Source organism: Tenrec ecaudatus, unplaced genomic scaffold (genome assembly GCF_050624435.1).
Source record: "Tenrec ecaudatus isolate mTenEca1 unplaced genomic scaffold, mTenEca1.hap1 Scaffold_316, whole genome shotgun sequence".
Classification (NCBI taxonomy): domain Eukaryota; kingdom Metazoa; phylum Chordata; class Mammalia; order Afrosoricida; family Tenrecidae; genus Tenrec; species Tenrec ecaudatus.
Window position 1 is genome coordinate 326,462 of NW_027459040.1, and position 144,179 is coordinate 470,640.

General features: G+C 43.0%; 1 pseudogene; it reads right to left on the reverse strand.

Annotated features, from left to right (window-relative positions):
- Positions 1 to 35,475: 35,475 nt before the first annotated feature.
- Positions 35,476 to 36,025, reverse strand: LOC142436470 (stathmin pseudogene; annotated as a pseudogene).
- Positions 36,026 to 144,179: the final 108,154 nt, after the last annotated feature.

Here is a 144,179-nt window from a genome sequence, read left to right on the forward strand (position 1 = left end):
AGAGGAGGATGAGACAGGCCAAGACAGAGAGCGCAGGGATCCACAGTGGAAATGGAGTTGCAAGGGTTCACAGAGGACACAAAATGGGTACATAGGCACAGAGTTGTGGTAATCTTCATGTAAATAGATGTTATAGGGGGATGTGTACAAAGGATGCCTCATGGCCCAACATCAAGAAAACTGATCTATATTTTATCACCCCTTCTGCTCTGTAACCAGATTCTTCTTGCTGAAACCGGAAAAACCAATGTCCTGGCCTTTTAAATGAAGAACATTCAAAGGTTAGTGTGTTCTCATGAGCCCTAAGCTCTTGGATAGTTATAGGACCATTCATAAACAGAAGTATTTTTATGAACATGTGTGCTCTACTCTTGATATTTTCCCAAATTTGCAGTGATATATCCTGATCTTATGGTTTCTCTCTCTCTCTCTCTCTCTCCTTCCCTCCCTCCCTCCCTCTCTCTCTCTCCCTCTCTCTCTCTCTTTCTCTCCCTCTCTCTTTTACAGCACTGATATTATTTTTAATTTAAGTCTACAACTTTGGTTAATCCTGTTAATGTCACTTTAATATATATTGTAAACTAATTGAATTTATGTATGGAATACTATTAGACTTATGGTGATAAAGATAATATTTTCCTATATTTTAAATATTGTATTCCTTTGATTTGGATGTTTTTTAAGCATTTACAGACTTTTATATTATAAAATTGGTTGCTTTTTCAATTTTTTCCATTGTGCTTTGTGGACTGGTTTTTATGTGAGTAGTAGAAATTAGCAAATTTTATGCCTTTAAAGTGATGTTTTTGTTTCAATTCTTTTAAACGAGTAAGAGAATATGCCTTGGAAGTTATAGGTGGCTATTTATGAAAACACACTCATTAGTGTAAGAGGGAGAATGATACAGTAACATGAGTAAGACAACCCCCCACCCCTCAGTAAATCACTAAACCTCATCACAACCAAGAGGAATGGTCCTGGTGCAGTTACATAATTTCATGTTAACTTGATAAATAAACATAGGGGTGGAGTCTAGCCTGTCAGCCAGGTCATGGTCTGAAGATGCTTGCTTATGGTTGTGACCTTCTCATGAGGCTTCAGGAATTTCCTCTCTTTCTCCTGGGTGGCAGGCCACACACTCTCTCTGCTTCACCTTCCTGTTGAGGAGACACACTTAGAGAGCTGGCAGAACCACAGGGAGACTTGCACCAGGCCTGAGATACTTCAGTACTACTGGATCCACAAGACTTTTCACCAACATGCCTGTGAGCGTCCTACATTTGGCATCTTTGCTGCGTAAGTCTGAAAAGAAATTTATGGACTAGGATCAAACCTATGGGCTAATATGGATTTGATCTGGACTGCACTGGGATGTTTTCTCAAAATATAATTGCTCTTTGATATGAAGCTCTTTCTTACACACATATGAGTGTCAGGATTTGTTTCTCCCAGACGAACACAGCCCCCTTGAATGGTCAAAATTACTTCTTGAAAAGTTTATTTTGTCACACCTCACCTATGAAGTCAGTGAAATTATAAGAGTCATGTGTAAGTGGGTAAATCTGTACCAGCCATGACTAGCTGTCAGCTCACTTGGTGAGATGCGCCTACCATTAGGCATCAGGAGTCCAGGATACACTCGAGATCTGTAGCTGCACTATTCTCCGTGTGATTAGAGCATGCTTCTCCACCTTTCATTCCGTTCCTCATGTCGTGGTGACCCCCCACCCAACCATAAAATGATTTTCGTTGCTACTGCATAGCTGTAATTTTGCTAGTTATGAATCAGGTGACCCCTGTGAAAGGGTCGTTTGGCCCCCAAAGGGGGCGCAACCCACAGATTGAGAACCCCTGCTCTAGAGTTATCTAGGTTTCCTATTATTTATTCCTAATGTAGAGCAGAACTACGTTCATGAATGTGATACTCATGCACACATAAATGTCTTAGAGAGTTGAAAGCTGAAGCCATCACCCCTCATTCAGCAATAAGCAAGGACATTGCCATATAGGTTGCACCTGACCCACTGACAACAAAGTGCACTCATCAAGGGGTGACTATGCGGCTTCATTTTCCTATTGGCAGCCGCCCTGGGTAAGATCAGACATGGGGCTGGAGAGAAGACTGTGGCAGCTCCAGAGCCCTCACCTTCTGGTTTACTTCCTCACAGGTGTGCATGCCCAGATGCAGTTAGTGCAGTCTGAGGCCAAGGTGCAGAAGCCAGGAGAGTAGGTGAAGGTGTCCTGCAGGACTTCCGGATACACCTTCTCCAGCTATGGTATGAATCAGGTGTGACAAGCACCAGGATAAAGCCTTTAGTGGATGGGCTGGATCAACACCCACGCTGGGAAGTCAACATATGTCCAGGGCTTCACACAGGGCTATGTCTTCTTGGATGGCTCAGTCAGCACAGCTTAGCTACAGATTGGCAGCCTGAAGTCCGAGGACACCGCATTGATTCCTGTGTGCGACACACGCTGTGAAAACTCACATCCTGATACTGTCAGAAAACCTGGGGGGTGGGTGAAAGCTGTGCTCAGAATATTGACCTGAATCCTTATTTACCGGTTTTGCACTTAGTGATGAGAAACCAAGACAATAACTTCCTGTGAAATGAATAAAACTTTCCTGTGAAATAAAATCATCCCCTCAAGAGGGGAGGTTAAATTACCTTGGTATGTAGTCTTTGTGTGTAAGTACTTCCATCATCATCTGCAGAGACAGTGACAAGAACACAGTTATCCGCAAACGGACAGTTACAAAACAGAATACATGGCTGTCTATTACTCTGTGAGAAAGAGAGTGAGAGGAAGTCAATGTGATCCCCAACACAAAACTCCCTGCTGGGAAAGAGTTAAGCTGCAGGGGCGCTCAGGTTCCACAGATCACAGGATACGCCCTGAAGCAGGTGCAGATGGACAGTTTCAGGACTGGTTCCGGTTGGGGTCTGGGGACACTTCTCCATGTCACTGTTTTCCCCAAGGAATTTCTCTAATTGTATGGCTCCTGGTCTACCATTGATATCTATGAAGCAAAAAGTTGTAACAGGAGAAACTATTGCCCCATGCAAAGAACCAGTGTTTGATGAACCTTAGGAAATCAGGGATACATTTCCAAACTCATCGAGGGCACCTGGAGGCACTTGATGGTGAAAACAGTGAAGCACTGGAATACTAGTTGAAAGCTAGAAAACTGTTCTGTTGACCTGCTTCGGAAATAGCAGACTCGCTGTAGAGATCTCATTGTTTTACTCCAACTAGCACACTCTTGGAGTTACTGGCGGGAGTCAATAATGTCTAGTTAAGGGTCTGTAAGAGGTCAGAAAAGACTGACATTCACATCTGACCCTCTTCCCTTGAACACAGATGGGTCGTTGCTGGAGTCAACTATGACCTGGCATCCCTTTTTATCCTAGTCGGTTTTCTTTCTAGTTCAGCTGTGTTATCTCGTTTACGTTTGTTACACACTTTATGGTTCATGCTCTCAATGTAGACACATTCAAATTATCAAGACATCTGTACACATACACACACACACACAAATACTGTATGCTACTCTGAGTTGTTCCAGTTCAAACAGCACGGTATATTGTTTGTTTCAGTTTGTACTATTGTTGTTAGATGCCATCAAGTGGCGTCTGTGCATCAGAACAATGTACTGCCTGGACCTGGGCCATCTTCACCATCTGTGTTTGAGTCTGTTGTGGCAGCTACTGTGTCAATCCATCCCACTGGGGGCCTTATATTTCTTCACCACCGTATAGTTCACCAGTCATATGACATTCTCCAGGGACTGTTCGCTCTTGATCACATGTCCAAAGTACCGTATATACTTGAGTACCAGCCAAGCTTTACAGCACATTTTCAATGCAGTTTTTGTGGTAAAATTAGGTGCATCCATGAATATTCGGGTCGGATTATACTCGAGTATATACATGGTACATTGGATGATGTCCTGCCATGCTCACCTCTACAGAGAATTCTGGCTGCACTAGTTCCAACACCAGTATGATTGTTTTTTCTTGGAATCTACTAGGTATTAAGTATTCATCACCATAATCATAATTCAAAGGTATCAAATATTTTCAGTTTTAATAATTTAAGGACAAGCAAAGATTTTTGCAGGTGTATATCATTTAAAATACTATGGCTGTGTCAGGTGCACATTATTCCTAAAGGTGACATCTTTATAATTTACACTGTAAAGATATCTTTTACAGTAGATTTACCAAATGCAATGTGCTTTCTAATTAAATTCCTTGTGGGCCACAGTAAAATCAAATATTGAAGGACTTCATGGTTTGCTTTCTAGTGGCTGCATGAGTACACATATAAGTCACTGGAAATTCTAGTGTGGGAGGTGTTCTTTACCTCATTTGTTTTATTCATTCAATCATTTACTTATATGAAAGGCCTCGGAAATACTGATTTTTACACTTCACATTATAAATCAAAACTATGTTGTGTTTTGTTATTCGTTAAAGTTGTCCAACATTTTGTTGTGTTGAGAACATTTGATTCCATTTCTCATTGGGCGTTTTCATTTATATAATTTTCAATTATATTGTACATGTGCAATGATTTCATATTTTGAGCCTTATAGCCATAGAAAAGGAATTTGTAAGGCAGAGAGCATGGTGCTGTGTGCACTTATGTTGCCTTTAGGTTTACAGTCTTTGGTCGCCTTAGAGTTATGTATGTTAGCATGGTGTCCCTGCCAACTTCAGAGAGTTGTCTCATACATTTTTAATAATATCATTTTTAATTTGATTTCTATTGTAAGATCCCTAAGCTTTTATTTTTATATTTCCAAAGCTAAGGCTGACTCATTATGTTGTGAAATTTTCAGTGATTTTATGAATCAAAATGTCATATTTATGCTATGGTGGTAACAAGTAGAAAGATTTTGGTACTGCAAAAAAGTGCCTATGCCTCCCCGATTGAACACCATATTTCCTAATTACTGACAGTCACTGATCGGTTTGTCATACCTGTATAGGATTCTCTTTTTAACAATTTTATTTCAAAGCCATATGATAAATTCTGTTTTTTAAGGTCTACTTCAAGTTAAGATTTATCTAAACATTTCCATGGGTTGAAAGCTCTTTAAAATAACATTATTTGTATTTATTGTATCACAGACTGTTTATTTATTTATATGCTGAAGGCCACGCTGGTCATTTCAAGCTGGGTTCACTGTGTATAGAGCTGCTATAATTCATTAGTGCACGGTTTCAGGGGGACATGTATTTTCAACTCATCGAGGCAACCACCTGGGAGCATGTTTCAGGATAAAATGGTAAAGCAATGAGAGGCTTTGTAAGAAACTGTCTGATTGTCTCTCAAAGTAGCTGAACCACTTTACATTCCAGCAATTGAGTCACGAGAATCCCTTGTCCTGTGCTCACTTGCGAGAAAATGACTTTGTAAGGTTTGGAGATGGAAAACATTTTATTTATTAGGTCAGTAAAATCATCTTCTTGTTTCATTTTGAATTTTCCAAAATGAAATTATTTGAATTTGAGTAATATGCCCATGTATTTATTTTTAGTTAAATTCTTCTTGGTTTGCATATTTGATCAGATATTCTGGATATTTTATTTTTATTTTTAAAACGTATTTACATAAAAATAATTTGCCATATTAAATTAAAGTTAATTGACATAGATTCTGCAAACCTTTACCAAGTATGTTGCATGCTTTTCATTCTCTTTTAAGGGACTTTTTTCGCCACAGTTAGAATTTTTTAAATCTTGATCTACCCTCGTGATCAATCTTTTATTATGTGTCCATGTTCTCATTGTGATGTATCTAAAAAAAACCCTCTCATTACCAAGTGTAAACTCATTCATATTTTCTAATTTTATAGTCTTATTTACATTTTGGTCAGTAGTCCATATTATTTTATTAGTATTATTGCTATTGTTATTATAGATGCTGTGAGGTATGTGCAGGACCTCATATTGTTGTTGGACTGGAAAGGGTGTAGGGCAGGCTGTCATAAGCAGAGACCAGGTTGATTTGAGACATTCTAGGTTTATTCCTGCTAGGGCTTACAGAAGGAAACGCCCAGTGGACTGCTTCACAAATCCAGTGAGAATCAAACAAGTTATAGACCCCAAACTTCCTTTCAGGTTGCAGTGGGGGTTGGTTTACAAGTTTACAGTCATCAGAGGATAAAACGGAGCAAAGTTCACAGAAAGAATTTACATTTCCCCAAGGGATTACGACAGCATCAATTTCTGTCTTCATTACTCCAGGGACTGTCACACCATTACCCTCTAAGGTTTCAGTCTCCTTGCTCCTCTAAATGGTCATGCTTCCCCTTCCTGAATTAGGAGTATCTGGAATAATGAACAGGCTTTTAACTAAGTTTAAAAGGAATTTAATGGAGGGGAAGGAGCTGTTATGTTCTTGATCCCTTTTAACAAACTAAATCTCAACCAATTATGATACATTTTCACTGTTGATTAACAACATGCTACCACTTCCCCTTTCCTATATCAAGAGGGATTTAATTGCTCCAACTGTTCCATTCAGGAGAAGATGTGGAAGAGTGCGTATGCTCATTGTGCCTCATTTTGTACCCAAACCATTATACCACAATTGCATTGAGTTCAGTGTGTATTTAGTGATAATAATGTCAACCCAGGTATTCTGTCATGACCTTACTAAGAAATTAATCCTGCTTTTAAAACACAGAACCTGTAATTCATTTTCTGATAAAGTGATATTATGCCTTTTATTATTCACCTCTATGTCATTTTAATGCTCTCCCTGGTAATTAACATATCTAAAGTGCACAAGTGAATTTGTATAGCTCAATGCATTTTAGCTCTGTATACACATAAGCTTTCTACTCCTATGAAGTGTTACAGTCTTGGAAACTCACAGGGGCAGTTCCACCTTGTCCCATTGGGTCACTATGAGACAAAATTGACTCAATGACAGAGAGTTATTTTTTTGTAAGCATGTATACAGTTCAGTACACACGGTCCCCATGCGTGTTTGACCACTCTCCACAACCTTACCCCATCCTGATTATCTTCATCTGATAATGATATTAACCAAGCTCAGGGTGGAGTTACCTCACCTTACCACCTGTGGCAATGACCAGGTCACAACCCATGGGTGGATGATCTACATGAGCACCCCTAGCTGGCCACACCGGGGGATCCTTCTTCTTACTTGTGAACTTTTGAGCAGAAGGAAGAACATTAACAAGGGTAGAAAATCGAATTAACCCAGAATTCTATTGAAGTTGAAGATGTTTGCTAATTTTCAAACACAACCTGTGAGTGGAACTCAGAGTGAGCCCAACACAAAGTTCCCATGCAGACAGGGCAAGTCTGGAGGGTGTTTAGGATGCTTGAAGTATAGGAACCCACCTAACCGAGGGTGCAGATGCAAGATCACTATTATTGTTCATTGAAACAGGGTTATTCTCACATAGCGGGGATTAACATAGAGCAGTGATTCCATTCCTATTTATTCCTTGAGTTTTCATAACTTGTAATCAATGATATTGCATTCCATTTTATTAATTAAGGTACCGTGCTTTCTCAAGCAAAACAATATTCTGGTTGTTAGTTTTCATTAAATCGGTTGTGAATAATAGTCTCTCTGTACAATACACTGAAACAGCGGTTTGTCCAGCACCATCCTCATAGTCTTTCCCATGTGTGAGAGCCTTGTTATAATCACAGTCAATCCATCTTGATGGCCCTGTCCTTTCCCAATATTAGTGCCTCCTGATAATATATCCAAAGTTTGTGTGACAAACTTGTCATCTTAACTTCCAATGAGAATTCCGGATGTGCTGCTTCTGAGACAGGCTTTTTTTAAATGATAGAAAATGAACTCTGATCATATGAAAAGGCTGCTTTGTAAAAAGAGGGACACACCTTGCTCCCTACCCTGCTCCCTTCAGAAATATACTATTTAACATGCTCATTGTTGTATGAATCTTACCATACAGATTGGCGACACTTTTGAAGACATTGGAGTCTATGGTATTCTGTTTAGCATGCTAATCCAGAGACCAGAAATATGGGTTTATTTACAAGTTCAGCCCCTTTGCATGCCTGGGAATACTTAACAGTCTGACTTTAGGCGAACACAAGGGGGTGATGATTCTGCTAGCATATACATATAACTTATATTAGGTTCGTTTAAATAATAAAATTAAAAACCATGAAAGGAAGGTCATCAGATGCCCCAATACTCTCAATATATCTTCAATTCTTTTTTTTTCATTCATCTACATTCCTTGTATGAATATACGGAATTATACTGTGCCAGAATTTTGTATGGATTTTTGTAAGTATAAGTTTTCCAAGATGTTGTCTCCTGGGTATTATGTGTGTTGTAGTTGTTGTTTTATTGTTAGGTGCTGTTCATTCAGGTCCAACTCATAACAATCATAGACACAAAAGAACAAAACACTGCCCAATTATGTGTCATCCTCAATATAATTCTTAAGTTTGACCCCATTATTACAGCCACTATGTCAGGCCATCTCAACGAGGGCCTTACTTTTTATCACTGTCCTCTACTTTGCCAAGTATGATATGTTATCTCACTCCCTTTTCCAAGGACTGGGTTCTCTTGATATCATGTGCAAAGGGAGTGAGGTAACATATCGCCATCCTTGTTTCTAAGGAGCATTCTTGATTCATTCTTCCAAGAAAGATTTATTGGTTTCTTTGGCCAAATCAAAAGCAAACTCACTGCCATCATGTTAATGCTGACTCATAGCAAGTCCCTGTGGGTCCCTGTGGATATCCAAGACTGTAACTCTTTATAGGAGTAGAAAGTCCAGTCTTTCTCTTAAGGAGCCATTGCTGGTGGTGCAGGCGCACTGGTTAAGCATTAGGCTAAGATCACATGGTCGGTTCCTTTGACAGACCATGGTAATGCCAATATTCCTTGACAGCACCACAATTCAAATGCAATGTTTATAAATCCTACTTAGTCAACGTTCAATTTTCATATGCACATGAAGCAATTGAAAATACCAAATACCATCATCTGAGTTATTCTTGGTATGATGATACCTAGCAGTAAATTTGTTTTTGGCAAAGACATGTTTACCAAATATAGTAATATTTTTGGTCATTTGGAGGTTGTGTGACAACAATGGTATATTCACATGTGTAAATATAGACTAATGTAGGTGTCATGAATCAGAAGAGTTATGGCCTGGTTTGTAGTGAATATTTTAATTTATTATCTATTTATATACCTATTTATCCTCCTGTGGGTCCTACATGGTTTGTCTATCTCTCCCTCTCTTTGGATATCTCTATCTATCTATCACTGGAAATAAGAGTCCTTGATCTGTGGCTGCATAACGCTCCCTGAACAGAATGTATCCGGGTGAAACAAAGAGCTCAGGGAGAGGAAGTTATCATAAGGGCACTGCCAGCATCATTGTTTGAGTGAGAGGAGCAGGCCTAGGGACCTCACTTTATCCTGTAGGCCTTTATGTACAAATGCACTTCCCACATGCAAATACCTCTTAGGCAGCCAGATGAAACCACAGCATGAACACACTTAAATTCTGACTCCTTCTCACCATGGTGCGTGTTCCCTGGGTATCATGGATCTTATGGACATGAAGGTCAATCATGTGTGGTTTCTCCTATTTATCGTGGCAACTCCGGAAGGTGAGTGCTTCAGGGACTCATACATGAAGTCTGGGGATGCAGCATCTGACACATGACTCACTGGGATTCTCTTTATCCCCAGGTGTCCTGGCCCAGGTGCAGCTACAAGAGTCAGGCCCTGGACTGGTGAAGCCCTCACAGACCCTGTCTCTCACCTCTGTTGTCTCTGGATTTTCCTTAACAAGCAATGCAGTGAACTGGATCCGCCAGGCTCCAGGAAAGGGACTGGAGTGGGTCGGTGATATATGGAGTGGTGGGAGCACACACTATAATCCAGCTCTCCAGTCCCGAGTCAGCATCACCAGGGAAACCTCCAAAGGCCATGTTTATTTAAAACTGAGCTCCGTGGATCCTGAGGAAACAGCCATGTATTACTGTGCTAGAGACACAGTGATGGGAAGTCAGTGTGAGCCCAGACACAAACCTCCTTGCAACAGGCCATGGTTTCTGCAGATGCAGGCAAATGAAGTGTTTTTCTCAGGATGCTTTCCTCTCAGAAGCTGTGGTTTCCCCACCTTGTCAGCACCTCTCTTGGAATCCCCATGCACAGTGATTCTAGGGAACCTTCATATATCTGGACATGCCTTCTCTTCATTGGAATGGGCTTTGTCTATCTTTGAACATCTATCCAAAATCAGAGTGCACAGTAATATGGCTTGATGATATCTATTTTCAATTGACTGTATTAACCAGTATCATTTATTATCAAAGCTAAAAATATTCCAAATATCAAAACTCATTATTCCTCTGTGGGTTTCTGAGACTGTAACTGTTACAGGAGTAAAAAGCCCCTTCTTTCTTCTGTGGTGCAGCTGGTGGTTTCTAACTGCTGTCATGCAGCCCTCATCCCAAAGCATAACCACTCCATCACCAGTGATCCTTGTGGAAATATTAATGCAGGAAAATATTCTCATGTGAATCCAGATTTTTCTCCAAGCCATCAGATAGCTGGCCAATGTATCATTCCAGGGAATGCTCACGAATACACATTTACGTAACAATCTTAACTTAGAACTAGATACTCTTGCCCATGTTGGTATTGTTTGGTACCCTTGAGTTGGTTTCAACTCCCAGAGAGCCTATGTACCACAGGATGAAATACTGCCCAGAAGTGCACTATCCTCACAGTCATTCCTCTGTTGCACCCATCATTGCAGCCTGAGTGACAATCCACTTCCTTGAAAGTCTCTCCCTTGTTCATTGTCATTCTGCTTTACCAAGCACAAGACCATTCTCTGGGTACCAGGTCCTCATGATGACATCCCGCAATAAGTGAGATAAAGTCTTACGTGAATGCAAGAAATATTCAAGATGTGCTTAATCCAAGACAGACCTGCTTGTGCTTTAGGCAGCCCGTGATATATTTAATATTATTCTCTAATACCATTACCCAAACGAACCAATTCTTGGATATTGCTAATAGGGTGTTTGGCCATTATTGGAGTCACTCTTAGTTTCCACAACCACGGAAGGTGTTTCTGGTATTACAGACAGTGCCCTGGGTTGCTATTAAAATTTCACATCCAGGATTACTTTGAGTCTCTAACAGCCATCCTGTGCCCTAACCTTGGATGCTTACAGCTCTATAAATAGGTGACAAGACTTTTACTACCAATAATTAGCCAAGACACAGAGAACTTCAACATAAGAACGCTGATAAAAACAGTGTATTATGATATACATTTCCTTTTGCTAGGTGTGTTTCCCTCATAAAACATATACCCTAACCCCTTGCACTGTCATTCCACCTGGGAAGAATGCCATGTGTTATTTATTCATTTTTGATGGTGTTAAGTGATTCAGTTCTCGGTGATTCAATGGAGAACAGAACTAAATAATACCTAGTTCAGCCACATAATCACCATTAATATTTTGAGCTCCTTATTACAGCCACTGAGTCAATACATCTCATGATGTGCCTCCTTCGTCACTGATTCCCCTGCTTTATCGTGGATGAAGTCTTTCTCAAGGGACTGGTGTCATGATAGCATGTCCAAAGTACAGGAAACAAGATCTCACTGTCCTTAATTCTGAGGGACTCTCTGCCTCTACTCCCTTCACAACAGATCTGTGTGTTTTATTGTCAGCCCACCCAGGCACTTTCAACATTCTTTGCAAGCACCATAAGTCAAAAGCCACCATTGTTTTCTATGGCCCTTATTATTCTTATTCCAGAGTTTATATTCATATAATAATATGGAAAACATCATGATGTGGGTTCTCAACGTTATATTAAAAAAACCTGTCATGTACGACTCTTGGTGTAGAAATAGAAAGAGACGTGATGCTGTGGCGGAAAAAGTATTATGTTGCTCAACACAAGATCCGGGATTCAATCCAGGCAATGGTTCCTCCTGAGTCAGATGAGGTTGTCTACTCCTGTAAATATTTCCAGTCAGAGAAAGCCTAAGGAGCAGTTCTAATGAGCCTTAGAGGGGTCCTGTGAGTCACAGTAGATGCACTTGCAGTGAGTTTCACTTTTGAGGATAAGACTGCCCATATTTCTATCTCAATTGCTTGATTTACTAATTTTCCCTCAGTGTTGAAGAGTATGTGGTCTGTTAATAGCTCTCAGACCTCACAATGAATAAATTAATGTGTGAATTAGTGGATGCATTTGTTCAAATTAAACAATGCAGGCACACTTTAACCTTGGTGATTTTATTATTGCAAATGTTGGATTCTGGGGAGGCTACAAATTCAATGTATAACCTGTGGGTCAGACACATCACTCCCATCTTTGACATCTGAGTGTCATCAAACTTGTTCAAGTACAGTCTTTGGGGTCTCTTCCTTGTGGACCCGTGGATCATGCCCATTAACATGCTATTCAGTCCCCACCTCTTATACACCCCCTTTTGCCCCCAAATCACGGGATCAGAGCCTACTGAATCAGGGAATCTTTGCCACAGAAATGTCTGCCTCTTTTCTCCTTTACCTTCTGATGATGCCGAGTGTCCCATCTGGCTGTGTCCTAAAGTTTCAATCCATTAATTTGCAAAGGGACAATATTTTTGAAATTGTCTTCTGAGATCTTCGACCTTGGATTAATTAAGTAGACTCTGTTGTCTGACCATTGACTGTGTATATAGATAAATCCATTCTGGTATCTTCTCTTGAAACTGGCTAATTCACACCCAGAAAACCTAAAACATAAGTGAGTCTTTGTTCTGGTGGACATATCTGGAGGAGTGTCTTAGGGATTCAGAGACAAAAGTCTAGAGATAATCCACTTGAAAATATGGCTTAGGATGATTGTCCTTTGTCCCATAGATTGATCTCAGGTGCAGTTATAGGGACTTCCCTCCCATGCCACCAGTTCTCAAACATTCAACTTCCTGCTGATGAGTCGATTAAGATTCATAGCAGCCACCCAGGACAAATCATAACTGTCCCTTTGGATTTCTGAGAATACAACTTTTCAGGATAAGAAAGCTGCATCTGTCTCCAGAGGAGTAGATGGTTGTCTTGAACTGTAGAACTTGCAATTAATAGTGTACTGTGCAATCCCCTACACAACAGTATCTCCAAGATATGGAGGGGTAGTTTTGACTGTGCTTATTCTGAGTCTATTTCATTTCTTTTAAAACTTGATGGGCAATTTATTTGAAAACTTAGAGAGTAATTACTATGTACTTAAAGAAAGGTGCTGGGATCTGAACCAGAATTTCATCACAATTATGGATCACTTTGGGTGTGTTTTTTTTCTCTCACAAAGTTAAGAATTCCTGTTCATGAACATGACCCCTTTTTCTAATTAGGTGTGTATCTTTTGGTATCTTATAGTACTGCTTTTTTAATAGTTCTATTTGTACAATATTCTTGCTTCTATGCTTAGGTTTATTCCTATTTATTTTACTTATAGTTGGCTATTGTAAATGGTAGCATTCTTGATATCCTTTTGAGAGCTTTCTCTATAGGTATGTGGGAATCAAACTTATTTTTCTTTTTTTTTCTTTTTTCTTTAAACAATTTATTGGGGCTGATACAATTCTTTTCACAGTTCATACATATACATACATCAATTGTATAAAGCACATCTGTACAGTCTTTGCCCTAATCATTTTTTCTCTTTTCTTCTTTTACATTTTATTAGGGACTCAAACAACTCTTACCACAATCCATACATATACATACATCAATTGTATAAAGCACATCCATACATTCCCTGCCTCAATCATTCTCAAGGCATTTGCTCTCCACTTAAGCCCCTTGCATCAGGTCCTCTTTTTTCCCCCCTCCCTCCCCTTTCCCCCCTCCCTCATATGCCCTTGGTAATTTATACCTCGTTATTTTGTCATATCTTGCCCTATCCGGAGTCTCCCTTCCCCCCTTCTCTGCTGTCCCTCTCCCAGGGAAGAGGTCACATGTGGATCCTTGTAATCAGTTCCCCCTTTCCAACCCACTCACCCTCCACTCTCCCAGCATCGTCCCTCACACCCTTGGTCCTGAAGGTATCATCCACCCTGGATTCCCTGTACCTCCAACCCTCATATATATCAGTGTACAGCCTCTGTCCTATCCAGCCCTGCAAGGTAGAATTCGGATCATGGTAGTTGGGGGGAGGAAGCATCCAGGATCTGGGGGAAGCCTGTGTTCTTCATCGATACTACCTCACACCCTAATTAACCCATCTCCTCTCCTAAACCCCTCTATGAGGGGATCTCCATTGGCCGACACTTGGGCCTTGGGTCTCCACTCTGCACTTCCCCCTTTATTTAATATGATATATATATACACATACATATATACATATACACATATATACACATACATACACACACTTATATCTTTTTTTTTTGCATGATGCCTTATATCTGGTCCCTTGGGCACCTCGTGATTGCACTGGCCGGTGTGCTTCTTCCATGTGGGCTTTTTTGCTTCTGAGCGAGATGGCCGCTTGTTCACCTTCAAGCCTTTAAGACCCCAGACACTATCTCTTTTGATAGCCGGAAACCGTCAGCTTTCTTCAACACATTTGCTTGTGCACCCATTTGTCTTCAGCGATCCTATCATGGAGGTGTGCAGTCAATGATATGATTTTTTGTTCTTTGATGCCTGGTAACTGATCCCTTTGGGACCACTCGATCACACAGGCTGGTGTGTTCTTCCATGTGGACTTTGTTGCTTCTGAGCTAGATGGCCGCTTGTTTATCTTCAAGCCTTTAAGACCCCAGTCACTATCTCTTTTGATAGCCGGGCACCATCAGCTTTCTTCACCACATTTACTTGTTCACCCACTTTGGTTCCAGCCGTTGTGTCGGGAGAGTGAGCACCATAGAGTTCCAATTTAATAAAAGAAGGTGTTCATGCATTGAGGTTGTGTTTGAGTAGAGGCCCAAGGTCCTTCCGCCACCTTAATGCTTGACCTATAAATATAGACACATAGATCTATTTCCCCATCCTCCTGTATATATTTGCATGTACATGTCTTTGTCTAGACCTCCATGAATGCCCTTTGACCCCTAGCTCTTTCCTCCATCTCCCTTGACCTTCCTCCTGCCCTACTACCATGCTTCATCGCCACCTGGGCTAGAGTATACCTCTTCTCTAAGCAACCTTACCCTTGATCATTTCCCACCAGGCCTGCCACTCCCCCTTCTCTACCATTTGGGGTCCCATGTTTTTCCCTTGTCCCTGGGTTTGTTAACACCACTTCCTTACCCCCCACTACCCCCCCACCCCAAGTCCCCCCGGAACTGTCGGTCCCATTGTTTTTCTTCCAGATATTTCATCCAGCCTGTCCTATTCAGACAGACCTGTGGAGTCACTAACATGCACGAAAACTAGACAGAAGAACACAAAGCAACAGTATACAACCAGACAACAAAACAACCAAAACAAACCACTGAAAAAGAACAGAACAAAACAGTTCACAAGAGAAAAGCTTGTAGTTAGTTCAGGGATCGTTTGCTGGCCCTTAGGAGCGTTTTCCAGTCCAGTCTGTTGGGGCACCACGCCCTGGCCCCAAAGTCCACTTTCAGCATTCCCTGGGGACCTTGCCACTCCATTCCCTTGCTGTTCCGCTGCACTCCCCCAGTGATTTGCCTCGGTGTGGTGGGATCAGTTCAGGTGCAATTCCCACACTGTGTCTCCGGTGCTGTCCCCTGTATCGCCCTTAGTCACTGAGGGGCATCATGTCTCATAGTAGGGCCAGCCATGTTGTTCTCTCTGTGGACTGGCTGCTCTACTCAGGAACATCATCATCACGGCCTGGTGGGCCAGGCTGTGCTCCACTCTCTCCTCCTGCCCCTTCATCTGCTCCCGTGTGCTCTGATCAAATATGTCCATCTCCTATAGCTGCAGAGTCAATGTCGCCCTTTGGAACAAATTCTTTTCGGGGGAGGGGCAGGAATCCACTTAATTTATGGTGCTGGGGCCAGCCTCCCAGACCTCTCCACCGGTTCCCTCCTCCACGCCGGGATATTGCATTCACACCTTGCGACACTGGGTTGAAGTCTGGTCCCACTTTCCCTGTGGAGATATAAACCATACCCTCCCCTTGGGTGGATTAATGCCCCATTTCTGTCATGCTGATTGTACTTACCTCAGGGGACTCATGTTGTACCTGTCCCTTTGGGTCTGGCTTACCTCGCTTAACATAATTCCTTCCAGCTCTTCCCATGAAATAACGTGTTTCATGTGCTCATCGGTGCTTTTCAGTGCTGCATAATACTCCATTGTGTGTATGTGCCAAAGTTTGCTAATCCACTCGTCTATCGATGGAAACTTAGGCTGTTTCCAAGTCTTTGCTATTGTGAATTGTGCCGCAATAAACATTGGAGCGCATATGACTGGTCGTGTTTTATTTGCTGCTTCAACCGGGTATATGCCCAGTAGAGGGATGGCTGGGTCGTAAGATAGATCAATTTCCATTTTCTTTAGGTATCGCCAGATTGCTTTCCACAGTGTCTGTACAAATCTGCACGACCACCAGCAGTGGAGGAGGGTTCCTACTTCACCACAGCCCCTCCAACACTTGTTGCTCTCTGATTTACTGATCTGGGCTAGCCTCAGGGGTGTTAGGTGGTATCTCATGGTTGTTTTGATTTGCATTTCTCTTATGGCAAGGGACTTCAAGCACTTTCTCATATATTTATTGGCCATATTGATCTCCTCTCTAGTGAAAGTTCTTCTCATTTCTTTTGCCCACTTCCTTAGGGGGTTAACTGTTTTCCTCTTTTTGCAGGTCATGATGGTGTTGTAGATTTTAGTAATGAGCCCTTTGTCTGACGTGTCATTACTAAAAATCTTCTCCCAGTCTGTGGGTTGCCTTGTCACCCTCTTGGCAAAGTCTTTCGAGGTGCACAGGTGTTTTATTCTTATTAGATCCCATTTGTCGATTTCCAGATCACCTGTGTGTGTCCCCTTCCCTGTTGCAGTGAGCCTATGTGCTCCCTGGGCCAGTGCTCTGAGATTAGTCCCGATTCCCTCCTTAATGGTCCTGATGGTTTGGGGTTTGACTTCTAGATCTGTGATCCACCTTGAGTGTATTCTTGTGCATGGGGTGAGGTAGACGTCTTGTTTCAACTTTCTACATGTGGATATCCATTGTTTCCAGCACCACTTATTAAAGAGGGCATCTGCTTCCCACTTGACGTTTTTGGGACCCTTGTCGAAGATCAGTTGTCTATATGCTGATGATTTTACTCCTGGGCTTTCTATTCTTTTCCACTGGTCTGAGTGTCTATCATTGTGCCAGTACCATGCTGTTTTGACCACTGTAGCTGTGTAGTAGGCATTAAAATCAGGTAGGGCGAGTCCTCCAATTGTGTCCTTCTTCTTGAGGAGTTCTCTGCTAATTCTGGGTTTCTTCCCTCTCCATATGAAGTTGGTGGTCAGTTTTTCCAATTCTTTGAAGAAGGTTGATGGTAATTGGATTGGTATAGCATTGAACTTGTAGAGTGCTTTAGGAAGAACTGTCATCTTTACTATGTTCAGCCTACCTAACCATGAGCAGGGGAGCTTCATCCATTTGTGAAGGTCACTTTTGGTTTCCTGTAATAGGGTTTTATAATTATGCTTATAAAGGTCTTTAGTATTTTTTGTTAACTATATTCCTAGGTATTTCAGTTTGTTCTTGGCTACTGTGAAGGGTACTTCCCTCTTAATCGCCTCTTCCATGGCCCTGTCCGATGTGTATAGAAACCCTACCGACTTCTGTTTATTGATCTTGTATCCTGCTACTCTTCCGTATTCCTCTATTGCTGTAAGTATTCCAACTGTGGAGTTTTAGGGGTCTTCAATGTATAGGATCATGTCATCTGCAAATAACGATAGTTTCACGTCCTCCTCTCCCAACTGGATCCCTTTGATGTCCTTCCCCTGTCTTATGTTGTTAGCCAGAACCTCCAAAACGATATTGAATAGAAGAGGGGACAGGGGGCATCCTTGTCTTGTACCCTTTTTCAGTGGTATTGTTCTTGTCTTTTCTCCATTGACTATGATGTTGGCTGTTGGTCTTTCATAGATAGCTTGTATGAGCTTGAGGAACTTACCTTCCAATCCTATCTTCATGAGTGTTTTGATTAGGAATGGATGCTGGATGTTGTCAAATGCTTTTTCTGCATCTATGGATATTATCATATGGTTTTTATCCTTTTTCTTCTCGATGTGGTGTATGATATTGATGGATTTTCGGATGTTAAACCATCCCTGCATCGCTGGGATGAATCCTACTTGGTCGTGGTGAATGATATGTTTGATGTTCCTTTGTATTCTATTGGTCAATATTTTGTTAAGGATTTTTGCATCTATGTTCATTAGAGATATTGGTCTATAATTCTCTACACCTGTGGGGTCTTTTCCCTGTTTGGGTATCAAAGTAATGCTGGCTTCGTAAAATGAGTTTGGGAGCTTGCCGTTCTTTTCTATGTTATGGAATACTTTGTGGAGGATCGGTGTCAGCTCTTCCCTGAATGTTTGGTAAAATTCTGCTGTGTAGCCATCTGGCCCTGGGGCCTTTTTCCTTGGTAGGTTTTTGATGACACTCTCTATTTCTTCCTTCGCTATGGGTTTGTTGAGGTCCTTGATCTCTGTCTCAGATAATCTAGGGATAGATTGTTTTTCTAAATATTTATCCATGTCTTCCAGGTTTCTGAATTCATTAGAATACAAACCTTCATAGTACTTTGTGATTATCCTTTTTATCTCATTGGGGTCTGTTGTTATTGCCCCCGATTCATCCCTCATCCTGGCTATTGATGATTGCTCCTTTCTACCTTTGGTAAGCTTTGCCAGGGTAGTGTCAATTTTATTAATTCGTTCATAAAACCAGCTTCTAGTTGCGTTAATCCTTTGCATTGTTCTTTTGTCTTCCCACTGGTTTAACTCCGCCCTGATTTTTATTATTTCTTTTCTCTTGCTATTGGAGGGGTAGTTCTGTTGACTCTGTTCTAGTTGTTGGAGGTTTTGTGTTAACATATCTGTCATACGCCTTTCTTCTTTTTTCATGTATGCATTCAGTGATATCAAGCTACCTCTGATAACTGCCTTTGCAGTGTCCCATAAGTTTTGATATGTTGTATGCTCGTTCTCATTAGTTTCTAGAAATTTCCTGATATCCTCTCTGATCTGGACCTTAACCCATTCATGTCGCAGGAGATCGTTGTTTATTCTCCAATTGGTGGCCCTTGCTTTTCTGGGTGCCCTCCTATTAATCTCCAGCTTTATGGCATGGTGGTCTGAGAAAGACGTCTGGATAATATCTATGTGTTTGAATTTACTCAGGCTGGCCTTGTGCCCCAGCATGTGATCTATTCTTGAGAAAGATCCGTGTGGATTGGAGAAGAATGTGAAACCTTTTGCTTTTGGATGAAAGGCTCTATAGATGTCTATCAGGCCCTGTTGCCTAATTACATTGTTTAGCTCTCTGGCCTCTTTGCTGAGCTTCTTTCCCTGTGACCTGTCTTTCTCTGATAGTGGAGTGTTGAAGTCCCCCACTATTATTGTTGTTTCCGTGATTTCTTCTGTCATTTTTTTAATAGTTTGTTTGACGAAATTTGCCGCACCATTATTAGGTGCGTAAATATTCAGTATGCTTATTGCTTCCTGGTTTACTGAGCCTTTGAGCATTATGTAATGTCCCTCTTTGTCTCTTTTTATGTTTTGGATCTTGAGATCCATTTTGTCGGAGATTAAGATAGCCACTCCTGCCTTCTTGGAGTTACCATTTGCTTGGTAAACTTTCTGCCAGCCCTTTATTCTCAGCATATGCTTGTCTGCTTGCTTAAGGTGTGTCTCTTGCAGGCAGCAGATTGATGGGTTATGTTTTCTAATCCAATCCTCCAGCCGCTTTCTTTTAACATATGAATTGAGCCCATTTGTATTCAGAGTGATTATTACAATCTCTGGCTTCATGGTTGCCATATTCTGTTTTGTGTTTTGGGTCTTTACCTATCTTCCTTCATATCAGTGTACTGCGTTTGAGTGGAGGGTTTCTATCCTGTCCTCTTTTCCATCTGAGACCGTGTTGTCCTGGTACGTGTTGCTGGCATGTTGGCTTCTAGATGGAGATGGGCTATATGGTGGTCTCCTGGTGGTTCTAGTTGGAGCTTGATCTTCTGGCCATAGTGAGTCAGCCAGTATGTTCTGCAGGGTCGGGTGACTTGCAGTATATTTTTTGAGTTCTTCCTTGTCCTGGAAGACCCTTATCTTACCCTCTATCTTAATGGATAACTTGGCAGGGTATAGGATTCTGGGGAGGCATTTTTATCTTTCAGTTTTTGGAAGATGTTGCTCCATTCTCTCCTCCTCTGCATGGTTTCTGCTGATAAGTCTGAGCATATTCTTACCTGCGCTCCTTTGTATGTGACTGTCTTCCTTTCTCTTGATGCTCGTAGAATTTTCTCTTTTTCCTCTAAGTTGGATAATTTTACAATTATATGTCTTGGCGTGTTCTTCTTGGTGTTTAGCTTAGCCGGCGTCCTCTCTGCTTCCTGTATGAGAGTCGGATTCTCCTTTGTTAGGTTGGGGAAATTTTCTTCAAGGAATTCCTTTGCTATCTTGGCGGTCGATTTGTGTGTTATGTTGTGTTCCGGTAGACCGATTATTCAAATATTATTCCTCTTCGTAGCATCTGTCATTGATCTCAGGCTGTCTTCTGTTTCTTTAATTTTCCTATCTGATTGTTTTTCTCGCTTGCTTCGTTTGGTTTGAGCGTCCTCGAGTTCACTGATACGGTTCTCAGCCTCCTCAAGCCTAGATATAGCTTCTGTGACCTTTTGTGTGGCCTCTGCTACCTCCTCTGTTAGTTTCTGCAGTTCCTTTTGGTGGATAGTATTCATCCCCTCTATTGTGGACTTCATCCCCTCTATTGTGCATTTCATCCCTTCTATCGTTGCATCCTTATTTTGGTTTGCTTCTCTTAGCTCCTGTATTACTGCAAGCAGAGTTCTGAAGATTTCCTTTTGTGGCTGATCTATATCTGTTTCTTCTATGAGTGACGTTAGGTCTGTTAAAGTGCCTCGTTTCTCTGATTTTTTTGTTGGGAGTGATGTGGTCTGTTGATTTTTCCTTGATCCTATAATAGGCCCCATGCTTCTGGGAAACAGGAGTAACCTTATTGTGTGGAGGCTCAGGCCACTGTGCCATTTCCTGGGGTGGCTGGGGCGGGCTGTGGCAGGCTTAGGGCTGGCACTGGGGACCCAACAGGGCCCCAGGTGGTGAGAGCTGGCTGGAGCTCACTGACGGCTCCTCAGGGACTGCAAAGCCGAGACCCAGGCTCCACTGCAGTTGGAATGTTTGATCTGCCCGGGCTGTGAGCGGGCGCGGGGAGGCCCCTCGGATAGCTGCGCAGGCAGCTGCGCAGGCAGCTGCGCGACACTTCAGGGAACAATGGTGTTCGCTCTCCGCCCTTTTGGCGCGAAACTGCAGGGGGCAATGGCGCCCTTCCTCCGCTCAGGCTCAGAGTCGCCTCTGCCGGGGTCCCCGCAGCACCCTGGGGAGGGCACCTACTCTTGTGCCTTGCGCAGGGAGGGGCCCTTGGTGGGCAGACTCAGCAGCGTGGGGTGCGGCGCTCTGCGGAAGCTCAGGGTCCGGGACAGGCGCGGGTTGGGCTATGGCTCCTGTTGGCGGAAAGTGCTCAGCGCAGGGTCCCCGCCAGGAGTGGAGCTGGCGCTAGGCTGCCAGGGGCTGGCGGGGGCGGGCGGGGGTGGGAGGCCGGCGCACGGAGGGCAGGTGGAGAGGTCCGCGGCAGCGGTGCGGGTGGATGGTCCCCTGTGGGGGTCGCCAGACAACCCGCGGGTCCGCTCCCCTGAGCTTGGATGAATGGAGGGAGGGACGTGGGCCCGAGGGCAGATCGCTGCCCTGCGGGGAGAGGGGAACTGCAGGAGAGGAAAGCTTCTCTCCCAGTGGGGATCCGCGAGTGGGGAGTGGGCCGCTGGAGTAGGGGAGCGTGACCTGCTGCGCCTGTCTAGGCAGGGCAGGCAAGCGGCTCTGGGCTGGCGTCCGGTTTGGGGATGGAGCCTAGGCCGGTCGCCAGTGAGCTCACGGCAGCTTAGTGGCCAGAGATGTCCCACTAGTCCGGTCCTCTTTCACCTAGACCCCTGCTCAGGACAAATACGTGGGGTGCTGTCCCAGGGGGATATTTCACTCACCAGACTCTTACTATTCAGCTACCTGGTCGCCAATCCCGCTTTGTTTGGAGGAGCTCTCAGAGTATGCCGGTGTCCCTGTCGGCCATCTTCCCCAGCTCCCAAACTTATTTTTCTATGCTGACCTTATAACCTGTGAAATTGCTTAACCTTTCAATTAGTTCCAATAATTTTCTACTAGGACTTTTGGGTTTTCTATGTTTAGAGTAATATAGTCAGCAATTATAGAGAGTTTTACTTCTTTGCTGTCATTTTGAATGCCTTTATTTTACATTATATGATTGATAGCTATAGTTAAGGGATATAGCACCATGTGAAACAAGATTGGTATTAAATGGTATCCTTATATGGTTCCAATTTGAAAGGTGAATGCTTTTGTTTCCTCTCCATTGAGTGAAATGTTTGTCATTGACATTTCACTTTGCTGTTTTGAGTCCGATTAAATCTGTCTGAAATCACAGCAACACTAGATAAAACAGAAAGGAGCATAGATCTTACTTCATCCTCACAGTTGTCATGTATGAGGCCTTTGTTACAGTTACTGTGCCATTCTATGATGTTAAAGGTCATCCTTATGCATTATCAAGCACAATATCTGGAAACATGTTAAAAGTCTTGAGATGAAGTAATCACACTCTTACTAGTTAGAATTAAGCATTATAATGTCAAACATTACGCTCACTGTCATGGGATTGGAATATCATGGCTTTCACACTCAGAGATGGAGGTGAGCTGGACTAGTGTGCAGCTGCATCATGATGTGAAACTTAAATTGGTCTGCTAACCTCCAGTAATGAGATAACTTTGTTCTGGAATGATCATGCTCAAGTAATGCCATACCCATCTGCATGCAAAACTGAAGTAATTCAAGGAATTCCCATGGCAAAATATTAGCTTGTCATGTGCTTGAATTCCTGGATCATATGGAAAATCAAGAATCATTTTTGAAAAAGCTTATTCTCCTCAGCAAATTCTGGCCCAGAGAGGTCAAGTGACCACCAACTTGTGCTTGAATTTCCCCCATTGACATATGCAGTTTAACCATACAGTAAATGACTGGTGTCAACTCTAAGAATGGAGAAAAATGTTTGTGATCTTTGATATCAATGAGAACAAAATCTGAATGGGCATAACATTTTTAACATGTATAACTAGAGATAGTGCTAGTGATTTTATGGGCAATAATATGAAAAATATTCCAAATTCAGAAAATATGTGAGTGTTGGTAATAAATTCAAGGTTGTGATCCCTGAGCAGTTTGTGGGGAATCATAAGTAAAGCATAAATAGAGAGGAAGACTTTGGTTGTATGTGCTCAAATTTCAGGTGACCCAGAGTCCTCTGGGTAAGGGACATTTAAAAATGTCTGTGCTTATTCCACAAATTTTGAGGACCTGTATGGACTTCATTTAATCCAGAGTGCCTTTAGGTCTCAACTCAACATATTTTGGTTCAAGATATGAAATACTGTCCTTGGCTCATATCCTTACTTTGCCCTATTAAACAATTATTTCCCACTCCCTTCTCTGATGTAACTTTTTACTTTAAGTCATGGCACTTGACAGGTTTTACACTCTTTGGAATGCTCTCTGCCAAACAAAGGGTTTCTCTTCAGAATCTTGCAGTTCTTATAGAGTACAGAGTTACAACCTTGTCTTTTCTGGGGCTCAACTTTTCTGGGTAGCAGCTTCTTCTTACACTGAGGTTTTCCTTAGCCATCAGGTAGTGGGATGTAGTGATAGTGGTGCTTGTAAGAGCGGTGGGGTTTGTGATGATCATGGCCCAAATCTGGAAAAGACCGTGCTGATTCACATCAGTAGGAGGCCAATGCCTACTGGAGACATCCTGCCAGAGCCTCAGGGCATCTGTGCCTTAATAAAATACAGAGTCCGACGTGGAGGACATCTTGTAGACCCCACATCTGGCTTATGACCACCTGACCTTAGGGATATGGACTGAAGTACACCCACCAACACTTGAGCATTTCCTCAAGCATTCAAGGGGTTTTGTTGGATGTTGTTGCAATTTACATTCAAGAAACACAAGGAAATATATGTAGGCAAGGAATAGGTGGGAAATGGTGCTGAATGACATCATGGAAGAGTTGGATATTTGAGGCATCATCAACCCCCAACTCCTTGGAATTGGTCTGGTATTAATATTACTAAAACATATTATTACCACATAGGAAAATTACCAAGGACTTTGAGGAGGTTGATTAAAAGTCATCCGTGCATAAAGAAAAATTGGGTTTTGGAGAGTGTGAGGTAATGGGAGATACTCTGGGGTGTACCTGCTGGTTCCAAGGAACCCTATACTGCCCAATCTCCAATGTACAGGATATATAAGAGCCTCAGTCAGGGCAGGAGCAATGAAGGGCTGAAGGGAGAGAATACTGGGCTCAGAAATGCTGGGCTTTCCTTTGTACATTCGCACATACCTTTTAGGTGAAGTGCTCTCTCATTGCAGACTAACACACAGATGAGTTCAAAAGAAGAATTACCCTACAATGGCTCAGAAGAAAAAAAGGAGCCTCTATTTATAAGCATAAGTCTCCCTGCTATGCAAATCATTCTTCAGGCACACGGTTAAAATCCCACAACTTGGGCACTGAAAGCTATCAGTTCTCTTCTGACAGGGCTGTCTATCTCTTGGGAAAGCACAGCTGAGGCCTAAAGATGCTGTTGCTGTGTGTTCTCCTGTGCCTGGTGACAGTTCCCCAAAGTGAGGGTCTCAGATGTCGGTGTTGAGTCTATGTGGATGGTTGTGACTGCAAGTGACTGACAGAGATCAATTATCTTTATTTACAGAAGTTCTATCAGAGATGCAGCTTCAGGATTCAGGTCCAGGACTGGTGAAGCCCTCCCAGAAGCTGTCCCTCATTTGCACTGTCTCTGGTGTCTCCATCACAAGTAGGAGTTATGACTCGAGCTGGATCCACCAGACTCCTGGGAAGGGGCTGCAGTGGATGGGAAGCTTATGGTATAATGGTGGTACAAAATATAACCCGTCCTTCCAAAGCTGACTCTCCATCACCAGAGACACATCGAAGAATCAGTTCTTCCTGCAGCTGAGTTCTGTGACTGCTGAGGACATGGCCCTTTATTACTGTACAAGGAACACAGTGAAGTGAAGTCAGTGTGAGCCCAAACACAAAACTCCCCTGCAGGGAAGACACTGGGCAGTAGGGGGCGTGCAGGACCCACTGAACATGGACACCCAGCCCTAGAGAAGCAGGCAGAGGTGAATGAAGGAGGATTTCCTGTTGGAATTAGGGTTTCCTCGCTCAGCTTTCAGCATCCCCAGAACAGGTTTCTCTTTTTTTCCCCCTAAGTGTTCTTCTCACTGCAGGCTTCGAAAGAGGAACTAGAATTCTCTCTTTGCAGTACAAATATTAAAAGTGACAATGATCCTCCATTGTCATCCTATGTGATTCATTTTCCTTCTTGACAAGCAGATTATCGTGGTCATTCTCACCCTGTTAGTCAAAGTATGTTGACGATGAAATACAGACATTTATAGATTCATGAGTAAAATGCATGATTTTAAAAGGCCTGAGCTCATTGCTCTATTAAAACCCAGGATAACACATCTCTGGATGTGTCTCTCTGCAATGTGCACTGTGGATACTGATTGATTAATATTCTTATGTCTGAGAAAATAATTGCAGTGACTTCTGATGCTAAACTTGTGACATGACTTTTGTGAAATTGCTCTTTGGGGGTCATAATGAAGCGAACTCAATGGAAGGACAACTTTGATTCCAAAATAAAATAGAAGATGTGTCACAAGAAGAGGAAATGGCAGACCAGTATCTCAGAATGCTCTTTAGAATTGAGAATAATGAGACTTCTCACATATTTTGAATATGTTTTCAGGGCAACCAGTTCCTAGAGAAGAACATCCTCTATTGTAGAGTGTCAGCAAAATAGAAGAATACCCTGAATTAGATGCACAGACGGGGGTGGCTGCAAAAATGGTCTCAGACTTAGGATCAAATGAGGACGGTTCAGGACTTCTCAGTTTATGTATTTGTGCTGTTGTACACGGAGGCACGGAGCATTAAACTTACTCAAATGTAATCAGCAACATCCCTGATAATGAGTTGCAGGAATTGAGATTAATTCTGTTAACCAAGTGTGAATACCTAAAATATTACTATAATACACCTTTTCATATTTACTATTTAACATTTGATACATATACCATTCCTTATTAAGTTTACCTATACGTAGTTTAATATTTCCATTTTGATACACTTTTGCTTATTCTGGGTTTTAATACTTTCTGGATTTTTTTTTCATGTAGGGGTTTATACCTGTTGTATTTTGTCATTGTTGGTAGCCTTTTTGATTCCCTCTTATGTCTTTTTCTGTTTTTTGATTTATGAAACCCAAGATGGGGAAATCTACAGAGATAATAACTAGAATAAGGGTTCCTGGGGCCACAGTAAGGGAAATGGTGGTAAAATGGAATGTGATTGGTAGATTTATGTGCCAACCTGGCCAATAGGAACATGTGGTATTAATAAGGTTGCAGTTTGATTGGAGAGCAAAGAGATAAATGGCTCAGAAAGGTCACTGGTATCTCTCTTGCTCTCTGATAATCAGACCAGTGTGTGGCTGCCTTAGCTTGTTCTCTTCCTCAACTCCTAAGCTACACTGCCTGTGGGGCTGACAACCTGTAGATCATGTCGCTAGAGCTTGAGTTTCCTTTGAGACTAGCTTCTCCACGTTGCTGTTGTAGACATCACTTGAGCTTGGGACTGTTGGAACTTGTCATCCTGATGATTGTTGTTCACCCACCCTGCTGTTTGCTGCCTGTGGCCAGACTGTCTGCATTGCTCTATGGAAGACTCAGCTCTCTGCTTCCTTGATCCTGGACCCAGTGGTCGTTGTGAGTTAAAGGCCTTCCAGTATATTATTTTTCCCATGGAAATGAATTGAACTGAGCCCTCTAGACTGCTGTGTGGCCTAATTAACTTTTATATTCATACACACACACACAATCATAAGTACCCTGGTTTTGTTTATCTAGAGAACCCTGTCTAACACAGGGAGCTAATGTAAAGGATTTCAAGAAGGAAGAAAATGTTTTCAAACAGGTTGTGGTAGGAATTGTGAACACAGCTTGATAAGACTGAACGACAGAATGGTATGATGTCTAGATTTGATTCTAATAAAATGGTTTGAATGAGGGGAAAAAAAGAAAAGGTTTAAGGATCTTATTTGCTGACAAAATGATTTAAAAGGTTTTTATTTTGTATACTTCTGAAAATAACTTCTTAAAATATTTCATATGAAAAATGTACTTAATATTGATAACATGCTGTTTCTAATACATATTTCATAATAAATTTTGCCAATTTCTCAGTTTGAAAAAGGCAGTGTCTGAAAATGAGGAGCAGCTCTATTCTGTCCTAGAGGGTCGCTATGAGTCAGAATTCACTTGCTGCTAGTGTGTTATGGTAATTGAGTTTCTCAATTTGTATCTTATTTTGGTTGCTGATCTCCATTAGTTTTTTTTCTGTGTATTCTGTATTTTGTCTAATCATAGTTAATATTATTGTCAGGAATTGCTCAATTCTTTCCATTATTCTGGTCTCCAAAGAAATTATTACATTCTGTTTTTATTTTAATTATGCCCTTTTTTTCTGTAACATCATTTATACTATTATGTATAATATTTTAATAACATGTTAATGGTTTTCCTTTTAAATATACATTTTATTGGTTGTTCTTCAATTTTCTATGTAACTTTATACAAATAAACTTATTTATCCTTCCAGTTGATTTATTCCTTTTTATATATCATTTTATTGGGGTCTTGAACAGCTCTTATAACAATCTATACATATATCCATTGTGTCAAGCACCTTTGTCCATATATTGCCATCATCATTTTCAAAACATATTCTTTCTACTTGAGCCTTTGGTATCAGCTCATTTCCCACCCTCCCTCATGAAAACTTGATAGTTTATAATATTTTTTCATGCCTTACACCAAACGCTGTCTCCCTTCACCCACTTTTCTGCTTTTCATCCCCCTGGGAGGGGATTATATGTAGATCATTGTGATCATTCCCTCTTTCTCCGCCCCACCTCCCTGCTATCCTCCTTTATCCCTACTCTTATTATTGGTCCTGAGGGTTTTATCTGTCTTGGATTCCCTGTGTTGTGAGCTCTTATCTGTAGCAGTGTACATGTTTTGGTCTACCAGGATTTGTAAGGTAGAATTGGGGTCATAATAGTGGGAGGGGAGAGCATTAAATAACTAGAGGAAAGTTCTATGTTTCATCGGAGCTATACTGCACCCTGACTGGGTCATCTCTTCCTTGTGAACCTGTGAGGGGATGTCCAATCTGTAGACAACTGGACATTCCCTTATTTTGTAGTGTAAGGTCATCATAACATTATATTTCTGTTGAACCAATTGAGAAGTCGCCAGCAAAACACAGTTTACACAGAAGCGTTGGATGCAACAGCAGTTTGCTCTCACAGAGAAGAGATAGAGCTAGCTCCTCATCAGGAGTGGGCACAAATCTCCACAGTCAGTGGTTTCACCCTGGGGCCAGTGCGGGGATGGGGGTTTGCAAGTATCCCTCTTTTGTGCTGCAGTTGAAGAACTGTGTTCCCTCCACAACAGCAAAGATAAAGAAATGGGTTTATGCTATGAGCTCAAATCTGCAGGAAATAGTGAGTTTGTTTTGTTGTTGCTGCTGTTTTGTGTGTTCCATGTAATGTGCATAACAATCAGTTTGGGGACTGTTAGCATGGGTTCAGCCGAAGGTAGAGGGGGTAGGCTGTAGGACACCAGACACTAAGGAGTGTTTTTGAATACAGAAGCCCTGGAAAGGCAGTCATTCAGCAAGGTCATCATACCCCAGTAGCCAGACTGACAATTTGATGCTAATCATGTCTGGTTCTGTCATGGACTCCAGAGAAGGAGGCAACAGATTGTCAGCTTCCCCAATTTCCAATTCCTATTGGAGTTTATCTCAGGTATATTTTGTTGTTGCAGGTAACACTCTTGAATTTTTGTTTTATGTTTTTCTGTTTTACAGTAGATAAAACTTGGGATTGATAAACATATAGAGAAAGCAAGTAGATTAAGGGTTTCGGTGGGTGGTGGCATGGGAGGACATTACGGGAACTGAAGTCAAGGAATTCAAGAAGGAAGATGATGTTTTGAAACTGATTGTGGTAGCAATTGTACAATACTGCTTGATGTGAGTGAACTGTGGAATGATATGATATCTCTATTAGTACCCAATAAAATGGTTAGGGGGAAAATTAAATAAAGATTATTTATTCCATTGCTAGAAGTTTTTTGTAAATTCAAGTTCCTGGCTTATATCAAAATCTCTTTTACTGTTCATTATTTAAATGTTTGTTTGTTTTTTGAATGTTGTTATACTGGGATGAATTTCCATCAGTTTATAATTATGTGTGACTATCTGTCACTTATTTTTTCATGATACATATATGTAACAAAAGGCCATTTGCAAAATTCTTCTCATGCATAATTCAGTAACATTAGATTATCATTGTGTTAAACAATTACCAATATTTGCAAAGTTCCCTATCATACGTATAACACAAACCCAGACAAAAGAATTCTGGCTTGATAATTTCCTCCTTAATATGGAATAAATAGCTATAAATCTAATACTTCAATTACTTTGAATAAAAGTCTGCTTCAAAAACTTTCGCTCCACCTTTGGAAAGAATAAAGCCTAAACTCTGTTCAATGTCTTTCAGTCAGATATATTTTTTAATGAATACTTTGTTGTGGCATATCAAATCTAATATAAATATCAATATCTATAGATCATACTTCCTTCCACTACAACCAACTCAACCAATTCAGAGTGCTTGCAACCTTCAGTCCTCCACAAAGCTTTCACTGTGTGGGAGAGTCAGTGTGAGACCGGGCCTAAAACTAACCTCAAGAAGAAAGCTGTCCTGCAGGGGTGTTAGAGACCCACCCCCTCCTGGAGCAAGTGAAGAAAGAAGTGAGGACAGGAGCCTGGGTAAGGACTGCAGTGGCTGGTCAGCGAAAACTGCTGTGCTGAGCACTTTGGTAGCTCTACTGCCCATGGCAGGAAACCAGCTGAGAGAACTCCAGGGAACACCTCTGACAATGAGCACGAATGCTTTGGATCAGAGAAAATGTTTCTCTGTGGTCCCCAAAAGGTGGAAGACAGTGTAAGCTCATCGAATACCTCTCCTGTATGTGTGATGGGATGCTGTCAGCAGGGGGCTCTCAGAACACATTGAGCCCAACATACACCTGGGTACTACCATATATACTCGTCTATAAGCTGAGATTTTCAGCACAAAAATGTGCTGAAAACCTGGAGTTCGGCATATACATGGGTCAGTGGTACCCCAGTGAGGTGTAACATTTCGCTGCACCCTTCACCCCCTGGTAACGGGATGAGCGCCCGTTATCTTGTGGGTGATTGCCGTTTGTCCACTGTTCATTCAAAGTCGCGTTGACACTGCAGGTCTTTGAATGTTTGTTTACTCACATTTAACCAATCACAGCCGTCCTAAGATATGGACAGCTCCAATTGGCAGAAGCACCCATACTGATTCACTTTCGCTGGCAGCTGAACTGGTAAGGATGTTTCTGTGGCTGTGCTTTGTCTCTCCCCTCTGGTGTCTATGCTAATTTACATCCTGCATGCCCCATCTACACAGACTCCCTCCTGCCCCTCCTACCATCTAACGCATCATGTAGGGGGTGGGGGGCAATACCATGAAAAATCTTTTTCAAAGTCTTATTTTTTTATCCTATTAGATATGGATACTCTTCAACCAAAACAAAAACGCCAGTCATATGAGCCTGGTTTCAAAATGAAGGTTGTGTGAGGAGCAGAAGAGAGCAATAACAGTATTGCAAGTAGTGAATTCTATGTTGATGAAAAGCAAGTAAGGGAATGGAGGAAAATGAAGGCTGACTTGAAACAGATTCCAAAGCTAAAAAAAGCTCATTGTGGTTTAATTTCTTTTTGTGGGGCTCTAGAGAGTGAATTGCATAAATGGATTATGGAGTATCATCAAAATAGTTACTGTGTAACACGCATGGGAATCCACATACGTGTTCTACAGATGGCTAAGGATGACAAATATAAAGCACCAGGCATTGAAAAATTTGTTGCATCAGAAGGATGGTGTACCCACTTCATGAATAGGTTTGGCCTACTATGTTTGAGACAAAGAACAAAGATTTCCCAGAAATTGTCACAAGACCTTGAAGAAAAAATTATGTCATTCCAGTCATTTATTATAAAACAAAGAAGGATTTATAACTTTGACCTGGCAGATATTGGGAATGTGGATGAAACTGCCATAACTTTTTATCTTCCAAGCAACAGAACTGTGGCAAGTTTAGGAGAAAAAAAGACATTTTTCTCAAAACCACAGGAAATGAAAAAAACAAACAAACACTTTACAGTTGTTCTATCATGTTTGGCTAATGGAACTAAGCTCCACCCTGTCATTATTTTTAAAAGGAAGACTTTGCCTAAGAAGATCAATTTCCCACCAAGAATTACTGTGCATGCACATGTTAAAGGCTGGATGGATGAAGACGGAACAAAAAAAAAATGGCTGTAAGAAATTTGGAACCGATGACCAGGAGCAGCCTTAAAGAAAAAGCCATCACTACTTGTTTGGGATATGTTCAGAGCCCAACTGTCGGATGACATTAAAAAAAATGGCAAAATCTATTAAAGTTACTTTAGCCGTTATTCCAGGTGGGCTTACATCTGTACTGCAGCCTCTGGATGTATCTTTGAATAAGCCTTTTAAAAACCATGTGTGAAGGATGTGGCATGAATGGATGTCATCTGGCCAAACCTGACTAACAAAAGGAGGAAATCTCATGAAGCCTGACAGAGTTAAAAGCAAAGTGGTTTCTAGATGCATGGGAAGACATTCCAGAAGATATGTTGTGATGTGCCTTCCAGAAATGTAGTATTAGTAATGCTAATGGCAGTGAAGACTGTGTTTTGTGTGAAAATGACAGCAGTGATGGTGATGACGGCGATCTCAGTGAGGACAGCATCTATGATGACCTCACACCAGCTGAAGCTCTGCATTAGGATACGGATGATGATGAGGAATCCAGTTTTGAAGGATTTTACTCTTTACATTTTAGCTAGGTTGCTGATTGAACTCAGGGAATAGTACCCTTAAGGTATCATTGTTCATACCTTATTGTTTTTGTTGAACCTATTTTCCACTTACTGTGTTGGTTTACTAATGTTAAATGACTTGTTGTCCTTTTATTTGTTTTTTATTTAAAATAAATATTTGAATACATTACCCCCACTGATGTCTCAATTTTTAGTAATTTTATTTTCACTTGTTTTGATTATTGAAACTCACCAATAGCTTCTGCATTTTCCAGCCTAGGCTTATACTCGAGTCAATCAGTTTTTCTGGTTTCCCAGGTAATAATTAGGTACCTCGGCTTATACTCGGGTCAGCTTATATTCGAGTATATACAGTAATTTTTCCTTTGGGGAGGAAAAATTAATGTATTTCTGTGGTTTCTTTTAACACCATAAACAACCTTGTTGTTAGGGTTTTTTGTTTGTTTTAATTCAATCTCTAATTCTGGATGAAAATGTCGAAGTACCCTTTACTCCTTTCCAAATATTCTGCAATATCCTAGGGGAAAGGAGCTTTAGGGATGACAGATAAGTGTTTCCCTTTGTGCTCAGATGTGTGACGAGATTCAGGAAAGCCCGGCCGTGATTCCATTATGTTGTGATTATGTTAGAAAGGGTTCTCTAGATGAAAAAACAAACAAACCAGAACATATGATTATACATCAATATCTATCAATTTCTCTCTATTTATATAACATAAGAAATAAACAGTTAATCTATAAAGCAGTGCAAATGGCTCAGTGCAACTCACTTCCCTACTGGCAGTCCTTCAGGTCTTGAGGGCCACAGGGTAGTCCTCTGTAGAGCAATTCAGATTATCTTGGCACAGGCAGCAAACAGCAAGGCAGTTGACAGGATCCAACAGTCCCAAGCTCAAGCGATATTACTCCAGTAGTGTGGTGAAGCAGTTTTGAAGGAAACTCAAACTACAGCAACACAGTCCATGGGTTAGGTGTCCCACAGGTAGTGTAGTTTGTAAATTGAAGCAGAGAGCAAGCTATGGCAACCACACACTGATCTGATCATCACAAAGCAAGAGACAAGAAAGGTGAGGCTCACCAAGCCATTTACCTCTCTGCCCTTCAATTAATCCCACGTGTGTTCATTGGCCATGTTGGCACAATAAACCTACCTATCACAATGAGGATATTCTCTATAATTTCACCATAGCATCTGGGTAATTATGATAGTAATGGATGTAAAGCAACATTAAACATAAAATATGAACAAATGTTCATATGATTGGTAAAGTGAAAACCTGAGAGAGAGGACTATGTTCTCCCAAAGACAACATCCCCATCACCATGTAATTCCCAGAGCCAGGGGCCTCCATTGATCCCTTTTCAACTTTACATAACTATGTGCCTCCCACATGCAAATACATAATATGCAGCCATGTGAAACCACAGCACATGTACTTAAATTCGTATTCTTTCTCACCCTGGAGAGCATTTTCTGGGCATCATGAATCTTATCCACATGAACATGAATTATGTGTGGACTTTCCTTTTTCTGGTGGAGACTCTGGGTGGTGAGTGCTTCAGGGATTCACACAGGAAGTCTGGGGATGCAGCATCTGAACACATGACCTACTGTTGCTCTTTTTATCTACAGGTGTCCTGGCTCAGGTCTAGTGACAAGAGTCAGACCCTGGACTGGTGAAGCCTTCACAGGCACTGGCTCTCCCTTGTGCTGTCTCCAGATTCTCTTTAACCAGCTCCGATGTCAGCTGGATCCGCCATGATTCAGGAAAGGGACTGGAATGGGTTGGTGATATACAGAGGGGTGCTAGCACACACTATAATCCAGCTCTCCAGTCTCAAGTCAGCATAACCAGGGACACCTCCAAAAGTAAAGTTTATTTAAAACTGAGCTCTGTGAATCCTGAGAACACAGCCGTGTATTACTGTACTAGAGGCACAGTGATGGGAATTCAGTGTGAGCCCAGACACAAACCTCCCAGAAACAGGCCATGGTTTCAGTAGATGCAAGGGCTGAGGTCAGTGATGCTTTCCTCTCAGAAGCTGTGGTTTCCCCACCTTGTCAGCACCTCTCTAGGGACACCATGCACAGACTCAAGAGAAGCTTCATGCCTCTGAACATGATTTATTTTCCTTGGAATGGGCTTTGTCTCTCTTTCACCATCTTCCAAAGACAGATTTCACAGTAATAGTAATTGATGAGATATCACTTTACAACTAGTTAGTTCAGGCAGGTGTCCTCAAACTACAGCCCGCAGGCCACATGTGGCCCACCGAGGACATTTATCTGGCCCGCCAGGTGTTTTTACCCCATTTGTTTTTGACTTCAAAATAAGATATGTGCAGTGTGCATGGGAATTTGTTCTTTTTTTTTTTTTTTTAAACTATGGTCCGGCCCTCCAACGGGTCTGAGGGACAGTGAACTGGCCCCCTGTTTAAAAAGTTTGAGGACTCCTGTTTCAGGGTACCAACTAGTGCCATTTGTTGTCAAAGCTATAAATATTTCATGTAGAAAAAAATTCTCATGTGGAGTCCCAAATTGTCTCTATACCCTCAGATTTATCTTGAACCTTCTTGTAATAAATAATCACAAATGTAGTTTTTTTTTTGCACTGCCACCAGCAGCACTTTGCAGTTTTATTAACCATTCAAGTACAGTAGCATCTGGTAAAATCGGGACAGAACTGGGATTTAAAAGCAAACAGATATTCAGCATCTAACAGTTTTGAGAAGCCACTACATACTCTTTCACAAACATGTTTCCACGGGGCCAATACAGTGCTAGCCATTCACCCAGCGCACTGAGTGCACCGAAGTAGAAAAGAGGCAACAAGAAAAATAGCTACGTTAGAAACACTCCAACACTTTAGAAAAAAAGAGTCAAACACTTTTTGTTTCTCCCCTTTAGCCCCTAAAACAACATCACATGGTCTGGATCTACCTATTTACGTCCTACGTTGGCTTCTAGTCTTTGTCAGGAGGGAAATAGTAATAGTAGTAAAATGACACTGGCCAGCACGGTCTTTGGATCTCGAGGAGGGAGGGGAGAAAGTCAGTCCTCAGGACAAACTAGTTGGCTGCAGTCTCATCAGCGGGGTCTTTGCATTCCTTGTTCTTCCGCACTTCTTCCACGTGCTTGTCCTTTTCTCGCAAGCGCTCCAGCTTGGCCACCATTTGTGCTTCTCGGTTCTCTTTGTTGGCTTCCATTTTGTGGGTCAGCTTCTCCTCGGCCATCTTGCTGAAGTTGTTGTTCTCCTCGATTGCTTTCTGCAGCACCTCCTTCTCGTGCTCCCGCTTCCCGGCCAGCTGCTTCAGGACCTCCGCCTCATGGGACTTGCGTCTTTCTTCTGCAGCTTCTAATTTCTTCTGAATTTCCTCCAGGGAAAGGTCCTTCTTCTTTGGAGGAGAAAGAGGGAATTCTGGGACGGCCTCTTTTGAACGGGGGCTGAGTATCAGCTCAAAGGCCTGGCCAGAGGCCCGCTTCTCCAGTTCTTTCACCTGGATATCAGAAGAAGCCATGGTGAACAGAAGACAAGAGACTGGCAGTGTACGCTCTGCAATCCACTGGGAAGGAAAGCCCTGCTCGGTCCGAGCCGCCTGGCCACACTCTCACAAATGTAGTTTTATGCAATCATTTTGGCTTAGAAGGCCCTAGAAAATATTGTCTATCCAAATATTGTTGTTTGAAAGCAAATAATTATTAAGAAGATCCTCAAAAAAAGAAAATAAACTCACCCAAAAGTGAAAGACCGCATACAAAGTATATATATATATTTATATATATATATAAATATATATATAAACATATATACACACATTCTAATATGACACAAGGATGGTGATACTTTATTCACATACTTTGGACATGTTGCCCAGAGAGGCCAGTCCCTGGAGAAGGCCATCACGAGGGCAGTGACAAGGAGGAAGGCCCTCCAGGAGATGGATTAACAATGGCTGCAACAATGAGATCAAATGTAAGAACAGTTGTGAGGACAGTGCAGGACTGGGCAGTGTTCTGTTCTTTTGTGCTTAGGGATGCTTTGAGTAGGAACCAACTTGATGGCACCTATCAACAACAAATTCATAAACTTTGCTAAGTACTCTAGAATGTCCACCTTTTTTAGATTTTAAATAGAGAGGCTCTCTACAGAGAAATCCATCTACTATAAAGATCGATAGACTGTCAAAATCCTATACAGGGTTGCTATGAGTTGGAGTATACATTAGGGCAGTGGGTTAGATGTAAAAATATTGATAGACTGCCTTTTCCACTGAAAAGTAAATGTTATTTATTGAAAATCTATTAGGAGCCAGGTAATATTCTAGGCACCCTAGTCATCCAGGATGAAACAATAAGTAAGGAGTAAAAAACTTCCTTTCCTCATGGATTGCCCATTGTAAATGCTCTTTATCACACTGAATATTATCAGTCCACTATACAGCACTCTAAGCTGCATAAAGTCTTAATTTTCAACCCAAATAAATTACTCAAGTTTGAAAAACAAAACAAGAACAAATTATAAACCTAATATTTCCTGACAGTGTCCATTTATGTCTATGTAAGTCTCAAGTCAGTGTTTTCCTTTTTCGAACACTTTCTGAGGTACTCAAATCACATTCTTTTAAATGTCCTTTGCATTTGGGAGACAAAAGTAAGACTGAAGGAGTATATCAGGGGTGCAGAGTGCGTGAAGTAAGCTTTCCTTACTTGCAGTCATTGGTACTTTCAATATCCTACCCCCAAGCCATCATTTTCAGGTCATCGATTTTCCTGCAAACTTCCTACTCATTGTCTAGCTTTCACAGGCATATGAGGCAGTTGATCCTCAAGTGACATCACACAATATGTAACATAGGTTCTCAGAGCAGATGTATATATAAAGAAGACTTGGTGGTGAGTGGACTAAGCATTAGTTGCTAAACAAAAGGTTAGCGGTTCAAACCCAGCAGCTACTCCTTGGGAGTAAGTTTAAGTATTGTGTGCCGATAAATATGGAAAGCTCTGGAAACCTAAAGAACAGTTATATTCAGTTCTACGGGTTTGCTATGAGTCTGAATTGACCCAATGGCGGTAGATTTACACTTTGAGGCAGAAGTTGTGTGTTTGCTTGATTGCTTGTGTGATTCATTCAGTGATTGCTTATTTTTTCTCTAGTACAGAAAGTAATGGCATCCACCCTGATTCTCCTACCAACGATATCCCAGGTAAACACAGGCTAGAAATTGTACATTTCTACTTGGTCTAGCATTTTAACTCAAGTAAATCAACCAACAAAAATGTGTAAGAATAAAAATTAATAAATCTCCAATGTGAAATGTGAAGGCCCAAAGGTACACTAGTAGTGAATTTGCAGAAGGTCCTAAGTTGCTCTGGGTTTGGATCTTTGGTTTTCTTCTAGAATCACGTCCATGTGAAACACTGATATATGAGGTGCTAAAATCTGGAGGTCCGTGGTCTTTAAAAAGCCTGGTCTGCAAAAGCAAAGTGGAGGAGAAATTAAAAAGTTGACGAAGAACGCTGAGGTCAGATGCCAACAAAGATGAAAAAAAAAAAACACACGATGAGTGAGACACATGCCAGTGGAGTGAAACAAAGAGGCAGCAGAAAGAAGGGTATGGAATGAACTGGTTTTTTTTGGAACAAAAGGCCAGGCAGGCGGGTCAGGAGGATCTGAAGCATGTACATGCAGTGAGTGTCTCATCCAGATCAGGGGTCCCACATCGCCGCTCTACAAAGTGCCTTCAGCAGGTCAGGCACTCGGTGAGCATATTTTCACCGAATGAAACAGGAAAACTATAGTCCACGTGCTTTTGTGATACTCAAGAGCTACCAAGGCATTTGGAAAGGGAGACAAAGTGCCATTCCATTGCAACGTTGTAAAATGAAAAAAGAACACAGATGGTCACAGTAATGGGTGAGGGCTTGCAGGACAATATGACTTCTCTCCCGTTGTGCATGCGCATATGGCTCTAACTCTACATTTTCCACTAGAAATATCAGACTACAATGGATCTGATGCCACCCATCAATGCTGCATTTTCTGGAATCCAATGAAGCTCCCACTGTCGTTATTCCATGTCAATGCAGAAAAACACATAGTGCCACTGATAAAATTTCCATCAGATTTATTATGTTGCACTTTTATTTTTCAACTTTTAGAAGGTAGAAAACAAAAATACACAGATGCTGCATTAGGCCAACTTGGGTTCAGGTGTTGTACTGTGGGTACACACCTTGTAAAGGGAGAGCAGCTATGACAGAAGGTACTTGCTGACCAGATGTGTTGCCTCAACACACAACTGTGTCTACCTCTCTGGCTCAGCTGGTTCATTCCCATGACCTCTTACCACCACGTTAGTGAGGTAGCATGACTTCTTCACTCTCACTGCTCCCTTCAAAAACCCAGAACCCCTGAAAGTGCTCTCTTTCTGAAAGACATCTGCCTCAAGGACGCATGGTCCAAAGAGTTACAAATTATTGCAACGAGGAGAACTTGGAGTAACTAAAGTCACCTTACAGTATTTATAAACACAAGGGGCACATCAGTTACTTATGTTATAATTGTAGTGATTGCCTACTACCCCCTGAATCCTCTTCATTGTCATCCGATGAGTCATCCGATGAGCCACCAGTTAGGCTGCTGTAACTGGTCCTACTGCGCCACAGCAGGTTGCACTGCTCCCATGCAGCAGCCTCTTGGTTCTTTCCATGTGTTTTTGATTCCAATGACTTTAACCTTGTTAACTTGGCCAATGTGTTTGTTACTGGACTGCCAATATCCGGGCCAGCCAGGTGAAGGAAGATCATGCAGTGGTTGGTGGAGTCACTCTCATACACTTGGCCTGTGGTTGGCTTTTTACTCTCCGTGGATACTCGCTGAAACTCAGAAGAACCCCTTCTCGGTTCCATCAATGAGTAAGGCATTGAAGAAAGAACTGTACAGTCTACAACACCATCTTTTGGAACTCAGGGGCTCAGTTTTACAGAGCCATCTCCCTCCTTTACTATCTCTTGTTTGGATGATCTGAGTAGCACTTCAGATTCCAGGAAGTCTTGGACTTTCCTGCACTGCCTCCTCCATCTTCACTTCAGAATTGAGTTACATCGTAGAGCTGAGTCCAGGGAACTACAAAAAAGATGCAACAGGAAAGCCACCTGCTCTTTGCTCTGGCATTGCCCTGTCTCTTCTGCACAGAACTGCCCCTTTGGGGTAAGAACTACCGCCCTGGTCTCAATTCTCTTGGCTACAGTGACCAGAGACTGGACTTGGAGGCCACCTTTATGTTCTCTTCCTTTGCAGATTCCCCTGTAGTGAGCGAGGAACACCATCGGAGCCTGCCAAAGAAAATCCTGCCACCTCCACTGACTTCACCACCACCAAGTCTCTTCACTCATCCACTCCGTCTGGAGAAATGTTCGTCATGGATTTTGTCTTCCTTGTATCCACAATCAAAGCTCATGGAAGCAGCAGTCAAGAGATCAAAAGATATATTAAATGTGGTGAATATTCAATATTCTTCAGAGTATTGAAGAGCCAGAACCTCACTTTAAAGACTAGGTCCACCTGAACTCCCCCAAAAGATTAGAAAAAATAACTAATTCAGCATTCTATTGAAGTTGAAGTACATGTGATAATTCTTCAAACACCACTAGTGAATATTATTCAGGGTGAACCTAATACTCACCTTCCATGAAGAAGGGCCAAGTCTGTAGGGAGTTTTTAGGCTATTAGAAGAAAAAGGAAACCATCTAGCCTCAGGTGCAGTGAACAATTGTTGATTGCTCATGGAAAGTCATGGTAACCACTCACATAACAAGGGTTGACTTAGAGCAGTGATTCAATTCAATTGCTCCTCCAGGACTTCATTTCTGAATCTTCTTCTTTTTTTTTTTTTCAAAATACCTACCAGTAACCTTTCATGACAGTCTTATTGATTAGGACTCACATTTCCTCAATACAAATGCTATTGTTACTATTGCCAGGTTTCATTGGTTTGGTCTTAAATCATCGTGTTGCCATGTACAATAGAACAACACACTGCCTATTCCTGTGTCATCCTCACAGTCCTTGCTATACTCGATCTCATTGCTGCAATCACGGTGACAAGCCATCTAACAGTTAGAATCTGTATGCTACACAGCAGGCTGGGTTTTTCTGTGTGCATTTGTCTATTGGTGTTAGAGCCTCCCGTGGGTTTCTCAAAATAGCCTGTTACGAATGGGTGTCTACTCTTTGTCCTCACTGCCTGTTTACTATTTCCCTGTCCCTAGTTGTTCTGCTCCATTCCAGCTGCAGGAAGCCCTCTGAGGAGTGGCGAAACCTCCCAGATCCTCTCCCTAACCTGTACCGACTTCTCCACACACACCACGATCACTTAGTATTACTGGAGCTGGACCAGCCAATACCTTTTGAAGGAGTCAGACTGACTGTTAACAATAGACGTTGGTTGTCGGAAGAAACTTCACTTCATTCCTGAAGAATTGACCTTCGATCACCAGAAGTGAGCCCACAAACTCCTTCTCTCTATAGTTAAAGTCTGTGACCACTGAAGACAAGACACTTTTACTGTATGGGATAGCGGATGTCAGTGGTATCCAGACACAGACTACTGTAAGGAATAGGTCAGGGCTGTACCAGAAAGGTGTGTGTACAACGCACAGGACAAGTGACTCCCCTATGGCAGAAATAAGAGAGGAGATGTCACTTTGTAGTGAATGGGTGACTGGGTGCTAAAAAGTTAAAGATGACATTCTTTTTTTTAACATTTTATTAGGGGCTCATACAACTCTTATCACAGTCCATACATATATATACATCAATTGTATAAAGCACATCTGTACAGTCTTTGCCCTAATCATTTTAAAGATGGCATTCTTAATGAACAACTCTGTAAAAAAATTCATCAATGTCAAATAAAGGAGGACATATCTTGGAAGACAATGATAAGGATAATAATGTTCACCAACAAGAAACAGACACCAGAGCTATCTATCATCATGTTCACATGAGGAGTAACCATCTGTGCGTCCACACTGAGGATGAAGGATACATTCTGAACTCTCATGCCACAGAGGTTCTCTTTTATGTATAATAGTGTTTAAAAATTTAAAACATTGATATCAAACATTGATAGCTTTTAACTATAGCAGCAGCAGTGCTTCTGTATCACGTGTATAAGCAGCCTTTATAAAAACCTCCATTTTCCTGTGAGGGTGTGTCTGTTTCTTGGGTCATAAGGAGAACCCCAACACAGGTAGTCCACTCCTCTGCTACTAAGTGGAGGGCCACATGCTAATACAGCTCTCTCTGTGTGCCAGTGAAACCTGTCCTGCTCCTTTCCTGGGAGCTCTGGGCATGAAGCCCCAGTACATTGGGCCTCAGCTATTTCCATTTTCAGCTAACTCAGAGGACACATCATGAATTTTGGACAAAGTTGTGTTTATGTTTTGGCCATTCTACATGGTAATAATTGAGGAAAATGCTGTGTGGTTGTGTGTAGAATATTGGATGGGGTAGGCAGGGCAGTGACCTTATCACACTGTCTTTGTGATTGCAGGTGTCCAGTGTAAAGTGCAGCTGGTGAAATCTGGAGGTGACCTGAGAAAGCCTGGGGAATCTCTGAGACGCTCCTGTGCAACTTCTAGATTCACCTTCAGTGACTATTATATTAGTTGGATCCAGCAGTGTCCAGGACAGAGACTGGAACAGGTTGGTTTTATTAAAACTGCAACCAATGGTCAAACAACGGAGGATGCTTCATCTGTGAAAGGCAGATGATTCACTGTTTCTCCCCCCGCTCCCCCCCCCCCCGATGATAGCATGTGCACCTCAGCCTCACTTGGTCTTCCACAGGGAGAGAGAGAGACCAGAGTTAAGGAGAGAAGGGAGGGGAAGGATGAAAAGGGGAAGGGGAACAGGGGAGTGAGGACCAGGGGAGGGGAAGGAGGAGCAGAGAGAGCTTTTTTATTGCTAATCAAGTCTTATATATCTTTGGGGACATGCAAGCCTCCTAATTGCAGGTAAAGACATATGTCACAGGAAGGGATTGCACTAATTGGACTACAGTAATGAATCGGGGGGACGATCTAGGGGTAGCCACAAAATACGACAGGGAGGTATTGGGAGTACAGATGTGACAAGATGGGTGGATCTTAGATTCAGAGAACCAGCTTAATTTTGGTTATCACTGAGCCAGTTTGACCTGTTCTCTTGCTCACTATTGAAACCATTATCAGTGGGGTGTGAACCCCACCAACAATGGAGCAGACTGCCTTCAGGGGGAATATCTCTGAGCATCTGACCTCCCACCATATGCTGGAAAATAGCCTCTAATGTTTGGCTTTCCAACTGAAGAGAATAAATGACAATTTATGAAAATGATACTTATGACACACTGCCTTGACCAAATCAAACTAGAACCCTTAACATTTTATAAATACATAGATGGTATTAATAAATGCACAGTTGTATTTGTCCACACATTCATACATATTTTAGTGTAGCCAAGAAGAGGTATAGTTTATACAAGTGTTAGTAAAATAAATTCCACATTCATGTGTTTATTCCAAATAAAACATGCTTAAACATGTTTCTGCTATCACTGGCTGTCTGTTGGCCATATTTTCTCAGTAACACACTTAACTTGGTTTCATTGGGTTGACTTAAAATACATCTGTTTCTGTGAGTCAGGAAACAAAGAAAGAAAGAGAAAGAAAGAATGTAGGCCAACAGAAATTCTCTCTTCTGCACACTAGACATTTTTTAATTGGATCAAGCATCATAAAGAATATACTGAAAACTTCACAGGTGAGTCAAAGAGGGGGAAAAGTCAACTGGTACAAATGAAGAATCTGGATGACATGAAGTACTGGTGGAAGAAGTCTGTCGAGTTGCCATTGAGGAGATAACTAAGGAAGTTGGAATTTCACATGGTTCAGCATTTTCAATTATTATGTCACAATTTTGGTTTCTTGATTGGTGCCAAAAAGCAATGCACAGGGATTGATGAGCTAAAAAATTGCTCCTGAAGAGCTGCTTTGTAGGAAATTGAAGTTAATGAAGCCAGTTTTGTGGAATGAAACTTAAGTATTGATAATTCTTGAATGTATCAAAATGATCCAGAGAGAGAGATCCAATGAAAACAGTTAGATCTGTAGGAATCATCTAGGTTGATATTCAAAGAATAACGGTCAATTCAGAATGTATGAAAGTGATTTTGTGGATTCTAAATGGCTAGTCTGGAATGAAATTCTCATAGGACAGAGAAAATCAAAAAGTATTATTATGAATAAGCTTCAAGAAAATGTAACATGGTATTAGTGAGAAAATGTCCTAGAATGTTGCACAAAGGATCTGTTTTTCTCTCTATCATGACAATACACCAGCTCATTCTTCAAGAGTAAGAATGGTTGTCCATTGAGGATTTTGTTTAGAAACCTTAACAGTGGTTCTCAACTTTCTTAATGCCATGACCCTTTAATATAGTTCCTCACATTGTAGTGATCCCCCAACCATAAAATTATTTTCGTTTTTACTTCATAACTATAACTTTGCTACTCTTATGAATCGGCTGACCCCTATGAAAGGTCGCCCAACCCCAAAGGGATCCCGACACAAAGCTTGAGAAATGCTGCCTTACACCATCCACATTAAAGAGCTGATCTTCCCCCTGCATATTTCTGTATTTTCCCATAAGTCAGAGAACATCCCTTGAGTATTGTGGAATTTTCAGTCTGACGTTCTGTAAATCAAGGAGCATAGAATATTTGGGGGAAGGTTCATAACAATAACTTTACATTTTGATTATTTTTTGTTTAGTGAAAACATCTAAGACAGTGGAGAAATGTATTTAACTACATTTGTATATATGCATATATATGTATGCAATACCTATATCTTGGAGGAAGAACAAGATGGTGACCAAGCAGTACACATGGGAAGGACTCCACAAAGACCAGCGGAAAAGAACCAGGAGAGGGATATGCTACACTTCCAGAATGCAGGATTTTCAGCAGAAAGTTACATAACACAAATTTAATAAAATATCAGCAACATTTGCTGATAGACTCCCCTTTGTCACCGGCCCTCAACAATAACCAACTGTTTGAAGATTCCCAAATTGCTAGACTTAATTTTCCTAGTCCAGGAGCTAGCTAGGATGGTGGAACTGCTGAGCTTCAGAAACATAGCTCTATGGAACTAGCTTGAGACCAACATAAGCACAAGTAGACTTGGCTTTCAACACAAGTCAATGGAGGTCTAGCCGGATGCCCTAGAAGCCCTAAATCCCCAATAACCAAGATAGCACAACCTAACAGTGTAGTTACATAATCTGGTGTCACCTGTAGTCTAATAAGAGGAAAGAGGTGGAATTTAGCTTGTCGAATATGTCTCAGTTTGATGTCCTCATTTGGAGGGGCTATGGAGATAAACAGCTCACTAGAGGCCAGACACACTCTCTGCTTTGTCTTCCTGCAAGCAAGACATATGGAACCATGCTGATGGAGCAAGAGCGCTGAAGCTGGAGAAGCCACGTGGAGACCCATGCCAGTGCTGAGATGCTTCCACCACCACTGGATCCACAAGAATTTCCACCCACTGGCCTGGGATCTTCCTGCATTCAGTAACATTGCATGGATTCATAAGTCTAAAGAGGAATTTATGGACTAGTACTAAAATATGGGTTAATATCAGACTTATGGACATGTTCTGAACTGGGCGGGAATGTTTTCTTAATGTACAATTGCTCTTTGATATAAAATTCTCTCTTACATGCATAGGAATGCCTCTGGATTTGTTCCTCTAGTCAACCCGGACTAACACAATACCCAAGAAGTGTGGCAATAACTCTACAGGGCAGCCTGCAATAGTCATAGATAGTGAATAGACTAACTCTCAGAAGCTGGGGAAGTTACAACTATTCCTCTTTCCAGGAGATACAGCTCTGCCCCTCCCTCCCCATCTTAAGATGCCGACCAAAAAAGCATGGATTAAAAAAAATATTTCTATAGCAGTTAATACACACCTGGTTGATTAACAAGGTATTGTCCTCACAATACAAACAGAAATTGCAACAGTGGGTTTTAAAAGTATGGGCAGGGAATTTGGGCATATGACAAAGACTAAAAGGTTTAGGGCCAAGAAACTTCTCCTTGTTCACATACCAAGCTATTCATCAGTTGTCCCATAACTCCATCCCTGGTCAGCACCCCAAGCCACTCAGATAAACAACCTGCCCTTTGATTCGGTGTGGTAGTTCTATAACCTGGTGTCAATTTTGTACTTGAGAGTATTAAGAGGGAAGGGTGGATTCTATTCTGCCTAACATTTCATAGCCAATGAGGCCTCTGTGTGGGCAAGGCCTTCTCCTGAGGATTCTGGGAACTCCTGGATTTCATCTTTGAAGATGGGAGACATTCTCTCTCTCTTCACTCCCTGGGAAACAGCAACTGACAAGATACATGGAACTATGCTAGTGCCCTATGCTGCAGAAGCTGTGTGGACACTCGTGCCAGTTCAGAGATTCTCACAATGTCATTGAACCCGCAAGATTTCACACCCACTGGCCTGTGATCTTCTTGCATTCGGCATCATTACATGTGTTTCCCGAGTCTGAAGAGGACGTTATAGACTGGTATCTGACATATGGGCTAATGTTGGACTTATGTACTTATTCTGAACTGGGTTAAACCTCTCTCTTATACACATATGAGTGTCTATAAATGTGTTTCTTTAGTCTACCTGGATGAAAACAGTAGGCTATTGCTTCATTCCTCCCTACTAGACCAGCTAAGCAGGTGGAGGGTATAAAAGGCCCCCAAATGGATTTTTTAAGCTATGTATTTAATTTAAAAAATTTTTACAAAACAACCTTATCACCTTCAAACTACTTGCCATTACACTTAATATATTTGTCAAATCTGTGATTCCGTTTTTGGAAATACTTTTCAAATTTGTCCGTTGGGATTTCTGATACACCTCCCTCATTTTTTTCTTCACCTCTTCTATGTCATCAAATCACTGCCCTCCTCAACTACCAACTAGGATTTTTTCCCCTTGGGATCACATGTTATGCAATCTTTTCAAAACCTCTAAATAGAAAAGGTAATTAAAGTCTGACCTGTTGGAATGAACTCCAAATGCACTATCCGCCTCACAGTAAACAACAACAACAAATTTGATTTCACTTGATGAGCATTCTTTGGTGTCTTCCACTGGTTCATATATCCTGATCAGGAAACATAATTTCAAAGCCACACACTGTACTCTTAAATTGGCCATCACAAATTCGAGGTTCAAGCAAAATTGCTTTCACGACAAAACTCACTGTGATCAGAAGGAATCTTCCCAGGAGACATCACTGGGTGAACTAACTCAATGCTTGCCTAATGGGAAAAAAAAGTGCATATTACAAAAACTTTTCCCAGTGGAGCTTTTCCCGTTTCTTTTGGTTGTGTTTTGGGTTTTTTTTGGGGGGGAGGTACCCCCACAGACCCGTTCTTCCAGTCCTATTTAGTCACGTCCATCATCCAGAAAAGAGAGAACCCCAACTCCTCTGACCTTGTTTACTAGAGGTCTGTCATCTTTAGATATTTAACCTAAATCATAAAAATTCAGGAGTCTCAGCCATACCAGGTACCAAAACCATTCCACTAGTCTTAATATCAACCCTACTCTTACATGTTATAAAATCATCACACTACCAGACACTGTCCCCAACTGCTCAAAAACTCCTGATCCACACACCCTTAGCTTCCCCAAGGACAAGGTTTAGACAGCAGATGTTCTTTTGCTGGCATTGTTGTTGCTCTGTGTTCTATCATTCCTATAATCCCTCCATATCTAAAACAAATTGTGCACTCTTCTTATAATTCATCCTTAATCAGGACTTCATTATGTGCTGGTATACGTAAGAACTGGGGGGTGGGGGGTAATGTTAATTTACTTTTTTTGCATTCACTTAAATTTGTTTTCCAGTTTTTGAACCCATCATCAATCCAGAAGTTAGCACCCACATCAGAGACAATGCTCCTGGACAAAACTTAGAGCCAAAACAAACATATATAAAGAGCTCTCACGATTCTTACTCTAGTATCATTTTTTCTATTATTTTTTAAAACTTTACATTTACCCTTTCCTTCTTTAATATTTAAAGGTTGATTTCTTATCCCTTTTAACCTATCTTTTATTTGTCCCCTTCTTTAATTCTCTTCCAACATTTTCTTTCTATCTCATTCTAATGAAAATAAAATCTAACACTATTCTTAAAATTTATTATCTTTTCCCCTGATCTATTAGCATTACCCATTTCCTGGTCATAGCAACAAGTACATTTGGGAGACCTAATTTCCTTTCATTTAACCTACAAAATAACACTACAGGATCTCTCACTTTTTTTGCTTACTTTTTCTTTGTTTCTCCCTCCTCCAACACTTCGTCTTCTACTTTTTAATCTACCCAAATAAAACCTAATCTAACACTCTCCCTCATACAGTTCATACTGTCCACTGCCCCCTCTACTGTACTATCTAACAGAGTTAAACACACACACACACACACACACACACACACACACAAGAAAGAGAAACAAACAACCAAATTCCAAACAGAACTAAATGCAATGTCTGAAACTGAACAGGCTATGGAATTACCAGAGAAATATATTAAAAGAATAATGATAGCACTCATACAACAGATGAAGGGAGAGACTGAGAGGAAAAGTAAAACAATAGAAAAAAGCTGGTAAGTTCACTATATGCCACAGAATAAAAAAAATTAAACAATACAATAGCAGCATTACAAAACACTCTAAAAAGGAAGCAGAAGAGAAGAGAGAGAAACCTGAGTTAGTGGGCTTGAAGATAAATCTGTCGACTCCAAGTAAAATAAAATGCAAAAGAGAAATAGAAAAACTTTAAGAACAATGTAGGATGCAATCAAGAGGAACAACATATCTAATGGGAATCCAGAACAGGAAGGAAAAAAATACATACAAACAAGGAATAGTATTAGAATTCTCTTAAGAAAAATTTCCTCAATGTCTAAGGATGAAATGATAATTATTCAGGAAGCCAAAAGAATTACAATCAGGAGAAACCCCAAATGGAAAACTACCCTGCACAACGTATTCACTATGTCTAATATCAATTGGTAAGGGAAGAAAATGTAAGTGAAGATAGCAACAACAACAAAAAAGAACAATTATATACAATGGGTCAAAATAGCATAACTTCAGATTTCTCAATGGAAACTATGCAGACAAGAAGAAAATAGAGTGAATTACACAGAACACTGGAAGAAAAAACTGTGAACTTACAATATTTTACCAGCAAAAATATCACTCAAAGATGATGGAGAAATAAAAGCATTGTAAGAGAAGAAGAAATTCAAAAATTCACATATAGATTGTGATAAGAGTTGTATGAATCCCAAATAAAATGATTTTTAAAAGAATTTAAAAGAATTCACAAGAACAAGACCACCACTCTGTTAAAAAAAAACAAACCCAAAATCCAGTGAAATACTATGGCCATCAATAACACCATCACATTTATTTGAAACCAACATAAAGACAATTCCTAACAAAAATAAACATACCCAGAGCGACACTGAAAGCAATAAATTAATATAGGAAAAACAATGAAACTATGAAAATACACATTAAAGACTCACACAAAACATTAACAAATGTAAAGAAAAATGTCGGTAACAAATATATACCTGTCAAGAATCTCACTGAATGTCAATGGACTAAATTCACCCATAAATGCATGTAAAACCCAAAGCTATCCACATCATCGATGAGAAAGCTGTAACAAATATAAGTATTCTATTGCAGCTCATGCAGAGACCACTAAGTACAATGAAAGAGGAACACACAGAGGAAGACAAGATAGATGACTAGAACATCTACATGACTAGAACATCACTTATGCAAAGTGAAATATTTTATCAGCAGATTAAAATGAGAGCCCACAAACTGGCATGGGGGTAGGGGGTTACCAACAACATATCACACAAAGATCTAATCTTCAAAATGTACAGAACTCTACAACAACTCAATAAGAAAATGACAAACTAACTAATTAAGAAGAGGGGAAAAGACATAAGCAAACATTTCTCCAAAATGAAGTACAGATGCTAACAAACATAAAAAATGGTTGTGATGACTAGTCATCAGGAAGATGCAAATTAAAACCTCAACAAGATAGCACTTTATACCCATAATACTAGCCCAATTAAACAACAACAAAACAAAACCCACAGGAAACAACAAATGCTGGAAAAGATGTGTAGACGTTGGAACTAGTATTCAGTATAGTGGACTAGTAAATAAAGCACCATGGAAAATGATATGGCAGTACATACACAACTGGGAACAGAAATTCCATATGCCCCATCAATACTACTATTAAGTTTATACCCCAACGAAATGAGACACAATATGTGTAATTGTATGCTTTCCCATATTCAAAGCAGCACAATTCACAATAGCAAAAACTGGAAGCAGACAAATGTCCCATAGTGGAAGCATGAATTAAGAAACTATGGTGTGTACACATAATGGAAAACAATGCATTCCTAAAAACAACAACAAAAACCATGAACCATGCATCATCTCCCTTGTGTGCACTTTGTAAGAATCACCTCAAACAAGGAGACCTCACATTGGCTGGGTCACTCTGTCAAGAAAGGGGAAAAGGGGAAAGACTTTCCATTTGATGCTGTACAACAGTGAGAGAAGGCTCTGACAAATGAGCAGCCCCCACCCCCACAGGAATGAAGGGAGAACCTTACTGGAACATCAAAGTAAGACCAGGGGATGGGGGCAACTACATTTGAAAGGAGGTGTTGATATTTTTGTTGCTGGGTTTGGTTGGTAAATGAGGAGGAGCAACCTCACTTCGTGAGGGATGCTAAACAATAATTGTTGGGAACCTAAGTGGTCAATAAACTGATTTTATGTTCCAGGGTTGACACTAATAATATGTTTCTACCCAACCCTGGATGAACTATGCTATGGAGTAAACACTATGATGACTGTAGATGTTGGCCTTACAGGCCAAGGGCCACATCAGGAGGACACAGAGTAGAAGCCCTACTGAATGCACTGAGCAATACACCAAATCTACCTATACCCTTGATTAAGGATTGAACTATTTTTAAGGCAGGGGAGGGAAAACCTGTGGAAATGTTGGTCATTGGACATCCCTGGCTTAGTGGGTGTCCAATGCAGTGACACTGAGAACCACCAAATATTTAATACCTCAATGTGTTCCTTGCAATAATATGAACAGTTTTAATCTGATAGGCAAGTACCTGCACTTGTAACAACTGATAAAAGTAAATTTTCCCTAACACCAAGAACCATGCTCAGTGTAAGCAGAGGTCATTCAATTAAGAAATCTTTCTGTACAAAGCAACAACTCGTGGATTGCACCTCAAAGTTATATACTTGCATAAACCCCTCATATCAACAGTATCTTAAATTCTATGTCATAAATTATTGATGCTATCAATGCAATCACATCTGAGGGGGCTTTGTTTTACGCCTTTTTGTTATTGCTGCTGCTGTTGTTGTTGTTGGTGGTGGTGGTGGTGGTGGTCTTTTTGTCATAATATGACCACCAAAGTAAACCAGAGCAGATGGATTATAGGCTCCCACTTAACTCTATTCCCAATCCAAGAACAGTTAGTTCTGATAACAGGGCCTGCTCAATACTGACCTTAATGAAACAATCACTGAAGGTAAGGGAGCTACAGCAGTGTGGTGAAGAAAGCACATGGCGCCCCGCTAACAATTGGAATAGTGTCTGGGGTCTTAACGGTTTGTATTCAAACAGTCACTAATCTAAGTGAGGTGTCAACTAACTCCACATGGATGAAGCACATGTGTGATGCAAAGATAACAAAATCCAAATATGGTGAGGGAAAAATAGCAAAGTTTAATTGTGAAAAACAAAACAAAAAAAATTATAGGAAAGTATGTAGGACAGTGGGGACCCCAAATCCATCTGGAAACCATCTAGTGAGAGTAAATCTCTGGCATATCCTCTTTAAACACAGGAAAGGGTCTAGAACAGCTTTACTATCAGCCAGAGATCATTGTAATCCTGATTATGTTCAATCACACCATAGTATAATATGATACTTTTTCAGTTAACCTCTCTCTTGACTCAACATGAATTTGCTGTAGCTTCAAGTATTCCTCACTTTATCCACTACAGTAATTTCTTCTCAGGCTTTTAAGATTTTTTTTGGGGGGGAGGGGCTTTTAAGATATTGTTGGTGGTATTTTCTTTATTAATCTTTATTTTTATTTTTATCTTTATATTCTTATTTTCTTCTTCTTGCCGGTTTGTTTTGGTTTCTGTTGGGTTTCCCAGACTGTGAAGCACAGGAGTAGATGCATAGAAACAATAGGTAAGGCAATGATTTAGGGGGAATGTGTGAAGGGGAGGCGGGGACAGTGAGGGAATTGGGGGAGCATACAGTAAGTACAGGAGGGGGAAGAAGCACTTGTAATGATTGTGATGATGTCTACGCAACTCATTTTAAAAGCAATTTATCTCTACATAGAAGCGTGTGATATTTGAATACTGTATGAAGAATATTGCTACTAAAACAAACAAATAGAAGCCAAAGTTGACCAATGATTACCGTGGTTGAAGGAGAAAGCACTGTTGCTTAGGGATCATTGAGTTTGATGGTTGTGGATGAATTTGGAAAAGGATACGAATAATCATTGTACAACATGAAACATTTTAATTAATGGCACTGAATTATACATGTAGAAGTTGTGTAATTGGAGAATGTTTTGTTGTGTATATTTTTGCTACAATTACAAAACTTAATTCATGAATAATAATGACTACAAGGAAGAAGAAAATGTTCTAAAATTGAAAACGGTGATAACTTCACAACTATTCTTGACATGATTGAATTATTGAATTGTATGACATGTGGATGACATACTAATAAAACTGTTAGAATATTTATCCCTATCAATATCTGTCATATCTATCTATCTATCATTTATCTATCACTATCAGTATGGTAGTTACACAATTTCAGGTCAAATTGAAAATATATAATGTGGTAAAATCTAGCCTGTCACTGAGGTCACAGATTGATGGTACCTCCTTGTGGGCATGGTTTTCTCATAAGGAGGAACATTGGAACCCACTCCCACCCCCAACTCTGTGTCTTCATCTTTATGCTGTAGAGACATTGGATCCACAAGAGTTTGTACCTACCATCATGTGATATTCCTGCATTCGGCATCATTGCATGTGGCTGCATGAGTCCAAAGAAGAACTATGGAATAGTATCGTACTCATGGACTTGAGTTGGACTGGGCTGGGATGTTTCTGTCAATATGTAATTACTTCTTCATATAAAGCTATTTCTTACACATATTTGAGTGACTGGTTTGAATTCTCTAGACAACCAGGCCTAACACAAGCAATCTCTCTGTCAATCTGTCAATCTATCGTCTATCTACCTAGCACTTATGCCTTAACAGAAAAAACAAGTGTGCACCATACTGTTAGAGATTATGGGAATCAAGAACATTACAAAGATTATAAATGATAGGTAATCATCACAGCAACCAAATAGCTTCAACATTAAAAATAGTACCTAAAAACAAGTAGTCTCCTGTCACTTTTATTTATTGAGTTTTAAGAACTTGGTTCATATTTTGTATATAAGGCCATTATCTCAGTTGGTTTCTACAAATATACCCTTTCCATGACTTTTGCTTTATATTTCTTAGAAGTGTCTTTCATAGAGCCCATAACAAAATGTCATTGAGTCTCTCCTGACTCATAGCCATGCTCTACAAATTTTTTGACTGTAAATATTTATGGGAAGAGAACAGAAAAACTTGATTAATTCACACGGACAGTTTTTCAGTTAGCAGTCCAATGACTATGACACACAGATGACACCAATATGTAGAGATATTGAGCACTCACTGATGGATACAAATGATTAGAGCCTTCAATGTGGTTTATATTTCATTATATAGAAATATTTAGTCCTCTCAAGTGGTTCCAAAAAATGTCATGAAAAAAACAAGAAAATACTGCAGTCACAGAATTCATTTCACCTAAATTCACAATCAATATCAATATAAGAAGCAGGCAATAAATACAAGGTAAAAGAAATTTCTTTAAAAAATCATTAAATATTTTAATGTCATTGTTGGGACTACGGTATGGCTTACCCCAGCCATGTCATTCTCTATCACCTAATATGGAAAAGAAATCTTGACAATGAATTTTAAAAGACCAATGAAAACTTAATGTATATTTGAATGATGGTATAGGCAAAGATTACTGAATACACCATAAGTTTCAAGAACTAACAAATCTGTTTTGTACTCCTGAGAATTTCCATAGAAGTAAAGATGAAGATAATTTGTTTGGTTTACTTTTGTTTTAGAGGAATAGGGTCCCCAATTTTTTTTACATAATTTATAGACCTGTGGAGATAAAACTATCTGCTTTTATGACTCCCATGTTCACAGCTCAAGATGGTGAATTTAGGTCACATAGTTCAACAACTAATCGTTTCCCTTATGTCAATAGTTCTATCATTTTAAGTAGATTATAAAGGTATAGAGAGTATATATACACAGGCACACACACTTAGTCTAATTCTTCGGAAATCTTCTGGTATGTGACATTTCTTAATAGTTCATCAGCTTCTATTGCAAGTTGGCACTTCAGAGAACACAAAGGTCAGTTTGAGAAACTATTTAAACACTGAAATTCGTGCGTGTAGTATAGTTTAAATGAAATATATATCATTTAAACAATGTATATAATTTAAACTAACTTTCATTTTGTTCCTTGGCTTTCTCAAGGCGCACAGAAGCTACATTGGGAGGACACTCAGGAGAAAAAGCAGTGGTCCAGGTGTGCTGGAACAAGATTTTTGGCTTTAGTTATCACTTAGCTCTCATGCTACAGCCTCGAGTAGCAAGAGAGGTGAATGTATGAGAGTACCATCTTCACTCACCCATTAGATTCCCATGGAGACATTGAATGTGGACACGGATGAGACTGTCTTCTTCACATAATGTCTTAATCACAGTCATGAAATAACTAAGCAGGTATAATTTTAAGCTGTAAAGAATTATTTATGATTTCTCTACAATAGTAGAAAAGTGGAATAAATATGATTGCCCTTTCATTGGGCCCATATTACTCTACAAATTCCAAATTGGAAAGTACTGAGAGCAACTGGATTAAATGACTGACCAAATATCACCCTGTGGCTTGGGACATGGGAAAGAAATCCATGCCATTGAGTGTAAAGCTCAAGGTGTTGATTTCCATAGTCCGGGGAGAACTTTTCAGCTTATTAAGAATATTTGTAGCCCCCAGAGTAATTTATTTCAGTGGACAGCACTGAAGCTGCAGTTCAAGAAGGACATGTCTGAGTAGAGAACATAGGAGCAAATTAAGGGGGAGGAAGAGAGATAGTGGAACACATCCTGGCCCACCAGGACTGGAGGACAATATTCCCGTTCAGAGCAGCCAATCCACAGAGAAGACCATATGTCTGGCCCCATTATGAGACACAACATCCCGCACAGACTCATAGCCCTACAGGGGACAACACTGGAGACACAGTGTGGGAATTTCACCCAATCTGGTCCCCCAACAAACGGAGGCAAAAAACAAGAAGGTTGTGCAACAGAACAGCAAGGGGAACAGAGCAACAAAGTGCCCAGGGAATACCAAAAACAGACTTTGGGGTCAGGGCTTGGCACCCCATCAGACTTGACCAGAAAATACTCCTAAAGGCCAACAAACAGTCCTTGAATTAACCATAGGCTTTCCTTTGTTGTTGTTTTGTCATTGGATATTTTATTGTTGTTGTTGTTGTTTGTTTTTTTGTTACTTTGTTTTGCTTTGCTTTGTCTTGTTTTTGTGCACATGTGTGTCTAAATAAGATAGGCAGGATGAACAATCTGGTGGAGAAAACAATGGGACTGACAGTTCTGGGGGGACATGGAAGACGTGGAGGTGGGGGGAAAGGTATTGGGGTTAACAAATCCAGGGCAAAGGGAACAACAAAGTGATCCAAATTGGTGGTGAGGAGGGTGTCGGAAGCCTGGTAAGGCATGATTAAGGGTAATGTGGCTGAGAGGAATTACTGAAACCCAAATGAAGGCTGAGCATGATAGTGGGACAGGAGGAAAGTTAAAGAAAATAGAGGAAAGAGCTAGGAGGCCACTTCTAGAGGTCTAAATAAAGGCACATGCATATGTAAATATATTTTTATATGAGGATAGGAAATTACATCTATGTGCATATATTTATAGGTTTAGTATTAAGGTAGCAGATGGACATTGGGGGCTACACTCAAGTACTTCCTCACTGCAAGAATACTATGTTCTGTTAAACTGGCATTCCGTGATGCTCACCTTCTTGATATGATCACTGAAGACAAAGCAGGTGAATAAAAAAATGTGGTGAAGAAAGCTGATGGAGCACGGCTATAAAAACATATAGCATCCAGGGTCTTAAAGACTTGGAGGTAAACAATCAGCCATCAAGATCAGAAGCAACAAAGCCCACATGTAAGAAGCACCTCAGACTGTATGATCATGAAGTGCCAAAGGGATCAGGTATCAGATATCAAAGAACAAAAAAATCATACCACTGGGTGCTTACCTTCCCAGTATGATCACTGAAGACAAATGGGTGCATAAGCAAAAGTGGTGAAGAAAGATGATGGTGTCCATTTATCACAAGACACAGAATCTAGGCTCTTAAAGGCTTGAAAGTAAACAAGCTGCCATCTAGCTCAAAAGCAACAAAGCCCACATACAAGAAGCACACAAGCCTGTGTTATCACTAGGTGTCGAAGGGATCAGTTATCAGGCATCATCGGAACAAAAAAATCATATCATTATGAATGAGGGGGAGAGCGGAGTGGAAACCCAAAACCTATCTGTAGGCAATTGAACATCCCCTTATGGAAGGGTCACAGGGAGGAGATGAGCCAGTCAGGGTGCAGTGTAGTAACGATGAAACATACAACTTTCCTCTAGTTCCTAAAAGCTTCCTTCCCCTACTCCCCTACCCCCACTATCATGATTCCAATTCTACCTTACAAATCTGGCTAGACCAGAGGATATACACTGGTACAGATAGGAATTACAAACACAGGGAATCCAGGACAGTTAATCCCTTCAGGACCAGTGTTGAGAGGTGATACTGGGAGGGTGGAGGGAAGGTGGGATGGAAAGGATTACAAGGATCTACATGTAACCTCCTCCCTGGTGACTAACAACCCTAACATAGGGAGATATCAGACAGTGTAATATATGACTAAATAATTATAATTTACAAATTATTAAGGGTTCATGAGGGAGGGGGTAGCAGAGAGGGAGGGGAACAAAATGAGGAGCTGATACCAAGGGCTCAAGCAGAAAGCAAATGTCTTGAGAATGATGATGGCAACATATGTACAATGTGATTGAAACAATGGATAGATGTATGGGTTGCTATAAGAGTTGTATTAGCCCCCAATAAAATGACTAAAATAAATAAATTAAATGTAATTAGGAAAAAAAGAGTATTTTTAGCATGCGTAATAAAAACATTCAGTTCAGAGGGATACTGTCATTAGATTTACACTTCAGATTTCATGATCTCTGTCATGAACTTATCTGAGACAATCATGATCATCACATTTAGAAATGAAGGTGACCTGGACTAGTCGGCAGATACACATAGTCTGGGATTTAAGGTGGTCAGACAACCCCCAGCAGCAGATGGCATAAGATGGCACTTTGTTGAAAAGACCAGTATCAAGTGATGCCATTCCAGCCTATATGTGAAAAAAGAACCAAGCCTGCAATGTCTAAATGACACACACAAATATGACTGTGTTTAAGTATCTGGAAATTGATAAAATCTATGGCTCTTTCTGTCAAAGCAGTTACTTATTCCCCTCAACAGCATCTGGCTCAGAGAAGTCCAGGTGAATTTGGTTTAAATTTGGTTAGTTGTGATATAATACAGTGGTTATAACCAAGCAGAAAACGAGTTAGGGAGACCAACTCTAACTCTAGACCATTTTTGAGACCTAGGATATGAAAAAGAGAAATGAAAAGGGAACCACTGTTGGAAATTAGCTTTAAAACGCTTGTTTTGAGTTGCTACTTCTTAATTGTCAATAATATGAACAATTTTCCATAAAGCTCAATCTGTGAGTTTGGGTAAGCAGCAATTAGAGTGCTGTGTCCAGAGCATAAATGGAGATACTGAATTTGGGGATGCTGACATTTCAGATGTACCAGCATCACTTGGGTAAAGGGCATTTAAAACAGTTTCCACGGTCATTCTCCAAATGCTGAGGCCCTGTTGCCTGTGGGAAGCGCAGGCCTACATTAGAATCCAGAGTCTCTATTCAGTCTTTAGCAGGTGTCTTTCCATTGAAGATGTGACTTACTGCTTTGGGTCCTCATTCCTACTCTGCCCCTTCTGAGAGAGATGCTGGCCGCAGTACCCTCCTCCTATGAAGGCATGAAAGGGCTGGGGTCACACAGGGTGCTGACGGAGATTCCAGCTGGAACACCTGCCTCCTATGCTGGCTACAAGGGCTGGGGGGGGGGGAGGCTTAAAAGCTGGCACTGGCGACCGCACAGGGCACCCCAATGCTGAGATTGGAGAGATGGCTCTTGTGGGGATCCCAAAGCCGTGTCCTAGTCTCCCTAGGAGGAGGGAACAGTGATCTTTTGAGCTGCAGGCACTGTGAACAGCACAGGCTCCACAGCAATGTGGGGCTAGCCTGAAAGGGCAGCAGTGGCTCCAACAGGACACAGAGGGCAATGGTGCCCAACTTCCCCACTGGGAGTAGAGCGCCGCAGCAGGCAGGCTCAGAGTTCCCAGCTGCTGGCACTGCAAACCCCACAGTGCACAGGGGTGGACAAAGTCGGCTCTGCTGGGAACACAAAGTCATGTAGCTACCCGTCCTAATAGGCAGGAACTTTGGCCAGCACTATGAACAGTGTAGGGTCTGGGCTCAGAGGAACACGCCTTGGTGGGCAGGTTTAGCACTCCCAGGGGTTGGTACTGGATACCCCATGGTGCACCATGGCAGAAAGGGCTGGCTCTGACACAGGGTCCGGGCTATGGTGGCAGCCCACTGTACTGGGAGGAATGCACTGAGGTGAGGCAGGCTTAGCGCTCCAGGACAGAGGCACAAGGCTCTGCAGTGCTGGGAGCCAGCCTAAAGTAGCTCCCCTGGAAAGGCAATGCAGTAAGCAGAAGTGAGATTGCCTCCAGCCATGGGCTCATACCTGCGGGAAGTGCTTCCCAAGCAGGGAGTGGAGAGACAGTTAAGTTGATGGATGGGCAAATGGGGTGCTGGTGGAGAGGTTTAAGGCAGCAATGGGGGTGAATCATCCACTGCGGAGGTTGTCCAGGCAGCCATTGGAAGAATGCAGGTGAATTAAGGGCCTTGGGTGAATGGAGGGAGGGACCCCAGCTCAAGGGCAAATCACTGCCACATGGAGAGAGGGAAACTGTGGGAAAGGCAAACTTCTCTCCTAGTGGGGTCCCATGAGTAGGCAACTGCTATAGGGGGTCCCACCACAGCTGCGTGTCTTGGCAGAGCAGCCAAGCGATTCTAGGTGTGGAGTCCAGTTCTGGGGGTGGAGTGAGGCTACAGCTGGTCTCTGCCACTGTGGAGGAGCCCTGATGACTTGAGATGTCCCAAGAATGGAATGCTGACTAACCGAGGCCCTGGCTCAGAACAAATGCATGGGTTGGGGGTACAGTTCTGTACCAGGGGGATCTTTCACTCACCTACTCTTTCCACTCGGCTACCTGGAAAACAAACCCCCTTTTTCAAAAGAGCCCTCAGAGTGTGTGGCTCACCTGGTCCGCCATCATCCCTCTCCTAATCATGTACATTTGAGAAGCAGAAATGAGGTGACGTTCACAGCATGAAAACAAAGAAAAGCATTAAACAAAGGCAACAGGTAACTGTGGAACCAGAAATGCTTTGTCACGTTGGTTCTTTCAATGTGTTGGCAATGCTCCAAAAGCAATTGGCAAGTAAATTCAACCTTAAGATTAAAAGGAGCAGTATCACATGTACCATAACTTGTAATACGAAAATCAAATTTAAAAGGAAGTAGACACAAGACCGATATAACATTAATAATTTGATGGATTTTCTTTTTCTTTAATCCTTCATGAACATAGGTTTATTATGCCTACAAGTAACAAATAATCAAGGGCAGGCATGCAGAATTGTCTTCTTAGTTAAATGAGACTTTTTCTAACAAATGTATCAAATGCAGTTTCTTCCATAACAGTGGAATGTGTGCAATGCTTTCTGGACACAGTGGGCCTGGATGACTGTTCTGCACTCTCCCGCGGCATTTCTCTTACTACTCTGAGAGAACGAAATAGGTCTTACCAACATTGCACCCATAACAGACAAAAAGAAAGCCTAGTGAACATTTTCCTGACACTGATTAAATACTTTGATTATCAAGATCTCTGAATTATTTGCAGGCATGAATTATTTTCAAAATAACTATTTCCCTGAAATGTTTAGTTAACACAGTACGGCCCTGTGACATAGATGGTACACATTGCGCCGCGGACTGCAACATCAGCAGTTTGATATCAATCCAGCTTAGCGGGAGAAAGAAGAGGCTTTGAATATCTTTTAATCATCAAGACTCTTCTCCTGGCACTATATTAGATAACACTCCATTATGATTCACATTTGTCAGTTTATATTCCGGAAGTGGGAAAAATCTTTATTACTGCTAATCTGCTGAGTTTTAAAGTTCCACAGATACCTGTTCACCAGGGGGTAATACTGGTAGTAATTGAAATACTTGTTGGGTAGACTGTAATATGTAACAATTTGTGATCATGGGAAACCTACAATATAATTGTCCCAGAGAGAAAATTAACTGAATTGTCATATTTAACGAGGTATTCCTCCTATCCCTTTTCCTATTGACTGGACAACAACTGGGTATATTTGGTAAATAAGGAATTTATTTGGAATAATGAAGCTTTTCTTAGCAACTATAGCTAAGTTTGTGAAGGTCTCCACCATCACATCTCTGTAGAGTTGCTTCTGAGAATCATCCAGCAATGCTCATTCTTCTGGGGTAAAATCCACAGCCACATTCTCAACAGTCACTGAATCCTAAAGTAACCCACAGGATCTCCTTCATTTGAGGAATAAGCAGTCAAATATGTGTGAACAGAAAAATGAGGCATCTAATCCTGAGAAATTTTCTTTATATTGTGATTTGACACATGGTTATGGGTTCTATGATGTCTACCGTAGGGTTTACCCATTATTCTAGCCATATATATTCACTTCTCCAAAAGTTTCATCTCATCCCATAGACTTATCAATATGAAGAACCTTCAATATTTTAATGAAAACCTTACATTACCTTTAATTCCATTTTTTCATACTCACTGTGTAAAGTCTCAAGTTTTTAAAATAATAAGCTTATCACTGCTCACATGGACTTCTCAAATCCAGGCTACAACCTAACTTTAAGAGTTTATAATATTTCAGCAATTCTCCACTATAAACAACATATTCCATAACATCTCTCTCTTTCTATTTCTCTCCATCTCTCTCTGTGGTATGTGGGTATATGAGAGATGGGTGGGGGTATATTTATGGAGAGGAGGTGAAACACCTTCCACAGTGATATCTCTCTATTTATATATATCTATATACATATATTTATATAAAATAAGTGAATGTTGAAATATTAACAATTAATAAATACTTCAAGACTGGTATCTTATGGGTTTGCCAGTTTTTTTGGGTTTTTTTTTTTTTGCTTCCCATTAACCACTTCATGAAATAGCATATGATTAACAACTGAAAGACTTCAATATATAATTCAAATGTGCTCTGAAGTATTCCAGATAAACATGTCTTGAGTAATTGCCTGAATACCAATGAAGATGTTTAATCAAACACATGCAAATCTTGAAATGGTCTATGCTCTCAAATTTGGGAAACAAGTGTTTGTCCATAGACTGCTGGTTATCCATATTGTTGTGCATTCAAAAAAAGGAGATATTTAAATAGACGTGAAATTTTTCAAACAATATTTTATGATACACATGCAAAATTCTGCTGAAACTAATACAAAATAGAGCTGCAATACTCGATCAACAGAACTGCTTGGCACTCAAGTAAATGGAAAATAACTTCTGGAATTAGAACTTCTGATATTATGGGTGATATCAAATGGTTCCAGTAAAAGATTGGATTAAGAGAGTACCATAACAATATTCCCCTGTCTTCTTGTCTTTATGGTAATTGTTGCAGTAGGGAAAAAAGGAAGCTATTCAAACAGAAAAATGGGATGCTTCAAATTTTAAAATCATGAAATGTACAGTATATATTTAATATATTTTTGGGAAAAAAATCATCTGAAACATTAAACATATGGGTAGGAGAAAATCATTTTAAAAAGCTGTGAAGTAGAAACTGATCTTTCTGGTTGAAAGTGAGGAGAATCTGAAGAAATAACTAATGAAGATCAAAGATTATAACATTGAGCATCACTATAACAACACACACAATTGAATTAATCAGCAACCCCAGCAGAGTTTGAGCATGATTTGAAATCAAGATTTATATATTACTGAATCCATCATCATTATCCTTGGAACCAGCTATCAAGAACTCAAAGCACCTATTAAATTGGGCAATCTTCTGCCAAGGGCCTACTTAAAGTGCAGAAAGCAAAGGTGCCATTTTAGGACTAAGGTGAGCTTGGCTCAATCCATGATATTTTCATCACCCCATATGCATATTTTCAAATGGGCAATCAATCAGAAAAAATGTAAATTAATTCATGTGAATTTTATGATATTGGTGCAGAATGTTGAGTATACCACAGACAGCAAGAAGAATAAACAAACCTATCATGGACAATGGAGCAATGGTAGTACAGTGAGCTAACTGCTGGGTCAGTCCTTTGAAAGTATCAGTCATTTCACTGGAGGAAGTCAAAGTTTCTATGCCCATACATAGTTACAGTGCAAGAAACCTCCAGGGCAGTTCTGCCCACAATTTTAAAGCTACTCTGTTTTGGAATCACTTTTTTGGCAGTGAGTTTGTATTTTTTTATTTTGGTCTCTAGGAATAAGTACAGGACAAATGCTATTAAAAATCAAAGATGATGAGGTATCATCCTCAATACATGGGACATGTTATGAATGGGATCCTCTGAAGAAAGAGACACAATTGTTTAATTTTTGAAAACAGTCAAGAAAAATAAAATCACCTTCAGTGGCTGTGTTTTTAATAATAGCCCAATAATGGTGTTAATTATGTAAGGCAAGGTAAAGACACTGCAAGCCTAGGCAGGATTTCATTCTGTTGTACAAAGGGGCATTACCAGTGAGGAATGTTTTTACAGGGCTTACAATCACCATACATAAATATAAAGAATAGGAATTCTGGCTTATTGACCAAATGGACACATTTCATTCAGACTCATTCTTTTGATGAGGCCATGAGAAGATATGTGCAACAGTGTAAGAGCCAAATCTACCATCTCTAAAAAAATCTAAAGAAAATATTTCACTGACTGATGGAGAAAAGAAAACTATAGTGAAGAAGCAATGGTGACTTTAAATGTGCTAAGAAAGCATGTCCTTTGGTCGACCTGTATATCTAGACTTACTCAGGAAGTTTATCATCACTGTTATCCAGTGTTTGGAACCACATATGCATTTGATAGCAATAGACTGCATCATACAGCTCCATCCCTTGTCCCCCACCCATCACACTTTTGCCTTTGAATCTAACCTCGGGTTTCAGTGATTCTTATCTGACCTTACTCTGTATAATGAAAATAACCTAGGTTTCTGTAGTACTCACCATTTTGTAGTACAGCTCCTGGAAGAAAAATCAATGCACTCTCTAAATAGCAAGCAGAGACACTAGGAAATTTGGAGTCAGGTGAATGGATTTGGTTCACAGCCATCCAGAAGTTCAAATCCTTGTGATGCTTAAGTGTGCAAGACAGCAGTCCCACGTTTCTGGCTCCCTAGACTGGACTGTATTTTGTTATGTGTGGCCAATCTGCAACCTGAAACTGAAGAGGAGTGATCACTTAGGTATGTCAGTGTTGGCCTGAACTTCTTGCCCTAAGAGAGACCACCCTGAGCCACTGAGCTGAAGATTAGGATCCAAACAGAAGTATTTGTTGTAAAGACAGGGCCCACGCTATGCTAATAAAGTCCATTCTTCTCTTCATCAGGTCCCCTTCATTGACATTTCTGTAATAGAAGCAGGTATTTCCTAGTCTCAGAGGATTAATGGATTCCAGGTGTTCCCAAAAGGCAATTATGACCCTGGATTACTGTATAGCCTTGGGAGTTCAATGCTTAAGTTGAGTGTTGACCTAGGTTTTGAATGGTTGACTTCGAAGAGGAACCCTTCACACTTTAATTTGTTATCAAAATAGGTGAATTTTCAGGAAGAATCTGTTTTCAAGCCAAGTCAATATACTCATTGCTACAATATTCTTATGCTAGTTTTATTGCTATAAAAATATTTACACGACTTCCGGGAAGATGGCGATGGAGTGACACACACCAGAGGGACTCCAAAGAATCCAGGCCAGGAGAGTTGCTCAGAGTGAAATTCAACACCACTGGATCGCAGGAGGTGCATCATAAAGATAAATAGGCACAGATCCACGGGGTTTGAGGGGCTGGGGGCTTTTGGCTTACCTCAGTGGAAGCCGGCTGGGCCTCGACCCTAGTCAAGCTGCCGGATCTGCCCAAGCTGGGACCATTTGGAGCCTGTAGCAGGGCTTGGTCTCAGCACAGCCACAGTTTTCCCCTACCTGCCTCAGGGCAGGGACAGGACGCTTGCGGCTCCACTGGCAGGGATCGGGTTTCAACTACATTGTTGCTTCTGTTTGCTTGTCTGCTCTATATTCCCACACAGCCTTGGAGGGCTGTGCAGGGGCTTTTTCAAGGCACAGCCGCAGCCGCGCCGCGTGGTCTGAGCAGGGACTAAACCCAAACCCCCACAGCTCCATAGGCAGGGATTAAGCTTCAGCTACACTGTGGCGTCTGTTAACATCTCTGCTCTCTGTCCCCCCACTTCTCTGGGGGCTGCTCAACAGTTTTCTTGTGACCCTTCTTGGGGCTCAGCTGCAGACTACCGCTGGGGCTTGGGGCAGGGAGTAAGCCCTTTAAGATCCACAGGCAGGGAATGGGACTCAGCTACATAGTTTCTTTTGCTTATCTCGCTTCCCTGTACCCTTGCACAGTCTAGTATCACTTTTTGATTTTTCTCCCCCCACCCTTGTTCCTGCCCTGCTCTCTCACACTCCATTGCGGACTTACGGGGCACTCCCATTGCCCTAGGGCATTTGCGCCTGGGTCACACCCAGCTAGGTGAGCTCCACCCTGCATAGATATCCCAAGGCTAGGGTAAGGCCTGCTTGCTCTCCACGGGATACTCCTCAGACTTCTCACCAGGTAGTTCCTGCCTGTGTACCTGGGGACATAAGGCAGCTCAGGCAACACTTATCAATATTCAAACCAATAGCGGGAACTTCAGCCCAGCCTCTGCATCACTGGGGCAGGCACTCGACCTGACATCTGGGGCACTCCCCTGATAGGGAAGCCACAGGAAGATAAAGTGGTAGGTTAATCCCGTAGCAAAATCAGCTGTAGGTTAATCCCATAGCAAAATCAGCTGTAGGCAAATCGAAGAAGCATTCCTATAAGTCTTCCAGAGAGAGACTAGAAAATGGCACCTGGTCCCTCAAAAACAACTCAACGCAAACAGCCATCACCCACAACGACCTCAATGAAAAAACAGGAGAAACAAAAGACCAACGCAGAAGATGTCCTGAACATAGCAACCTACATAGAAGAAGCAGACATTGGGATGCCATACAAAGACACTCTCAGAATGCTGCTTGGAGCCATGCAGGATATGAAGGAAATAATACAGAAAAAGGATGAACGGATAGAGGAGATAAAAGACATACAACAAAGGGAAATACAGGAGCTTAAGGAGCAGATAACGAAAAACAATAGCAGAATCGTGTTCCTTGAGAATCGATTGGAGGAATCAGAGAACCGCATCAGTGTTGTGGAGGACAGCCAAGCAGACTGTAATAAACGTGAACAAAAATCTAATAAGAGCATCAGAGAAGCCGAAGAAAACCTAAGAGCTATGTCTGATGCTATGAAGCGGAACAACATTAGAATTATTGGCCTACCGGAGGAAGACACAACAAAGAAGTCATCTGAAACAATAGCGAGAGAATTCTTGGAGGAAAACTTCCCCAGCCTAATGAATGAAAACCAAGCAACCATCCAGGAGGCTGAAAGAACACCAGCACGACGGGACCCCAAGAAGAAATCACCAAGGCACATAATAGTTAAACTATCCAACTTTGAGGAAAAGGAGAAAATCATGAGAGCAGCTAGGGAAAAGCAAGCAATCACATATAAAGGTTCCCACATAAGGATATGCTCAGACCTATCAGCAGAAACTATGAAAAAAAGGAGAGAGTGGAGTAACATATTCCAAAAATTGAAAGAAAACAACGCAAATCCTAGAATATTCTACCCAGCCAAATTATCGATCAAGATCTATGGAGAAGTAAAAGTCTTCCCAGACAAGGAAAAACTCAAAAAAATACGTTACAACAAACGCAGCCTTACAAAAGATCCTCGCCGACTCGGTATGGGCAGAAGAACAACACTCACCAAGCACAAATAAGAGACCAACACATAGAACAACCTCACCCAGAGCACAACAAAGAGAAAACAGACCCCAAGATAGCAATGGCTTAAAGATGGAAAGAAGTCAAGAATGATACACACACACTAATGAGAAAGGAAAGTAGGAAAACTCCCAACACAAAAGGTATAAAATGGCATCACAGAGTCCGCACATTGAGATAATAACCCTGAATATCAATGGCCTGAACTCAGGCATTAAAAGACTGGGACTAGCATAATGGCTTAGAAAACACAACCCATCAATTTGCTGCCTACAGGAGACACATCTCAAGGCTACAGACAAAAACAGGTTGAGAATCAAAGGCTGGAGAAGGACCTACCAAGCAAACAGCAATACAAAAAAAGCAGGGGTTGCAATCCTTATCTCGGATAAAATTGACCTCAAAGTGCAAACCATAAAAAGAGATAAGGAGAGACACTATATAATGCTCAAGGGAATGATAGACAATGAACCACTAAGCATTGTAAACATATATTCCCCGAATGAGAGACCAGCTCAATACGTCAACCAAACATTCCAAAAGATTAAGACAGAAATCACAGACTCAACAATTATACTGGGCGACTTCAACTCACCACTCACTGAGAAAGATAGATCACAGGGAAAGAAACTCAACAAGGAGACTAGAGAACTAAACTCCACAATTAGACAATTTGACCTAATAGATATTTACAGAGCTTTTCATTCAAATAAAAAAAATTTCACATTCTTTTCAAGTCTATTCGAAGATAGACCACATGCTGGGGCATAAGGCAAATCTACATAAATTTAAGCACATTGAAATAATACAGACCTCTCTCTCTGACCACCGTGCCATAAGACTGGAAATCAGCAAAAGGAAGACAAAGAAAATAAGAGCAAATAATTGGAGGATGAATAACACTCTACTGCAAAAGGAGAGCATACTGGTGCAGATCAGAGACGAAATCAGGAAATTTCTAGAAACCAACGAAAATGAGCACACGACATACCAAAACTTATGGGACACAGCAAAGGCAGTCATCAGAGGAAGGTTCATAGCAATACAAGCACACCTAAGAAAAGAAGAGAGACTCATGACGGATACACTGATGCGAAATTTACAAAAACTAGAGCTGAGTCAGCAGGACAACCCTACTAATAGCAAAAGAAAAGAAATTATAAAAATCAGGGCTGAGATTCAGGAGAGGGAAAATAAAAAAACTATGGAAAAAATTAATATCGCTAAAAGTTGGTTCTTTGAAAAGATAAACAGGATCGATAGACCATTGGCAAACCTAACCAAAGAAAGGAGGGAACAAATCTCAATAGCAAGAATAAGGGATGAAAGAGGGGTCATTACAACAGACCCTAATGAAATCAAAAGGATAGTTACACAATACTATGAAGGATTGTACTCCAATGAATTCAACAATTTGGAAGACATGGACAAATTCCTGGAAAAACAATCCCTCCCTAGACTATCCTCGGTGGACATCAAGAATCTCAACAGACCCATAGCAATAGAAGAAATAGAAAAGGTTATCAAGGGATTACCAACAAAAAAATCTCCTGGACCAGATGAATACACTGGAGAATTCTATCAAGCATTCAGGGAAGAACTAATACCAATCCTACACAAACTTTTCCAGAACATAGAAAAAGACGGCAAACTCCCAAACTCCTTCTATGAAGCTAGTATAACTCTGATACCCAAACCGGGCAAGAATCCCACAAGAATCGAGAACTACAGACCGATATCCCTAATGAACATTGTTGCAAAATTCCTTAACAAAATACTAGCCAACAGAATACAAAAGTATATAAAACAAATAATTCACCATGACCAAGTGGGATTCACACCAGGGATGCAGGGATGGCTCAACATACGAAAGACCATTAGTATTATTCGTCACATTGACATGAAAAAGTATAAGAATCACATGATTATATCAATAGACGCAGAAAAAGCATTCGACAACATCCAACACCAATTCCTGTTTAAGACACTAGCGAAGATAGGAATGGAAGGAAAGTTCCTCAAGACAATACAAGCTATATATGAAAAACCAACAGCCAAAGTCATAGTCAATGGAGAAAAGACTAACACAATCCCACTGAAAAAGGGGACCAGACAAGGATGCCTTGTCTCCACTCCTATTTAATATTGTGCTGGAGGTTTTAGCTAACAGCATAAGGCAAAGTAGTGACATCAAAGGTATTCGTCTGGGGAAGGAAGAGGTGAAACTATCGTTATTTGCAGATGATATGATTTTATATATGGAAATTCCCAAAAGTTCCACAAGGGGAGTACTAGAAGCAATAGAGGAGTTTGGCAGAGTGGCAGGATACAAGATCAACAAACAGAAGTCCATCGGACTGTTATACACATCAGATAAGACCAGAAGAAGAGATCAAAAAGGTGGTACCCTTCACAATAGCCAAACACAAATTGAAATATCTAGGGATAGACCTGAATGACAAAAAAAAAATCTATATAGGGAAAACTATGGACACTATTACAAGAAACTAAGAGTGACCTCAACAAATGGAAGAATATTCCATGCTCTTGGATTGGGAGACTTAATATAGTTAAGATGTCAGTTCTGCCAAAAGCACTATATAAGTTTAATGCTATCCCGATACAATTACCATCATCTTTCTTCAAAGAAATGGAAAAACTCATTACCAACTTCATATGGAGAGGGAAGAAGCCCAGAAGTAGCAGAGAACTCCTCAAGAACAAGGACACCATGGGAGGGCTTGCTTTACCTGACTTTGGCGCATACTATGCAGTCACAGTTCTCAAAACTGCATGGTATTGGTACAATGACAGATACTCAGACCAATGGAAGAGAACTGAAAATCCAGAAATAAAAGCATCAGCGTACACACAGCTGATCTTTGACAAGGGCCCCAAAAATATCAAATGGGAAGCAGATGCCCTCTTTAACAAGTGGTGCTGGAAAAAATGGATATCAACATGCAGAAAAATGAAGCAAGACCCTTATCTCACTCCATGCACAAGAATAAACTCAAGGTGGATCACAGACCTTGAAGTTAAACCCCAAACTATTAGGGCCATCAATGAGGGATTTGGGACCAACTTGAGAACTTTGGTGCAGGGAATACACAGGCTATCAGAAATAGGGAAGGACACAAACACAGAGGAGGCACAAATTGACAAATGGGATATACTGAAGATAAAACACTTGTGTACATCCAAAGAATTCACCAAGAGAGTAATAAGAGAGTCCACAGACTGGGAAAACATCTTTAGCAATGACACATCAGACAAAGGCCTTATTACTAAAATTTATAATATTCTGCTAGATTCCAAAAAGAAAAAAAACCAATAGCCCACTTGAAAGGTGGGCAAAAAACTTGAACCGAAATTTTACAGGGACAGAAATCTGAATGGCCAACAAACATATGAGAAAATGTTCCCGATCTTTAGCCATAAGAGAAATGCAAATTAAAACAACAATGAGGTACCACCTGACACCCTCAAAGGTAGCCCAATTCAAAAAATCAGAAAGCAACAAGTGTTGGAGGGGCTGTGGGGAGACAGTAACTCTCATCCACTGCTGGTGGGACTGTAAGTATGTACAGCCACTATGGAAATCAATGTGGCGATACCTAAAACAGATGGAAATAGAGTTACCATATGACCCAGCAATCCCCCTACTGGGCATATACCCAGAAGAGGCAAGAAACAAACCAAGACCAGACATCTGTGCTCCAATGTTCATTGCAGCACAGTTCACAATTGCAAGGAGTTGGAAGCAACCCAAATTTCCATCAACTGACGATTGGATTAAAAGACTGTGGTATATACTTACAATGGAGTACTACGCATCACTAAAAAGCAGTAATGAACGTATGAAGCATATAGTGGAATGGGAAGAACTGGAGGAAATCATGCTAAGCAAGGTAAGTCAGGCACAAAAGCACAAGTACAACATGAGCCCGCTGAGGTGAGAATTAAAATTTTTTTAAAAAAGCAAAAGTGGCATAGGGGAAAAAACTACTGTATACAAACATTTTAGGGGTGAAGACTGTGTAGTATGTAAGGGACCAGACCAAAACCAGGGATGTACATGGTAGACAATGGTGGAGGAAGGGGGGAGAGGAAAACAAAAGGATGAATATAAGGAAGAAAAGGGGAGCAGGGGCATGGGCATTAATCCACCCAAGGGGAGGGTATTGTTTATATCTCCACAGGGAAAGTGGGGCCAGACTTCAACCCAGTGCCACAAGGTGTGAATGCAATATCCCGGCGTGGAGTAGGGAACCAGTGGAGAGGTCTGGGAGGCTGGCCTCAGCACCATAAATTTAGTGGATTCCTGCCCCTCCCCCCAAAATAATTTGTTCCAAAGGATGACATTGACTCTGCAGCTCCGGGAGACGAACATATCTGATCAGAGCACACGGGAGCAGATGAAGGGGCAGGAGGAGAGAGTGGAGCACAACCTGGCCCACCAGGCCATGAGGATGATGTTCCTGAGTAGAGCAGCCAGTCCATAGAGAGAACAACATGGCTGGCCCCACTATGAGAAATGATGCCCCTCATTGGCTATGGGCGATACAGGGGACTGTACCGGAGACACAGTGTGGGAATTGCACCTGACCTGATCCCACCACACCGAGGCAAATCAATGGGGGAGTGCAGCAGAACAGCAAGGGAATGGAGTGGCAAGGTCCCCAGGGAATGCTGAAAGTGGACTTTGGGGCCAGGGCGTGATGCCCCAACAGACTGGACTGGAAAACGCTCCTAAGGGCCATCAAACAATCCCTGAACTAACTACAAGCTTTTCTCTTGTGAACTGTTTTGTTCTGTTCTTTGTCAGTGGTTTGTTTTTGTTGTTTTGTTGTCTGGTTGTATACTGTTGCTTTGTTTTCCTCTGTCTTGTTTTCGTGCATGTTAGTGTCTCCACAGGTCTGTCTGAATAGGACAGGCTGGATGAACTATCTGGAGGAAAAACAACGGGACCGACAGTTCCGGGGGACTTGTGGTGGGGGGTTAGGGGGGGTAAGGAAGTGGTGTTAACAAACACAGGGACAAGGGAAAAACATGGGACCCCAAATGGTAGAGAGGGGGGAGTGGCAGGTCTGGTGGGGAATGATCAAGGGTAAGGTTGCTTAGAGAAGAGGTATACTCTAGCCCAGGTGGCGACGAAGCATGGTAGTAGGGCAGTAGGAAAGTCAAGGGAGATGGAGGAAAGAGCTAGGAGTCAAAGGGCATTTATGGAGGTATAGACAAAGACATGTACATGCAAATATTTATATAGGAGGATGGGGAAATAGATCTATGTGTCTATATTTATAGATTAAGTATTAAGGTGGCGGAAGGACCTTGGGCCTCTACTCAATCAAGAGAAACAACATTGCATTCATCATCAAAAGGACATTTTAAGATCTATTTTAATGTACAATGTTATCTTTGATAGGATGCTATCTAGCCCCCTTCAAGGAGAACCAATCAATACAACTATTGTTCAAATTTATTCACCAACCACCCAAAGCCGGTGATGCAGAAATTGAATAATTCTACCACCATATTCAGTCCCAAATTTGTCAGACTTGCTATCAAAATGCTATTGGAATGCAAAAGTTGAAAACAAAGAGGAAGGATCAGTAGTTGAAAAATATGGTCTTGGTGATAGAAACCAAGCTGGAGATCGCATGACAGAGTTTGCAAGACCAATAAATTGCTGATAGCATATACTATATTTTCCAACTTCTGTTCTTTCCTCTTTGGTTCCAACATTTGCACTCCAATCACCAATAATTACCAATTTATCTTGATTGTATGTTAGAATTTTGCATGATTAATGATTTCTTCAAACATTTGATCAACAACAAAAAAGGTGACCATAAATGTGGACTTCTCCAGATGGAATACACGGAAATCAAATTGACTACACCTGTGGGAAGAGACAATAAAAGAAGCTCAATATCAGCAACTGAAACCAGTCCAGGGACTGATTGTGGAACAGATCAGCAATTGTTCATATGTGAGCTCAAGTTGAAGTTCAAGAAAATGCAAACAAGTACACGAGAGTCAATATACAACCTTGATAATAACCCACCAAATTTTGAGAACATCTCTGAATAAAGCACAGTGTCATTTAAAAAAATGGAAATAAAGAAAAGATACAAGTGCATGTCAGAAGAGACTCTGAAACTTACTCTTAATCAGAGAGTAGCTAAGGCAAATGGAAGAAATGATGAAGTAAAGAGCTAAATAGAAAATTTCAAAGGACAACTCGAGAATACAAAGTAAAATATTATCACAAAATGTGCAAAGGCCTAGAGTTAGAAAACCAAAGCAGATCATATTCAGCATATCTTAAACTGAAAGAACTGAAGAAAAATGTCAAGTCTCGAGGTGCAATATTAAAAAATTCTATGGGCAAAATATTGAATGATGAAGGAAACATCTGAGGAAGATGGAAACAATATGGAGTCACTGTATCAAAAAGAATAGACCAACATTCAACCATTTCAGGAGGTAACATATGAGCAAGAACCAATGGTCAGGAAAGAAGAAATTCAAGATGCATGGAAAGCACTAGCCCAAAACAAGATGCCAGGAATTTCTGGAATATCTATTGAAATGTTTCCACAAGCTGATAAAGCACTGGCAGCACTCACACATCTATGTCAGGAAATTTGGAATACAGCTACTTGGCTAACAGACTGGAAGAGATCCATATGTGTATACATACCAAAGAAGGGAGACCAACCGAATGGTCAAATTATGTAACACTATCATTGGCATCACATGTGAGTCAAATTGTACTGAAGCTAATACAACAACAGTTGCATTAATTCATTGACAGAAAGTTACCATATTCAGCATTCAAGAGCCATCGTGGCACAGTGGTTACAGGTTGGATTGCAAACCCCAAGGTCAGAAGTTCAAAACCACCAGTCACTCCGTGGGAGAAAGGCAAGGTTTTCTACTCCCATAATGAGTTACAGTCTCAGAAACTCACAGGGGCAGTTAGTTCTACCCTATACTATAGGGTCAGGATGAGTTGTCATCAACTACAAGGCAGTGAGTTTGGTTTCCCAGAGATTTAAGCCAGATTCAGAAGAGGATGTGGAACAAAGGATATCAGATATCAGATGGATCTTGCCTGAAAGCAGTGAATACCCAAAAGATGTTTACTTATGTTTTATTAACACCCAAGGTATCTGACTGTGTGGATCATAACAAAACATGGATAGTTTTGAGAAGGGAATTCCAGAACACTTTGTCTTGCTCATGTGAAACTTGTACATGGATTAAGAAGCAGTAGCACAAATAGAACAAGGGTAGATTGCATGGTTTAAGAATCAAGAAAGGTGTGCATCCAGGTTGCACCCACTTATTATACTTTTTCAATCTGTATGGTGAGCAAATAATCAGAGAAGCCAAATTATATGAAGAAGAACACAGAATCTGATTTGGAGGAAATATTATTAACAACTTGCTATATGCAGACGACACAGTTTGGCTTGGTGACAAGGATGGGGGACTTGAAGCACTTGCTGGTGAAGATCAAGGATTGCAGCCTTCAATGTGGGATACAACTCAACACAAAGAAAACCAAAATACTCACAACTGAACCAATAGGTAACATGATGATAAATCGAGAAAAACTTGAAGTTGTCAAGGATTTTGTCTTGTCTGGATCCACAAGCAATGCTCCTGGAAGCAGCAGTCAAGAGATGAAAAGATACATTGCACTGGGTAGATCTGCTGCATAAGAGCTCTTTAGAATGTTGAAAAGTTAGGATGTTACTTTAAGCAGGAAGTGCACCTGATCCAAACCATGGTATTTTCATTGGCCTCATCTGCATGTGAAAAGCTTGCCATTGAGTGAAGAAGACCCAGGTAAACTGTATGAATTTGAACCATGGTACTGGCAAAGAATATTGACAGTACCATGGACTGCCAAAAGAACAAACAAAATCTGTCTTGGAAGTACGGCCAGAATTCTCATTAGAAGTAAGGATGGTGAGACTTTGGACATGTTGTCAGTGGAGACCAGTCCCTGGAGAGGCATCATGCTTAGAAAAATGGAAGGGATGTGAAAAAATGTTGAAGGCCCTTGAAGAGCTGGATTGACACAGTGACTACAAGAGGACTGAGCATAGGAACACTTGGGTGGATGGAGGAGGTGCTGTTACTGTTACATTCTGCTGTGAATAGGTTTGCCATGGACCAGAACCAACTGGATGGCAAACTAACAACAATAACAACAACAACAACAACAGGGAGAGACATTAAAAAGCCAAACTCACTGCCATTGAGTTGACATTGATTCAGAACAACCCTGGAGGACAGGGTAGAACTGGCACCCGTGAGTTTCCCGAGAGTGTAACTTTTCACAGGAGGGGAAAGCCTTTTTAAGCTACTACTTAGCAGCCCAGCCCATCACCAGGGCTCCACAAGGATAGAGAGAAGCACTGTTAGGGCTGGATAGGGCAGAGGCTGTACACTGGTACATATGAGGGCTGGAGGTACAGGGAATCCAGGGTGGACGATACCTTCAGGACCAAGGGTGTGAGGGGCGATGCTGGGAGAGTGGAGGGTGAGTGGGTTGGAAAGGGGGAACTGATTACAAGGATCCACATGTGACCTCTTCCCTGGGAGAGGGACAGCAGAGAACCGGGGAAGGGAGACTCCGGATAGGGCAAGATATGACAAAATAACGATGTATAAATTACCAAGGGCATATGAGGGAGGGGGGAAAGGGGAGGGAGGGGGAAAAAAAGAGGACCTGATGCAGAGGGCTTAAGTGGAGAGCAAATGCTTTGAGAATGATTGGGGTAGGGAATGTATGGATGTGCTTTATACAATTGATGTATGAATATGTATGGATTGTGATAAGAGTTGTATGAGTCCCTAATAAAATGTAAAAAAAGAAAAGAGGAGAAAAGAATGATTAGGGCAAAGACTGTACAGATGTGCTTTATACAATTGATGTATGTATATGTATGAACTGTGATAAGAGTTGTATGAGCCCCTAATAAATTGTTAAAAAAATGATCCTCAATTCTATCTGAATCCTTGCCATAGCTCCAAGTTGCCTTAATAAACACGAGCAAAAAAAGTACCTCTGGCAGCAGACCGCTCAGGTTCAAATCCAGGCTCTCTAACTTATTGACTATGTGACCTTGGGCAAACCTGGACCTCTCTGTGCTTCCAAAGATTCACTTTCCAAAAGGGAAGTCATAAGCCAACTTTTCTTATTCCTCACTGGGTTGCTTTGAAGATGAAATGAGACATCTGTCTAAAAATTCTTCTGACCATCCCTTGGTTCTCAGAGCTCCTCAAATGCTATGGATTATTGTTATAAGATTATGAATGATTTTTTTCCAAGGGTAGTGCAAAGATTAACATCAGTGCTACTTCTAGCTGACAAAATATAAATCCAAATTTCTAAAAAGCAGGGTCTGAACGGATGCGCTGTACAGCATCTTGCTTTTCTCCATCACTTGTCACAGTAAATCTGATAAGAAATGCTGGGCTAGGGCCTGCAGCCAAGCCCCTCACTGGCAGCGTGCAGGACCTCAGGTTGTTGGCAGGCCAAGGGGCATCACAATGGCAAGAGGAGACTCCACAAAGAGCCCCTGATTCCTCCCCCACCCACCACTTCCCCACGTTCAGGGTTAAACGTCAAAATACTATTTTTTGTCACCTGGTGAAATAATGAGCCCCCCATTCCCGTTGCCTTGGTATCATCAGAGCGCAACAGCCACGTGGGGTAATCACTGTCTCCGTGTTAATGCTGCTCAGTTCAAACATTTTCACAGGCCCTGGCGAAATGAAACCCGTGCTTACTACCTAGGTGGAGTTTCAGGCGATTCAGCCCATTTGCTTCTGCTCAAGAGGCTACCTCAGAAAAATAGGAAATAAAAATATAGAGGGTGTCATTGACATTAGGTTTCTCATTTTCTTCCTTTCTTCCCTACCTTCCTTTCTTCTTCTTGCCCTTCTCTTTCTCTTTTCTTCCTTCCCTCCCTTTGCTCACGTCTTCCTGCCTGCCTTCACCTTCCATCTTCCCTCCCACACTCCTCCATTTCTTCTTCGCTCCTCTCTCCCCACCACCACCTTTCTCCTTTACTTCCCTGCCTTTTCCCTTCAGCCTCCCAGTCTCCCTCCTTCACTCTCTCCCTTTCCTCCTTCCTTTCCCCACCTTGTTTTGATCCAGTGATTTGTACTCCTTTCTTCCTCTCATCCCACCCATCCCCATTGCAGGAGAAACATCAGTTCCTTGTGGCGCTGGTTTCTTGGCGCCAGACCCTGTTCTTTGGGTGTTCACAAGTCTGCGTCCTGTGTGCAAACATAAGACAGACATATGATCAGGGTTGGACAGAAGATGGGATTTGACAGGTGTACTGCATCCCAAATCTCCAGGAGGCAAAGGTAAAGTCAGGCTCCTGCCTTTAAGGTTATGTCTCCCATTGTAACTGCATCCCACAGAGGCTCCTGCCTCCTGGCCACATGAGGCCTGCTGCCTGCCTTCCTCTAGCTCCTGGGGAATTGGGGCAGCAGTGGCAAGAACAACAAAAATCCCCAGGAGTTGACAAGAAGGGAGGCTGCCTTGCTCGAAAGACGGCCCCCTCAACCACCTGCATGTTGTTGAGATGCAGGTTCTCATCCCTGTGGCTGGGCAAGAAACGCCCCCTCCCCAAACGCAGTGGCTTCAAACAAGGACCATCATCGTGTGGTTGCTGGGACGCCACTGGGTCGTGCTTGGAGTCTCCCATGAGTTGGCAGTCACATGGGAGCTGGGGCAGGGGCCTCTGGTGACTCCAGTGCCTACATGTGCACTCAGAGGGCTGGCAGCTGAAGCTGGCCGTTAGCTGGGTGCTTAGCTGGGTTGTTGGTTGGAGTGTCTCCACATGACCTTTCCAGGCGGCTCAGGCTTCTTTCAGCATAGTGTCCGGGTGCTGAGAAGTGTCCTGAGAGGTAGCACGTGGAGGCTGGACATTCTAAGGGTGAGCACTCAAGAAGAAGTCTTTGAAGGGATTTTTCAGAAGCTGTGAAGCACTTTGTGGGAGGGAAGGGGGTTGCCAAAACTAGATGTCACTGTGTCATCTTCTCCATAATCTATTGGTCACAGAGGTCATGAAACATCCCAATTTAAGGGCAAAGGGCATAGACTCTACCTTCCTATAGGTAGCCTGTCAAGGAATTTGGGGGTCACATACGAAGACTGGGAGACCCTGGGTGGCACAAATGGTTAAGGACTCAACGTATCAAGAGGTGGGCAGTTGCACCCCTCAGAAGAAATAACTAATGGCCTGCTTCTAGAAGCCCACAGGCTTGAGAATCCTGTGATGTGTAGTTTCTCCCTGGCACCCAGGGGGTCCTCGGGAACCAGAACCAACATAACAGCAACGGGTTGGGTTTTTGATGGTTTTGTTTGGGCTAATATTAAAACGACTAGTATGAAATTATATATGTATTGTGTTTAACTCTCAGGACTCTGATTATGCTGAAGTTGAACAAAACCGTCTGCCTCTTCTATGAACGCCAGCCGATGGAGGCAAAGGGTGAGGGTCTAGAGGAAGAATGAATGTCCCATTCCCGTCCTTATGTTTCAGTTGTCCTTAAAGGGCACAGGGGACAAACCAGATGTCTTTGATATGATTTTAGCCTAATGATGTGCTAGTATGATGATGAGCAGCCTGAAAAGTGGCTTTAACTAATGTGATCCAATATTTGAAAAGTTGACGATTTCACATCGAATTTTATATTCTCAGCATCTCAGTTACAAACAGAAAATCAGGCCTTAAAATCCTTGCATTTCCCCAAGGCAACAACAGTCTGGAGCTAGAATTTGAATGTCCCCTGTGGATGAGCTGACACGTGCCTGTTAACCACAGTCCCCATCTATCCCTATTGCCCCCAACACAGAGGTTGGCTACAAGTATCCTTTATCTATATGGCTAAATAGGTTAGTTGGTTTGGATTGGGTTGCTAGTTTTTCCTGTTTTGTTTTGCTTACTTTTGATTTTTTGGGGGGGCTAGGAAATGGTGTGTATTTTGGTACCATGTCTTCCAAAGCGAGAAAACCAAACCCAGTAAGGCAAGAAGGTCAAACAGTCTAGATTAATGATGAAAGGAGGAGCCCTGTTGGTGAAGTAGATTATGAGTTGGACTTCTAACGGCAAGATCAGAAGTTCGAAACTCCCCCCACCCCCACTCCACAAGAGAAAGATGAGATTTTCTACTCCTGTAAAGATTTACAGCCTTGGAAACCCACAGGGGCAGTTCTATACTCTGTCCAAAGGGTTGCTATATGTCAGAATTGATTCCAGGGTAGTGAGGTTTTCTTGATTGATATAAATAATTTTTGGTGAGTATTGAAAAAACCAGTCAATATTATTTTTAATACACATCAAAGAAGGTCCACATTAATTGTTCACACAACCCTGCCACCTTCTTTCTTTATTCCCTTGCCTCCCACTCTCCTTTCTTCCTCCCTATGGTCTTTTATCTCATTCGTTTTCTTTCAAGGGTTAGCCAAGGAGTGGGAAAGTCTGACTAATTCTTAACCAAAAGATTAAATTGGTTTTATTGTTGGTGTTATTACTTGGGTTAAATTTTTTTCTTTTCTTCTATTGGTTTGTGTCATGTAACCCAGAAAATGGGGAAACATTTGGAACATCAAAACACTATCCTTTCTCAGTAGACTACAAGCATTAAAGGCAATAGAGATAAATACTCCAATAATAACAATAACATACAAGGATAGCTAGAGAGATAAATAGATAGATAGAAAAACCACAAAATCTGAGCAGTTGTGGGAAGGAGAATGGGACTAGCCCCGTGAATAAATATAGGTTTGCCAGAGAATAGTTCTATATACATATTAGCATATACTACAAATATGACCATGAATATAATAGTGCATCCAGGAGGCATAGTTATGAAAATGTCTTAGCTAGAACAAAACCCCTTGAGGGAGCGTGTCCTAAATATCGGGGATCAGGAACATAGCTCTGAGAGACCCCAAGGTCAATTGGTACAAACTAGCTCACAAAGACAATGTTCTGTATCCATCAGGGAAGTGACTGGGGTCTTCAAAAGCTAGTGAGTAGCAAACTAAAAGTCGGTTCTTGGTCTCACCCTATGTGTTGGACAGGGTTCTCTAGAGAGACAAAACCATATTGCTAGTAATTATATATAAATATATTTATAAAGCTAGATATTCAATACAAGAAATGAACCACTAAATTATATACAGATAGATAACAAAAGAAACTAACAGTTAAATTGTAAAACAGTGAGACACTAGCAGTCCTTTAAGGCTGAGAGGCGCCAGTTGCCAGTCCCTTTCTGTAGAGAGTTGGGCTATATATACCCAGGCAGCAAACAGCAAGGCAAGTCACCAACTGTCACCAACTGTCGGTCCCCAGCTCCAGAGACGAACATTCCAATCCTGTGGGATTAAATGGACCTCAACTTACAGCGACACAGTCCACAAGCTAGGCATCCCACAGACAGTGTACCCCTTTAAATTGAGGCACAGAACAAGCAAGGCGAGGCTCACGAAGCCATTTATCCCTCTGCCCTTCGATTAATCCTACTTGTGTTTATCGGCCAGGCTGGTACAATAAACTATTGCACCCTGTCTGGAGCAAATAACGTTGAAGAAGCTCAAGATGCCTGGCAACAATTAGTCCAAATCAGCAATGGACTATGCGTACCTCAGCCTCTATGATGCTAAGGTCAGAAGAACTAAATGGTGCCTGCCTATCACAAACAGCTGCTCTGAAAGGGATCATGGTACATGATCCTAGATAGAGTGGGGAGTAATGTGTAAGAAAACTGAAAGTCATACTACTACTACCAATAGTAATAATAATAATGATAAAAGATGAGGTTTATTGGTTAGATAGACTAGTGAGATCCCCACTACTATGGTCCTTCATCACCCTTCAGGTCTGGAACTGAATTCAACCCCCTGAAAAATAGACAGGTTTATAAAGTGAACCTTATGAGAAAAGATTGCAGCCCTCAGTATGGATTACAACTCAATGTCAAGAAGACACACATCCTCACAACTTGATCAATAGGTACCATGATAAATGGAGAAGTTAGTTGTTTTTTTTACTTGTTGTTATTTGTTGAAGTTGTCACGGATTTTTGTCTTGATGAGGTCTATAATCAATGCTCTTGGAAGCTGCAATCATGAGATCAAATGACGCATTGCATATGGATACATTTGGGGCACAATACGTCTGTAGAGTACTAAAAAGCAAGGATGTTACTTTGAGGACTAAGGTGCACCTTACCCAAGCCATAGTAATTTAAATTGCTTCATAAGTATGTGAAAGTCAGACATTGAATAAGGAAGGCTGAAGAAGAATTGATATGTCTGAATTGTGGTGCTGGTGAAGAATATTGAAAGTAACATGGACTGCCAAGGGAACAAACAGATCTGTCTTAGAAGAAGTATGGTCAGAGGGCTCCTTAAAGGCAAGGATGGTGAGACTTCCTCTCACATACTTTGGTCATGTTATTAAGAGAGACTAGTCCCTGGAGAAGGACATCATGCCAGGTGAAGTAGAGGGACAGTGAAAGAGAGGAAGCCCCTTAAGGAGATGGATTGACAGTGACTGAAACAAGGGGCTCAAGCTTGGGAACAATTAGGAGAATAATTCAGGGCTAGGTAGTGTTACTTTCTGTTTGGCATAGGGTCAATGTGGGTTGCAACTGGCTCAATGGCACCTGATAAGAACAACTACACCAAAATGAATCATAGCACTGAGGAGCACACATTCCTCAGAACCATCAACCATTCAAAAGCAAATAGGCAGTATTTGCCCAAGGCCAAATTCAAAAGGCAGGCAAGGTTAGGGGAGAAGGGTGAATGAAAACAGGAAGCAGAGTTTCAATGGCATGAGTGATATTACATTGCAGGAGATTGTCATCAATGTCACATAACAAAACGTGTATAAATTGTTACATGCAAAGCTGATTTTCTCTGTAAATCTTAACCCACCTTACAATAAAAAGTTTCTTTTTAAAAAAAAAAAAAGACACCATCGTTCATATAATAGACACAGCCAAAGATCTCCTGGACAATCCTAAAATGATCTCCCAAATGATTTGGGTAGTTAGCCCTCCCCAGGGAGTTCTACCCATTGAACCGCTGGGCGGTTATGGCTGCAATTATATTTCAGGCCAGAAGAGGCAGCAGAGGCCTGGTTGTTCAAATGCTGCAAAACTACCAGACAATGGGCAGTTTCTTTCCACGGACGACTAGCGGCTCTGTCATATCCATGTCTGGTGTTCAACACTTGGCGACAGAATCCAGCCCGCTGGGTTTGGGTGGGGTCTGTTTCTCACCCATGCTTGGCTTGGGATTGTTCTATGGCATCCACAAAGTGGAGTCCTCTCCTTTCTGATGTCCCGAGAAAGCTGTTTTCTCCTTTTTCTGTCTCTGGCCCTCTTCCCAAGAACCCTGGGGTTCACTCTGCTTTCCTCTGGTTGATGTTTCTCAGGCAGTTACTTGACCTTGGTTCATCTACTGCAGGTGACCATTTGCAAGGAACTGTACCGTCCTTGGATGGTATTGTTCATGAGCTAGGCTGCGAACTACGGGTTAAAGGTTTGAGTTCACCCAGAGGTGCCTTCCAAGAAGGGCCTGGTGATATGCCTCTGGAAAAAAAAAACCACCCCAGCCATGGAAAATTCTAGGGACTGGACTTCTCTAACACACTTGGGCTCTCCATGAGTCCGAGTTGACTCAATGGCAATTGGTTGCTGGTATTCCTGTAAGTACAAGACAACAATCTTTAAGCAGTCCCTCTTGGATTCATGGGAGGAGGATGGCTTCCTCTGAGAGAACTTCTCAGGGCTCCAAGGGCTCAATGATCTTACAAAAAATGAGAGAAACGATGAGCCTGATGACAGATGATATTGCTATGCAGGCCCCGTTTCAGGATGCTCAAGTTTCCAGGTCTTTCCCTGACTCACAGTGGAGCCCTGTGAGGTTCCAGATAGAAGGGCACCCTTGATCCCAGGACCTGGAGCCTTGTAGCTGAGCAGAGCAGTCATGATGAGAAAGAGGACCCAAGGGGGAAGTCAGGGGCTGCTTCACTTGTCTCGTTGTCAAGCAAACAAATGTTTTGGCAGGAAATTTATCTTCAAGAGTGTTCTGATTTCTTGAAGGAAATCTTTTTCTGAACCATTTCCTCAGGGGAAAACCACTCAACTACCTCGGGAAGGAAGATTTTTCTCCTTCCAAGCTTACCAGGCTGTGCTAACTCACAGAGGAGGTGTGACTAGCAGGCAATGAAACTGATTTCCAGAGTCCTATGAAAATCAGCAAGTGCTCAGCTGCTAAGTGAAAGTTCGGCAGTTGGAAAACCCCAGCTGCTCTGCAGGAGAAAGTGGTGGCTGACTGTGTCTGACAAGATGACAGCTTTGGAAACCCAATGAGGCAGTTCTCCTCTGTGCTCTACAGTTGCTTTGAGTTGGAGTGGACTTGACAGTGATAGATCTGATCTTTTTCCCCATGAAAATCAGTTTGCACGAATACATGTGCATTCATGGATGTCTGTGTCTGCTTTGGCATGCATGTGCACATATGTGCCTATTTGCACGTGGATGGATACGTTGTGAATGTGGGCGTCTCTATTTACTTTGCCATGTGTGTGCACATGTCTGCCTTTGTCAGTATGCATGCGGGCTCAGGCAGCATAAAGAGATCGCAGAGAAACTCGGAGAGAAAGAGAAAAGTAACCTATTTTCTCATGGGTCTCCCATACCTGACGGTCTACTGGCATCCACCACCACGAAGACCAGAGGTCACTTCATGCCATGTGTCCAGCTGCCCATTGCTGGTTGAGGTCAGTCACCAGGGAGGCAAGTCAGACTGGCCTCGCCAACCTACCACCCATCTGCAGGAGTGATTCCCACCATCTGTCCCGGAGCCCCTCCCACCTTACTCAGCCTCCCTAGACCTTGAGTGAAAGGCGTTTCCAACGTTTTTACATAAAGATTTCTGAGATTGACTGAAGAAATGATTTCATTTGACAAAACAAGAAGCTTTGAATTTAAAGATTTGAGGCAAGTGCCCTCCAGAGAGGAGGACACAGGACGGGGCCATGCTCCCTTCCGGTATGCACAGGGGTTGCTATGAGTTGGAACCAACTTGATGAGCACCTGCCAGCAACAACAACAACCAGAAGTTGTCCAAATTTCTGTGGCCTCAACTCGGAAATGAGAATATTAATATTGCCTCCTAGAAAGAACTCAAGGTATGTACAATTGGTTCATAGGCATTTGGAAAGTGAGTACATTAAGTGGACTGATGACATTGATAAGGCAATAAGAAACTGAGAAGGCTTCACTAACAGATGCTTTCACATCTGTAACCAGTAGATTCCTTCCTTCTTCACCTCTTGCCATCTTCATCAGCTCCCACACTTTCCAGGCAGCTTGAGGGATTAAATGTTCAGTCTGATCCTATTATAAGCCTCAGAATCAGAGGCTTTACCTGAGGTTTGAGGAGCTATACTGGGAATGAGGGAGAGTAACTTGTCTTTTCTATTGCTCTCCTATCGCTCCCTCTTCCCTAGCCCTTCCCTGTCTCTGGGCCTGCCTTTCCTCCCTAGAGCAGTGGCTTCCGGGAGAAGGGGATGGAAACAATGAGCACATTCCTGACCAGGCCTCTTACCATGCTATGTTCCAACCCTCTCTTGGAAGGGCCTCCACGAAGTCCTCTTATGTCATCTCACAATAACTTGTTAGATACCATTGAGTGAGCTCCTGACTCATAGCAAAAGTACACACAAGAGATTGAAGCACCACCTGGTCCTGCACCGTCCTCACAATGGTCCTTGTGTGTGAGCCCATGGTTGCAGCAGTGTTGAGGAAATCCTGTCCAAGAAGGCTGCCAGTGGGTGGGAGGGGCTGCAGCTTTCAGAGACTTTGGAGGATGCCAAGGTGGATAGTTCACGGTGTATCATATGAGGTCAGCCAGCGGGCCTTGGGGGCCCTTCCCATTATCCATAGATATTTGAAATAAATGGAGGCCCTCAGCAAGATGGGCTGCAGACACCTCCAGGACTCACTTGATCCTTGGGAAGCTCCCTTAGCCTTAGGACACCACCTGCTGGATCTGTGGCTTTGATGCCTCTCCTGGCTCTCAACTTCCCTCCTAGAGGACTCCAGCCACCCTTCTCCTTCCAGATCCTTCCAGCAGGAGGCAGATATTGGTCTCTATGCTTTTGCATGTGGCCAGTTTTCTAGGGACAGATCAGCCTCTCCCAAGAATTTGGGTTGACCAGAGTGAGCGTGCCCACAAGTCTGCAGAGCGTACAGCCAGGCCTCTGAAGAGAGAACTGCTGGAAGATTTGCCCCTTTTCAAAAGCGCTAATTCCATAGTTGAGAGCTCGTCTCCTGGGGACTCAGTTTGAGTCTCAAGAAGCACATCCCCTTTGACACTGCTGGCAACTCGAGGTGCTGTGGGTCATTTTCTTGCCTTTGAGGAGTGCAAGGGAAATGCTACAATCTGTCCCTTCACATGAACCACCAATCCTTATCTGGAGAACTCTCCGAGATGACAGGGATGGGAGGGAGATGTTTCTGGGGCACGCTTTCACCTGCACATCTCTCAGGTGAGTCAAACATTTGACCCCCCAAAAGTTGAGTGTGATGGTGAGAGTTCAGGCTGGGAGATAGAGTGTCTGGGTTCAAATCAAGAGACTGCACATCTCAGCTCCCATGGTTCTCCTTCATAAAACCCAAGCCAAGCAGTTTATCACTTCCCTGCTGAGCATCCTACTGAGGCCAGCTAAACTCATTCTTTGCTGATGACAACGTTGCTTGTACCAAATGGCTTTGTCATGTAGCCCTTAGCAATGGCCAGAAGGGCTGCTCATCAAACCGCAGAGCAGGGCTTCTGGCGCACATGTTAAGAAGGGGGCTATTCACAACAAAGTCGGTAGTTCAGAACCCACTAGCTGTTTCTCTGGAGAAAAACTGTGGCTGTGTGCTTCCATAAAGATGCCCAGCCATGGAACCCCCCTGGAGAGGGCCATGATGAGCTGGAGTGAGCTCTACAGGAGTGGGATTTTTTACTGTGGATGTAATCCCACCTGGGCAGAGATTTTCTTTGTGACATTAAGGAGGCTGTACCTTACACCAATCACTTGGCTGATACAAAAGGATTCAATTCAACACTGAAGCAAACCAACTCCAAGGGAAGAAGGCAGAGAGCTCCAAGAACCACCAACCATGGAGGTTTTTGAAGTCAAAACAAGAATACCGCCCACGAGCCCTCAGCCCCCAGGGATGGACAAAGAGAGCCTGCCCATCAAGCTGGTGCACTGGCATGATGCTGTCAGCCTCCGGTGCTGTGAGAACATTGACTTTGGTGTGTTAAAGGCACCCACTTGCGGTATGTTTGTGATGTCAGCGTGTGGAAACTATGGCAAGCCCCCCTCCCTGCCTCACAGCAGCAAAGCCTTGGCATTAAAACCCCGTGCCTTCTGGGGCGCTTGTCAGCTGTGAGAGGGCAGTAAATGCCCTTGGCTTTTCTGCTCCTTGTTGCGACTTCCCGCTGAGGCAGGGAGCAGAGGATGTGAGGTTGGAATCTGTTTTGTTTCATCACTACCCTTTGTCATCTCTCTGAACACTGTCATGTGCTCCTCAACAGTGCTTCGCCCTCTCTATCACCAAGCCATGTGCTCTTTAAAACATGCACACACACACACACACACACACACACACCTAATGTTCACATTTTGAGGCACATTTGTCTTTAATTCACTAATAATAACAATAATTATTCAAAGCCACTTTACCATCTGAAAAGAAATCTCTATGCATACACTTAGATCATGGATGCCAACTGCCTTCTTAAGAACATTTCCCAATGAAATATTCAGCAGCGATTATATTAAGCCTGAAGCTGTTCATCCAGTTTGTGTTAATCAAAACAAAAACAAGAGACGAAGGGATCCAAAAGGACATGTAAGATCATAGACTGAAAGTAGCCCCCTCGAGCACCAAAGGCTTGTCCAGAAGGGCAGAGCCACAGGTAAAAGCTATGTCTCTCTGGAGTTGCTGGCATTTAACTAGATGCAAAATGTCAGCACAGGAAATTGCTTGCCCAATGCAAATACTAACAAGGGAGGCATGTGTTCCTGTGTAAATGGAGCTTCTGCCAATCCGGGCCTTCAGGATCCAGCTCCCATCACAGCATCCACGGGAAGCACCAGGGGAATGTTCCGTTTGCTTATTTTCCCTCTCTTTGCTAAGAAGAAAAAGAGCCTTTGTGGCCTAGTGGCTACAGGTTGGGCTGCTAATTGCTATATCAGCAGTTTGAAACTACCAGCTGCTTTGTGGGAGAAAGATAAGGCATTCTGCTCCCATAAAGAGTTCGAGTTTAAGACACTCACAGGGGCAAACTTACAGGGGCAGTTCTACTCTGCCCTATAAGTTGGCTGTGAGTCAGCATGGATTCGATGGCAGTGAGTTTTCTAAGAGTAAGGAGTATCTAGGGGTGTAAACAGTTAATGAGCTCTGCTATTAAGGGAAAAGTTGTCATTCCCAACCCACTTAGAGGAGCTGTGAAAGAGAAGCCTGGCAATCTTCTTCAGAATCCTCGGCCATTGAAAAGTTTATAGAATGTATTGGCCTTGGTTGTTAAATAGATCCAGGTATATGGTGGAGCATACAGGGACCAATGTCATAAAACTGGGTGGGGGTGGAAAAAATCTCTGAGACAGATGCAAAAACTGTGAGGGAATGAGTTGTTGAGCCTGGGGGATCAGGACCATCGTCTCTGGGATTTTCAAAGGATTTTCAGGATTTTCCTGAATCAGGAAAGGGGCAACAGTTGGTCTCTCCCCATCCAGAGGACAGCAGAAGAGGAGAACTGATTGAGCACAATGAATTAATGACTAGTGACTCAAGCAACGATCACCCTCCACCACTGGAGACCAGAAGAACTAGATGGTGCCTAGCTCCCACTATCGACTGCTATGAAAGAGATGACATTAGAAGGGCTTGATTAGACTAGAAGGGAAATGTGGGGCAAAACTCAAAATCATGATAAAACACCAAGCTTACTGTTTGGATAAAGGCTGGTGAAATTGCAAGACTATGGTGCTTAGTTACCATGCAGGTCTGGAACTGAACTCATCATGGCTCGATGTTCAACCAAACAATAGACAGGCCTATAATGGGAACAATGACATTAGAGACATACAAATACCGTAGAATAATAGATTACATGAGATCAAAAGACAGCATTCCCCCAAGAACGAAGTTCAAAAAAGTTGAGAATGAAGGCAGCTTGGAGACAAGAAACAAGAAGATGTGGGGGAAGTGATGGTACATTGTGGGAATTGCTGTCAATGACATGAAACAAAATGTGTATGCATTGCTCAATGGACAGCTGAGCTGCTCTTTAACCTTCACCCAAATCACAATAAAAATGTTTTTAATCAAAGAAAACTTCATGGTTCACTTCTACTCTGACACACACAGGGTGATGAGGAAAGAGTGTCAACCGGGTTTGCTGTGGTCCAACCACCAGACATGTGCTTATGGGAGAAAGAGCATGATGACGCTGGCAATACCGAGCAGGACCAAGATGGTTTTATTTGCCTGCATCATGAAGATGGTAGCCTGGTGGTGAGATGATTCAGAGCTCAAGTGCTAACCAAGAAGCCACCCAGTTTAAACTCACCCAGCCCTACTGAAGGAGATTTCCCTCCTCAAAGGTGTTGTTGGTTGTTATGTGCCATTGAGGCGATTCTGACTCCCTGTGACGGGAAGGAAAGGCACACTGTGCTATAGTGTTAGGGTTTTCAGCGGCTACTTCCTCTGAAGTGGGCAGTGGGACCCTTCTTTGTATTCTGTTCTTAGCCTGGAAGTTTCCCTGACACCTCTTCACTTCGGGTAACCCTGCTGGCATTTGAAATACCAGTCACGTGGCTTCCAGCATCACAGTAACACACAACTCACCACAGCACCACAAATGGACAGACAACAACAGGCTAGGAGTCTTCATGGGAGCAGGCAGTCACGTCTTCACTCTCTCGATGGGGATCAGCGAGTTCAAACTGCCAGTCTCTCTGTTACAGCCGCACATGCAACCACTGTGCTGCTAGGTACATTTCCTTAAAATTCTGCCTAGAAAAATCTGTGGAACAGTTCTTCTCTGTCACAGAGGGTCACTGTGAGCCAGGATGGGCTCTGAGACACACAAATGCAACACCATGAAGCCACCTTACTCTGTCCTGCTCTTATTTAACTCTATTCTTTTCTGAGCTATCTTTTCCGTATATTCAGAAGAGACTGACACTGAGCAGTGTTAATTCCACCAAGGCCAGGAAGGAGGTCAAAGAGTCACAAAGGACTATCTCTTTGCTCTCATTCCACTGCACTAAGGAGGCTTGGGTGGCAGCTGGAAGCTGCACATTTCACTCCCTGTCCCTACACTCCTGGCTGAGTCTCCTCAGAGTGAGACTGCCCCTTTACCCAGCTCACTGCATTGGCTGTCTTGCTCTGAAAAGAGAATTCGCACATGTGAGTCTGACTGGGTGGCAGATGGGAATCTTAATGCTGCTCTTTGGAATATGAAAGGTCTTGGATCAGAGTGCTGCAGGGGAGTGATGTCTGCAGAAGACCTGCTGGTCTCCCAGTTAGAAAGAAGCCTTCCCCTTTGCCTCAGAGGTGCGTTCACTGTGGGTGGCAAGTCAGATCCTTGGGCTGGCACTCTCAGTAAACAGATCATATGGGCACCTTGAGAAGCGCTTGCTCACTGACCCAGCTCCCCAAGGATGTAAATATACCAACCAGGATGACTAAGGACACCAGTGCCAAGAATGATCACATTCTTTGCATGTGTACAAATGAGGTGGGCAGCCACCTTCGCTGATGGTGGCTGCACAGTGAGTGTCTGGAATCACACCTGGCTAGGTGGACCATTGAAAGAGTTGGTGACATGATAATAGGGAGTACACCCCGTTGCCAGTAAAGCTGAGGAAATGGCATTTGAGGAAGCAGGGGCAGCCGGGTCGCCAGCATGAAGTCAACGAGAACCTTGCTTGTGCCTCCTTTGTTCACTGGTGGCTGCTGGTATCTGGGTAGTGAGGACACCATGGCTACTGCCAGAATTCTCCACGGTCCCTGGTTCCACTCTCAAGTCGCTGGCTTCATCACTACCACTGCCATCGAGTCGATTCTGACTCACAGCAACCCGAAAGGACAGAGTAGAACTGCGGCTGGTGGGTAAGGGGGGGGGCTGTGGATCATTATGAGAGCATTTCTATCTCGCAGTAGCTAAAGGGTCCAAAATGCTGACCTTACGGTTAGCAGCCCAACATAACCCACTTGGTCATGAACCCTTGCCAGCTGATCCAGGGAATCCATTCCCAAGTGCATATCTAAAAGAATGAAAGACGAGTACCCAGATGGATGCTGCACTAATCACTATGGGCCAAAGGTAAACAATAAGCCAACAATACCCATCAGTAGAAGAATAGAGAAAATATGATCTACACAGAGTGGGGTATACATATAGTCTGCCACAAGAAAACTAAGGCCTTTGATTCGGACAGACTCTGTAACACAGGTGAACGCAAGACATGAAGTGAAAGATGCCAAACACCAAATGCCATGTATTGTGAGTCCATTTAGAGGAAAAATGCTGGACAGGTAAATCCCGTAGAGCCATAGAGTAGATTGGTGGTTTCCCAGGGTGGGGTGGGAGGGGCAATGGGGAATGACTGCTTAATGGCAGCAGGGTCGATGAAAATGTTCTGGAACTGGATGGTGGGAAGCTTTCACAGTGTCCTTAAAACTACTCTTAAAAAGGGGAGAGAAAGAATCTGCAGAAAGCACAGTTCTGATTGACTCACATGAATGCGATCACCAAGAATTGGAATCCACTAGAATTGGAATGGCAGCTAGACTATTGTTTCCTTGGGAGGTGCCTCCAGGAAGGACCAGTAGAGAAGGGTAATACTGATAGAGCAAAGGAGGGGGCCGATAAAGAAATGTCATTGAGTAGGTTCCCAGAGACAGTATAAATCCTCTTGTAGTTGTCCCACCCAACGGCTGAGGGAACTGGAGTGTGGCTCCACCTATCCTGTGTCATAGGTTAAATTGGCATTAGGTCCTGGAGGATGTCAACTTCCTTGTCTGCTCAATGACTGTTCCCTGTGTGGGGAGTTACATGTGCTTCCTGTGAGACCATTGGCATTTATGGGAGTGGTGGGTGCCAAGTGCTAATACATGGGCACATTAGCAGCTGCTACAGCAAGTGCTGTACATTTTTAGCTGCTTGAGTGACAGGTGGGCCCTACCTCCTGCCTATATTCAGTGGTAGGGTGTTCAGATGGGGGGCATCCGAAAAATAACAAGGCCCTATTCTTTGCAAATAGACATTATTATTATTTTAATCTGTCCCAACCCCCTTTCTTATCTGTCCCTGTGAACTACCTCACTGGCTGAAATATCAGTTCCCTGGGGAAGACACCACATTTCAATACGGTCACAAGGCTGTTTTCATTGGCCCAGTGGAGACACTGACATAAGATGGGTCAACTAGATGCTTTTTCTGGAGCATTTCCAACCAAAAAACAAAAAAGAAATCCCGCTTTTGCAAGTGGCCTGGCATCTAAGAAGCATAATTCAGAAGCACATGTCCTGCCACGTGGAGGAGGCGGTCTATGTTGCGAGATTACAGCATGTGCCCTGAGAGACAGACACAAAGAACACAGGAACATGCCAGTGGTGGTCAGGAACGGTCGACAGAGCCAGCTGTCCTCTTGTTCACCTTTCCATTTTCCTAGGATTCTCTCTACCAAGTATTGGTCTCTTTGCCTGTTTACAACCAAATGAGCCCCAAATAAGATCCAGATCATAGAAATAGAAGGAGGAAGTTGGATGGAGACTGCAGTTCATACTCCCCGGAAGCCATTCAGACTCCCTGCAAGAAGGAGACACTGTGATGGAATTAGCTCTGGATTCCTGACATTTATTGAGGAATGCGCAGGGAATAAGCACCTGTGGGGGGAATCCAGGAAGGGTACAAGAGGGAAATCTCAACAGAGGTCTCAGCCCTGCCTATGGAGAGTGTCATAGTCAGTGTTCCCTAGAGAAACCAAACCAGTTATATAGCTGTAACTGGAGATATCGATATATCCACCAGGGCTCCTATGGTTAACCACTGCACCGGCCACTCATTGCCATCAAGGTGGACTCAAAGTGACTGTGTAAAACAGTATAGAACTGACCTTTTGGGCGTTGGAGACTGTAACTCTTCAGGAGATTATGAAGCTTCATCTTTCCCTCAAGGAGCCCTTGGTATTTTCAAACTGATGTCCTGGCTGTTGGATGCCCAATGGGCCACCCACTACGACACCAGTGCCCCAGAGAGTGAAGCTTATTTCTAGGAATTGGCTCACATAGGGGAATGGCAAGTTCCAAATTCAGAGGTCAGGCAACAGCCTAAAGAGCTCTGTAGATGTTCATCCTAAAATCGATAGGTTAGGTGATGGGAAAAGACAAGAATAAGAATGGTCAGAACACACCCTAGGGAAACTCCCTTTCTGCGCTGAAGGCCTTTGGCTGATAGGTTTACCCCTTCCCACATTATGGAAGGTATTCTATTTTGCTTGAGACCCACTCCTTCATAAGAGCAAATAGATGAGGTGAACAAGCGGCCATCTAGCTCAGAAGCAATAAAGCCCACCTGGAAGAAGCACACCAGCCGGTGCGATCACGAGGTGCCAAAGGGACCATGTATAAGGCATCATGCAAAAATAAAATAATATATATATATATATATCTGTGTGTATATGGGTACATATATATACCATAGAGAATGAAGGGGGAAGTGCAGAGTGGAGACCAGAGGCCCAAATGTCGACCACTGGAGATCCCCTCATAGAGGGCTTTAGGAGAGGAGATGGGTCAGTCAGGGTGCGATGTAGTACCGATGAAGAACACAGCTTTCCCCCAGATCCTGGATGCTTCCTCCCCCCAACTACCAGGATCCAAATTCTACCTTGCAGGACTGGATAGGGCAGAGGCTGTACACTGGTGCATATGGGAGCTGGAGGCACAAGGAATCCAGGGTGGACGATACCTTCAGGACAAGGGGTGTGAGGGGTGATACTGGGAGAGTGGAGGGTGAGTGGGTTGGAATGGGGGAACTGATTACAAGGATCCATATGTGACCTCCTCCCTGGGAGATGGACGGCAGAGAAGGGGGAAGGGAGACTCCGGAAAGGGCAAGAGATGACAAAATAACAATCTGTGGATTATCAAGGGCTCATGAGGGAGGGGGGAGCGGGGAGGGAGGGGACAAAAAAAGAGGACCTGATGCAGAGGGCTTAAGTGAAGAGCAAATGCTTTGAGAGTGATTAGGGCAAAGAATGTACAGATGTGCTTTATACAATTGATGTATGTATATGTACGGATTGTGATAAGAGTTGTATGAGCCCCTAATAAAATGTTTAAAAAACAAGAGCAAATAGATGAATGCTTGTTTGACCAAAAAACTGGGCACCATAGCCTGGCCACATTGATATGCAAAAGGAGCCATCACTGGGAGCTCTGTAACTGGGACCTGGCCAAGTGGTGACCAGTAGCCTGGGACTTTGTAGCCTAATACGTTGCAGTGAATTGCTTACTAGTTCTCCTCTAGCTATAGTCTTTGTAACTCCTACCAATGACAGGGTGGAACTATGCCACAGAGGGAAGTAGATAGCATGCTAATAATATCAGTAAGGTGCATGGCATCCTCGAAGAGGTGAGACCATTCAAATAAGACCTGTAGACCCCTAATGTGGGGATTGGTCGGTTTGGTCATCCTGGGTGAGTTAACTCAGAAACAGAAAGTGGAGGTTCTAGAGCACCGAGAAAGACGAGCCAGCAGTGGAGTGTGCTCTTTGGACCCAGGATTATTACTCTGAGCACCACCTCTGTCCAGGAGACAGAGATCCCTGACACTGGATGCATCAGGAGACAATGAAAAACAGTGGCAGATAAATAGCTCATGGAAGCACAGGCAGCAGCACCAAGACCCCAGAACAGGGAGCTCGCCAGCACACAGAATGAGAAAGCTGAGTGTCTTTGGGCCAAGGCTTCCAGACAAAGCGGGCTGCCTCAACGCACTTATCAGCAGAGCTGAAAGAACTTTGTACACGGTCCCAAGCAGAGCAGAGGTCAAGGAGCTGCAGGGCACAGGCCAAGGACCAGAAAAAGTTCTGCCTCTGGGCACCACTGGGAAGAGACTGTCCTGACTGAAGAACTATATCCCCAGTCATTTCTGATCCTGAATTGTCACCTGCTAGGTCCCCAATTAACCCCAGAAACATAAGTATTGTTTGCGAGTTCTGTGTGGCCATTGCCACTTAAGGATTATCAAACCCAGCAGAGAAGAAGAGAGTGTCATGGTAGGGATGGTTGGTGTCAGAAACTGTGAAAAGAAAGGAGGGTGGCGGCATTTTGATCTCTGTCTCATAGGAATCAGCCTTGGGCTGTTTATCTCTATTTTCCTCCATTGCCTTTTGTGAAGTTACAGGGGGGTCAAATGCCTCCACTATGCCATTTATACCCCTACATTGACAAGTCGTTGGATGAAGGTTAGTTTGGGGAAGGAGCAGACCTTGGATGAGCTCTCATCAGCTGAGGCAATCCTGATAGGGGCCAGACAGCTGGGACCTTTTCTATCAGTGGCTCTCTCTGCAGCTGGGGAAATCAGTCACTTGGCCCTGAGAGGAATCTGGGTGACACACTCATCTATGACAATACCCTGAAGAACAAGCTCCCACAAAAACCTGGCTGAGAACTCTCGCCTAGAAAACAGGAGTGCATGCCTAGCTAATAATAGCCATTTACTGAAGGCCCTATGATTGGAACTGTGCCTCATTTACAGACGGAAAACTAGAGGAAGGGATTTAAGGTGGCTAAGTTAATAAGTGACAGAGACAAGATTCAACCACAAGTTTGAAGCTGGTACTGTTAGCCTTTTATCCAGGGCTGGGTTTTAGATGAGGCAAATGAGACACTTGTCAGGCACACAAGGTAAAGAGGCCTTCCCTCTCCAGTGTGACTTTCCCCATAAGTCTGAATCATGGGCCTGGTGTGTCTTATTTGCCTTCCCTGAGTCTCAGAACCTGGTCTAGTCTGATTTGCTATTTGGAGGAATAAGCCAGAATGCTCAAGTACTCTGAGTCAAGACCCAATCTCCCCTGGAATTGTTCAGTGGGACTTACCAGCCTCTTCCTTCGTGTTTCACTTTTCTAGAAACCTCCATGGAGGACTAGCTCTCATGAAGAGAGCTTCAAAAAGCTCATGGCAAAATTCCATTATTTTTTCGTATCATTTTTCCACACGCTTTTGGAAGCTCCCTCCTCATCCCTTTCCACAGTCTTTCTCAAGGAAAGAGACTGTTGCTGGTTGATGTCAGATGCCCCTGAGTCTGTTTTCTACTCAGAAAGCTCTGCACAAACTCTATCAAAAAATGACGTAGAGTCAAACGTGCTGTGTGTCTTTAAGTTGATGTCAGCTCATAGTGACCCTACAGGACAGAGTAGAACTGCCCCCAAAGGTGTCCTAGGCTGAGATCATTATGGGACCAGCTCGTCAGGTCTTTTCCCCTTTAGAGCCCATGGGTAGGTTCAACCTACCAGTCTTTTGTTTAGCCACCCAGTCCTTAGCCATTGTACCACCAGGGCTCTTTAAAACAGGGATTAGGTTGATTAATTTTATAATCTCCAGCCACATTTGAAAGCTGCTTCCCAGAACACCCTTGCCCAGATTGTTGATTAAGACGGGCATTTGGGGACTCATTTCTTTCTCATTTGTGTAAGTGCACTCTATGAGAGGGGTTTCCCTTCATAGATAGGTGATCACATACTATTTTTCCAAATTGAACCACTCTTGGTGGTATATTGGGTTAAGAGTGGGGCTGCTGCTAATGGCAAAGTTAATGGTTCAAACCCACCAGCTACTCCTTGGGAGAAAGATGAGGGTTTTCTGCTCCAGTAAAGATGTGCAGTTCTGAAAATCCGCAGAGCCAGTCTATTGTGCCATATATGAGGTCAACCCCATGGCAGTGGATTTGGTTTTGGTTTTGGTCTGTGGGGGAAGTCCTTAAGTCATTCTTTAGCCACATGGAGGAGTCCCTGGGTGGTGCAGTTGGTTAACATACTGGGCTACTAACTCATAGGTTGGAGCTTCAAGCCCAGCCAGAAGTGTCTCTGAAGAAAGGCCTGGTGCTGCATTTCAAACAACAACAACAAAATCAGTTATAGAAAAAAACAACAGAATGTCGTTCTACTCTGGCCCAAAGGAGTCCCTATGAATCAGAGTTAACTTCATGGCAACTGGCATGGGTTTGGTCCATGGGAAAAAAGAACCCTTCATAATTGCCTCCATGCCCAATAGTTCCTTTCCGGTATCCCTAGACCACCCCAGCACCCTCAGCATCTTGCCTTATAATTGCCATGGGTCCATCTCTCTTCCCAATGGGCCAGGCCGTGATGCAGCCGCTGCCGACACAGAGGGATTGTGCAGTCCCTGCATGATCTACAGTCCTCATGACATATATCGTGAATGAAGATTAAGTGATCCTCATTAGAGCTTAGCTCAGGTGAATCCATTACCTCAGCTGGAACCGAAGTGGTGCCAGACCAATATCTGTTTTTAAAAGATAGAAGGGCATTCCTAATCTTTGTGGAGAAACAGAGAGGATTTAGTGAAATGTTTCTGCAGTTGAGGCTACAGATGATCTGTTGACATGGTCTAAAAGGTTGTAGGTGGTTTAATGTCTCTTGGTAGCATCAATTTTGCATTTTGTCCTGACTTAGCAAATTGGTTGGGATTTCGGCTTACTGACAAGGACCTTCAGAAAGAATGTGGTTACAGGAGCAAGTTTAAGAAAGGAAGGAGCTTTGAAGTAGCCCTCACTCAGTGCCAATCCAAAACTCTGTTACCCAGCACCTCAGAGGGCTTGACCTGGGATGGACTATGGCAGCAGCACCATGAGCCACTTCCTCCAGTGGCCCTGACTGAAGGCTCAGAACCTGCCTCTGATTGGCAGCTGAGAGATACTAGGACCGTCACCTGCCACATCGCCTGTATTTCTCCTGGCAGTAAGAAATCCCCTAAGTACACTATGTTTGGGCAATCTTTCCAGCCTACAAGCAGTTGTTGCTTATCTCTGTTAGCTTTGTGCAGGGGAACAATCAGGCTTTGAAATTGAAAGACTTGCATGTGACTCATGAGGTTAAGAGCCCAACACATAACCACTATATTACCAGGGTTCCTTCCTCTTGAAGGATAGGTAAGCAACAAAAGGACCATTTCTCTTAAAACCTCTGATCGAGAGTGGCACACAACTCCTTCCACTTTTATTCTATTGGCCAAGCCCTTTGCTGGCAGGGCAGGGAAGTTTACTCTTTCCTTGGATGACTAGGAAGTGAGTGAAATTTTGTCATCTCATACAAAGGGAAAAGGGAAATATGCTCTATGATCAAATAAGTTAAAAAAAAGTCAAAATATTCATAGAATCTGCCCAGTGTGGCAAAAGCATGAGCACTCCCATTGTAGAAGAAACACTGCTCTCGGGAACCACACTGTGCCTGGCAAGGGAGGCTGGGAGGATTTATGCTTGCTCACTTTGGCCGAGTCATTAAGCAAGGCTGATCAGTAGAAAAGGAAATCCGGTTTTGTGCGGGGATGTGTCATTGGATATGCAGGCGATTCTCCTTGAGATGTATTGGCCCACAACTTTGGACTCACATACAGCAGTGACCATGAAGATGGCATCGGACCTGGCGACACTTCATTTTCGTATATAGAAAGTTGACACAAGCATCTCCTGGTGGTGTAGTGGGTTACACATTGTGTCCCTAACCTTAAACTCAGCAGTTCGAAAACAGCAGCAATCAGTGAGGGAAAGATGAGGCTTTCTACTCCTGTCAAGAGTTACAGGCTCAGAAACTCATGGGGGCAATTCTCCCCTGTCCTACAAGGTCGCTATGCATCAGCAGTGACTCGATGGCAGGGAGATTAAGTTGATATTACCTATTTTAGAAAACGGTTCTGGTTATTCAATTAAGTAAGGCAGGTGCAGCCCTGTCACACAGGGTTTGTTTAGATAGCACAGTAGTGTCCACTCACTCATTAGCTCAGTGTGTCTGGAACCCCAATGTGTATTACCGCATGGGACAATTCAGGTTGAAGACACTGGGGATTCGTTCTTTGTTGAACAAGCCCTGGAATTGCAAGAGTTCTAAAAAGGGGTCAAAGTTCCTATTTTTATAACTCTCTCTCTCACACACACACACACACACGGAGAAAGTGGTGAACTTCACAGAACGTAGTGGGGACTTCACAGAAAGGGGGGTTGATAGCAGTGAACAGGGTTGGGATGGGTCTTGTTCTATCCATTTGAAAGTCTCTAGGCTAAACAGAAATGTCCTGGTGGTATAGTAGGTTCGGTGTTGGCCTGCTAACCACCAGGTCAGCAGTTCTGAATCCACCAGTTCCTCCATGGAAAAAAGATGAGGCTTTCTATTTGAGTAAAGAATTATAGTCTCAGAGACTCATTGGGGCATGTTTATTCTTCCCTATAGGGGCGCTGCGAGTCAGAATGAACTCAGTACAGGATGCAAATAACAAGCTGTGCTAATACCATTCCAGAGAGACAGTGGTGTTCCAGGGACATTGGTTTCCCCTGACCCTGACCCTGAGGAAACATGAGGTCTTCAGGTCCTCTCCTGCTGCTCTTCTTTACCATCCTCCCATATCCTCCCCTGCACTCCCAAGTGGTGGGCATGATTTATAAACACAGAAATCCACTTACTCCTTTGGAAAAGTGGTTTACTTCACCCAAAAATTCGGAGAACTGTGTCGTCTCCCTTTCAAAGTAAATTATACGATGAACATACAATATTGATTGCAGGCATGTGGATTCTTAATCCTCAAGTTCCCATGAAACCCTGCTTTCCATGGCAAATCAGCCCGCCATTTCAGCACGCCAGTATTGCCAGGAGAAAGGAGCCTCAGCAGCCACCACTGCTCCGCAGCCTGCTTTTCACGGTCACACGGGGATGTCAGAGTGCCCCACACCTCATGCACTGACTCAATGCTTGCTTGCAGGGGTTGCATTTCGTTAGAGCCCAACAACTTCCGAACATTGGCAAATTCCCTCAACCAAAGGTGGGCAGCGGCCTCAAAATGTCACCAGTCATTAACCACCAGCAGGGTTGCGTTATGCTCGTCAGTGCCATCATGTGCAAGCGGAAAGACAATTCCCACAGGCTGCCAGCTCTGTTTGGGGAGGGAATGCCAAGTGGGGAAGCTGGGGGTCCTCACCCCAGCAGCCACAGTTCCTGGCTCCAGGCCCTGCCCCAGGCTGTGCCAGGACGAAGAGCCTGGACTCTCAGAGACTCCGTAGCTCAATTTCCACTCAGGCTGTGTTGTGTTGTGTTGATCATTCCTTCCCTAGGCTGCCACCCATCTGTCAGTTTGTCATCATGTTGTCATTTGTCTATAGCTGTGATTGCTGTAAGCAGTGTCACCAGCTAAGATTATAACCAGAGCAAGCCACTCTGGACACGCTTCACCAGAGCATCCAAGCTAGGACACACTGGGAAGAAAGACCTGATGATGTACTACTGAAAATGAGTCCATGGAACCCTATGGATCAAAAGAGAATACCGTCCAAACAAGTACTGGAAGAGGAGCACCCTAGGTGGGAATACACTCACACTATTCAGTGGGAGGTCTCCCTGGGTAGTGTTTGACTAGCACCCAGGAGGTCGGCAGTTAAATCCCACCCAGAATCCAAGAGGTGCCTAAGGAAGGTAGGCCTGAAAATCTGCTTCCAAAAGGTCACAGCCTTAAAAACCCTATGGAACAGTTCTACTCTGAAATGCATGGGGGTCGCTATGAGTCAAAATGGACCGAAAAGCAGCTAATAACAACAACACTGTATAAAGAACAACACTGCAAGTCCTTAGGACAAAATACACAGCAGGCACAATAGCCTCGACCCCACAGGATAGGGCAACTTATTTTCCTTTGTACCAGAGACCGGAACTGTACAACGGAATGAAACCCTGCCTGCTCTTGTGTCATCACCACAGTCGTTGGTCCATGTTGAGCCCATTGCTGTAGCCACTGTGGACATCCATCTTATCAAGTGTCTTCTTCCCTCTTGCTGCCCCTGTACTTTAACAAGCATTATGTCCTTTCTTAAGAACCAGTCTCTCCTGATAGCATGTCCAATGGATGTGAGATGAAGACTTGCTATCCTCACTTCTAAGGGGCATTCTGGCCGTGCTTCCTCCAAGAGGGATTTGTTGGTCAAGACTTAGCCCCAGGCTTTTCCCAGAGCAAGCAAGTCATAATGATTAGCTCTTGTCTTTAACAAGTAAAGGAATATACATTAACCAAGCACCTAGTAAGTACTAGGCATTCTAAATCTCCAACTTTCATTGTCTCCTTTTCGTAAAAATCAAATGCATCAGGTATGTCATTTCACAATTGCAGAAACTAAGGTTTGGTCAAGTTCAGGAACATGTCCAAAGAGGCAAAGCTCAGACTGCACAGGGCATACTGAAAAACGTCTGAGATGAGTCAGCACTAAAATCCCCTCCCATCCTCAGAGCCAATTAACAGATACGAAGGGACCCAGGGGCACTGCTGGGGGAGCAAGGGTGCTGGAGGAAACAAATTCCACACTTGAGGAACTCCAGCTCCTAATAGTAGCCCAGGAAACACGGTCAGTCTCAGCAGACCTGGCCCACGTACCTCTACACTCCAGAAGCAGGAGGAATGATAGAGAGCTGAATACACCTTGCCCACTTTCTTGGGGTCCTTCACATCCCAGACATAAATACTATGGTCATTGTACACACAAGACAGCCACTGATTTGCAGGATCAAAGGCCAAGGAGATGGTGTCCGGATACTACGCATTGGCCACTCCAGCGAAAAGGCGACTGAGGAAAGAGGGGGGCAGGGTGTCCAGGGCAGACAGGGCAAACTAGTGAGTGAGCGCAAATGAAATGGGGCACTCAAGGGAGGAGCAGCAGGTTGGCCAGCAGTCACTGGAGAAAGAACGCAGCAGCTGGCCTGGCATTCCTTGCCATGGGGCTCTCCAAAAGAACACAAGTTATTTCATAGCCCCCAACGTCAGGCAGGGACAGTGTGTGGCCGTGATGCAGCCAAGCAGATGTCAGGCCCTTCTAGACTCACGTCAGAGGACAAGGAAGGACACTGTGCAAGCCACAACCATGGTCATATATCATTTCCTACCAACTGCAGATTTAGTCCCGTCCTGCCCTGAAAGAGAAATTAATATACCCAACTGCAGAACTGCCCCGCTTCCTGACAGCACTGAAACCAGAGCAAAACTTCACTTCCTGCAATCACCCAACCCAAGGCCCGAGGCTACAATAAGCCCCTCCTACCGCAGCTGCAACCCAGGACCACCCTGAGGGAGAAAGGCCTGCTCCATCAGGTTTCCAGTCTCTCTCAGAAACCCTAAGGAACTGCCCGTCTGTCCTAGCTGTGGTCTTTACAGGACAATGCATTACCACACGGCAGACTCAGATTACCACGGTTGCCCACAGTGAGCAAGAAATGCTAAAAGACCCACCTGTGCTTGACTGCAAGGGTCTTCCCAGAGGCCTATGTGTGCCCTTCTCTCCTTGCAGCATGCAAAGGATGGCCTGGCACAGAGTGGGGCTCTGACAGGACTCAGGAGCCCACCCACACCGCTCACCTGGCCTCTGTGATGCTGGCAATGTCTGTTCCCAGGGCATGGGGCCGGGGCAGCGTGCTGAGGAAGTGCAGGTTGGAGGGGTTGAAAAGACGCACGGTGCTGTCAGCACAGCCACAGAAGATGTAGTCCTGGCTCACCGAGATGCAGTGGGCCACTGTGGTCTGTGAGCACAGAAGCCCCATTCAGCAAGGGCGTCTGCGCACTCCTTCACCCCACCTCAACAGCCATGAGCCAAGAGGCAAGGACAAGTGCAAGGTAGGACAGCTGCCCTGGCCAGAGCCCCTCAATGCCCCTCCCTCTAACAGCAGCTAGCCAGAGGGCCCACAGCCCCATGCAATTAGGAAGAAGGAGTCAGCAAGCCTTATAAGCCACCTGAGTTTTAGGCAAACACACACTCAGAAAAGGCCGGCCAAGAGAAAGGCAGCAGAGGCAGCGGACAGGGCCAGCACACTTACTGTGATGCTGTCTTTGTGCTGAGCAGAAGAGGAAAGCAGAGGAAGCGGCAGAGACAGAGAGCGCGAGCGAGCAGAGAGGTTCCCAAACACCTTCCTCCGCCTGGGGCCTCCCCCAGCGTGCATGCAGACCCCGCTGCTAACCCCAGGACCCCCGGAGCCTGGAGGTGACAGACGGGAGGGTGCCGACAAAGCATTCACTTACCCTCAGCTCCACCCACTTGTCCAACAGTCTCTGGTCACTGAACTCGCACAGCTGCCCCGAGGATGTGATACAGAAGGTGCTGTCAGCCTTCTTCCCGCGGCCACAGGCTACATCAGTGAACAGGTAGTTCTGCATGTCCCCCAGCAGCCCGGAGCGGCCCAGCAGGGGCACAGTGGCATTCACCTGTGGAGGCACACCACAGGTGCCACCCACACACCCACCCTGCAGGCTACCCCCTGGAAAGCAGGCCCTGGGGAGAGAGGGAAAAGGCTTCCCTTGCAGATTGACATAGCACCTGGCCCAGCTGAGACTTCCAAAGGGCTTTTGAGCATGCAGAAGGGGGCGCAGGTGGAACAGATCTGGGCAGACCCCACCCTGGTGGCTACTTGCTGCCTCACCGTTGAGGTCTTGCTGTCATCAAGGAACCAGAATTTGATGTGCCGGTTGCCTGCAATGACAAAGTAGCTGCAGTCCTCAGAGAAGGATACTGCTTTCACCCGACTGGTCACCTGGTTGGAAGCCACTACAATGTTTTTCTGGAGAGAAAGTCAAGGGAAATCAAGGCTCTGCTTCTAGGAGCTGAGGGAAAAGAAACTTACACACTGAAGGAGGTTAGACAAGCTGTGAACTTGACCTCTCCTTCTGCCCCTTCTTCAGCATCCTAGATACACAGTTGCTCCTTTCTGCTCAGAGTTCTCTAGAAAGGGACTGAGGCCAGCAGGCGGAAGTGAAGGCCACCTGTCAGCAGTTTCTTGGCTCCCCTCCCGGCCCTGCCTGTCCTGAGGCCAGCAGCCCACTCACCTTCCAGGCCCAGACATTGACGATCATATCATGCTGGTAGCCCACTGAGACAATGTACTTGGCGCTGGGTGAGAAGGCCACACACGCCACGCCATAATTATGCTCCTGAAGCTCTGCCACCTGGCTGCGCTCCGACACGTCCCACACCCGCACAGCAGGCATGTGTCCACTCTGCGGGGACGAAGACCCCAAAGTAAAGGCCAGAGGCAGCCAGCTCCCTCCCCATCCAAGGAGGCCTGGCTCTCCCAGCCACTGGACAAGAGCCTGCACATAAATGAAGGACACCTAACCTAATGTGCCTGCACATGAATCAAGGACACCCCCGGAGGGAATGTGATCAGTGTTGGGGAACAGGGACTCTCAGGGATGGGCTCCTGGCGTGATTTGGATGGGCAAGAACCACCACTACTGCGGTTGGCTCCCACAGCCTCACAGGGCAAGTCTATGGGAGGGCAGCCCTGTTCCACACTGTGACCAACAGGAGGACTCCAGGATAAGGAATGTTTTAAGGAGGTGTTTTCCAAAATGTGGTTCCCAAATTGGCAGCTTCAGCCTCATCTGGAACTGCTTGTTAGCATTGCAAACTGAATAGAGCCACCCCAGACCTGCTGAGCCCGAGAGCCAGCAGTCTGTACTACGGGGCCACCATAGCACTTCTGATGCAGGCTACAGCCTAAGAACACTGCTCTAGGGCAGACCAAACACCCAAAGTTGACACCAGTACAGAAAGTCAAACTTGGCACCAGTCCTATGCGGGCTGCAGGCTGTCACTCTCTGCTAAGGCCAGGCCACCCCCTCTGCAGTGCCTGAGCTTCCTTCCTCACTCACCTCGCCGGTGACCAGGTACTTGCCATCAGGAGAGAAGGCAAGGGCAGTGATGGTTTTCCTGAAAGGAATGGGGGCAGGCTCAAGAGAGGCACTGGCAGCCTGGCCCAGGTCTGGCCTCTCACAGTCCCCTCTCAAAACAAGGGCAGCAAACCCGCCCTCCTTGTGCTGCTTCCCTTGCAGGCCTGGGGCCCAACAGGGCCCAATGCCACAGAGAAGCAGGTGGCACTCCTTTGGCCGTCCCTGGGAAAAGGTGGCACTCCCCAAAGCCCCAGAGCCCATTTACCTGGAGCTGTTGAGGATGTGGTGCTGCTTGTGTTTCCGGGGATTGAAGAGCACAACCACACACCTGGGGAGAGGGAGAGGGGAGCACAGCCTTAGCACCCCACCTCAGTGGCCCAGCCCAGAGGACCCCACGTTGCCACAGTGCAGCTGGCTCCTGGCAGCACTCTTCTGCCTTTCTCCCCTTCTGTAGCCCCACACGGTGCAAGGGCCTGTAGGGAGCCCTGCCTGCCCAGTGCTCTGTGCACCAGCACCATCGGGCCATGCCCCATAGTGATGGGGTGGCCGGTCTTCCCAGAGCCCTTGTCCCTACCCCAGGGCAGAGGGCAGAGAGAAGGATGCACATGATTTGCGTAAGAACAGGCCTCAGCTGTGCCCTTGTTTACAGACCTCCTGGTTTCCAGGAGTGGGATCTCTCATGTCTGCACCCATGTGTGTACTTGGCAAGAGCCAGCCCTCCACATGTTGGATGAGGAAGCAAGTGGAAGGTCAGGGCCCAGGGCCAGGCCTGCAGGGAGACTAAGGGGGATGGAGAGGCAGAAAACTGCCTGAGGGAGGGAACTTCATGGAGCTCCTGGCCCACGTCAGACTCTTTAGCCCAAAGAGCCTGAGCAGCGCTATTCTAACAGCCTCCAGGCTCCCTCTCCAGTCAGGCAGCAAGGCTGGGTGAGATTGCATGGAGACTGAAATTCAAGAGTGATCTCGAGAGAGGGAGGCAGGTAAGAGTCAGGGACAAGGAGCTGGGAGCCAACAGCTCGCCAGTGTCTCAGGGGCCATGGCGCTCAGCAGGTTTAGGCCCTCTGCCCAGCTGTCCCCTTTCTTCATTAGCGCTATGCCTACTAATTGCTATTAGCTGGCCACAGCAAGCCAGGAGCCTGCTCCCCCAGGTAGACGGAGGAGAGACTCAGTAGAAGGCTACTTGTCCCAACACTGTCTTTTACAACAGGAAGCAGACACAGGACCCGCATCTGGACCCCACTGCTTGCATATGGGAGCAGGAGCTGCAGCACAGGGCTTGGTCTCTTCTGCAGACAGAGGCCTCCGGCTTGGCTCAATGAGCCAGTTCGCTATGCAAATTCCACTGTCAACTAGGGATTCTGGGATCTTGGAGGTGCACCAGCAAAAGATAAGGAGGTCCCGAGGGTCTAACAAGAGCATAAAGCTGTTGCCACGTGTCCTATGGAATTTTCTCTTCAGCTCTTTGACTTTGTCATTTCTTCTCATTGTCTTAGCTACTCTATGATATAGAACAATTCTGACTCATAGGAATTTGATACTACTGTCCTCTCCCAATTTCCTTTATTTTCCACCTTCATGTGTGTTAAAATATGCAGTATTGCATCAGATTTCCTATGCTCTAAACCAGTGGTTCTCAACCTTCCTAATTCCTTGGCACTATAATGAAGTTCCTGATGTTGTGGTGAACATCCATTCGTAAAATTATTTTCGTTGCTACTTCATAACTGTAATTTTGCTACTATGAAGAAGAGACCGACCCCTGTGAATGGGTAGCTCAACCCCCAAAGAGGTCCCGATCCACAGGTTGAGAACCGCTGCTCTAAACTAAGAGGTGTTTCTTTAAGATGTAGTTCAGTATATTGTTAGACGCCCAAGTCCTGTTGTTGTTGTTGTTAAGTGCCGTCGAGTGGATTTTGGCTCACAGCAACTCTATGTACAATGTACCGAAACGCTGCCCCATTAGTGCATTCCTCACAGTGGTTCTTTGCTTGCGCTCATTGTTGCAGCCACTGAGCTATTCCAAATTGTAGGGGCTGCCTCTCCTTTGCTGCCCTTCTACTCTACCAATATCTGTATCTTCCTCTAGGACAGTGCTTCTCAACCTTCCTAAATTCACGACACTTTCATACAGTTTCCTTTGTAGTGGTAGACCCCAATCATAAAATTATATTCTTTGCTACTTCGTAACTCTCGTTTTGTTACAAGTTATGAATAGTGCAACCCTGTAAAGGGTTCGTCTAAGCCCCAAAGGGGTCACGACCCACATGGTGAGAACCCCTGCTCTAAATTGAGAGGAGTTTCTCTTAAGGTCTATTTCACCATACTGTTAGAAGCTCAAGTCCATTTGTTGTTGTTGTTAGGTGCCGTCGAATGGGTATGTCTCATAGCAACTCTACGCACAAGATAATGAAACGCCGCCCAGTGGTTCTCTGCTTGCGCTCATTGTTGCAGCCACTGTGCTAATGCATCTTGTTGGGGACCGCCTCTCTTTTCCTGCCCTTTCATACCAAGATTTGGGACTTCCTCTAGAGCAGTGGTTCTTAACTTTCCTAATGCCATGATATTTTCATACCGATTCTCATTTAGTGGTGACCCCCCCCCCCCAACCATAAAATGATTTCATTGCAGCTTCATAACTGTAATTTTGTTACTGTTATGAGTCACGACACCCCTGTGAAATTTTCATTCCATATCCACAAAGGGGTCACGACACACAGCTGAAGATCCCCTGCTCTAAACTAAGAGGAGATTCTCTTAAGATAGAATTCAGCATACTGGTAGATGCACAAGTTCTGTTGTTATTGGTGTTAGGTACCATCGAGTGGGTTTTGGCTCATAGTAACTCTATGCACAATATAATGAAACGCTTTCCCATCCTATGCCATCCTCACAGTGGTTCTTTTGCTTGTGCGCATTGTTGCAGCCACTGTGCTAATCCAACTTTTGGGTAGCTGCCTCTTTTTTTGTGGCCTTTCTACTGTACCAAGACTTGTGTCTTCCTCTAGGGCAATGCTTGTCAAATTTCCTAATGCCATGACCCTTTCATACAGTTCCTCATGTAGTGGTGACCCCCACCATAATATTATTGTTACTTCGTAACTGTAATTTTCCTACAGTTATGAATCATTTCACACATGTGAAAGGGTCATTCGATCACCAAAAGTGGTCGCGAACCACAGGTTAAAAACCGCTGGTCTAAACTAAGAGGAGTTTTTCTTAATATCTACTTCACCCTATTGTCAGGAGCACAAATCCTATAGTTATTGTTAGATTCTGTTGTGTAGCTTTCGACGCCTAGCAACTCTAAGCACAATATGATGGAAAGGTGTCCTGTCCTGCGCCATCCTCCCAGTGGTTCTTTTGCTTGCGCGGATTGTTGCAGCCACTGTTGTATTCCATTGTGCTGTGGGCTGCCTCTTTTTGCTGCCCTTCTACTGTACCCAGATCTATGTCTCCCTCTAGGGTAGTGGTTCTCAACCTTCCTAATGTCATGACTCTTTCACACCATTCCTCACGTACTAGTAACCCCCCCAATCAAAAAATAATTTTCCTTGTTACTCCATAACTATAAATTTGCTATTGTTATGAATCAGGTCACCCATGTGAAATGCTCATTGTTCCCTCCTAAGACGTTGTGACCCACAGTTAGGGAACTGTTACTCTACACTAAGAGTTTCTTTTAAAGTCTCCCTCAGCATATTGTTAGAGGCACAAATCCTGTTGTTTGGTGCCTTCGAATGGGTTTAGGCTCATACCAACTCTATGCACCATGTAATAAAATGCTTTCCCGTCCTGTGCCTTCCATACAGTGGTTCTTTTGCTCACACTCATTTTTGCAGCCACTGTGCTAATCCATCTTGTTGGGCACTGCCTCTCTTTTCCTGCCCTTCTGTACCAAGATATCTGTCTTCCTCTAGAGCAGTGGTTCTCAACTTTCCAAATGCCACAACCACTTCACACCATTCCTCGTGTAGTGGTGACATCCAACCATAAAATATTTGCATTGCTACATCATAATTGTAATTTTGCTTCTGTTATGGATCAGGCCACCCATGTGAAAGGTTCGTTAGTCTCCTCAAAGGTGTCTCGACACACAGTTTGAGAACCAATGGTCTAAACGAATAGGAGTTTCTCTTAAGGTCTACTTCAGAATATTCTTAGAAGCCCAAGTTCTTTTTATTATTGTTTGGTGCCTTTGAGTGTGTGTTGGCTCATACCAACTGTATGCACAATATAATGAAACTCGGCCCCATCTCGTGCCATCTTCACTGTGGTCCTTTGCTTGCACTCAAGCTGCATCTATTCCATCTTGTAGGGGCTGCCTGACTTTTGCAGCCCTTCTACTGTACCAACATTTGTGTCTTCCTCTAGGACAATGTTTCTCATACATCCTAATTCTGCGGCCCTTTCGTACAGTTCCCAATGTAGTGGTGGACCCCAATCATAAAATTATATTCATTGATATTTCATAACTGTACTTTTGCCACTGTTATGAATCAGGCCATCACTGTGAAGGGGTGTTTCGAAACACCCCCCACCTGAAGGTGTTCACGACCCAATGTTGAGAACCCTGCTGTAAACTAAGAAGAGTTGCTCTTAAGATTTACTTCAGCATATTGTTAAACACACAAGCCCTGTTGTTATTGTTGTTAAGTTCTGCGGAGGGGGTTTTGGCTCATCGCATCTCTATGCACAATATCATGAAATGCTTCCCAGACCTGTGCCATCCTGTCAGTGGTTGTTTGCTAGTGCTCATTGTTGGAGCCATATTTGGGGGGGGGCTGGCTATTTTTTGTTGCCCTTCTACTCTACCAAGACTTGTGTCTTCCTTTAGGGCAGTGGTTCTCAACCTTCCTAATGCCACAACATTTTCATACCGTTCCTCATATAGTGCTGACTGCCAAATCATAAAATTATTTTCATTGCAACTTTGTAACTCTAATTTTTCTACTGTTATGACTAGGCGACCACTATGAAAGGTTCATTCATCCCCCAACAGGGCTCGTGACCCAAAAGTTGAGAACCGCTGCACTAAACTAATAGGAGTTTCTCTTAAGGTCTACTTCAGCACATTATAAGAAACACAAGTCCTGTTGTTTTGTTGTCAGGTGCAGTCGAGTGGGTTTTGACTCATAGCAACTCTATGCTCCATATAATGTAACGCTGCCCCATCTTGTGCCATCCTCACAGTGTTCCCTTAGCTTGAGCTCATTGCTGCAGCCACTATGCTATTCCATCTACTTGGGGGCTGACTCTATATTGCGGCCCTTCAACTGTATCAAGACTTGTGTCTTCCTGTAGGACTGTGGTTTTCAGCAATCCTAATGCCACGACCCTTTCATACAGTGCCTCGTGTAGTAATGACCCCCCAACCAAAAAAATTGTACTGTTGCTACTTCATAACTGTAATTTTTCTACTGTTACGTATCTGGCCACGCCTATGGGAGGGTCATTTGAACACCCCCAAAGGATATACCACTCAACTCACAAGTTGAGAACGGCTGCTCTAAACTAAGAGCAGTTTCTCTCAAGGTTTAGTTGAGCATACTGTTAGATGTATGATTCCTCCTGTTATTGTTGTTCGGGCCGTGGAGAGGGTTTGGGCTGATAGCAACCCTGTGCACAATATAATAAAGGCCTGCCCAGTCTTGCATCATCCTCACGGTGGTTCTTTGCTTGCGCTCATTGTTGCAGCCACCGTGCAAATCTGTCTTGTAGGGACTTCCTCTCTTCTGCTGCCCTTCTACTGTACTTGCGTCTTCCTCTAGGACAGTGTTTCTCACCCTTCCTATTTCTACGACCTTTCCATACACTTCCCAATGTGTAGTGGTGGTCCCCAAAGCATAAAGTTTTTTTTTCAACTGTTATTCCATAACTGTAATTTTGCAAGTCTTATGAATCTAGTCACCCTGTGAAAGGGTTGTTCAACCAACCAAAGTGGTCACAAATCACAGGTTGAGAACTGCCGTTCTAAATTAAGAGGAGTTTCTCCTGTGGTATAGCTCTGTATATTATTACACGCAAGAGTCCTGTTCTTATTGTTGTTCGGGGGCTGTCGAGTGGGTTTGGCTCATAGTTGGCTCATAACAACTCTATGCACAGTATCATGAAACACTGTTCCATCCTCTAACACCCTCACACTTTTCTTTTGTTTTCACTCATTGTTGCAGTCTCTGTGCTAATCCATCTTTTGGGGGACTGCCTCTCATTTGCTGACCTTCAACTGTACCCAGATTTGTGTCTTCCTCTAGGGCAGTGGTTCTCAAACTTCCTAATGCACGACTCTTTCACACCATTCCTCATGTATTGGTGACGCCCCCTCCCCAATCATAAAATTACTTTCCTTGTTACTTTATGACTAAAATTATGCTACTGTTATGAATCAGGCCACCATGTCATATAGTCATTCTCCCCCCCACCCCCCAAAAGGCATCACGACCCACAGTTTGAGAACTGCTATTCTACACTAAGTGGAGTTTATTTTTAAGGTATGTTTCAGCATATTGTTAGAAGCACAAATCCTGTTCTTGTTTTTGGCTGCCTTCGAGTGGGTTTTGGCTCATAACAACCCTATGCACAATGTAATGAAACGTTGTCCTGCCCTGTGCATCCTCACGGTGGTTCTTCTGTTTGCGCTCATTGTTGCAGCCACTGTGGTAATCCATCTTGTTAGGGACTAACTCTCTTTTCCTGCCCTTCCGTACCAAGATTTGTGTCTTCCTCAAGAATAGTGGTTCTCAACTTTCTGAATGCCACTACTATTTCATACCAGTCCTCATGTAGTGGTGACTCCCCAACCATAAAATATTTTCATTGCTACATCATAACTGTAATTTCGCTTCTGTTATGGATCAGGCCACCCATGTGAAAGGTTCATTAGTCTTCTAAAGGCACTGTGACACAGTTTGAGAACCACTGGTCTAAACTAAGGGGAGTTTCTCTTAAGGTCTACTTCCGCATATTCATAGATGCACAGTCCTGTTGTTATTGTTTGGTGCCTTTGAGTGTGTGCTGGCTCATAGCAACTCTATACACAATATAATGAAACGTGACCCCGTGTCGTGCCACCCTCACAGTGGTTATTTTGCTTGTTGTCATTGTTGCAATCATGGGCTAATCCAACTTTTGGGGGGCTGCCTCTCTTTTGCTGCCCCTCTACTGCCCTTTCATTCATTTCCTCATGTAGTGATGAACCCCCCAATCATAAAATTATTTTCATTGCTACTTTGTAACTTTAATTTTGCTACAGTTATGAATCAGGCCTCCACTGTGAAAGGGTCATTTGACCCCCCCAAAGGGCTCGTGACCCACAAGTTGAGAACCACTGCTCTAAACTAAGAGGAGTTTCTCTTAGGATCTACAGCACCATATTGTGAAAAGCATGAGTCCTACAGTGATTGTTGTTAGGTGTTGCCCAGTGGGTTTCGATTCTCAGCAACTCTACGCACAAGATAATGAAACGCTGCCCCGTCCTGTGCCATCCTCACAGTGGTTTCTTGTCTGCACTCATGGTTGCAGCCACTGCGCTAATCTATCATCTGGGGGTCTGCCTCTCATTTGCTGCCTTTCTGCTCTGCCAAGATTTCTGTCTTGCTCAAGGACAGTGGCTCTCAACCTTCTTATAATGCCACAGGCCTTTTATATCACTGCTCATGTAGTGGGTTCAATCCCAGTCATAAATTTATCGTCATTGCTACTTCATAACTGTAATGTAGCTACTGCTATGAAGTGGGACACCCCTGTGCAAGGGTAGTTCATCACCCTAATGGAGTCATGACCCACAGGTTGAGAATCTCTGCTCCAAACTATGAAGAATGTCTCATAAGATATATTTCAGCACATTGTTAGAAGCAAAAGTCCTGTTGTTATTTTATTTAGGTGCCTTCAAGTGGGTTTTGGCTCATAGCAACTCTATGCAAAATATAACGAAATGCTCCCCCATCCTGTGCATTCCTCACAGTGGTTCTTTGCTTGCGCTGGTTGTTGCAGCCACTGAGCTATTCCAACTTGGAGGGGCTGCCTCTCCTTTGCTGCCCTTCTACTCTACCAACATTTGTGTCTTCCTCTCGGACAGTGGTTCTCAATCTTCCTAAATTCACGACCCTTTCATGCAGTTCCCAAAATAGTGGTGGACCCCCAGTCATACAAAATTTTCGCTGATATTTCATAACTGTAATTTTGCTAATCTTATGAATCAGGCAACCCTTGTGAAAGGGTCATTCAACCCACTCACTCCCCAAAAGGGTTCGTGATTCATAGGCTGAGAACCCTGCACTAAACTAAGAGGAGTTTCTCTTAAGATCTACGTCAGCATATTGTTAGAAGCTCAAGTACTTTTTGTGTTGCTGTTAGTTGCCGTCGAGTGGGTTTTGACTCTCAGCAACTCTAAGCACAAGATAATGAAACGCTGCCCCGTCCTGTGCCGCCCTCACAGTGGTTCGTTGATGGCACTCATTGTTGCAGCCACTGAGCTATTCCATCTTGTAGGGTCTGCCTCTCACTTGCTGCCCTTCTGCAGTACCACGTTTTGTGTATTCCTCTCGGGCAGTGTTTCTGAACCTTCTTAATGGCATGGCTCCTTTATACAATTCTTAATGTTGTGGTGATCCTCCAACAGTAATTTTTTTTTCATTGTTACTCCATTACTGTGATTTCACTACTGTTATGAATTGGGCAACACCTGTGAGAGGGGTTCGCGACCCACAAGTTAAGAACCACTGCTCTAAATTTAGAGGAGTTTCTCTTAAGATCTAGTTCAGCATATTGTTAGAAGTACACGTCCTGTAGTTATTGTCATTAAGTTCTGTCGAGTGGGTTTTGACTCTTAGCTGCCCTGACCTGTGCCACCCTCACCGTGCTTGTGTGCTTGGCCTCAGTGTTGCAGCCACTGTGCTAATCCAACTTGTTGGAGACTGCCGCTCTCTTCCTTCCCTTCTGTACCAGATTTGTGTCTTGCCCTAGAGAAGTGGTTCTCAACCTTCCTAATGCCACGACTCTTTCATACCATTCCTCATGTAGTGGTGACTGCCAAATCATGAAATTATTTTCATTGCTACATCATAACTCTAATTTTTCCACTTTAATGAACGGTCCACTGCCGTGAAAGGGTCATTCATCCCCCAAAAGGGGTCACGACCTTCAGTTTGAGGCCCGCTGCGCTAAACTAATAGGAGATTCTCTTAAGGTCTACTTAGGTACATTGTTAGAAAAACAAGTCCTGTTTTTTTTTTCTTGTGTGTTTTGACTCATAACAACTCTATGTCAATATAATGAAACACTGCCCCATCTTGTGCCATCCTTGCAGTGTTTCTTTGGCTTGTGTTTATTGTTGCAGCCACTGTGCTATCCCATCTATATTGGGGCTGAGTCTATTTTGTTGCCCTTCAACTGTATCAAGAATTGAGTCTTCCTCTTGGACAGTGGTTTTCAACATTCTTACTCACGACCCTTTCATCCAGTTCCTCATGTAGTCGTGACCAACCAACCATACAATTATTTTTGTTGCTACATCATAGCTGTAATTTTGCTACTGCTATAATTCAGGCCACCCCATGAAAGGGCTGTTTGACCCCCTAAGTAGACATGACCCACAGGTCGAGAGCCGCTGCTCTAAACGAAGGGGAGATTCTCTTAAGGTCTTCTTCAGCATATTGTTAGAAGCACAAGTCCTGTTGTTACTGTTGTTGGGTGCAGTCTAGTGGGTTTGGCTCATAGCCACTCTCTGTACAATATAATGAAACTCTGGGGGTCTTAAAGGCTTGAAGGCAAACAGGCTGAAATCTAGCTCAGAAGCAACAAAGCCCACAGAGAAGAAGCACACAAGCCTAAGTGAGCACGAGGTGTTGAAGGGATCAGGTAGCAGACACCAAAGAACAAAAACCATCATTGTGTGATCACCTTCCCCACATAAACGCTGAAGATGAATGTGTGCATAAGTATGTGTGGTGAAGAAGGCTGATGGTGGCCGGCTATCAAGCGATATAGCGTCCCGGGTCTTAGAGGCTTGAAAGTAAACAAGCTGGCCCAGAAGCAACAAAGCCCACATGGAAGCATCACACCAACATGTGTGATCATGAAGGGCTGAGGGGACCAGTTTTCAAGCAACAAAGGCGGGAGGTGGGATTATATCATCGTGAATGAGGGGAGTACATGACGGGGGACCAATGCCCACCTGTAGACAACTGGACATCCCTTGCGGAGGGGTAGTGGGAAGGAGATGAGTCACTCAGGGTTCAGTATAGCAACAATGAAACTCACAACCTTCCTCTAGTTATTAAACGCTTCCTCCCCCCACCTCTCATGATCCCAATTCTACCTTGCAAACCTGGTTAGACCAGAAGATACACAGCGGTACAGACGGGAACTGGAAACACAGGGAATCCAGGACAGATGAACCCCCCAGGACCAGCGGTGAGAGTGGCGATACTGGGAGGGAAGTGGGTATAGAAATGGGAAACCGATCACAAGGATCTACATATAACTTCCCCCCTGGGAGATGGGCAACAGAAAATTGGGTGATGGGAGACGCCGTGCAGTGTAAGATAAGAGAAAATAATAATGTATAAATTATTAAGGGTTCATGAGGGAAGAGGAGCAGGGTGAGAAGGGGATAGGGGAAAGGGGAAATGAGCTGATTCCAGGAACCCAAGCGGAAAGCAAATTTTGAGAGTGATGAAGGCAACGAATGTATAAGTGTGCTTTACACAATTGGTGTATGTATGGATTGTGATGAGTTGTATGAGCCCCAATAAAATGATTTTAAAAAAGAAAAAGAAAGAAATGTCTATAAATGAATGAAGGCAACATATGTACAAAATGCCTGATGCAATCAATATGGATTGCAACAAAAGTTGTAAGAGTCTCCAATAAAAGATTTTTAATAAAAATGTATATATAATAAATATTTTCCTAACTTATATAAATGATTAATAAGCATAAAATTAAGCAGCCTGTGCGTTTTATAGGAAAAAATTATAAAAGAACAAATGAGAGATTCAGCAGGAAGCAATGGATAGGAAAATATTATAAGGAAAGTTTTCTCTTATATGGAATGTACATTCTCTTACACGACAACAATCAGAATATGCCGTAAGAACCTCAGACCAAATACTAGAATAAAATAGAGGAAAACATTCCCAACCCTTCAATAAAATGCTATATGCTTTCGATGATTTTCACAAAAGTTCAAATTTTTTAACAAAATATTTTGTTCATTCACATTTTTAATTATGCATAAATTTATGTCTACTTGCATTACATCTCATAAAAAGGCATAAGAATTGTTTTTGCACTGTTTAAAACTAAATAGAAGATAGTGAAGGTGAAAAATAGTTTTCGTGAATGTTGCTTTGAAATACAAATGGCATTGTCCTAAGAAATTTAAATGATTTAATTTTTTAAAATCATTTTATTAGGGGCACATACAACTCTTATCACAATCCATACATACATCAGTTGTGTAAAGCACATCCGTACATTCATTGCCCTCATCATTCTCAAAACATTTGCTCTCCACTTAAGGCCTTGGCATCATGTCCTCATTTTTCTCCGCCCTCCCTGTTCCCCCCTCACTCATGAACCCTTGATAATTTGTCAGATCTTACATTTTTTGTCTCCCTTCACCCACTTTTCTGTTGTCCATCCTCCAGGGAGGAAGTTATATGTAGATCCTTGTAACTGAGGTCTCAGAGCAGTTGGGTGTGATGCAGGGGAGGCTCTGGAAGCAGCTGAAGACACTGTGGGAGTTGGCAGCCCAACAGTGAGGGTCACTGCATCCGGGGGTACCAGAAAACTGGCTGGGGTTGCTTATTCCCCTAGATGCTACCCCTGCCTTGAAGAGAACCATGACAGAGGCCTGTAGACATGTGTCAGGAAAAGATGAGTCCTTCACTGTTTCCTCTTCCCACAAACCTTTGAGGAGAGTCTGCAGGGCAGGGGCTCGGCTCCCTGGATCCAGTCACCTGCCCTCCCCCACAGCCACACCCTCGCCAGCCCCAACTCCCCTGCCCTGGGTTTGCTTCTTGAATCCAGAGGAGCAGCCTGGGCAAACCCTAACCCTAACGCTAACCCTAACGCTAACCCTAACGCTAACCCTAACCCTAACCCTAACCCTAACCCTAACCCTAAACCTAACGCTAACGCTAACCCTAACCCTAACGCTAACGCTAACCCTAAACCTAATGCTAACCCTAACCCTAACCCTAAACCTAACCCTAACGCTAACCCTAACCCTAACCCTAACCCTAACGCTAACGCTAACCCTAACCCTAACCCAAACCTTATCGCTAACCCTAACCCTAACCCTAACGCTAACCCTAACCCTGACGCTAACCCTAACCCTAACCCTAACCCTAACCCTAACCCTAACGCTAACCCTAACCCTAACTCTAACCCTAACCCTAACCCTGACGCTAACCCTAACCCTAACCCTAAAGCTAACGCTAACGCTAAACCTAACCCTAACCCTAACCCTAACGCTAACCCTAAACCTATCCCTAACCCTAACCCTATCCCTAACGCTAACGCTAACCCTAACCCTAACCCTAACGCTAACCCTAACGCTAACCCTAACCCTAACACTAACCCTAACCCTAAACCTAATCCTATCCCTAACGCTAACGCTAACCCTAACCCTAACCCTAACCCTAACGATAACGCTAACCCTAACGCTAACGCTAACCCTAACCCTACCCTAACCCTAACCCTAACCCTAACCCTAACGCTAACCCTAACCCTAACGCTAACGCTAACCCTAACCCTAACCCTAACCCTAACCCTAACGCTAACCCTAACCCTAACGCTAACCCTAACCCTAACGCTAACCCTAACCCTAACCCTAACCCTAACGCTAACCCTAACCCTAACGCTAACGCTAACCCTAACCCTTACCCTAACCCTGACGCTAACCCTAACCCTAACCCTAACCCTAACGCTAACGCTAACCCTAACCCTAACGCTAACCCTAACCCTAACCCTAACGCTAACCCTAACCCTAACATATTCATATGCCTGCAAGCAAGACCAGTTAGTACAAGTGTTATTCAGTTTTGGGCACCAATTAAAGCAAACATAGAAGCATTCACAAAGTTGGAGAAGAGTCCCAGTCACATACTCTTAGTTAAATATCATCGCCACACTATCCTTTCATTGTAGTGCCACCTTAATGATACCTCATACAAGCGCATGGCTAATTACTATCTGCCAGCAGCTTTAACGATAAGAGCAGACATGTTGTTGTTATTGTTCTCCCCGCTCAGGAGACAATTACTCCACTCCACCTACCCTCAGCACTGGTCTTAAGTTGCTCATCCAATTATTTCAGGGATCCCGAGGCTAAAGATCCTGCCTACCTTGTTAGGTAGCTAGGTGTCTGCCTGTGTTTGTGTGGGAGGCGGGGGAGCTGCATGCCCTGAGATTATATAAATTGGTGAAAGAATGCAAAGCCTTTTTATTTCTGCCCTTCAATTACACACCAGTCCTTTAGGACCCATCCAGTGGGCATTTAAGAGAGAAAGAGATAATTGATTCCTTAAGTGACAGCAACAAAGGGAACCTGATTGCTTTCAAAGCTAGGCATCTTTCAGCTGAGAAGCAAGAAGTCAGGCACCTGTAGCAGCTGTATACTAACATCTTCCTGGAGGGCAGTTGGGGGGAAATCTCTGTCTGGAGATTGCTCATTAGCAGTTCTAGCTTTGGGACTTGTGGGGGTTTTCTTCCAACACTAGAACTGGTCTTCCAAGCCCTGTGGTCAGGAGTACAGATATAAGGCTGCTGCTCACACTTTCATCCAGGTTCTGTTTACCACCACAATAATGAAATTGAGGGGAGAAGGGATAAAGGAGAGCTGATATCAAGGAATTAAAGAAGAAAAAGTGTTCAAACTGTGGTAGCTATTGTACAGGACTGCTCCATGTAACTGAACTATGGGAAGTTATGATATCTATAAGAGCTCCCAATAAAATATTTAAAAATATATATTGAAATTTTCACATGAATTTTTCAGCCTGACATTGATCAACCAAACAATCATACACACTGATAAGTGTAAAATTTGGGGAAAGTAGCAGTAGTTGGAAAATGTGACCTTAGTAACAGAAATGACACACAGGTTCACTGATAACATTTTGAGACTAATGATGAATTCATAGCAAATTCCTTATTAAACACCAGAAATGGAAACTACACATATGGATTTTCCGGAATGGAACAAATGAAAATCAAATCAACCACATCTACAGAAAGAAATGGTGGAGAAGCTTATAAGTCAAAACACGCCCAGGGGTTAACTGTGGAACAGATCATAAATTGCTCAAATCCAAGTAGAAGCTAGCCAAAGTAGCTAGAGCACAGATTAGAGACTATGTAAAGAATAAACATGAGGAATAAAAGTCTGACTGAAGACTAATGACAGACACCAGATGAGATGTGGGATGACATGAAAGGCAACTTACACATGGAAACCAAAAGGCTACTCAAGAGACAGAAAAGAAAAGAGAGCAATATTGAATGTACTATGCATTGTTTGAATAACAGCAATAAAACCTATTGGAATATACTGCAAAAATGTTCTTTAGAAGCAGCAACAGTCATCTTTCGTGTATTGGACCTGTTAAGAAGGGGTGGGCCTAAGGAAGGGACACTACATAGTAAGAAATATATAGCAGACATTTCTTAATTAAAAAAAAACATGCCGGAGACTTCCGGGAAGATGGCGACGGAGTGACACACACCAGAGGGACTCCGCAGAATCCAGCCCAGGAGAGTTGCTCAGAGTGAAATTCAACGCCACTGGATCGCAGGAGGTGCATCATAAAGATAAGTAGGCGCAGATCCACGGGGTTTTGAGGGGCTGGGGGCTTTTGGCTTACCTCAGTGGAAGCCGGCTGGGGCTCGACCCTAGTCCAGTTGCCGGATCTGCCCAAGCCGGGACCATTTGGAGCCTGTAGCAGGGCTTGGTCTCAGCACAGCCACAGTTTTTCCCTATCTGCCTCAGGGCAGGAACAGGACTCTTGCGGCTCCACCAGCAGGGATCGGGGTTCATCTACTCTGTTGCTTCTGTTTGCGTCTCTGCTTTATATTTCCACACAGCCTTGGAGGGCTGCGCAGGGCTTTTTCAAGGCACAGCCACAGCCGCAGCCGCGCCGCGTGGTCTGAGCAGGGAATAAACCCAAACCCCCACAGCTTCATAGGCAGGGATCAAGCTTCAGCTACACGGCAGCGTCTGTTGACATCTCTGCTCTCTGTCCCCCCTCTCTGCTCTCTGGGGGCGGCTCAGCAGTTTTCTTGCGACCCTTCTTGGGGCTCAGCTGCGAACTACCGCTGGGGCTTGGGGCAGGGAGTAAGCCCTTGTAGATCCACAGGCCGGGAGTGGGACTCAGCTACATAGTTTCTTTTGCTTCCCTCGCTTCCCTGTACCCCTGCACAGTCTAGTCTCACTTTTTGATTTTTCTCACCCCCCTTGTTCCTGCCCTGCTCTCTCACACTCCATTGCGGACTTACGGGGCACTCCCATTGCCCTAGGGCATTTGCGCCTGGGTCACACCCAGCTAGGTGAGCTCCACCCTGCATAGATAGCCCAAGGCTAGGGTAAGGCCTGCTTGCTCTCCAGGGGAAACTCCTCAGACTTCTCACCAGGGAGTTCCTGCCTGTGTACCTGGGGACATAAGGCAGCTCAGCCAATACTTATCAATATTCAAACCAATAGCGGGAACTTCAGCCCAGCCTCTGCAACACTGGTGCAGGCAGTTGATCTGCCATCTGGGGCACTCCCCTAATAGGGAAGCCACAGGAAGATAAAGTGGTAGGTTAATCCCATAACAAAATCAGCTGTAGGCAGATCGAAGAAGAATTCCTATAAGTCTTCCAGAGAGAGACTAGAAAATGGCACCTGGTCCCTCAAAAACAACTCAACGCAAACAGCCATCACCCCCAATGACCTCAACGAAAAAACAGGAGAAACAAAAGGCAAAGCAAGAAGATGTCCTGAACATAACAACATACATAGAAGAAGCAGACATTGAGATGCCATACAAAGAAGCTCTCAGAATGGTGCTTGGAGCGATGCAGAATATGAGGGAAACACTACAGAAAAAGGACGAAATGATAGAGGATATAAAAGACACATACCAAAGGAAAATACAGGAGCTTGAGGAGCAGGTAACGAAACACAATAGCAGAATCATGTTCCTTGAGAATCGATTGGAGGAATCAGAGAACCGCATCAGTGGCGTGGAGGACAGCCAAGCAGACTTTAATAAACGTGAACAAAAATCTAATAAGAGCATCAGAGAAGCCGAAGAAAACCTAAGAGCTATGTCTGATGCTATGAAGCGGAACAACATTAGAATTATTGGCCTACCGGAGGAAGACACAACAAAGAAGTCATCTGCAACAATAGCGAGAGAATTCTTGGAGGAAAACTTCCCCAGCCTAATGAATGAAAACCAAGCAACCATCCAGGAGGCTGAAAGAACACCAGCACGACGGGACCCCAAGAAGAAATCACCAAGGCACATAATAGTTAAACTATCCAACTTTGAGGAAAAGGAGAAAATCATGAGAGCAGCTAGGGAAAAGCAAGCAATCACATATAAAGGTTCCCACATAAGGATATGCTCAGACCTATCAGCAGAAACTATGAAAAAAAGGAGAGAGTGGAGTAACATATTCCAAAAATTGAAAGAAAACAACGCAAATCCTAGAATACTCTACCCAGCCAAATTATCGATCAAGATCGATGGAGAAGTAAAAGTCTTCCCAGACAAGGAAAAACTCAAAAAATACGTTACAACAAACCCAGCATTACAAAAGATCCTCGCCGACTCAGTATGGGCAGAAGAACAACACTCACCAAGCACAAATAAGACACCAGCACATAGAACAACTTCACCCAGAGCACAACAAAGAGAAAACAGACCCCAAGATAGCAATGACTTAAGGATGGAAAGAAGTCAAGAATGATACACACACAAAACACACACTAATGAGAAAGGAAAGTAGGAAAACTCCCAACACAAAAAGTATAAAATGGCATCACAGAGTCCGCACGTGGAGATAATATCCCTGAATATCAATGGCCTGAACTCAGGCATTAAAAGACTGAGACTTGCAGAATGGCTTAGAAAACACAACCCATCAATTTGCTGCCTACAGGAGACACACCTCAAGGCTACAGACAAAAATAGGCTGAGAATCAAAGGCTGGAGAAGGACCTACCAAGCAAACAGCAACACAAAAAAAGCAGGGGTTGCAATCCTTATCTCGGATAAAATTGACCTCAAAGTGCAAACCATAAAAAGAGATAAGGAGGGACACTATATAATGCTCAAGGGAATGATAGACAATGAACCACTAAGCATTGTAAACATATATTCCCCGAATGAGAGACCAGCTCAATACGTGAACCAAACACTCCAAAAGATTAAGAAAGAAATCACAGACTCGACAATTATAGTGGGTGACTTCAACACACCACTCACTGAGAAAGATAGATCACAGGGAAAGAAACTCAACAAGGAGACTAGAGAGCTAAACTCCACAATTAGACAATTTGACCTAATAGATATTTACAGAGCTTTTCATCCAAATAACAAAAATTTCACATTCTTTTCAAGTCCCCATGGCACATATTCGAAGATAGACCACATGCTGGGGCATAAGGCAAATCTACATAAATTTAAGCACATTGAAATAATACAGACCTCTCTCTCTGACCACTGTGCCATAAGACTGGAAATCAACAAGAGGAAGACAAAGAAAATAAGAGCAAATAATTGGAGGATGAATAACTCTCTACTGCAAAAGGAGTGCATACTGGTGCAGATCCGAGACGAAATCAGGAAATTTCTCGAAACCAACGAAAATGAGCACACGACGTACCAAAACTTATGGGACACAGCAAAGGCAGTCATCAGAGGAAGGTTCATAGCAATACAAGCACACCTGAGAAAGGAAGAGAGACTCATGACGGATACGCTGACACAAAATTTACAAAAACTAGAGCTGAGTCAGCAGGACAACCCTACTAATAGCAAAAGAAAAGAAATTATAAAAATCAGGGCTGAGATTCAGGAGAGGGAAAATAAAAAAACTATGGAAAAAATTAATATCGCTAAAAGTTGGTTTTTTGAAAAGATAAACAGGATCGATAGACCATTGGCAAACCTAACCAAAGAAAGGAGGGAACAAATCTCAATAGCAAGAATAAGGGATGAAAGAGGGGTCATTACAACAGACCCTAATGAAATCAAAAGGATAGTTACACAATACTATGAAGGATTGTACTCCAATGAATTCAACAATTTGGAAGACATGGACAAATTCCTGGAAAAACAATCCCTCCCTAGACTATCCTCGGTGGACATCAAAAATCTCAACAGACCCATCGCAATAGAAGAAATAGAAAAGGTTATCAAGGGATTACCAACAAAAAAATCCCCTGGACCAGATGGATACACTGGAGAATTCTACCAAGCATTCAGGGAAGAACTAACACCAATCCTACACAAACTTTTCCAGAACATAGAAAAAGATGGCAAACTCCCAAACTCCTTCTATGAAGCTAGTATAACTCTGATACCCAAACCGGGCAAGAATCCCACAAGAATCGAGAACTACAGACAGATATCCCTAATGAACATTGATGCAAAAATCCTTAACAAAATACTAGCCAACAGAATACAAAAGTATATAAAACAAATAATTCACCATGACCAAGTGGGATTCATACCAGGGATGCAGGGATGGTTCAACATACGCAAGACCATTAGTATTATTCGTCACATTGACATGAAAAAGTATAAGAATCACATGATAATATCAATAGACGCAGAAAAAGCATTCGACAACATCCAACACCAATTCCTGTTTAAGACACTAGCGAAGATAGGAATGGAAGGAAAGTTCCTCAAGACAATACAAGCTATATATGAAAAACCAACAGCCAAAGTGGTAGTCAATGGAGAAAAGACTAACACAATCCCACTGAAAAAGGGAACCAGACAAGGATGCCCCTTGTCTCCACTCCTATTTAATATCGTGCTGGAGGTTTTAGCTAACAGCATAAGGCAAAGAAGTGACATCAAAGGTATTCGTCTGGGGAAGGAAGAGGTGAAACTATCGTTATTTGCAGATGATATGATTTTATATATGGAAAATCCCAAAAGTTCCACAAGGGGAGTACTGGAAGCAATAGAGGAGTTTGGCAGAGTGGCAGGATACAAGATCAACAAACAGAAGTCCATCGGACTGTTACACACATCAGATAAGACCACAAAAAGGTGGTACCCTTCACAATAGCCAAACACAAACTGAAATATCTAGGGATACACTTGACTGAAAAAACAAAAGATCTATATAGGGAAAACTATAGAACACTATTACAAGAAACCAAGAGCGACCTCAACAAATGGAAGAATATTCCGTGCTCTTGGATTGGGAGACTTAATATAGTTAAGATGTCAGTTCTGCCAAAGGCACTATATAAATTTAATGCTATCCCGATACAATTACCATCATCTTTCTTCAAAGAAATGGAAAAACTCATTACCAACTTCATATGGAGAGGGAAGAAGCCCAGAAGTAGCAGAGAACTCCTCAAGAACAAGGACACCGTGGGAGGGCTTGCTTTACCTGACTTTGGCACATACTATACAGCCACAGTTCTCAAAACTGCATGGTATTGGTACAATGACAGATACTCAGACCAATGGAAAAGAACTGAAAACCCAGAAATAAAAGCATCAGCATACACACAGCTGATCTTTGACAAGGGCCCCAAAAAGATCAAATGGGAAGCAGATGCCCTCTTTAACAAGTGGTGCTGGAAAAAATGGATATCAACATGCAGAAAAATGAAGCAAGACCCTTATCTCACTCCATGCACAAGAATAAACTCAAGGTGGATCACAGACCTTGAAGTTAAACCCCAAACTATTAGGGCCATCAATGAGGGAACTGGGACCAATTTGAGAACTTGGCGCAGGGAATACACAGGCTATCAGAAATAGGGAAGGACACAAACACAGAGGAGGCACAAATCGACAAATGGGATATACTGAAGATAAAACACTTGTGTACATCTAAAGAATTCACCAAGAGAGTAATAAGAGAGTCCACAGACTGGGAAAACATCTTTAGCAATGACACATCAGACAAAGGCCTTATTACTAAAATCTACAGTACTCTGCTAGCTTCCAAAAAGAAAAAAACCAATAGCCCACTTGAAAGGTGGGCAAAGGACTTAAACAGAAGTTTCACAGGGGCAGAAATCCGAATGGCCAACAAACATATGAGAAAATGTTCCCGATCTTTAGCCATAAGAGAAATGCAAATTAAAACAACAATGAGGTACCACCTGACACCCTCAAAGGTAGCCCAATTCAAAAAATCAGAAAGCAACAAGTGTTGGAGGGGCTGTGGGGAGACAGGAACTCTCATCCACTGCTGGTGGGACTGTAAGTACGTACAGCCACTATGGAAATCAATCTGGCGATACCTAAAACAGATGGAAATAGAGTTACCATATGACCCAGCAATCCCCCTACTGGGCATATACCCAGAAGAGGCAAGAAACAAACCAAGACCAGACATCTGTGCTCCAATGTTCATTGCAGCACAGTTCACAATTGCAAGGAGTTGGAAGCAACCCAAATTTCCATCAACTGACGATTGGATTAAAAAACTGTGGTATATACATACAATGGAATACTACGCACCACTAAAGAGCAGTGATGAACGTATGAGGCACATAGCGGCATGGGAAGAACTGGAGGAAATCATGCTAAGCGAAGTAAGTCAGGCACAAAAGGACAAGTACAACATGAGTCCGCTGAGGTAAGAATTAAAAAAAAATTTTTTTTTTTTAAAAAGCAAAAGTGGCACAGGGAAAAAAGCTACTGTATACATACATTTTAGGGGTGAAGACGGGGTAGTATGGAAGAGACCAGACCAAAACCAGGGATGTACATGGTAGACAATGGTGGAGGAGGTGGGGAAAGGAAAACAAAAGGATGAATACAAGGAAGAAAAGGGTAGTGGGGTCATAGGGCATTAATCCACCCAAGGGGAGGGTATTGTTTATATCTCCACAGGGAAAGTGGGACCAGACTTCAACCCAGTGTCGCAAGGTGTGAACGCAATATCCCGGTGTGGAGGAGGGAACCGGTGGAGAGGTCTGGGAGGGTGGCCCCAGCACCATAAATTAAGTGGATTCCTGCCCCTCCCCCGAAAAGAATTTTTTCCAAAGGACGACATTGACTCTGCAGCTCTGGGAGATGGACATATTTGATCAGAGCACACGGGAGCAGATGAAGGGGCAGGAGGAGAGAGTGGAGCACAGCCTGGCCCACCAGGCCGTGATGATGATGTTCCTGAGTAGAGCAGCCAGTCCACAGAGAGAACAACATGGCTGGCCCCACTATGAGACATGATGCCCCTCAGTGACTAAGGGCGATACAGGGGACAGCACCGGAGACACAGTGTGGGAATTGCACCTGACCTGATCCCACCACACCGAGGCAAATCACTGGGGGAGTGCAGCGGAACAGCAAGGGAATGGAGTGGCAAAGTCCCCAGGGAATGCTGAAAGTGGACTTCAGAGCCAGGGCGTGGTGCCCCAACAGACTGGACTGGAAAACGCTCCTAAGGGCCAGCAAACGATCCCTGAACTAACTACAAGCTTTTCTCTTGTGAACTGTTTTATTCTGTTCTTTGTCAGTGGTTTGTTTTTGTTGTTTTGTTGTCTGGTTGTATACTGTTGCTTTGTTTTCCTCTGTCTAGTTTTCGTGCATGTTAGTGACTCCACAGGTCTGTCTGAATAGGACAGGCTGGATGAACTATCTGGAGGAAAAACAACGGGACCGACAGTTTTGGGGGGACTTGGGGTGGGGGGGTAGGGGGGTAAGGAAGTGGTGTTAACAAACCCAGGGACAAGGGAAAAACATGGGACCCCAAATGGTAGAGAAGTGGGAGTGGCAGGCCTGGTGGGAAATGATCAAGGGTAAGGTTGCTTAGAGAAGAGGTATACTCTAGCCCAGGTGGCGATGAAGCCTGGTAGTAGGGCAGGAGGAAAGTCAAGGGAGATGGAGGAAAGAGCTAGGAGTCAAAGGGCATTCATGGAGGTCTAGACAAAGACATGTACATGCAAATATATACAGGAGGATGGGGAAATAGATCTATGTGTCTATATTTATAGGTCAAGTATTAAGGTGGCGGAAGGACCTTGGGCCTCTACTCAAACGCTCCCTCAATGCATGAATACCTTCTTTTATTAAATTGGAACTCTATGATGCTCACTCTCCCGACACAACGGCTGGAGCCAAAGTGTGTGAACAAGTAAATGTGGTGAAGAAAGCTGATGGTGCCCGGCTATCAAAAGAGATAGTGACTGGGGTCTTAAAGGCTTGAAGATAAACAAGCGGCCATCTAGCTCAGAAGCAACAAAGTCCACATGGAAGAACACACCAGCCTGAGTGAGCGAGTGGTCCCAAAGGGATCAGTTACCAGGCATCAAAGAACAAAAAATCTTATCATTGACTGCACACCTCCATGATAGGATCGCTGAAGACAAATGGGTGCATAAGCAAATGTGGTGAAGAAAGCTGATGGTGCCCGGCTATCAAAAGAGATAGTGTCTGGGGTCTTAAAGGCTTGAAGGTGAACAAGCGGCCATCTAGCTCAGAAGCAAATAAGCCCACATGGAAGAAGCACACCGGCCAGTGCGATCACGAGGTGCCCAAGGGACCAGGTATAAGGCATCATGCAAAAAAAAAAAAAAAGATGTAAGTGTGTGTATATATGTGTATTTGTATATATGTATGTATATATATGTATATATATCATATTAAATGAAGGGGGAAGGGCAGAGTGGAGACCCAAGGCCCAAGTGTCGACCAATGGAGATCCCCTCATAGAGGGGTTTAGGAGAGGAGATGGGTTAATTAGGGTGTGAGGTAGTATCGATGAAGAACACAGCTTTCCCCCGGATCCTGGATGCTTCCTCCCCCCAACTACCATGATCCGAATTCTACCTTGCAGGGCTGGATAGGACAGAGGCTGTACACTGGTGCATATGAGGGTTGGAGGTACAGGGAATCCAGGGTGGATGATACCTTCAGGACCAAGGGTGTGAGGGACGATGCTGGGAGAGTGGAGGGTGAGTGGGTTGGAAAGGGGGAACTGATTACAAGGATCCACATGTGACCTCTTCCCTGGGAGAGGGACAGCAGAGAAGGGGGGAAGGGAGACTCCGGATAGGGCAAGATATGACAAAACAACGATGTATAAATTACCAAGGGCACATGAGGGAGGGGGGAATGGGGAGGGAGGAGGGGAAAAAAAAGAGGACCTGATGCAAGGGGCTTAAGTGGAGAGCAAATGCCTTGAGAATGATTGGGGCAGGGAATGTATGGATGTGCTTTATACAATTGATGTATGTATATGTATGGATTGTGGTAAGAGTTGTATGAGTCCCTAATAAAATGTAAAAGAAGAAAAGAGAAAAAAATGATTAGGGCAAAGAATGTACAGATGTGCTTTATACAATTGATGTATGTATATATATGAACTGTGAAAAGAATTGTATGAGCCCCAATAAATTGTTAAAATTAAAAAAAAAATGAAACAGAAAAAAAAAACATGCCATTTCCACTTACAAAATGTATTGGAGGAACAGACAACTTAAAAAAATCTTACAGGTAGAAAAAAATGTAAGGTACAGTGCTAAAGTATACTTTAAGCTTATAATTTTCTTGCTAGGAAGATGATTTTAGATACCTGGAAACAACAGAAGTCATAAATATATTTCACCAAAAGGAGTAAAATATGGGGAAATATGTCTGTTAAAGAATTCCAACAGAGAAGGCAAATTGACCATCTCTCTAAGAAAACAGAAAGAACTGACATCACCTGCATGAAGAAAACTTTAAAGGAACAGGACACCAAATGAGAATATGGACACCAAATCTTTAGAGAAACTCCAAGGGGGGAAGCTAAGGAAGCACAAAGGAGACCCGTTTATGGTGGGAGCTCAAGATGCAAGATGGTGCTGCATACTGCAAATGGATATCCATTCTTACTCAGTAGGGGAGGAATGTGCTGTATTCAGAGGACAGTTACTAATTCAGAGTTCTCTGTTTGGAGAGAAGCGTGCAAGACAGATTTTCATAGTAAAGTGGAAACATAAAAGAAGGGAAAATTTCAGAATGTTAAAGAAAATTATGGAAGCAAACACACATAGTGTAAAACAAGAAAATGTAAATCTAATCTCATAAGAGCTACAGGTGTACTTCCCTCAACATCTTGGACAAGTGAACTCTCACATACAAAGTAGCACACACTTTTATGCATTTTCTGACACCTTTCATAGATATGAGGCCTTCTCCCTGTTCAATCAACTACCCCAGCCAATTCCCCTTAAGGTGTTTTGACCATGCATCTGAGAAAATTCCACTATAGCTTGCTTCTAATACCAAACACAGTTCTCTTGTTCCAATTGAGAGAAAGCTTCTGGGGTGACAATTAGATAACCTGTTTATGGGAAATTACAGAATCTTGGACACACCAAAATTAACGTAAAGTTTGTAAAGACTGCAGTTTTGTATTTCTAGAAAAATAATGTTCAAAGGAACAAAGTAAATAGCATTCTTTCAAGGGTAGAAGACCTAACCCACTAACCTAGGATGAGAAAATGCAATGAGAATCTACCTCTTTGAGAATACCACAAACACCGCAAAGTTTTTAACATATAAGACAGGAAAAGCCAGTGACGAGGTCAATGACTTGAGAATTCTCCTCACCAATGGAAACCAGGTTGCGATAGTTCTCCAACATCACATCCTGATATAGGGTTTTCTGAGCAGAGTTCAGGAGCTGCCATTCCTTCCGGGTGAACTTTACAGCCACATCGTTGAATGTCAGTGGTTCCTGTAGTAAGAGGGGTCTACTTAATGAAGTATTTTCCATTTGAAGATTTAAAAAAATATATATCTTACAGTAAAAAAAGCAAAACAATAATAAAAACTATTGTGGTAGTTCATTCCATAATGTGTCATTAACTGAGGACTTGGTACAAAATATTTTACCTTATTTCTACATTCACGACCATCAGCCGAGAAAACTAGCCCTAATTTTAGAAAGATCTCCAGTGTTCTGAGAAATAAATGTTTTCAAATACATTCTCCAGGTCAAATACTGTGCCCCCACAATAGCTAGCTCCACATTAAGGAGCAGGCTTAAAGGAGCTCCCATAGTAGAGGAATCATTTCTGTACCTGGCTACTTCACTATGCCTGAAGGTTATCTGTATATCTGAGCAATCAGGTTCTAGAGCCAGCCCAACATAAATGTAGCAAACACCTGGGGAGGGCACAGGGCCGGTTTGAAGTCAACTAACACTAGGTCAAGATGGTAACTCAGCATCTTGCTTGTTTAGAATTTTACCCGCTTATGATATGACCCATTAACTATGTACATGCTAACTGCATGACACGAACGCCTTATGGAAAGACCTGTAAGCTCCATTATATATACCCACTGGAAAATATATTCACTCTCTCAGGCCTGACATGGGAAGAGAGCCCCTGTGTCCAGCTGTCTGCTCTCTGTCTTTTAATATTTTCACAATTGCAATGTCACTCCTGAGGATCACTTTTGGAGTGTTGGGGACCCCAGTGCCTGAAAATAATGCACCCACTCTTAACATTAGAATTTTGAGTTCCAGTGACATTATCTGAATGTTCTAGAAATAGCTCAGCTTTATAATCACACAAGGTAGATAAAGACCTATTTGTTATTAAATGGCATTAGGGTTTCTACCAGCATCACCATTATTAGAGGCTCGGTACCTTCAGTGGCAATAAGTACTGGGAACAGTGCAGATGGGGGAGGTCAAACATACCTCAACTCTCCAACACTTTTTGTCAACTCTAAAACAAGTCAATCCTTCCACACCACTCTGTCTCACTTCTGGGTTTGATAATCTGTTGCTGTGGTCACACAACACTCAATAGATCAAAGTGGTCTATTAATGAACAAGGTACAACTCGGGATCAGGAACAAGAAGCTATAAGTCAGAACCAAGATCAGAATGTTCATAGACATTATCTCCCTTACTGAGTGCAGAACAACTTTCTAAGCTCTTAAAGGCCACCTTAGGACAAGCTCCTCTTGACAACCTTAGGACAAATTCTCCTCAGCCACCTTTGGAGTGAATTATCTTAACTTTAATTGCAAGGTCCTCTTGAACTTGCCATCTTTCACCACATGCTCTCCAAGGCGCCCCCAGCCTAATTCTGCTGGGTGGATCTCTGGAGCCTTCCTAATCTTGCCTAGGCAGGGAAGATGCTGGGTTGGCCCAAGAAGCCAACATATTAAGAGGGAGAGAGAGAACTGCCTGCAGGCATGGTTTGAGAGGAGACAGTGAGGCATTATCCTGTCATCTGAGCTGTTGATTTGGGTTTATTAGCCCCTGCAGCCACACAGTTCAGAATGAACCCATGGATTAGGGATTTGCAGCTTCCAAAAAATTAATGTGGCATTTCCTTGAATGGCAACTATGAGCTGCCTGTGTGACCTGACTTGAGAGCTTCCTCCACTCTATGAGCCATTAGCTTGCTGTCTGACCTTCCAATTTGGGTTCCTCAGCCCCTGCAACCTATTAGCTGACCAGATTCAACAACTTCTTTGTGAGGCAGTGGACTGTGGTCTGACCTGATGATCTGGTTCATCAGCGTTTATAAACAAATCAATGAGGAAAAACCTACAGACTGATTCCTGACCTTTATATAGATCTGGAACTCACCAGCTTCCACATCTTGAAGAGCGATTTATTTACTTGATGACTTTTGAGTTTTGTGAGATGTTGCTGAGCAAATCATGGACCATCTTGAACCTCTACCACATAGGGATGGGTCTACTGCTGCTCCTGCAAAATGAACTGTACTATTCATGGGTCAAGAGCTGCACCAATGGAGACAATGACCAGGGCAGAAGGGACAGAGTGACAGAGCCAATGGTGTCAGGTCCAGAAAGGGCTTTTCAGCCAAGAAAGTGGGACAGGCAGGCAAGATCAAGAAGAGGATATCCAAAAGTAGTTGAGAGGACCATATAAAGATGGAACTAAGAAATGAGCCTATCTTTAGAAGGAAAAATGTCTGATAGGGGACAGGGAAAACAGGCCTTCCCTGAAGAAGAGCAAATGTGCCTACATGGTTCTTTAATATGAAAGTCAATGTGTAGCCTACTAATTCTGATACCAAATTATACTCTGTTACTGAGTAAAACTTGTACCTGTGACTCTGGACTGTAATTAGTCCATGGCCACTGCAAAAAAAAAAAAAAAAAAAAGAATAAGCTGAGTAGGAGAGGAGTGTGGCAAAGATACTGGTGTCAGACTGGAAAACCATTGGAGGGTACAGGTCTGTCTAAGCTCTGCCTCATATGAATCAGAGCTGATGTTGACAGTTAATTCTCTCTCCTGCATCTCTAGTTAGAGGAGGTGAGATGCTGTCTCATTTTTAAACCACTAATGCAACAAGACCCATTTTAGATGCATTGATGAGAATGCTGCTGTGTGGGAGAGTATTTAACATATCACCTTCAGAAATAAGCATTAAAGAAAGTTACTCAAACAAAAATCCCATGGACTACTGAACTCTCCTAAAGAAGTGATTTTATTTCTCCTTAAAAACCATGTATAGCATATAATTTGAAAGATATGCTGGCCATAGAATAATAAATTATGAGCTGGAAGATAATGTTATCCAAAGAATCCTCAGTGCTATGTTATGTTCAATGTCAATAGTTTATTGTTAATCCTATGATCAATATATTCCTAATCTTCTCCAGCCAAATGTTGAAATCAGAGTGAAAGTTTAGCTCTAAGTTCTACTATTTCAAATTTCTGCTTTTCCAATGAACTGAATCAGTATTATACAGGCTCCTACAATTCCAGTAGAAAATACAGAAAAGGATAAAACACATCAGAAGCACCTGAGCCTTGGCCATTTTCTTTGGTCCTTAGGACACTACAGGCAACTGGGATGCTCTGTCTTATCTGGATCAGCTCTAATGATGCTCACAAATTTCAATCTCTCGTGAGGAAATCCCAAAAGTAATAATACAAGGCACTCTTCCTCCTTCCTCTAAGCTGCTGGTGATGCACCAACGGCAGGCTGATGGGAGAATACAGTGTAACACATAACCAATAGGTCCAGGTGCTGTTACTGTTCTTTCCTTCTTCTAAACACCCAAAGTCCCCAATACTGTTAACGGTGCCCTTATTGAGTAATGGGAAACATGCTTATACCATGAGCAATAAAATCTAAAACTCATAATGTTCACACATGTGAATAAAAGATTATTTTATAACAAATAGAGATTGGGCAATCAAATATAAATATAAAAAAATAAACAAAGAGTTGGATCCCTACCCCACAGCATACAAACTACCAATTCCTTACTGTGTGACTCTCAAAGAGAATGACAAATCAATGAACCTTTAAGATGATTATGTTAATTAAAGCATCTGGAAACATTTTACATGGGATATATAAAGAGCTATTATAAACTAAAGATTATTTTATAGGAGAACTATAAATTGTAAAATAACTTTAGAAACACTTTTAAACTCACCATCAAGTAGAGTTAGACATATAAGCTGCAGATAGGACACAGGAGAACTGCTGTACAGAGCTTCCAAGATTCTAAAGCCATGACAGGATGCTAATGGGTGTGTACCTCTGACCTTGAGGATAGAAGTCCAACACTTAACACATGTCAAAAACAAGGGTCCATAATAAACATTTATATGACATTTATTAGATTGAAATTTATATCTATACATATATAAATTACATATAAATGTAAATGAAGAAGTATATATCCCCCAATAATGAGTGCACTTTTGAATCCCAATATAGATAATGTTTTTAATATACCATTATTTGTAGTACCTAATGCAGTTAGATCAGTGGTTCTCCACCTATGGGTTGAGACCCTTTTGGGGGTTGAAGGACCCTTTCACAGGGGTTGCTTGATTCATAACAGTAGTAAACTTACTGTCATGAAGTAGCAACAAAAGTAGTTTTATGGTTGGAGCTTCACCACAACATGAGGAACTGCATTAAAGGGTCGCAGCATTAGGAAGGTTGAGAATCACTGAGTTAGACAGGTGGTCTATACAAGTACACAGTCTAGCTATGCCCCCTTAACTTCCTCCAAATTATTTACCTGGGTTTGTCGCCTGCCAATGTGAACGAGGAAAAGTTGTCCCTCATAGTGGTTACTGTCAGGCTGCTAATTGTAAGGTCAGCAATTGGAAACCACCAATTTCTCCTCGAAAGCATGAGTGACATGGCTTTTTACTCCGTTATAAAGTTACAGTCTTGGAAACCCACTGGGGCTGTCATATAAGACAATCGGGCAGCTTGGCCAACAATACATTGGTACCGTTGTGCCTTGTGGTTATGTAAATAAACTGTCTGAAACCTAACCTACAGATTAGTTACTTTGGAATTCATGTTACAACTAATTGAGTTATTTCAGAGACAGAAATTGGGATCTCACTACCAACAAAAAAGAAGAACCAGGGGGACTTCCGGCAAGATGGCGAAGGAGTAACAAACACCAGAGGAACTCCACAGAATTCAGCCCAGGAGAGTTACTTAGAGATAAATGAACACTGCTGGAATGCAGGAGGAGCATCATAAAGACAAGTAGGCACAGACCCATGGGGTTTTGAGGGGCTGGGGGCTTTTGGTTTACTTCAGTGGAGGCCGGCTGGGGCTTGACCTTTGCCCCGCCACTGTCTCTGCCAGAGCCAGGACCATTTGGAGCCTGTAGGGCTGCTTGGTCTCAACACAGCCACAGTTTGCCACCACCTGCCTTGGGGCAGGCACTAGACCTTTGCATCTCCTCTCTGTCACCCTATCAGTCTTGGAGGGCTGTGCAGCGGCCTTTTCTCAACACAGCCACAGCTTGCTGCTACCACCTCCGAACAAGGATTAAACCCTTGCAGCTCCTCTGGCCTGGATAAGGGCTCAGCTACATTGTTGCTTTCTATCCATCTCTTCATTACATTTCCCCTCCCCCGCCCCTCATGGGCACATTTGGCTTGCTTTTTAACCTTTTTTTCTCCTCTTTTCCCCTTTCTTGGTCTCCCACACTCTACTGCTAACCTCCAGACCACTCCCTTAGCTTAGGGCATTTACACCTGAGCCACACGCAGCTAGGTGAGCTCCACCCTGTGTAGTTAGCAGGCTGGAAAAATCCCTGCTGGCCCCCAACAGGGGATACTCTGCTCAACTTCTGACTGGGGAACTCCTTCCAGCCTTTGTGCCTGTGGGGCATAAGGCAGCTCGGCCAACACTCCTCAACAAAAGTTACTGCAGGAGCCTCTGCCCAACCTCTGCAACACCAAAGCAGGCAACCCTTCTGGGTCACTCCCCCGAGAGGGAAGCCACAGGAGGACAAAGTGGTAGGTTAATTCCATAGTGAAATAAGCTATAGGCAGTTCAAAGTCTCCCAGAGAGAGCCAGTGCTCTTCGACTCCCTGGAAAATGGCACCTGGCTCATCTAAAACAACGCAACACAAGCAGCCATCAGCCCCAAAAACCTCAACAAAAAAAGGAGAGGAACAAAAGGCAAAGCCAGAAGATGTCCTGAACATAATGCATGCATAGAGGAAGCAGACATTGAGCTGCCACAGAAAGAAATTTTCAGAATGTTACTTGGAGTCAGGGGATATGAGGGAAACAATACAGAAAAATGATGAAATGATAGAAAAGGTAAAAACCATAAATCAAAGAGAAATACAGGAGCTTAGGGAGGAGATAACAAAAACCAGTAGCACACTCATGGACCTCGACAAGCAACTGGAAGAATCAGAGACCCGCATCAGTGACTTGGAGGACAGCCAAGCAGACTTCAACAAACGAGAACAAAAATCTAATAAGATCATCAGAGAAGCTGAAGAAAACTTAAGAACTAAGTCTGATGCTATGAAGCGGTACATCATTAGAATTATTGGCTTACTGGAGGAAGACACAACAAAGAAGTCATCTGCAACAGTAGTGAGAGAATTCTTGGAGGAAAGCTTCCCCAGCTTAGTGAATTAAAACAAGGCAACCATTCAGGAAGCTGAAAGAATCCCAGCAAGACTGGATCCCAAGAAGAAGTCATCAAGGCACATAATAGTTAAATTATCCAACTTTGAGGAAAAGGAGAAAATCATGAGAGCAGCTAGGGGAAAACAAGCAATCATATATAAAGGTTCCCAAATAAGAATATGATCAGACCTATCAGCAGAAACTATGAAGAAGAGAGAGTGGAGTAACATTTTCAAAAAATTGAAGGAAAACAATGCAAACCCAAGAATACGCTACCAAGCCAAATTATCAATCAAGATAGATGGAGAAGAGTCATTACATTGCACGCTCATCTCGATAATATGATCACTGAAGATAGATTTGAGCATAAGCAAATGTGGTGAAGAAAGTTGATGGTGCTCGGCTATCAAAAGATATAGCATCTGGGATCTTAATGGCTTGAAGGTAAAAAAGCGGCCATCTAGCTCAGAAGCAACAAAGCCCACATGGAAGAAGCATACCAGCCTGTGCAATCACAAGGTGTCAAGGGATCAGGTATCAGGCATCATCAGAACAAAAAATCTTACCATAGTGAATCAGCGGGGGAGTGTGGAGTGGAGACCCAAAGCCCATTTGTAGGCCACTGGACATTCCCTTACAGAAGGGTCTTGGGGAGGCGATGAAACAGTCAGGGTGTGATGTAGCAACGATGAAAAATACAACTTTGATCAAGTTTCTGGGTGCTTCCTCCCCCCCTCCAACTGTCATGGTCTGAATCCTGACTTGCAGGTCTGACTAGACCAGCGGATGTACACTGGTGCAGATGGGAACTGAAAATGCAGGGAAGCCATGGCAGATAATCCCCTCAGGACTGGTGCTGTGAGTGGTGATATTTGAAGGGCACAGTGAGGTTGGGTTGGAAAAGTGGAACCTATTTCAAGAATCTACATGTGACCTCCTCCCTGGAGGACATACAACAGAAAAATGGGACACAGAAATATATGACAAAATAACAATTTATAAATTATCAAGGGTTCATGAGGGAGGAGGGAGTGAGGAGGGAGAAGAAAAATTGAGGACCTGAAGCCAGGGGCTTGGGTGGAGAGCAAATGTTTTGAGAATGATGAGGGCAACGAATGTAAAAATGTGCTTTACACAATTGATATATGTATGGATTGTATTAGGAGTTGTATGAGTCCCTAATAAAATGACTTTAAAAAAAAAAAGAACCAGGAGTAGGGGCCTTTAGATCCCAGATTCTTTCACAGAAATTCTTCAATCCAGCAGACAGGCAGCTGTGACACAAGAGTGGACATGAAGGGAAGAAGCAGCAACAGAGACATGGTGGCAGCAGAACCAAGAGCCTGAGACAGAGCAGTGGCATTCCCAGACCACAGAACAAGAGAGCTAAGTGCCTTTGGGCAGGAGGTTAGAGGTGAAATAGGGGTACATTTGAGTTCTTATCTGGGGAACTAGATTTGCCAACCCACATAGAGCTAAGTGTGTCTGGTATAAGGCTAAGGTGCAGAGAGAGAATTTATCCGCAGAACTAAGAGAACTTTGTAATTTTTGTACATTTAGGACAGAAGCCAGGGGGTTGTAGGGCCTGACCTCACCTGCAGGTACGGCTGTCAAGATGCTGTCCCAGAGAACTGTACCTTGAGGTACTAAATTGTGTGTTAGGGTGGAAAAGTGACTTCTTTGTCAAACATAATTTGAGGAGAGCATTTATTGAACTTTAAGAGACAACAAAAGATACGCACACACATCATATGGATAAGGGAGGCCATTAGCAGTTCAAATGCAACTGAGGATTCAGAGTCGGGACCCTAGATAAATAGGACACAGAACAAAAGGCCATGTCACAGATCATGATTGGTGGCAAAGCAATACATCAGATACAGGTGAGACTGCAGCAGCAGGAATGGGACCATAATTGGGACATGCACATTATTAGATAGAAAGACTTAAAAGATTGGTCCAGGGCCTTCAAACTGAGGCAATCAAGGCCAGACTCATAACAATGGCCCCTGTGCTGTCCTCGCTTAGGTGAGCTCCATCAAGGATACATCTAGGCAGGCCCTTGGAGGGGGATGGATGGAGAGGAGTGCAGGCAATCTATTTTGTAAGGCATTTTCCGCAAGGGTAAGATGATCTACATTCTTGGCTAATTATCAAAAGGAATTCAATGGAGGCTTAATCAAACTGGGGAGGCAGCAAATGGACAGAGTTGTCACTGTCATCAGCAATGCAAACCTTAAACCCAACTCAGTGCCACAGAGTGGATTCTGGTTACAGTGACCCTTTAAAGGGAGGTGGAATGGCCCCTTGTGGATTTCGGAGACTATAACTCTTACCAAGATTGGAAACCTTGTTTTTCTCCTCAGGGGTGACTTGTAATTCTGAACTGCTGACCTTGCAGTTAGCAGTCCAATCTGTAACCACTATGCCACCCGCCTTTTGCAAACTGGAGTGCTCACAATTTAAGTTCTAATACAATTATACATGGTTACATTATCAGCAAATTCTATCATTCCGGGAGATGCGCAAATTGCTCGGACCCCGACCAATGGGGCAGCCTGGGTTCTTGTACACTGGTGTTTCCTGGGTTCAGACCCCAGAAAGCTCAGATCCCTCCTGCTTCCCCTCAAACTCCTCTGCCCAGTGCTGACCCCAGGAACCCCAGGGATGCTCACCCTGCTTGGAGTCAGGTGAATGGATTTGGTTCACGACCCAGTCAGAAGTTGAAGTCCTTCCTTGTCATGCTTCAATGTGCAAGACACTAGTACCAGATTTCTAGCTCCCTAGACTGGACTGTATTTCTCTGTGGCAAATCTTTGTTCTGAAACAGAAGAGGAGGCAATGTTGAAAAAGGCATATCACTTTCTTGGCCTGTACTTCTTGCGCTAAATAGTGACCACCCCCACCACCTGGGATCAAAATCCTGCTCAAAGCTGAGGGTTTGCATTAAACAAGGGTCCACTCTATCTTTGCAGAGCAATTTTACTAATTTCCCAAATATCATGATCAACTTTGGATCCACAAAGTGGAAGTACTTAAGGCCTCAAATTTCTCAAGCTCCATTGAAGGTAAATATCTTCTTTTCACCAGCAATCTAACTGAAGAACGGAATATTTTATGAAGAATGTTCTTTAAAAGCCCATAACGGAACCTCAGACCCAAACCCTTGACATATCTGGTGAAAGTGATCAAGCTGAATCACGCTCATATCTGCCACTCCAACTCGGGCTGAGCTTCTCATTAAGTAAAACCTACTCCAATCCCCTTGCATCCTGGGTATTCTTTACAATATCTATTGTGTGAAGAAATCCCTATGGTTGGGTGGCCATTTATGCACAATAGTGTAGTAACTAGAGAAAGTTTTTGTACAGGTGGACAACAAGAGACAGAGCGACACCAATAGCACATCCTAGAGGTACCTTGGCCAAGATAGAGATATTCTAAACAAGAAAACAAGCCAGGGGAATCCTTATTTGCTACTCTCTTAAGCGCTTGTGTTTACAGATGTCCGATTTTAAAGCCTTTGGGAAAGACTGCAGCTTACAGTCATGGAATGGCAAGGGGTCGTGGTAAGAGCCAAGGTGAGGGAAGATGCTTAAAAATGCAAGATGTATCCAGAAAAGAGATGACTGATCAAACCATTTTGTCATCTTGACCTAAATTCTGGATTCCAAGCTTTCTAGGTAATGCTGACTGATGGCAAACAACACACACTGTAGTAGTGGGCTTATTGGCTTGGGTTCAAGGATGTCCCATCCATAGTCTCAGGTGTGAGTGACGATTTGTCCCGTCAAGAGGGGTGTAAATCATTTATCACTCTAGAGGATCCAGCCAGAGCAAGTGATCTATGAGAGTCGAGTGGGTTTCAGGATGTTCAGAAAGTTTACAATCAACTGAATCACAATTCAATTCCATGAGAAACTTCAAGGCTAACTGTAAGACAGATTAAAGATGAAGATTCTGGCAGCTAGACAGGAGAGTATTCACGCAATATGAATAGACGCTTTATTCTTTTTGTCTAAGTTCATGTTATTGGGTGAAACATAACAATGATTGTCAGAGTAACCTTACTAATATTTTCTATGAGACCAGTAATAACCTGTAAACAAGGTCAGATAATGATACTTCAAGAAAACTGTAGAGCAATATTGATAATGGATCTACATGAAAAAGTTCTTGAAAACATTGGGAATAGAGTCAGAAAACACATGAAAATAATTACACATGATAATTAAGTAGAATCTATCCTAGAGTTGATTTAATATAAGAAAATGAGCACTGTAATATATACCAATTAATGTAAAAAAGAATTAATAATCTAAATAGACACAAAACTTACTAAACAAAGTCAAAGACTTTTCATGCTAAGGAAAAATAACTCTACAAATCTAACATAAAACAAATATAGTTCAAAATGTTAATATGCTAATATACATTCCTAAAAAGAAAAAGTCATACGTGAAAAAACATCACTCCACGTCAGAAAAAGGACAACCATAAATGTCCACTTTTACCAGTGATATTAAAAATTGACTGTATGTTCTAACTAGAGCTACCAGGTTCACTTTTTTTTAAGGAAGAGGCTTCCAAAAAGACATAAAAATTCCTTTAATCATAATTTAATTATCACATCCATAAAATATTCATGATATGCCATGAATAGCTAATAAATGCTGAAACATTGTAGGCTACATTTAAACACACTGAAATAACTCTTGGTACTTAACTCCCTAACTATTAATTGTTAATCAGAAGTGGAAGGGGAAGGTGGGGGGAGAAAGAGGGAACCTATCACAATGATCTACGTATAACTCCCTCCCCAGGGGAATAGACAACAGAAAAGTGGGTGAAGGAAGACATAGGGCAGTATAAGAGATGAACAAATAATACTTTACAAATTATCAAGGGTTCATGAGGAGGGGGGAATAAAAATGAGAAGCTGACAGCAAGGGCTCAAGTAGAAAGAAAATGCTTTGAGAATGAGTATGCCAACAAATGTACTAATGTGCTTGACACAATGGATGGAGGTGTGGATTATGATAAGAGTTCTACAAGACCCAATAAAGTGATTTAATAAAAAAAAAATACAGCATGATCAAAATTATAGCATTTATCTTACAGAAAAGGAAGTACAAATGTATTCAGATTAAAACCCTGAAACAGGGAATTTGTTTCCACCCATTCTGTGATGAAAGCATGAATTTAGAGTCCTGTAGTTTTCTGTAGTGTTGAAGGTCCTCATATACTGATGAATTAATAAACTAAACCAAGGCATTCGTGTGCACATATAATATTAGAGTGACTATATAGACACACATATATGTATGTGATACACACACATATATGTATGTGATACACACACATATATGTATGTGATACACACACATATATCAAGCTGGACAACAGATAGGATTGATGCTCACCCAAAAACTGAAGTTTGGGGACTTGAACACACTGAGCCATGGATGCTCTAGGTAGCATTGGACCCATGGGCTTCAGTTGGACTGGGCTGGGATGTTCTCTTGATGAAAAGCTCTCTCTTATGCATATGTCAGTGTCTATAGTTTTATTTTTCTAGAGAACCCAGCCTAAGGCAGATCCCCATCACATTAGTGTCATATGAGGGCGAAAAGGTGTACCTGACATGCTGCTCTTGGAGAAAAACACATCACAAGGAAAGTGTGAAAAGATAATCAACAATTCCCTGACACTGAGCCAGTCCTATGCTCCTCTAGGTCTGTGGAATTTTGGTGGATGAAAATCTATTTATAACAAAAATATCAGAGGGGCCAGCCCCAATCCCAACTAAGAGGACAGCTGCCCCTTCCCCCAGAAGAATTTACTTCAGAGGACAACACTGAAGCTACAGCTCAGGGAAAGGGACATGTCTGATCAGAGCACACGGGAGAAAATGAAGGGGGAGGAAGAGAGAGTGGAGCACACATCCTGGCCCACCAAGCTTTGAGGACAATATGCCTGCTCTGAGCAGCCCATGCAAAAAGAAGCACTATGGCTGCCCCGACTATGAGTCATGACATCCCTCACTGACCTATAGCCCTATAGGGGACAACACTGGAGACAGTTTGGGAATTGCATCTGATCTGACCCCACCACACCCAGGCAAAACACTAAGGGTGTTGTGCAACAGAACAGCAAGGGAAGTAGAGCAAGGAAGTCCCAAGAGTACCAAAATTAGACTCGGGGGCCAGGGCGTGGCACCCCATCAGACTCCACAGAAGAGCACTCCTAAAGGTCAACATACAGACCTCTAACTTTTTACAGGCTTTTCTCTTTTTTCCCTTTTTTTCTTGTTGCTGTTGTTTTGTTTTCTTTTGTCATTTTGTTTTGCTCTTTTGTGTGTATGTGTGCTTGTGTGTGTGTGTATGTGTGTGTGTGTGTGTGTGTGTGTGTGCATATTATATCTGCACTTCTAACTAGATAATATAGGCCAGATAAACAATCTGGAGGAGAAAGCAACAGGACCCATGGTTGGGGCGGGGAGCATGACATGGGAGAAGGGGAGGTGGGGGAAAGAAAGTGGTGTTAACCAACCCAGGGAAAAGGGAACAATCAATAAGTGATCCAAAATAGTGGGAAACAGAAAGATTTCTCCAAGTCATCTCCCCAAAATATATGTTAGACTTAGGACACTGCTCACAATTAATGGTAAATAATTGTCAAGTTACCTCCCTGAAGGCAATCAGCTGTCAGAGGACTGTCTAGTCCCACCACATATAGGGCCCATCCCTGCTGTTAAGGACAATGGGATACTTCCCCCTAAAGGCTTCAATTTAGACCCTGCAAGGTGGGTTTACAGTACACCTTACTGATAATGATTTCTACAGTGAACCAGAGAACAGGTCAAACCTGCTCAGTGACATCCAAAGTTAGGCTGCCATGCTGAATCTCGGGTCCGCCCATCTTGTCACATGCACACCCTTACTCCCTCCTCTTCCAACAGCATATGAACCCCTACAGCAGCCCACTCCCATTACTATATTACCTATAGCACAACACTTTCCTGTGATGGATTTCTTCACCTGTAATTAGGGGGCCTGCACATCCCCAGATGATATAAAAGCCTTGGTTAGCAATAAATATTTCTCTCCCCATGTGGACCACCAAGTGAGGCTGAGGTGAACATGCAACTATGAAATGTGTCTGACTCCATTATTTCAATCTCTCTTCTATCTCTCATGCTCCCTATGACTTTACTATAATCTTTATTTATTATCACTGTACAATTGCACCAACCGACCCGCTGTGATGTGTTAGGGTCTGGCCTTTCCCCTGACACAAAATAAGTGGCAAGGAGGGTGTAAGATGCCTGGTAGGGATTGATCAAGGCAATGTAACTGAGAAGAATTACTGAAACCCTGAAATTACTGAACTACAGACAGAGCATGATAGTGGGACAAGAGGAAAGTAAAAGGAAATAGAGGAAAGAACTAGGAGACAAAGAGCATTTACAGAAGTCTAAATACAAGCATGTGCATATGTAAATATATTTATATTAGGGTGGGGAAATAGATCTAGGTGCATATATTAATAGGTTTAGTATTACGGTATCAGATGGACATTGGGCCTCCATGCAAGTGCTCCCTCAATGCAAGAACACTTTGTTCTATTACCTGGCATTCCACGATGCTCACCTTCCTAAGATGATAGCTGAAGACAACTGTGTGCAAAGAAAATGTGAAGAAAACTGATGGAGCCCAGCTACCAAAAGATATAGCATATGGGATCTTAAAGGGTTGAAGGTAAACAAGTGGCCATCTAGCTTAGAAGCAAGAAAGCCCACATGGAAAAAGCACAAGGTGTCGATGGGATCAGTATCGGGCATATTGTGAATGAAGGGGAGTGAAGATTGGGGATCCAAAGCCCATCTGTCAGCAACTGGACAGCCCCTTACAGAAGGATCATAGGGAAGAGACGAGCCAGTCAGGGTACAGTGTAGAAACAATGAAAATACAACTTTCCTCTACTTCCTAAATGCTCCTCCTCCCCTCCACTATCATGAACCTAATTCTCTTACAAATCCAGCTAGACCAGAGGATGCACACTGGTACAGATAGGAACCTGAAACATAGGGAATCTGGGACAGAAGATGCCTTCAGGACCAGTGGTGAGAGTGGTGCTATCATGAGGGTGAAAGGAAGGTGGGGCAGAAAGGGGGGACCCATTACAAGGATCTACATAAAACCCCCTCCCTGGGGGATGGACAACAGAAAAGTGGGTGAAGGGAGACATCGGACAGTGTAAGGATGAAAAAATAATAATTTATAAATTATCAAGGGTTCATGATGGAGAGGCAGTGAGCAGGGAGGGGGGAAATTGAGGAGCTGATACCAAGGGCTCAAGTAGAAAGCAAATGTTTTGAGGATGATGAGGTAACACATGTACAACTGTGCTTGACACACAATGGATAAATAGATAATAAATAGATAAAGCTATCATGTTAACCTTGAAAAAACACAGAGCTCTTACAAGGCACAATGCACACATAGCCTCTCTGCACCAAAGGTCAACACTCACATTTATAACACGTAAGGAAACTTAGTAGACTCATAGTCACACTTGCTATAAGAAATCAGTATAACACTAAGAGCCTTATATTCATGGGGAAACATGACATCATGCTCCTGAGAGGAAAGTACTACACTTGTTTATATAACAAAGTATTCCCATTACTCAGCTCACATACTGCAATAGCATCACTGAGTATGAAACATACACAAATATACATATACACACGCACGCACACATCTTTCCGTTTTTAATGAAAATATTCATACCTACTGAGGCCAGGTTTCTAAAAGTTTCCATCATCCCGTGTCTCTATAGTTTCCTCTCAGAAAGGTCCAGCAATGCCCATTCTTCCTCGGAGAAATTCAGAGCCACCTCCTCAACAGCCACAGTGTCCTAAAACATCCCGTATATTCTGGCTTGGCAAGGTACCATGCATTCCACTATGTGAAAGGATGAAGAAGACAGTCCTGGGGAAACAGAGACTTCACATGGGCATTAGACACAGGGGTCTTGCTCTAAGGATTTCCATCAGGGTTTAGCTAACCCACTTCACCCACTAGATCAGCTGTTCTGAACCTGTGGGTTGCAACTCCTTTGGGGGTTGAACAACCCTCTCAAAGGGTTCTCCCGTTCATAACAGTAGCAAAATTACAGTAATGAAAATAATTTTTTGGTTGGGGGGTGAGCACACATGAGGAACTGTATTAAAGGGTTGCAGCATTAGGAAGGTTGAGAAACACTGCACTAGACACACTCCCTCACTAATTACATGTTATCCCAAGGACTGCATGCTTCTAGCATAATGAGTTTATCTCTGTACAGTTTGTCTGTGACCAACTGCAGCCTTATTTCTATCTAGCTGTTTCAGAATAGAGAACAGTCAGAACACATAAATCAGATGAATGATCAAAAATAAAAGCCTCGATTCCAAATTCATATCCTCTCTTCCATTGGAGGGAGGATTGAAATTAGAATATTTATCAGAACAGGAAGCACAGGGTGAAAGGAAGATGACAACTAGGAAACACTGCAGAATTTGTGCTTCTCCCTGTCGCCCCTCCTTAGCCATTGGAGAGCTGCTGGTATGAACTAACAAAGTAGGGACCCAAAGCCCTGGAGTCATGGTATCTTCTTGGAGAATTCTACGTGATCAAGAGCTGACGTATTACCTGGTGATAGAGATGATTATTTGGGGAATTATGAAATTTTCTATAGAGTGTCTATGTTACTCGCCTACTTTCCAGTCACTCTGCAGTTG